The sequence below is a fragment of a genome, unplaced genomic scaffold (genome assembly GCF_019419815.1).
Source record: "Pyrus x bretschneideri cultivar Hongxiangsu unplaced genomic scaffold, Pyrus_bretschneideri_v1 Contig82, whole genome shotgun sequence".
NCBI classification, from domain to species: domain Eukaryota; kingdom Viridiplantae; phylum Streptophyta; class Magnoliopsida; order Rosales; family Rosaceae; genus Pyrus; species Pyrus x bretschneideri.
In genome coordinates this window covers 1299730-1443908 of record NW_025999823.1, presented here as the reverse complement: position 1 = coordinate 1443908, position 144179 = coordinate 1299730, and the positions used below count along the sequence as shown (strand labels likewise).

The window sequence follows — 144179 nt, the reverse complement described above, 5'->3', positions numbered from 1 at the left end:
GATGCTTATTTATAGGTGAAAAGGAGGGAATATGACAGCTAGGAACTTGGTGGAAATCTGGAATGGTGATGGGAGATGCATGTGGCTGATTTATGCATGTGATTAAAGGGTAATGACAGCTAGGTTATGATGATGAATGCATGTGGAAAGTTGGTTGAATGATTATGGGTGCATGTGGCTGATTTATATGAAGGGAATGCATGATTGTTTACATGTGAATTAAAGCTATATGTGGCTGCAATGATGAAATGGATGGGAGTGCATGTGCTTTGACAGCTAGGTTGAATAAATTAAAGGGAGTGCATGTGGCTTGGCTGGAATGATTGGAATGCAATCTGAAATGGGATGTGTTGGTGTGAATTTCTGGTACAAAGGGCCTCCTTTGGTCTTCAATTTCGTCCATCTACTTGACTTCAAGTATATGCAATCCATTTAACGCCCCAAACTATTCCAAAATGCACCATTTTGCATACTTTGCCCTTAGAACCTGAAAACACACAAAAGAAGCATAAAGGACTAAAATAACTAAAGAAACATAACATAAATGCACGAGAACAAGCCATTTAAGTCGCATGAATATGCTCCTATCAAATTCCCCTACACTTAGCTTTTGGTAGTCCTCGAGCAAAACAAAGCAAAAGAAACCAAAAACAAAACAAAACGAACAAAACACATAAAACACAACCTAAACCTTCCAACAACCGTCTTAGGGATTTCCAATGCACATGACGTGTTAAAAATCATCATTCTCACAGATTTTAGTCATCTTCACACTTAAGTACATTCTTAATCATAGTCACCACATACTATTTCACAATTAAGCATTTAAAACCATGTTTTGAATGTAGTAACATGCCTTAGAGAATTTGCTAAATTCCTTACAAGATATGCACTTGATTTTCACTCAGATTTTCTAACTACACACCCTAATCTAGTCATATGTGAGAAGATTAATGAAAACGAACACTCACATATATATATATATATATATCACAAAGAGAGCAATTTCCGGAGTTAATAAGCATGTTTAGATATGATCTCATGAATGGAATGCTACCACTTAGATGCGAGAACCAGTGACACCATATGCTCATACCAAGTTCAAACTCCACAAATTGAAACACATAACACTCAAGATTGAAGTCACGGGTTGTAATGGGGCTTGGGGCGTGTGGATAACAAAGGAGGGATATGGAAAACAAAGGTTCTTAAAGAAATAGTGAGCAAAGCACTTGAATCAACTTAGAATTCACTTTTGAATGAAAACTCAACTTTTGAACAAAAGGGAGAATTTAGACAATTTACGGCCAGAATTGGTGTTTTGGACCCTTTCTTCAATCACTCATTCTTTCATTTTTTTCAAGCTCTTTTTTCTTTCTTTCTTTCTTTTCTTTTTTTTTTTTCTTTTCTTTTGAATCTCAAAACATACATAAACACTTAAACATTCTCTCCCCCACACTCATTTTCTTGCATAATGTAACTCAAAAGGAATTCATTTAAGTCATGCTCATTATCTTTTTAAGACAAGGGTTGAAATGTCCTAATCTAGGCTAGGTGAGGAAAATGTGGGTTAACAAAGAATAAAGGCTAAACAAAGCTCAACGGGGGTAAAACTTACAACAAATACGAAATATGGGAAATGAGGCTATTTGGCTATGGTGGCAACTACACAACTTCATCTTGATATATGTTATGCAAATCAATAACATGCTTTGAATGAAATTGGCATGGGTTCTAGCATTTGGAACTATATGATGAAACGCCTTCTAAGTAGTAACCAAGCAAAGAATAATGAGATCATGCAACGACTTTAGAAAACAAGAAATCACAGATTATACTCTCCAAAGAACGTTATAGGCTCAAGTCTCTCAGGGTTGTAGCGTTTGTTTGAGTTCCTTCCTTTAAGCATGTTACATAACTAATTTTTTCTTTTATGATTGCATGTGAAGTCATACATTATAACCATAACCAAGCATATACCAAGAGTAAATCAAACTTTTCTCTATGTTTATAACTTTTTTTAACAGTCATGCAATTAAAAACCATATCCTTATCATTGTGTTGGAAGGTGACCTACGACACAAACACACAAAAATGACTCAAAACACTCTTTTTAGGCTTTTCAAAACATGTTTTCAAATTTTTATGTGATTTTCAGAGTTATCAAAACAAAACATACTAAAACACTCTAAAACAACTTAAAAATACCTTAAAACAGCAAGGAACAACATTTGAAGTTATGGGTGATAAAATCCCACGAATTTGCATCAAATATACTTAGTTACCCCCCCCCCCCCCCCCCCCACACTTAAATCACACATTGTCCTCAATGTTTTAAGCATAGATTTACATAAAACATAAGTAAAAACACAAACAGCATTTATACATACATAAACAAGGCAGAATGTAACTAACAAAGAGAAGAGTTTAGGGACGCAAATATGGAATTGGAGTGCTTTCTCGGTCTTCCTTTGTTGAATGCATGGGTTGATCTTGGTGATTCCACAGGCTTACTCTTGAACTGGGCTGGAGGATTCTTTTTGGTCTCCTCCACTCGTTGATTTTCCTTTGTGCTACTCTTGAACTGAGCAGCAGGATTCTTTTAGTCTCCCCCGAAGGTCTGAGCTTCCTCCTTTTATCTGTTTCTTTGTTCAATCTCTCCAATTCGTATTGAAGAGGGTTAGAGGATAGCTCAGCATATGCAGTTGTAGCTTGTCTCCACATGCTTCAATGTATCATTTTCACTTGCCTTACTTGCTCCCCTTTGCAGAAGTGGTCCCTTCTCTGGAAGTGTATCAACCGTTGAAGATGACTACTCGAGAGCAACGCTAGGTAAGCAATCAGGGAAGGGATTCCAGGCAGTTGGTTCCAGATCGGAAGACTGACTCCAAGTGCCGGCTGATTGCTTCTTTCACTTTGTCATGCGAGTAAGAACAAGGACAAAGAAAAGGACAGGGAAAGAGCATGATATGAGATACTTTTGCTTTTGACCTTGATGATATGAGATACCTGATGCGATAATTACTTGACACTCAAATTAAACCCTCGTTTGACAATTGTAGTAGAATGGATAAGTGAGGGATCGTTCTAGACCGGGGATTAGGAGGGCTTGCTAAAACCTTCTAAATTGACTTAAGAACGTAAAAACAATATAAAACACTAAACTAGACTCAAAGAATGCAAAACTAAAATTTAAAACATTAAGACAAACCAAAAGACTCAAAACTAATTTTGGACGAATTTAAGATTATGGCTTGATTCAAAATACTTTAAAACATAAACTAAACAGATTCTAAGCACTAAAGAACAAGAAAGTAAAAGGGGGGGGGGAAAAGTTTTGATTTGACGAAAATTGAAATAACAAAACAAAGTAACAAACTAAGCGGAATGTAAATATGAATTTGTGATGGAATGAATGGAATGAAGGCTAGCTAAGGGGTTCTTCTCCACACATGTTATACTTGCATACAAGATTGATTCTCAGTTGGTCTTTCGATAAATTATGAAACTCAACACTCCGGATTAATTAGGTCCGCTTAAATTAACCGTCAAATTTTCCTTAAGTTAATGAATTGGATGGGTTTGCGCAACGCAATTCACAACATTCTCCAAAAGTCCTTTACGTGAACAGCACAATAAAGATACAATCAAAGATCATTAAGTATTATGAAAACTATAAGTGTTGACGAGGCATTCGTTACTATGATGAGCATGAAACTCGTGCCAAGAATTCATTTAACGCGATTGTTTATAAGCAACCTCCACTACTTGTGAATATAAGTTCATAACGATTAGGTGAAAATCACTTATATTCTAGCGTCATATTTATGCATGAAAATTAAGCGCGCATTCTTAATAAACATTCATAAATAAGTTATCAATCAAACGGTTAAACAAATTGAATCCACAACTTATGAAATTCCAACGAAAGTTAATCAATTCATATTGCAAATATAAACATAGTTTCGAATCACCCCCTAGCTAAAGGGGGTTTAGTTCCTCATACCTTTGAAATCAAAGAAACACCTAAACATTCCAACAACTCAAAACTTGAATTGTATGAACGTTTAAGCACTCTTCTCTTCCATTCCTTATACGTACAAAACAAAGAGAATTAAAATGAAACTTTGAAATCAAAGAAACACCTAAACATTCCAACAACTCTGATGCGAGAATTACTTGACACTCAAATTAAACCCTCGTTTGACAATTGTAGTAGAATGGATAAGTGAGGGATCGTTCTAGACCGGGGATTAGGAGGGCTTGCTAAAACCTTCTAAATTGACTTAAAAACATAAAAACACAATATAAAACACTATTTAATGCTCGAAGAAAGCAAAACTAAAAATAAGAAAGATTAAGACTAAGACTTCAACGAAATAGGGGGGAATTGGATTTGGACGAATTTAAACTAAAACGTAAAAACAATATAAAACGTTAATCTAGACTCAAAGAATGTGGAACTAAACGTTAAAACACTAAGACAAACCAAAAGAATCAAAATGCTTTAAAAACACAAACTAAATTGATTTCTAACTATACTGCACATTAAAGCAAAAGGGGGATTGAGGTTTGATGAAAATTGAAATAACGAAACAAGAATGTAATTGATGAAATAAGATGATTGGTGAATTAGCTAGAGGTTCTTTCTCCACACATGATATTTATGCATATGAATCAATTTCCAGTTATTCCTTCATTGAATTATGAACGACAATGCCCCAAATTAACCGTGACATCACTAGTTAACCCTCAGATTTTCCTTATATTATTGGATTGGATGGCATCATTCGACAACCCAAAACATTCTCAAAAGTTCCCTACATGTCATCATAATAGAGATACAATCGAAGATCATTAAGAATAATGAAAACCATAAGCATTGACAAAGCATTTGCAACTATGACATCATGTTACTCATGCTAAGAATTAAACTTAACGCGATCGTGACAAGCGACCTTCACTACTTTCAAGTATAAGTTAGTAACGATTATGTGAAACCTTCTTAAACTTTAGCCACATACTTATGCATGCTAATTAAGTGTCGACCCTCAATCAACAAACACAAATAAGTTAATCATCAAATAGTTAAGCCAATTGCATTCACGAATCAAGAGTTCATAACCGGAATTTATCAATTCATATTACATAAATAATCATGGTATTGAAATCACCCCTAGCCAAAAAGGGTTTAGTTCCTCATAACTTTGAAATCAAAGAAACACCTAAACATTCCAACAACTCAAACGTGAATTGTATGAACGTTTAGGCACTCTTCTCTTCCATTCCTCATATTACAAAATAAAGAGAATTGAATTTAAACATTGAAATCAAAGAAACGCGTAAACATTCCAACAACTCAAACGTGAATTGTATGAACGTTTAGGCCCTCTTATCTTCCTCTTTATTGTGGCACAAGGACTAAGGGATGTTGTTGGTGTGTTGAATGGATTGGGGGATTATGGAAATGGAAGAAATGGAGGAGAAATGGAAGGGAATGGTGCAGAAAATGGAGAGACACTCACGGCTAGGGAGAAGATGGAAGTGTTTGTGGTGTGTTGTGTATGAAATGAGATGATTTTTGAATGAATGAATGCAAGGGTATTTATAGGAGGAGTGGAGATGTATATGGCTATTTGTTTAAGGTGTTTGTGGTTGCAATGATGAAGAATTGCATGTGGAAATAAAAGGGAAAATGTGGTGAAATGATGAAGTAGGAAGGTGGAAATGCATGTGAGATGTTGGAAAGGAAATGGGAATATGAGTAGGCCATGGCATGGGAGTTGTTTTGTTGGTGTAAATGTGCCATGGTTGCAATGATGAAGAATAAAGGGTGCATGTGGGGTGGAATTGAATGAATGCAAAGTGAATTAATAATGAAATGAGTTAAAGAGGGAGAATGTGGTGAAATGATGAAGTAGGAAGGTGGAAATGCATGTGACTTGTTTGTGGAATAAAGAATGAATGGTGGAATGATGAAGAGTTGCATAAAGAATGCATGTAGGGTTAGCTAGGTTGGCTTTGTTTGGGTGCATGTGTGTTAATGGTGGTTTTGCATGTGAATTGATGGATTGTTTTTGATGGAATGGATGGTTCTTTGCATGGCTTTTGAAGTGATTGTGGGCTTTGGAATTGGAAGGAAATGCATGGCCTTGGGGTTGGTTTAAGAGAGAATGGGCTAGGCCCTTTGTTTTATGTCCAAAATGAATACAAGGCCTTCAAATTCGTCCAACACTTTGGCTCCAATCATATGCTATCCATTCCAAGCCCAATTTTGCTCCAAAATGCTCCAAAATGCATCTTTTTGCTTCCTTAGCCATATGAACCTAAAAACACACGAAAATGGCTTAAACTACTAAAACAACTATGAATTAACAACATAGATGCACGAAAACAAGCTAAGTAAGTCGCCTAAATATGCTCCTATCAAACTCAAACTTGAATTGTATGAACGTTTAGGCACTCTTCTCTTCCTCGTTGTTGTAGCACAAGGTTTAAGGATAGGTTGGTTGGGGGGATAGAAGTGTGGAATGGAGTGGAAATGGAGAAGATGGAGAAAGGGAAGTGTTTGTGTATTACAATGGAAAATGAGATGATTTGGTGAATGGAATGAATGGGTATTTATAGGAAGAGAATGGGTGTTAATGGATGTTTGTTTAAGGTATTTGGTGGATGGGAAAAGGTGTGGATGGTGGGAATTATGGTGGATGGATGGTTTAGTGGATGTAATTTAGGGTTTATTTAGGTGAATGTGGATGCATGGTTTAGTGGATGTAAAGGATAATGGGATGGTGTGGAATTAAAAGCTAAAAAAAAATGGGATAATGGGCATTTAAGTGTGAATGGAATGGTGGGATGCACTAATGGAAATTATGGAATGGAATGGTGGGATGCACTAATGGAAATTATGGAATGGAATGGTGGGATGCACTAATTAGGAGGAAGAATTAGGGTGAAGGGCTTAATGCATGGATTTGGGCCAACTAGGGTGAAGGGCTTAATGCATGGATTTGGGCCAATTAGGGTGAAGGGCTTAATGCATGGATTTGCGCCTAAAATGCCCCCCCCTTGCATGGCAAGGGAAAGGACTTGGGCTAAAGCCCACGGCAATGGCTCTAAAATGGGCTAAGGTTAGGGTTTAGGTGCGGCATAGGCTTAGGGTCCACAAAGAGTTAGGGTTTAGGTCATCTAAAAGCCCAAAGCCAAGAATAGAAACTCACGACAATGGAAACCTCCAAGAATAGAAACTTCCAACTTTAGAAACTTTGGTTACCAATTCCGACTTCCTTGCTCTTCACTTTCATTTCTTCATTTCTTAAGCTCCTTTGACCTTCAACCTCGTTCATTCCTCATGCTCCATTTGCATACACCACATTCCAGCTCAGTTTTGCTCCAAAAGCTCCCAATTGCATCATTTCATGTAATATGTCCTTTAAACCTGAAAACACATGAAAGTAGCTTAAAAGACTACTTTAACGAATAAAACATAACAAAAATGCATAAGAACTAGCTAACTAAGGCGCATAAATATGCTCCTATCAAATTCCCCCACACTTAGCTTTTGCTAGTCCTCGAGCAAAACAAAACAACTAAATTAAACAAGACGAAACAAAACAAACAAAACATAACCTAAACCTTCCAACGTTTGCCTCAGGGATTTCCAATGAAACATGACATGTCAAAAATCATTACGCACATAACTTTTAGTCTTACTTCCCCTTAGGCACATACTTAATCATAGTCACCATTCACTAGTTCGCATTTAATCAATTAAAACATATTTTGAATGTAGTAACATGCCTTAGAGAATTCCCTCAATTCCTCACTAGTTATGCACTCAATTTTCACTCAGATTTTCTGACTACACACCCTACACTAGTTATATGTGAGAAGATTGATATACACATGAAAGACTAGTACTCACATACGTTATAACCGAGAAAGCAATTTCTAGAATAATTAAACGTGTTTGGATATGATCTCATGAATGGAATGCTACTACTTAGATGCGAGAACCAGTGACACCATATGCTCATACCAAATTCAAACTCCACAATTGAAATGCACAACACTCAAGATAGAAGTCGAAGGTTGTAACGGGGCTTGGGGAATTGGCTAACAAGGAAAGGTAGGGATAAACAAATGTTCTTTAAGCAATAGCAAGTAAAGCAATGAAATTAAGACCTAAAATTTCCTTAGAATCCAAAAATCAACTTTTAGACAAATAAGGGAAACACAAACAACTCTTAGGGCCTAATTCATTGTTTTGGGCCCTTACTTCAACAACTAATACTTTGGAACTCTTTTTCACTTCTTTTCAACTCTTTTTCATTTTTTCTTTTCTTTTCTTCTTTTTTTTTTTTTTTTTTTTTTTTTTTTTTTTTTTTTACTCGTGCCTATGGCACATAACTCACATCAATAATCCTTCCCCCACACTTATTTTCTGCACACATTAATCAAAGGGAATTCATTCATGCTTACTCTGCTTCGAGAACAAGGGTAAGGATGGTCCTAATCTAGGCTAGGTGAGGATAATGTGGGTTAACAAAGAACATGGGCTAACACGGCTCAACGGGGTTAAACTTAAACACAAAATGAGTGAAGGGCACATGGCTGTTTGGCTTTGATGGTGGTCACTACACAACTTCATCTTGAGTATGTGGTATGCAAATCAATGACATGCTTTGAATGAAATGGGCATGAGTTCTAGCATTTGGAACTAAGTGATGAAACGCCTTCTAAGTAGTAACCAAGCAAAGAATAATGAGATCATGCAACGACTTTAGAAAACAATGACGCACAGATTATTACTCTCCAAATAACGTTTAGGCTCAAGTCTCACAGGGATGTATCGTTTGTTTAAGTTCATTCCTTCAAGCATGTTACAAAAACTAATTTTTATCATTTGTGATTACATGTGAATTCGTAAACTATAACGACAACCAAGCATAAACCAAAGAGTATATCAAACGTCCTTCCATGTTTGTAACTTTCTTTAACCATCATGCAATTAAAAACCAAATCATCATCATTGCGTTGGAAGGTACCCTACGACACAAACACACAAACACACAAAAACAACTTTAAAACAACTCTTTTTGGGTTTTTTAAAACAATGTTTCAAATTTTTATGGGATTTTCGAATTTTTAACTCAAAACACACTAAAACAGTTTAAAAACATTTTAAAACAGCAAGGAACAACACTTGAAGTTATGGGTGATAAAATCCAACAAATTTGCATCAACATACTTAGTTACCCCCCCCCCCCCCCCCCCACAGTTAAATCAAACATTGTCCTCAATGTTTTAAGCTTAAAACACACCAAACAAAAGAAAACATATAAAACAACAACTAAACATACTAAACATGGCATAATGTATCTATCAAAGAGAAGAGTTTTAGAGATGCAAATCTGGTTATGGAGTGTAAATTTCATCTTCTCCTTGGTGATTGCAGTGAGGCTTCATCTTGAGTGATTCCACAGGCTTACTCTTGAAATGCGCTGCTCCCATCGTTGATTTTCCTTTGTGCTACTCTTGAACTGGGTAGCAGGCTTCCTTTGGTCTCCCCCGAAGGTCTGAGCTTCCTCCTCTTATCTGTTTCTTTGTTCAATTTCTCCAATTCGTATTGAAGAGGGTTAGAGGATAGCTTAGCAAAGCTAGGTAAGCAACCAGGGAATAGAGTCCAGATAGACTCCAAGTGCCGGCTGATTGCTTCTTTCACTTTGCCATGCAAGTAATATCAAGGACAAAGGAAAAGACAGGGAAAGAGCATGATATGAGATACCTTTGCTTTTGCCCTTGATGATATGAGATACCTTTGCTTTTGAAGAAGCGGTGAATGAATCAGCACATGTATTTATGGTGCTGTTTCCTCCTGGGTCATCTGTACTCCAGGCATCTGGTAACATCTTTGGGGAAGAAGAAAGAATGGAGTATTTCAAAAGGCTTTGCTGGGAGTGCGCCCTCAGAGGTGAGAAAGAGTTGGGCATTTTCTTCAGTTCTGTCTTGCCAAAAAAAATGAAGGCCGACATATATAGAGAATTTAATAGCAAGTGGTGGTACTGTTCTTTTACCGTTGTCGACAAATGTTTTGATCCCGCAAATCCGGCTTTTTGAAATAGTGACGACTCTTCGATCTTTGAATTTGCCTCTTCGATTTCTGAGCAGTCGGCCCTTCGATTTCTGAACGATGCCCTTCGCTTTCTGAATGACACGTAGTAGCGCGAATGCGGCTCTGTCTGAGATCTTTTGACAAGTGGCACGCGTTTTCTGCAAAGCCGGGAGCTTTCGGCTTTGTCTCCCACGTTTTTCGGCTAAAGTGTGCAGCTGATTTCTCGCCTTCCACGCGTCTTCTGAAAAGCTGGGATTGCGTCTGACGAGCTGGCGATCTTTACGCCAGAAATTCTGGTTTTGAAGAGTGGTGTCTCTTCATTCTGAATTGGTGAACGCCTCTCCTTTAATAGAGGTGATTGATCACCTCTAGCATGCACACTTGAAAATTGCCCAGAAATCGTCTCCGGCCCGTTGAGATTTCACTCCATCCAACCCTTCTCTTTTAACTTCGTGAACAATGGCTAGCTCATCCAACCCATCGAACCTTTGCTTAGATTTGAGTCTAAGCAGTGATCCGGTCGCGCCTCGTCAGGGTAAGGTATGGTGCCCGTCTTTCTTATCTTCCCATGGCCCTCTTACAGATGAGGACTCTGTGATGACGGATCCCACAACGGCTATGATAGTGGCTCGGAACCTCCTCACTCCCAAAGACAGTCAGCTGCTTTCAGGACGGTCCGATGAGTTGGCCATTCAAGAGTCCTTGGCTCTTAACGTTCAGTGCGCTGGCTCTGTGTCCAACATGGGCCAACGCCTTCTTGCTCACTCCCGTCAGGTTGAATCCTTGATGACGGAGGTGGAGAGTCTTAAGCAGGAGATCAAACAGCTTAAGTACGAGAACCGAAGTTTGCACGTGCTTGCCAACAATTATTCATCAGGCATGAAGAGGAAGCTTGATGAGCTTGATGACCATCAAAAGCTTGCGGCTTTCTTCCAGAGGCACCTCTTTCCTGGGTCATCCAGCGTTCCACCAAGGTTTGGGGCCTTGAATGATCTATCTTCGGTACCTCCCGCTCCGATGCCTTCCGCTCCGATGCCTCTTGCTCCGATACCTTCTGCTCCGATGCCTCTTGCTCCGATGCCTCTTGCTCCGAAAGTATTGCCATGTAGTGGGGCCTCACGTACACAACCCTTGTGAAGGCTCCATCTTTCTGCCATGTTTAGATACAATTGTAATTTCTCAAAAATAAATGAACAAGTTTTTTTTTTTTTTTTTTTTTAATTACAATCACTCGGAAATCAATGAACAAGGTTTATTCACTGTATTGGGTTGCCTCCCAAGTAGCGCTTTCTTTTACGTCTTGCAGCCGGACGAAACCTTCTTAAGCTCATTTAGGACTCACGACATGGAATTTATCTCTGAATGGGGGGTGATACTTGAGATGATCCGGTAATGGTTCAAATTCTAAAGTGGGTGCCTGGATCATTAACAACATATTAGTATAAAAGAAAATTGAAATTCGGGGAGGCGGCTTACCTGTGTGCTCCGACAAGAACTCAAGGATAAACACATCTTCTTTGAACGTTTCAGGGACTTTGCACTCGCCCAGATGTGGTGTGAGGATTGGTCCTTGTCCTGTGTCATAAAATTCAATTTCTTTGGGGTTGTTTGCCTCAAGTATATCCTCTTCTAGACATTCCCCAGTCACATCTTGCTCTTGATTCTTTGGAAATGATTCGAAGATGCCTTTCTCACCCTCTTCTTCCTTGGATTGCATGATCCTGCAAGGAATAGGGACATTCAGTGGAATGGGGTTAGAATTAATTAAATTTGGAACAACCTTACTTGAATTAGATGGCGTGAGAGCAATAGGTGCCTGCGGCAAAGGTTTTTCCACCCTTGCCATAGGTTGCGTGTGTTCCTCTTCCTCAAATTGCAACCTTTCATCTTCCTTGTAATTTGATTTAAGGTCCGTTCCAACCTCCATAGCATTTCCCAAAGTTATAGCATTATGGATTTCAAAATCTTCCTTCGAGTTTTCAATAGTTGAGTTGGAGAGTTCACTTTGCTCTTGAATTTGTTTCATGAACCCCATAATCTGCTCAATTTGCTCCTCCAATTTACCCAACTTCTTGTCTTGATTTTGTTCGTCCTTGTTTTGAGTTTGGACTTCATTGCTTTGGGCAGGTTGTGGTGGCCGCATAGGTGCTGTATAGAACTCCTCATATGGTTGCCAATATGCTTCTTGTTGAGCCTCCGTGGCTTGATTTTGCGACCCCTGCACCAAAGAATTTAATTCATTAAGAATTTGATTATAATCTATTGACGAACTTGAATTTAATTGAACATATTGCATATCAAGTTGTGGTGGCTGCATAGGTCTTGAATAGAACTCCTCATATGGCTGCCAATATGCTTCACGTTGAACTTGTTGAGCTTCCCACCACATAGAGTTTGAATGATCCCTCCAATCTCTTTGTGGACATTGATTGGCTTGAAATCCTTGCCTATATGAAGCACCAAATGTAGGGACACTCTGCATTGTGGTCCCTTCGGCATATGGCGACAATTGAGAAGTAAGATTTGCCAATTGAGCTTGAATGCTAGCAAAATCCATTTCTTACTTCTCTAGTACCTAACATCAAAGAAAGAGAACTAAATCAACTATCAAAAGTAGCAACAAACAAAGAAAACAACACTAAGTTAGAAAATAAAACGAAAACAACTAAACCAAAAAGAAAAGAACCAAGGGATTAGCAAAGTTGCTAATCCCCGGCAACGGCGCCAAAATTTGATGTGAGAATTACTTGACACTCAAATTAAACCCTCGTTTGACAATTGTAGTAGAATGGATAAGTGAGGGATCGTTCTAGACTGGGGATTAGGAGGGCTTGCTAAAACCTTCTAAATTGACTTAAGAACGTAAAAACAATATAAAACACTAAACTAGACTCAAAGAATGCAAAACTAAAATTTAAAAACATTAAGACAAACCAAAAGACTCAAAACTAATTTTGGACGAATTTAAGATTATGGCTTGATTCAAAATACTTTAAAACATAAACTAAACAGATTCTAAGCACTAAAGAACAAGAAAGTAAAAGGGGGGGGGGAAAAGTTTTGATTTGACGAAAATTGAAATAACAAAACAAAGTAACAAACTAAGCGGAATGTAAATATGAATTTGTGATGGAATGAATGGAATGAAGGCTAGCTAAGGGGTTCTTCTCCACACATGTTATACTTGCATACAAGATTGATTCTCAGTTGGTCTTTCGATAAATTATGAAACTCAACACTCCGGATTAATTAGGTCCGCTTAAATTAACCGTCAAGTTTTCCTTAAGTTAATGAATTGGATGGGTTTGCGCAACGCAATTCACAACATTCTCCAAAAGTCCTTTACGTGAACAGCACAATAAAGATACAATCAAAGATCATTAAGTATTATGAAAACTATAAGTGTTGACGAGGCATTCGTTACTATGATGAGCATGAAACTCGTGCCAAGAATTCATTTAACGCGATTGTTTATAAGCAACCTCCACTACTTGTGAATATAAGTTCATAACGATTAGGTGAAAATCACTTATATTCTAGCGTCATATTTATGCATGAAAATTAAGCACGCATTCTTAATAAACATTCATAAATAAGTTATCAATCAAACGGTTAAACAAATTGAATCCACAACTTATGAAATTCCAACGAAAGTTAATCAATTCATATTGCAAATATAAACATAGTTTCGAATCACCCCCTAGCTAAAGGGGGATTAGTTCCTCATACCTTTGAAATCAAAGAAACACCTAAAAATTCCAACAACTCAAAACTTGAATTGTATGAACGTTTAAGCACTCTTTTCTTCCATTTCTCATACGTACAAAACAAAGAGAATTAAAATGAAACTTTGAAATCAAAGAAACACCTAAACATTCCAACAACTCAAAACTTGAATTGTATGAACGTTTAGGCACTCTTCTCTTCCTCGTTGTTGTAGCACAAGGTTTAAGGATAGGTTGGTTGGGGGGATGGAAGTGTGGAATGGAGTGGAAATGGAGGAAATGGAGAAGGGGAAGTGTTTGTGTATTACAATGGAAAAATGAGATGATTTGGTGAATGGAATGAATGGGTATTTATAGGAAGAGAATGGGTGTTAATGGATGTTTGTTTAAGGTATTTGGTGGATGGGAAAAGGTGTGGATGATGGGAATTATGGTGGATGGATGGTTTAGTGGATGTAATTTAGGGTTTATTTAGGTGAATGTGGATGCATGGTTTAGTGGATGTAAAGGATAATGGGATGGTGTGGAATTAAAAGCTAAAAAAAATGGGATAATGAGCATTTAAGTGTGAATGGAATGGTGGGATGCACTAATGGAAATTATGGAATGGAATGGTGGGATGCACTAATTAGGAGGAAGAATTAGGGTGAAAGCTTAATGCATGGATTTGGGCCAATTAGGGTGAAGGGCTTAATGCATGGATTTGGGCCTATTAGGGTGAAGGGCTTAATGCATGGATTTGGGCCTAAAATGCCCCCCCTTGCATGGCAAGGGAAAGGACTTGGGCTAAAGCCCACGGCAATGGCTCTAAAATGGGCTAAGGTTAGGGTTTAGGTGCTCTAAAAGCCCAAAGCCAAGAATAGAAACTCACGACAATGGAAACCTCCAAGAATAGAAACTTCCAACTTTAGAAACTTTGGTTACCAATTCCGACTTCCTTGCTCTTCACTTTCATTTCTTCATTTCTTAAGCTCCTTTGACCTTCAACCTCGTTCATTCCTCGTGCTCCATTTGCATACACCACATTCCAGCTTAGTTTTGCTCCAAAAGCTCCCAATTGCATCATTTCATGTAATATGTCCTTTAAACCTGAAAACACATGAAAGTAGCTTAAAAGACTACTTTAACGAATAAAACATAACAAAAATGCATAAGAACTAGCTAACTAAGGCGCATAAATATGCTCCTATCAAATTCCCCCACACTTAGCTTTTGCTAGTCCTCGAGCAAAACAAACAAAAGAAAGAAAACAAAACGAAACAAACTAACCAAAACCAAAAACTAAACCTTCCAACGTTCGCCTCAGGGATTTCCAATGAAACATGACATGTCAAAAATCATTACTCACATAGCTTTTAGTCTTACTTCCCCTCAAGCACATACTTAATCATAGTCACCATTCACTAGTTCGCATTTAATCAATTAAAACACATTTTGCATGTAGTAACATGCCTTAAAGAATTCCCTCAATTCCTCACTAGTTATGCACTCAATTTTCATTCAGATTTTCTGACTACACACCCTATACTAGTTATATGTGAGAAGATTGATGTAAACATGAAAGACTAGTACTCACATAGGTTATAACAAAGAATGCACTTTCTGGAGTAATTAAACGTGTTTAGATATGATCTCATGAATGGAATGCTACTACTTAGATGCGAGAACCAGTGACACCATATGCTCATACCAAATTCAAACTCCACAATTGAAATGCACAACACTCAAGATAGAAGTAGAGGGTTGTAACGGGGCTTGGGGTGTTGGCTAACAAGGAAAGGTAGGGATAAACAAAAGTTCTTTCAGCAATAATAAGTAAAGTAATGAAATTAAGACCTAGAATTCCCTTAGAATGCAGAAATCAACTTTTAAATAATTAGGGGAGATTCAAACAATTCGTAGGGCCTAATTCATTGTTTTGGGCCCTTACTTCAACAAACAATACTTTGGAACTCTTTTTCAAATTTTTTTTTTTTCTTTTTCTAGCCGTGCCTATGGCACAAAAACTCACATAAATACTCTTTCCCCCACACTTATTTCCTGCAACACATTAATCAAAAGGAATTCATTGCTTACTATGCTTCAAGAACAAAGGTAAGGATGGTCCTAATCTAGGCTAGGTGAGGATAATGCGGGTTAACAAAGAATATGGGCTAACACGGCTCAATGGGGTTAAACTTAAACACAAAATGAGTGAAGGGCACATGGCTGTTTGGCTTTGATGGTAGTCACTACACAACTTCATCTTGAATATGTGGTATGCAAATCAATGACATGCTTTGAATGAAATGGGCATGAGTTCTAGCATTTGGAACTAAGTGATGAAACGCCTTCTAAGTAGTAACCAAACAAAGAATAATGAGATCATGCAACGACTTTAGAAAACAATGACGCACAGATTATTACTCTCCAAATAACTTTTAGGCTCAAGTCTCACAGGGATGTAGCGTTTGTTTGAGTTCCTTCCTTCAAGCATGTTACAAAAACTAATTTTTATTATTTGTGATTACATGTGAATTCGTAAACTATAACGACAACCAAGCATAAACCAAAGAGTATATCAAACGTCCATCCATGTTTGTAACTTTCTTTAACCATCATGCAATTAAAAACCAAATCCTCATCATTGTGTTGGAAGGTGACCTACGACACAAACACACAAAAACAACTCTTTTTGGGTTTTTCAAAACAATTTTTCAAATTTTTATGGTATTTTCGGATTTTTAAGTCAACACACACTAAAACAGTTTAAAAACATTTTAAAACAGCAAGGAACAACACTTGAAGTTATGGGTGATAAAATCCAACAATTTTGCATCAACATACTTAGTTACCCCCCCACACTTAAATCAAACATTGTCCTCAATGTTTTAAGCTTAAAACACACCAAACAAAAGAAAACATATAAAACAACAACTAAACATACTAAACATACTAAACATACTAAACATGGCAGAATGTATCTATCAAAGAGAAGAGTTTTAGAGATGCAAATCTGGTTGTTGAGTGTAAATTCCATCTTCTCCTTGGTGATTGCAGTGAGGCTTCATCTTGAGTGATTCCACAGGCTTACTCTTGAAATGCGCTGCTCCCATCGTTGATTTTCCTTTGTGCTACTCGTGAACTGGGTAGCAGGCTTCCTTTGGTCTCCCCCGAAGGTCTGAGCTTCCTCCTCTTATCTGTTTCTTTGTTCAATCTCTCCAATTCGTATTGAAGAGGGTTAGAGGATAGCTTAGCAAAGCTAGGTAAGCAACCAGGGAATAGAGTCCAGATAGACTCCAAGTGCCGGCTGATTGCTTCTTTCACTTTGCCATGCAAGTAATATCAAGGACAAAGGAAAAGACAGGGAAAAAGCATGATATGAGATACCTTTGCTTTTGCCCTTGATGATATGAGATACCTTTGCTTTTGAAGAAGCGGTGAATGAATCAGCACATGTATTTATGGTGCTGTTTCCTCCTGGGTCATCTGTACTCCAAGCATCTGGTAACATCTTTGGGGAAGAAGAAAGAATGGAGTATTTCGAAAGGCTTTGCTAGGAGTGCGCCTTCAGAGGTGAGAAAGAGTTGGGCATTTTCTTCAATTCTGTCTTGCCAAAAAAAATGAAGGTCGACATATATAGGGAATTCAATAGCAAGTGGTGATACTGTTCTTTTACCGTTGTCGACAAACATTTTGATCCCGCAAATCCAGCTTTTTGGAATAGTGACGACTCTTCGATCTTTGAAGACGCCTCTTCGATAAAGCTGCACGCGTTTTCTGAAAAGCAGATAAAGCGTCGCCGAACTTTTCGCTTGTCGCCTAAAGACGTGTAGTTGCGATGATGGCCTCCACGTGTTGAACGCGATTTCTGAAAAGCCGAGGCTTTTTGAATTTGTGGACGCGTTGCCTTGGCTTTTTATAGAGCTATCGATCACCGCCAACTTACACACTCTGAAGATTTTCCATTCTTGAAACTCGTCTCCGGCCCTTTTGAAAATCTACTCCGTCCACCCCTTTTCTTTTAACTTCGTGAACAATGGCTAGCTCATCCAACCCATCGAACCTTTGCTTAGATTTGAGTCTAAGCAGTGATCCGGTCGCGTCTCGTCAGGGTAAGGTATGGTGCCCGTCTTTCTTATCTTCCCATGGCCCTCTTACAGATGAGGACTCTGTGATGACGGATCCCACAACGGCTACGATAGTGGCTCGGAACCTCCTCACTCCCAAAGACAGTCAGCTGCTTTCAGGACGGTCCGATGAATTGGCCGTTCAAGAATCCCTGGCTCTGAGTGTTCAGTGCACTGGCTCTGTGTCCAACATGGGCCAACGCCTTCTTGCTCGCTCCCGACAGGTTGAATCCTTGATGGCGGAGGTGGAGAGTCTTAAGCAGGAGATCAAACAGCTTAAGTACGAGAACCGAAGTTTGCACGTGCTTGCCAACAATTATTCAACAGGCATGAAGAGGAAGCTTGATGAGCTTGATGACCGTCAACGGTTTGCAGCTTTCTTCCAGAGGCACCTCTTTCCTGGGTCATCCAGCGTTCCACCAAGGTTTGGGGCCTTCAATGATCTATCTTCGGTGCCTCCCGCTCTTATGCCTTCCGCTCCGATGCTTCCTGCTCCGATACCTCCTGTTCCGATGCCTCCTGTTCCGATGCCTCCTGCTCCGATGCCTCCTGCTCCGAGAGTGTTGTCACGTAGTGGGGCCTCACGTACACAACCTTTGTAAAGGCTCCATCTTTCTGCCATGTTTAGATACAATTGTAATTTATCGAAAAAAATCAATGAACAAGCAAAAGTTTTATTTACTGTATTGGGTTGCCTCCCAAGTAGCACTTTCTTTTACGTCTTGCAGCCGGACGAAGAACCCAATCACTCCAGGATATGTTCACGAATCGGATGAGAACTCCGAGTCATGAACTAGTACCTAAAACAAGAAACAAAACAAATTTAAGAATCTGGAAAAATAAAAACAAACGAAAATAAAACAATCCAAGGGATTAGCAAAGTTGCTAATCCCCGGCAACGGCGCCAAAATTTGATGCGAAAATTACTTGACACTCAAATTAAACCCTCTTTTTATCAATTGTAGTAAGTACGTAAGTAGGGATCGTTCTGGACCGGGGATTAGGAGGGATTGTTAATCTCTTGGAAATTGACTCAAAAACGTAAAAACAAGATAAAACACTAAACTAGACTCAAAGAATGCAAAACTAAAATTTAAAACATTAAAACAAACCAAAAGACTCAAAACTAATTTTGGACGAATTTAAGATTATGACTTGATTCAAAATACTTTAAAACATAAACTAAACAGATTCTAAGCACTAAAGAACAAGAAAGTAAAGGGGGGGGGGAAAAGTTTTGATTTGACAAAAATTGAAATAACAAAACAAGTTAATAAACTAAGCGGAATGTAAATATGAATTTGTGATGGAATGAATGGAATGAAGGCTAGCTAAGGGGTTCTTCTCCACACATGTTATACTTGCATACAAGATTGATTCTCAGTTGGTCTTTCGATAAATTATGAAACTCAACACTCCGGATTAATTAGGTCCGCTTAAATTAACCGTCAAGTTTTCCTTAAGTTAATGAATTGGATGGGTTTGCGCAACGCAATTCACAACATTCTCCAAAAGTCCTTTACGTGAACAGCACAATAAAGATACAATCAAAGATCATTAAGTATTATGAAAACTATAAGTGTTGACGAGGCATTCGTTACTATGATGAGCATGAAACTCGTGCCAAGAATTCATTTAACGCGATTGTTTATAAGCAACCTCCACTACTTGTGAATATAAGTTCATAACGATTAGGTGAAAATCACTTATATTCTAGCGTCATATTTATGCATGAAAATTAAGCGCGCATTCTTAATAAACATTCATAAATAAGTTATCAATCAAACGGTTAAACAAATTGAATCCACAACTTATGAAATTCCAACGAAAGTTAATCAATTCATATTGCAAATATAAACATAGTTTCGAATCACCCCCTAGCTAAAGGGGGATTAGTTCCTCATACCTTTGAAATCAAAGAAACACCTAAACATTCCAACAACTCAAAACTTGAATTGTATGAACGTTTAAGCACTCTTTTCTTCCATTTCTCATACGTACAAAACAAAGAGAATTAAAATGAAACTTTGAAATCAAAGAAACACCTAAACATTCCAACAACTCAAAACTTGAATTGTATGAACGTTTAGGCACTCTTCTCTTCCTCGTTGTTGTAGCACAAGGTTTAAGGATAGGTTGGTTGGGGGGATGGAAGTGTGGAATGGAGTGGAAATGGAGGAAATGGAGAAGGGGAAGTGTTTGTGTATTACAATGGAAAAATGAGATGATTTGGTGAATGGAATGAATGGGTATTTATAGGAAGAGAATGGGTGTTAATGGATGTTTGTTTAAGGTATTTGGTGGATGGGAAAAGGTGTGGATGATGGGAATTATGGTGGATGGATGGTTTAGTGGATGTAATTTAGGGTTTATTTAGGTGAATGTGGATGCATGGTTTAGTGGATGTAAAGGATAATGGGATGGTGTGGAATTAAAAGCTAAAAAAAATGGGATAATGGGCATTTAAGTGTGAATGGAATGGTGGGATGCACTAATGGAAATTATGGAACGGAATGGTGGGATGCACTAATGGAAATTATGGAATGGAATGGTGGGATGCACTAATTAGGAGGAAGAATTAGGGTGAAAGCTTAATGCATGGATTTGGGCCAATTAGGGTGAAGGGCTTAATGCATGGATTTGGGCCTATTAGGGTGAAGGGCTTAATGCATGGATTTGGGCCTAAAATGCCCCCCCTTGCATGGCAAGGGAAAGGACTTGGGCTAAAGCCCACGGCAATGGCTCTAAAATGGGCTAAGGTTAGGGTTTAGGTGCTCTAAAAGCCCAAAGCCAAGAATAGAAACTCACGACAATGGAAACCTCCAAGAATAGAAACTTCCAACTTTAGAAACTTTGGTTACCAATTCCGACTTCCTTGCTCTTCACTTTCATTTCTTCATTTCTTAAGCTCCTTTGACCTTCAACCTCGTTCATTCCTCGTGCTCCATTTGCATACACCACATTCCAGCTTAGTTTTGCCCCAAAAGCTCCCAATTGCATCATTTCATGTAATATGTCCTTTAAACCTGAAAACACATGAAAGTAGCTTAAAAGACTACTTTAACGAATAAAACATAACAAAAATGCATAAGAACTAGCTAACTAAGGCGCATAAATATGCTCCTATCAGAATGGTGGGATGCACTAATTAGGAGGAAGAATTAGGGTGAAGGGCTTAATGCATGGATTTGGGCCAATTAAGGTGAAGGGCTTAATGCATGGATTTGGGCCTAAAATGCCCCCCCCTTGCATGGCAAGGGAAAGGACTTGGGCTAAAGCCCACGGCAATGGCTCTAAAATGGGCTAAGGTTAGGGTTTAGGTGCGGCATAGGCTTAGGGTCCACAAAGAGTTAGGGTTTAGGTCATCTAAAAGCCCAAAGCCAAGAATAGAAACTCACGACAATGGAAACCTCCAAGAATAGAAACTTCCAACTTTAGAAACTTTGGTTACCAATTCCGACTTCCTTGCTCTTCACTTTCATTTCTTCATTTCTTAAGCTCCTTTGAACTTCAACCTCGTTCATTCCTCGTGCTCCATTTGCATACACCACATTCCAGCTCAGTTTTGCTCCAAAAGCTCCCAATTGTATCATTTCATGTAATATGTCCTTTAAACCTGAAAACACATGAAAGTAGCTTAAAAGACTACTTTAACGAATAAAACATAACAAAAATGCATAAGAACTAGCTAACTAAGGCGCATAAATATGCTCCTATCAATACCTTTGCTTTTGAAGAAGCGGCGAATGAATCAGCACATGCTTCCATCTACCGTTTCCTCCTGGGTCATCTATACTCCAGGCATCTGGTATCATCTTTGGGGAAGAAGAAAAAATTGAGTATTTCGAAAGGCTTTGCTAGGAGTGCGCCCTCAGAGGTGAGGAAGAGTTGGGCATTTTCTTCAGGTCTGCCTTGCCATAAAAGATGAAGGTCGACATATATAGGGATTTCCCAATAGCAAGTGTTGTTCTTTTACCCTTGTCGACAAACGTTTTGATCCCGCAAATCCGGCTTTTTGAAATAGTGACGACTCTTCGATCTTTGAATACGCCTATTTGCTTTCTGAACGATGCCTCTTCGATTTCTGAGCAGGCGCCCCTTCGATTTCTGAACGGCGCCCCTTCGCTTTCTACACGACACGTAGTAGTGCGGATGCGGCTCTTTTGACAAAGCTGCACGCGTTTTCTGAAAAGTAGAGAAAACGTCGCCGAACTTTGCAATAGGTGCCTGGGGCAAAGGTGTTTCCTCCCTTGCCGTGGCTTGGGTATGTTCCTATTCCTCAAATTGCAGTCCTTCATCCTCCTTTGGATTTGCCATGGTTGAAATAGGGAGTTTGCCTTGGTCTTGAAATTGTCCTATGAACTCCGCTATCTGCCCAATTTGCTTTTCCAAGTGGTCCAACCTTTTGTCTTGATTTTGCCTTGCTTTGTTTTGATCTTCTTGCCCCTGAGACAAATTGGTGAGTAACTTACTAACCGTATCATTATACAAAGACTCACTTGAATTTGTTTGGGTAGGTTGTGGTGGCTGCATAGGTGTTGTATAGAACTCCTCATATGGTTGCCAATATTCTCCTTGTTGAGCCTCCTCGAGTTGATTTTGTGAGCCCTGCACCAAACAAATTAATTCATTAAGCTTTTCATTATAATCTATTGACGAACTTGAGTTTTGTTGGGCATATTGAATATGAGGTGGCTGCCAATATCCTTCTTGTTGAACATTTTGAGGTTCCCACCACATAGAAGTTGAATGATCACTCCAATCCGAATTGTAAGTATTGGAAAACACGTTATTCCTTGATTGAAAATCGAATATATCAACGCTTTGCATTTGGGACCTTTCCATGAGCTGTGACAAAAGAGAAGCATTATCAAGTGCCATGTTGTGTTTCTCTAGTACTTGAAATCAACAAACAAAACACAAATCAAAAACTAAAACTAAAATACATAACAGAAACGAACAATCCAAGGGATTAGCAAATTTGCTAATCCCCGGCAACGGCGCCAAAATTTGATGCGAGAATTATACGCACACAAATTAAACCCTCTTTTTGTCAAATTGTAGTAAAGATGTAAGTAGGGATCGTTCTAGACCGGGGATTAGGAGGGATTGCTAAACACTTGGAAACTGACTTAAAAACTCAAAAACAAAGTTTAAAACACTAAACTCGACTCAAAGAATGCAAAACTAAACTTTAAAACACTAAAACAAACCAAAAGACTCAAAACAGCACCAAAACACTCAAAACTGCCTTAAAAACACTTTCTGGGCAGTTTTGAGCACTTTGAGTACTTTAGACGAATTTGGGTAACAAATTGAATCAAAACACTTTCTAACTAATTTGAACAATACAAAGACTCAAAGGACTCAAAACAAGTTCAAAAGACTCAAAACTGCCTAAAAACACTAACTAGGCAGTTTCTAACCTTAAACCCAAATTTGGACGAAATTAAGTTGTAACTGGACTCAAGACTCTTAAAAACACAAACTAAATTGATTTCTAACTAATTTGGACATTAAAGTAAGGGGGGATTGAGTTTTGGACGAAATTACACTAATTGCACAGATTCTAATTAAAAACATAATGTAAATATGAATGTGATGGATTTGAATGGATGGGATGACTAGCTAAGGGGTTCATCTCCACACATGTTACACTTGCATAATAAAAAGATTTCCAATTGCATTTCAATAAACCATGAATTCTCAACGCCCCGGGTTAATTAGGTCCGCTTAAATTAACCGTCAAGTTTTCCTTAAGTTAATGAATTGGATGATTGCATACGACAACCCAAAGCATTCCTCACAAGTTCCCTACATGAATTGCATAATAGAGATACAAGCAAGAATCATTAAGCAACATGAAAACTATAAGTGTTGACGAGGCATTCGTTACTATGATTGCATGAAACTTATGCCAAGAATATGTTTAACGCGATTGTTTATAAGCAACCTCCACTACTTGTGAATATAAGTTCATAACTATTACGTGAAACTCACTTATATTCTAGCGTCAAATTCATGCATGAAAATTAAGCGTGTACTCTCAATAAACATACATAAATAAGTTATCAATCAAACAGTTAAACAAATTGAATCCACAACTTATGAAACGCAATTAGAAGTAATCAAATCAAAATGCAAGCATAAACATATATTTCGAATCCCCCCCTAGCCAAGGGGGGGTTTAGTTCCTCATACGTACAAAACAAAGAGAATTGAAATTAAACATTGGAATCGAGGAAAAGAAACACCTAAACATTCCAACAACTCAAACTTGAATTGTATGAATGTTTAGGCACTCTTCTCCTCCTCTTCGTTGTAGCACAAGGTCTAATGATAGGTTTGGAGGGATGGGGAGTTATGGATGGTGTAGAATGATGTGTTTAGGATAGGGATGGATGTAGGGGACCTCAAAGCTTCTTTTTGGGCAGAAAATATGAAGAATGGTGAAGTATGGATGTGTTATAGAGAGGGGATGAATTTCTGGCGTGAATGGTGAATGAATTGTGTATGAATGGGAATGAATGAATTGTGGCTCCAATGGATGCTTATTTATAGGTGAAAAGGAGGGAATATGACAGCTAGGAACTTGGTGGAAATCTGGAATGGTGATGAGAGATGCATGTGGCTGATTTATGCATGTGATTAAAGGGTAATGACAGCTAGGTTATGATGATGAATGCATGTGGAAAGTTGGTTGAATGATTATGGGTGCATGTGGCTGATTTATATGAAGGGAATGCATGATTGTTTACATGTGAATTAAAGCTATATGTGGCTGCAATGATGAAATGGATGGGAGTGCATGTGCTTTGACAGCTAGGTTGAATAAATTAAAGGGAGTGCATGTGGCTTGGCTGGAATGATTGGAATGCAATCTGAAATGGGATGTGTTGGTGTGAATTTCTGGTACAAAGGGCCTCCTTTGGTCTTCAATTTCGTCCATCTACTTGGCTTCAAGTATATGCAATCCATTTAACGCCCCAAACTACTCCAAAATGCACCAAAATGCACCATTTTGCATACTTTGCCCTTAGAACCTGAAAACACACAAAAGAAGCATAAAGGACTAAAATAACTAAAGAAACATAACGTAAATGCACGAGAACAAGCCATTTAAGTCGCATGAATATACTCCTATCAATATACAACTAAATCAATCAAATGGACCAATAGTTGTAATAGGACCAAAATGTTTTAATTGGATTAATATGTATGTTTATATGTGATGAGACCTAAAACCCTCAACTAAAACCATTATTAAGTTGATAAGCGAGAGATGCTTTGAATATCTCTTCGTGGCCTTCCACCGTGGTGGGCTCCAATCGTTTGTGACTCATGCACCGGCTTCACCCTATAATGGGGAAGTACAAAGTATGTGCTTACATCCAGGAGGAGTCCATAAACATATGATGAAGTGAGTGTAGACAACGAGTATGACCAACATGATATAATTCTGAGGTTGTGCTTGAACCTCTACATAAACTAAGCAAGGTGGGAATAACTTAACTAAGTGAAATGGTGCAACATGATATAATTCTGAGGCATTCATTCTCTAGAGGCCAAACTAGATGGGTAATTACAAGAGTTGTAAATGACTAAAGTGTTATTCTCTCATCATTATTTTTGCTAACCAAAATGATATAATTCTGAGGTGGGCTTGGTAATGGTGAGTCTCCCATACCCTGCTAAGAGTTCAACAAAACTCTCGAATTCCAATGAGGGATATGGAATTTGCCAAAAATAGTGGGTGGTGCTATTTGATTTAAAGACCCGAATCAAATGGCTTAAAATTAATCAATTTATATTCATTATGTATTTGTTTACCAATATATTTGCAAACGCTATCCAAAACTTGACAAAGAAAAACCGAACGCTTTAATTTCCGGACTTAGTTCTACAATCCCATAGATTGTCTTTAATGGCTTGTAGATGTAACTAAGTAGTCTCATCCTCACAATCTTCCTATTGATAATGTATCATTGGAAGAATATGTTAGATAAATCTAACATGAGAAGGACAACACTTTTAATGTCATAATTCTTCAAATACAAATTGTTGTATGAAGAAATAAGAGTTGCTTTGAACAACCCTTAATCAACACAAACTTTAGTGCTTGTTTCTTTGTTACATAAACAAGGAACTTGAGAAGTAAGCACAAGGGCATGGACGCTTTATGTGCGATGATTCTTCACTTACAAATTGTCCCATAAATAATCCCATTTTTATAAATAAAAAAAAGAACTGGAGATCCCTTCCCTTACGGGCTTCCATAATATATATATATATATATATATAAAATATCTTTTGACATTATATATCAGAGGTTTGCAAATGCACGGCCGTGTTGGAAATGTGCCCTAAAACCAATCATATGATGATACTTTATGGACATTTCACATGTTAAACTAATCTAGTTTAATATTAAGGGCAAACATTATTGTTTGAGCCGTCTCATATAAATGTTATATGCTTAAACGATAAGTCCAAGGAATATGTGATTGGGAGAATGCGATCTAAAGAAGTTAGATTCATGAGACCATTCTTTCGTAGACACATCCTAAACGTTCCTGATCATAGGATTGCCAATTGGGCATTGACAGTCCGTTAAGATCAATACGTGCTATGTCTTCTCTCAGGGAGAGTGACTAGTCTCGAGTCATTGGTGTAAATGACACTAAGACAAGCATGTAGGTGCTCAATAGAGAATGAGTTCACTGAACACGATCAACGAGGAGTTCTCATATTCATGTCACATGAGAACTCATGGTTGGGATAATGCAAAGTACTCCTTTGACCTGAGGCATCACAGCTGTCTTGTGGTTAGGTACTTGATCTTTGATTATGTCAAAGTCACTCTAACAGGGTGTCCACGGCATCGTCGGGGTTAAGCCACTTAGCCATGGAGGCAAGTGAATACGCAACAAGGGATCTCTAACCTTCAAACTGTTTGAGGGAGAATACTCTATGATATGATTTAGAATCTCTGGCCAGAGTATGAATGAGATGTTGGAATGCGTGTAAACACGAAAAAATCCTAAAACAAGAGACAAGAATACGTGTACAAAATATATATTTGTATTAATGATTTTGGGGTTACAATCTCTTTGTAATTTGGTCCTCTGATTCTATCCTCGTAGAGCATAGGTTTTTGGATGAGTTGTTGATCCAAAGGGCCGTCGGGCTTGATCTAAGGATGAACAGTTGATGAATGGATCTTCAAGGGGCGTTAGGCTTAATCTTGAAGAATGGGTGTATGAGTTTGTTGAGGTTGTTGATCCAAAGGGCCGTTGGGGCTTGATCTTAGGATGAACGGATGATGAATGATGAACACTTTTCTCAAGGGCCGTCGGGGCTTGATCTTGAGTTGGTGGAAGTTCTTCAAGGGCCGTTGGGGCTTGATCTTGAAGGTTGATGGTTGTGCGGATTTCTTCAAGGGCCGTCGGGGCTTGATCTTGAAGAATGACTTAACGAAGAACGAAGAGAACTTTTTCGATCCTTCGGGATTTGCTTGAGAGCTTTAGAGTTTCAAAGCTTCAAGGCTTTGGTGTGATATCAATTTCCCTTCCTTTTCCCCCTCCAAAATGAATGCCTTGGCTTCCTATTTATAGAATTCCAAAACTTGATTTTTGGATTTAAATAATCAAATGAAATAAATCATTTCTGCCAGGTATTGACACGTGTCCTATTTGATGACTTTTCCAATTTATTTCAATTTTTCGTTGAGTCACACGCTACATGTAAAATTTATGTGATACGTGAGCGTTGAAATTTTAGTTATTGGTCAACATTCATTTCACCGAAATTTTGATGTCTACAAATGCCCCCACTTCAAGGCGCGTCGTAGACATGTGCTTGTCACGTGTAGAAGATGTGTTTTGAAGTCTCTTAATGTAGATGTCAACCCAAGGGCCGTCGAGGCTTGATCTTGAATTGGGCTGGAAATTTCTTCAAGGGCCATTGAGGCTTGATCTTGAGTTCTACTGGAAGATTTTCTGGTTTCCTCCAATCGTTGATTTTCACACAGGCTTAATCTTGAACTGGGCTGGAGGATTCTTTTGGTCTCCTCCGAAGGTCTGAACTTACTCCTTTTATCTGGAGTTGAATTTGATTCAAGGGTGGTGAACACTTGATTTTGAATCGGACTTGTGATTTTTTCAAGGGCCATCAATGCTTGATCTTGAACTGGGCTGGAGATTCTTTTGGTCTCCCCCTATCGTTGATTTTCCTTTGTGCTACTCTTGAATTGGGTAGCAGGATTCAGACACATGGCAGGCAAGCACGAGGTGGAAGTGATGACCTGTTTCTTTGTTCAATCTTTCCAATTCGTATTGAAGAGGGTAGATCGGAAGACTGACTCCAAGTGCCGGCTGATTGCTCTTTTCACTTTGCTATGTGAGTAAGAACAAGGAGAAAGGAAAGGACATGGAGAAAGCATGATATGAGATACCTTTGCTTTTGAAGAAGCAGCGAATGAATCAGCATATATATTTGTTGTGCTTGTCTCCACATGCTTTGATGTATCATTTTCACTTGCCTTACTTGCTCCCTTTGCAGAAGTGGTATTTCCTTATGCAGGTTTGGCATCTTCTCTTGTAGTATTTGTTCCTGATGCAGGAGTTGAATGCAAACCTTGCATTTGAATGGACCATCACTTCTTGGTGGCAGCACAAGTTTGAGTGGAGGTTCCGACATATTGCTTTCTCTGTCCTTGTCTTGGCAGCTAAGAACAAGGGCAAAGGAAAAGATAGGGGAAAAGCATGATATGAGATACCTTTGCTTTTGCCCTTGATGATATGAGATACTTTTGCCTTGGTGTCAATTGTTTGCAAGGGCATTCCCGAAAAGGAAGAAAACTGAGCATTTTGAGATGCTTTGCTGGGAGTGTACTCTCGGAGGTGAGGAAGAGTTGGGCAATTTTTTTTTTTTGTTTGCAGGTCGGCCTTGCCATAAAAGATGAAGGTCGACATATATAGGGATTTCCCAATAGCAAGTGGTGATACTGTTCTTTTACCCTTGTCGACAAACGTTTTGATCCCGCAAATCCGGCTTTTTGAAATAGTGACGACTCTTTGATCTTTGAATACGCCTCTTTGATTTCTAAATGACGCCTCTTCGATTTCTGACCGAGCGCCTCTTTTGACAAAGCTGCACGCGTTTTCTGAAAAGCAGAGAAAGCGTCGCCGAACTTTGCGCTTGTCGGCTAAAAATGTGTAGCTGCAATGATGACCTCCACGTGATCTTTTGACAAAGTGGCACCTGTGCTCTGAAAAGCCGAGAAAGCGTCGCCAACTTACGCTGGAAAATCCAGCTTTTGAGATTTGCAGAGCGATGTCTCTTCACTTTTGAATAAGCGGCTCTTCGATTTCTGAATCAACGCCTCTTTGATTTTTGAGCAAGCGCCTCTTCGATTTCTGAGCAAGCGCCTCTTCCTTTTTATAGAGGTATTGATCACCTCTAACATGCACACTTTGAAGGTTGCTCATTCCTGAAAATCATCTCCGGCCTTTTGAGTTTTAACTCCATCCACCCATCTCTTTTAACACCTTTGAAAAAATGGCTAACCCATCGAACCTTAGCTTAGAATTGAGTCTTAGCGGTGATACGGGCGCGCCGTGTCAAGGTAACGTATGGCGCCCTTCTTTCTTATCTTCTAACGGTCCTCTTACAGGTGAAGACTCAGTGATGCAGGATGCAACAACAGCTACAATAGTAGCTAGGGACCTCCTCACACCAAAAGATAGTAGGCTGCTTTCAGGACGGTCCGATTAGTTGGCCGTTCAAGAGTCCCTCGCTCTCAGTGTTCAGTGTGCGGGCTCTGTGTCCAACATGGGCCAACGCCTACTTGCTCGGTCCCGTCAGGTTGAATCATTGATGGCAGAGGTGGAAAATCTCAAGCAAGAGATCAAACAGCTTAAGCACGAGAATAGAAGTTTGCACGTGCTTGCAAATAATTATTCGACAGGCATGAAGAGGAAGCTTGATGAGATGCAAGAATCTTAAGGTCAAATTCAAAGTGACCATCAAAGGCTTGCGTCTTTCTTCCAGAGGCACCTTTTCCCTGCGTCATCTAGCGTTCCACCAAGTATTGGGGCCTCGAATGATCTATCTTCGGTGCCTCCTGCTCATGGAGTTTGGCCAAGTAGTGGGGCTTCACGTGAACAACCTTTGTGAAGGCTCCATCTTCCTCTTTCTTTGTTAGATACATTTTTTTTTTTTTTTTTGCACTTGTAATTGCTCTTGGTGCGCCTGGCACCGTGTGAGTTTCAAACTCTACAAAATTACAACTTGTATATAACAAATATGTCCACACATGAATGATGGCCTTCATTACTTTCTTTACTTTTAATTCCACAATCTTGTACACATACACACGCATATAGGCCACTGCATTTGCTCACTGCCTTGCATCTTCCAATTTGCTAATTTAAACAGTTGGCAGCTGGTGCTGTTTTTGAAAGATGCTTCCCAACATCATCATTGCTACTTTTTTTTTTTTTTTTTTTTTTTTATTCTTCTTTTGAAAGATGCTTCCCAGCATCATCATTGCTACTTTTTTTTTATTTTTTTATTTTATTATTCTTTTGAAAGATGCTTCCCTGCATCATCATTTGTTTTTCTTTATATGGCCATCTGCAAGGCTGAGTTCGTGGGTGAAAACCCAGGCCGAGTCCGAGAGAAGACGGAGGAGATCTTTGGGTGTGAGTTGACAAACTTTGATTTTGTCAATCACATTCAAAGGTAGCAGCAGAGGCAAGCAGACGGATGAGATATTTGGGTGTGAGTTGACAAACTTTGATTTTGTTGATCACATTCAAAGGCAGCAGCCATGGCGGAGGTGCAGAAGCAGGCAGAGCTTGAAGATGGAGCACAGCCGTGAGGAGGTCAATGATCGAAGGGAGAAGGCCGCGCTGCTCAACCTTAGAGAGAGACCAACTGCCCATACATGATGCGAGAATTATACGCACACAAATTAAACCCTCTTTTTGACAATTGTAGTATGAATGTAAGTAGAGATCGTTCTGGACCGGGGATTAGGAGGGATTGTTAATCTCTTGGAAAATGACTCAAAAACGTAAAAACAATATAAAACACTAAACTAGACTCAAAGAATGTGAAACTAAACGTTAAAACACTAAGACAAACCAAAAGACTCAAAATGCTATAAAAACACAAACTAAATTGATTTCTAACTATATTGAACATTAAAGCAAAAGGGGGATTGAGTTTTGGACGGAATTAAACTAAATGAACAAATTGCAATTAAAACATAATGTAAATATGAAATTGATGAAATGGAATGAATGGATGCTAGCCAAGGGGTTCATCTCCACACATGTTACACTTGCATAATAAAACGATTTCCAATTGCTTTTCAATAAACCATGAATTCTCAACGCCCCGGGTTAATTAGGTCCGCTTAAATTAACCGTCAAGTTTTCCTTAAGTTAATGAATTGGATGATTGCATACGACAATCCAAAGCATTCCTCACAAGTTCCCTACATGAATTGCATAATAGAGATACAAGCAAGAATCATTAAGCAATATGAAAACTATAAGTGTTGACGAGGCATTCGTTACTATGATTGCATGAAACTTATGCCAAGAATTTGTTTAACGCGATTGTTTATAAGCAACCTCCACTACTTGTGAATATAAGTTCATAACTATTCCGTGAAACTCACTTATATTCTAGCGTCAAATTCATGCATGAAAATTAAGCGTCGACTCTCAATAAACATACATAAATAGGTTATCAATCAAATAGTTAAACAAATTGAATTCACAACTTATGAAACGTAATTAGAAGTACTCAAATCATATTGCAAGCATAAACATATATTTCGAATCACCCCCTAGCTAAAGGGGGGGTTTAGTTCCTCATACGTACAAAACAAAAAGAATTGAAATTAAACATTGAAATCAAAGAAACGCCTAAACATTCCAACAACTCAAACTTGAATTGTATGAACGTTTAGGCCCTCTTATCTTCCTCTTCGTTATAGCATAAGGTCTAAGGATAGTTGGTTTGGGGGGATGGAAGTGTTGGGAAATTATGGAAACGGATGAGGAGTGGTGGAAATGGAAGATGGTTTTTGGATTCTAAGGGAGAGAAACTCACGGCTAGGGAAGTGTTTGTGGTGTGTTGTGTTGTGAATGAGATGAGATGCAAATGAATGAAGTGTGTGTGGTTTATATAGGGAGAGAATGGATGGGAGAGCATGTGAATGATAGCTAGGAGAATGATTAAAGGGGTGTGAATGGTTGGAAATGCATGTGGGTGAATTGGTGGTGCAATGATGAAAGAATAAGTGCATGTGTGTGTTTTGTGTTGGAATGAATGTGGATGCATGATGAAGAGTTAATAAATAATGCATGTAGGGTTAGGAAATAAAATCATAACTTAAAGGGGGGATGATTAAAGGGTGTGGCTAGGTTGGAAAGGTGTGGAAGATGGATGGAATTAGGGGGAATGCATGGCAATGATGGGGAGTTCTTTGGTGATGAATGCAATGATGAAGAGTGAATAAATAATGCATGTAGGGTTAGCTAGGTTGGCTTTGTTTGGGTGCATGTGAGTTAAAGAGGGAGAATGTGGTGAAATGATGAAGTAGGAAGGTGGAAATGCATGTGAATGCATGTGAGTGCATGTGTGTGTGAATGGGTGTTTCTTGATGGTTTTGGGGTTGTGATGCATGTGAATGCATGTGGCTAAGGCTTGTTGATTGGGCTAGAGGTTTTGCATGGCTCAAAGGATTGTTTGATTGGGCTAGGCCCTTTGTTTTATGTCCAAAGTGCATACAAGGCTTTCAAATTCGTCCAACACTTTGGCTCCAAAAATATGCTATCCATTCCAAGCCCAATTTTGCTCCAAAATGCTCCAAAATGCATCTTTTTGCTTCCTTAGCCATATGAACCTAAAAACACACGAAAATGGCTTAAACTACTAAAACAACTATGAATTAACAACATAGATGCACGAAAACAAGCTAAGTAAGTCGCCTAAATATGCTCCTATCAAATTCCCCCACACTTAGTTTTTGCTAGTCCTCGAGCAAAACAAAATAATAACAAACAAACAAAACGACACTAAACAAGTAAAACACAACCTAAACCTTCCAACAACCGTCTTAGGGATTTCCAATGCACATGACATGTTAAAAATCATCATTCCCACAGATTTTAGTCATCTTCACACTTAAGTACATTCTTAATCATAGTCACCACATACTATTTCACAATTAAGCATTTAAAACCATGTTTTGAATGTAGTAACATGCCTTAGAGAATTTGCTCAATTCCTTACAAGATATGCACTCGATTTTCACTCAGATTTTCTAACTACACACCCTAATCTCGTCATATGTGAGAAGATTGATGTAAACATGAAAACGAACACTCACATATATGTATCACAAAGAAAGCAATTTCTGGAGTTAATAAGCATGTTTAGATATGATCTCATGAATGGAATGCTACGACTTAGATGCGAGAACCAGTGACACCATATGCTCATACCAAGTTCAAACTCCACAAATTGAAACACATAACACTCAAGATTGAAGTCACGGGTTGTAATGGGGCTTGGGGCATGTGGATAACAAAGAAGGGATATGGGAAACAAAGGTTCTTAAAGAAATAGTGAGCAAAGCACTTGAATCAACTTAGAATTCACTTTTGAATTAAAACTCAACTTTTGAACAAAAAGGGAGAATTTAGACAATTTACGGCCAGAATTGGTGTTTTGGACCCTTTCTTCAATCACTCATTCTTTCATTTTTTTTTTTCAAGCTCTTTTTCTTTCTTTCTTTCTTTCTTTTCTTTTCTGTTTTTCTTTTCTTTTAAATCTCAAACATACTTAAGAACAAGCATTCATTCCCCCACACTCATTTTCTTGCATAATGTAACTCAAAAGGAATTCATTTAAGTCATGCTTACTATCTTTTAAGAACAAGGGTGTGGATTGTCCTAAACTAGGCTAGGTGAGGATAATGTGGGTTGACAAAGAATAAAGGCTAAACAAAGCTCAACGGGGGTAAAACTTACAACATATACGAAATATGGGAAGTGAGGTTATTTGGCTATGGTGGCAATTACACAACTTCATCTTGAATATGTTATGTAAATCAATAACATGCTTTGAATGAAATGGGCATGAGTTCTAGCATTTGGAACTATATGATGAAACGCCTTCTAAGTAGTAACCAAGCAAAGAATAATGAGATCATGCAACAACTTTAGAAAACAAGAAATCACAGATTATACTCTCCAAAGAACGTTATAGGCTCAAGTCTCTCAGGGTTGTAGCGTTTGTTTGAGTTCCTTCCTTCAAGCATGTTACATAACTAATTTTTTTCTTTTATGATTGCATGTGAAGTCATACATTATAACCATAACCAAGCATAAACCAAGAGTAAATCAAACTTTTCTCCATGTTTATAACTCTTTTCAACAGTCATGCAATTAGAAACCAAATCCTTATCATTGTGTTGGAAGGTGACCTACGACACAAAAACGACTCAAAACACTCTTTTTAGGCTTTTCAAAACATGTTTTTCAAATTTTTATGTGATTTTCGAATTTTTAAGTCAAAACACACTAAACACACTTAAAAACAGCAAGAAACAACATTTGAACTTATGGTGGATAAAACCCTACGAATTTGCATCAAAACACTTTAGTAACTCCCCCACACTTAAAACAAACATTGTCCTCAATGTTAAAAACCACACTAAACACAAACAAACATATAAACAGCAATTAAACATACTAAACATGGCAGAATGTATCTAACAAAGAGAAGAGTTTAGAGATGCAAATCTGGTTATGGAGTTTTCGTTCCATCTTCTCCTTGGTGATTGCAGTGAGGCTTGGATCTTTGTGATTCCACAGGCTTAATCTTGAACTGCGCTGCTCCCATCGTTGATTTTCCTTTGTGCTACTCTTGAACTGGGCAGCAGGCTTCCTTTGGTCTCCCCCGAAGGTCTGAGCTTCCTCCTCTTATCTGTTTCTTTGTTCAATCTCTCCAATTTGTATTGAAGAGGGTTAGAGGATAGCTCAGCAAAGCTAGGTAAGCAACCAGGGAATAGAGTCCAGATAGACTCCAAGTGCCGGCTGATTGCTTCTTTCACTTTGCCATGCAAGTAATATCAAGGACAAAGGAAAAGACAGGGAAAGAGCATGATATGAGATACCTTTGCTTTCGCCCTTGATGATATGAGATACCTTTGCTTTCGAAGAGGCAGCGAATGAATCCACATGTTTCGATCCACCGTTTCCTCTTCCTCATTCGTACTGCAGGCATTTGGTATCTTCTTTGGGGGATACATCCATGTTTGAAAGTGTGATCTCAAGAGAAGGAGAAATCTGAGCATGTTTGAGAGGGTTGGTTGCAGCTTACATTTTCGGCCGAAAAGGAAAATTATGCATTTGTGGGTGTATGCCTTGCCATGAAGGTTGATGTATATAGGAATTGTAATGGCAAATGGCAGTGCGGATGCGGCAATGTCCTCCACGCATCTTCTGAAAAGCTGGGAGCTTTTGACAAAGTGGAATGCGTCTTCTGAAAAGCCGGGAGCTTTTGACAAAGTTGCACTCGCTTTCTGGAAAGCCGGGAGCTTTCGGCTTTGTCACCCACGTTTGTCGGCTAAAGTGTGCAGCTGATTTCTCGCCTTCCACGCGTCTTCTGAAAAGCTGGGAGCTTTTGACAAATTTGCACACGCTTTCTGAAAAGCTTGGATTGCGTCTGAAGAGCTGGCGATCTTTACGCCAGAAAATCCGGTTTTTGAAGAGCGGTGTCTCTTCAATGCTGAATTGGTGATTGTGTCGCTTATCCTTTAATAGAGGTGATCGATCACCTCTATCTGCACACTTTGAAGACTTCCCAAAAATCATCTTCGGCCCGTCGAGATTTTCCTCCATCCAACCCTTCTCTTTTAACTTCGTGAACAATGGCTAGCTCATCCAACCCATCGAACCTTTGTTTAGATTTGAGTCTAAGCAGTGATTCGGTCGCGCCTCGTCAGGGTAAGGTATGGTGCCCGTCTTTCTTATCTTCCCATGGCCCTCTTACAAATGAGGACTCTGTGATGACGGATCCCACAACTGCTACAATAGTGGCTCGGAACCTCCTCACTCCCACAGACAGTCAGCTGCTTTCAGGACGGTCCGATGAGTTGGCCGTTCAAGAATCCCTGGCTCTGAGTGTTCAGTGCGCTGGCTCTGTGTCCAACATGGGCCAACGCCTTCTTGCTCACTCCCGTCAGGTTGAATCCTTGATGGCGGAGGTGGAGAGTCTTAAGCAGGAGATCAAACAGCTTAAGTACGAGAACCGAAGTTTGCACGTGCTTGCCAATAATTATTCGTCAGGCATGAAGAGGAAGCTTGATGAGCTTGATAAATAGGTTATCAATCAAATAGTTAAACAAATTGAATTCACAACTTATGAAACGTAATTAGAAGTACTCAAATCATATTGCAAGCATAAACATATATTTCGAATCACCCCCTAGCTAAAGGGGGGGTTTAGTTCCTCATACGTACAAAACAAAAAGAATTGAAATTAAACATTGAAATCAAAGAAACGCCTAAACATTCCAACAACTCAAACTTGAATTGTATGAACGTTTAGGCCCTCTTATCTTCCTCTTCGTTATAGCATAAGGTCTAAGGATAGTTGGTTTGGGGGGATGGAAGTGTTGGGAAATTATGGAAACGGATGAGGAGTGGTGGAAATGGAAGATGGTTTTTGGATTCTAAGGGAGAGAAACTCACGGCTAGGGAAGTGTTTGTGGTGTGTTGTGTTGTGAATGAGATGAGATGCAAATGAATGAAGTGTGTGTGGTTTATATAGGGAGAGAATGGATGGGAGAGCATGTGAATGATAGCTAGGAGAATGATTAAAGGGGTGTGAATGGTTGGAAATGCATGTGGGTGAATTGGTGGTGCAATGATGAAAGAATAAGTGCATGTGTGTGTTTTGTGTTGGAATGAATGTGGATGCATGATGAAGAGTTAATAAATAATGCATGTAGGGTTAGGAAATAAAATCATAACTTAAAGGGGGGATGATTAAAGGGTGTGGCTAGGTTGGAAAGGTGTGGAAGATGGATGGAATTAGGGGGAATGCATGGCAATGATGGGGAGTTCTTTGGTGATGAATGCAATGATGAAGAGTGAATAAATAATGCATGTAGGGTTAGCTAGGTTGGCTTTGTTTGGGTGCATGTGAGTTAAAGAGGGAGAATGTGGTGAAATGATGAAGTAGGAAGGTGGAAATGCATGTGAATGCATGTGAGTGCATGTGTGTGTGAATGGGTGTTTCTTGATGGTTTTGGGGTTGTGATGCATGTGAATGCATGTGGCTAAGGCTTGTTGATTGGGCTAGAGGTTTTGCATGGCTCAAAGGATTGTTTGATTGGGCTAGGCCCTTTGTTTTATGTCCAAAGTGCATACAAGGCTTTCAAATTCGTCCAACACTTTGGCTCCAAAAATATGCTATCCATTCCAAGCCCAATTTTGCTCCAAAATGCTCCAAAATGCATCTTTTTGCTTCCTTAGCCATATGAACCTAAAAACACACGAAAATGGCTTAAACTACTAAAACAACTATGAATTAACAACATAGATGCACGAAAACAAGCTAAGTAAGTCGCCTAAATATGCTCCTATCAATACAGCAGCATGAAGATCTTACTGGGTAGATGGGCAGAATGGAGATACGCTATAGCATTCGCAGTTTCAGAGGCGATGGTGAGCCTTATGGTCCACGGAAGTCCTTGGCCCCTCTCTCGTTGAAGATGTTCAGATAATGTTCCATTAGGCTTATATTCATAGACGAGGATCTGTTCACCTCCCTCTATGCAGCAACCTAGGAGGCGCATAAGATTCGGGTGGCTCACAGAGGAAAGGAGCTTGATCTCATTCATGACTTGATCAATGCCATTGGTGTCTCGACGGTTGATCTTCTTTATGGCAACCCACTCATCGTTGTGGAGTTTTCCTGCATAAACTGTACCAAAAGCCCCCGTTCCCAGCCTTTGTTTTTCAGCAAAGCAATTAATGGCTCTCTCTATTTCTTTATAAGGATATAATGGAACACTAGAGTTGCCTGCTGCTTTGCTTAGAAGGCGCCTTGCACTCATTTGGTTTCTCAAGCAAGTTGAACAATGTCGAACAAAGTAACAGATGAAAAATAGACCGGCCATTACGAAAACTCCAGCAATAACCCCTCCAATAAGAACACCAACTCTTGTTGTTCCCCCACCACAGCGACCAGACATATACTTTGAAGGATTGCACTTGGACACTCTCCGGCAGCCCGACCCGTGATTGAAGCCGTCGCCATCGAACCCATCGACGCATCTGCATCGGTACCCGCCCGACCCAAACGACATCGTATTGCTGTTATTGACATTCGTCTCCTTCTCCGGCTGCAAGGACGCCGTTCTCTGTCCTCGGCGAGGGGCCGATTCATCGGTTGGCAACTCGAGCAACGCCGACTCCACTCCCGGTAATGACAGAGTCAGCAGAGTCGACGGCTCGCACCACTCAGTCTGACTCGAAGGCGACTCCCGAGTTACGATAGCGGCGGTTCTTGCCACGAGCCGGAATACTTGAGAGGATGAGGTGGCGGGAACGTCAGACTCGCTGACGTCGGATCCGGACGGGCTCCCCGGACTGTAACAGAGACCAGAAAACGACACCGCCGCCGTCGTAGTTTTCTTCTCCGGACGAAATAAACCTTCGTCGATCGCCATGCCGTCTTCGTTCGGCTAGAGAGCCGAGAACTTCCGCTTCAACGTCGAGTTCCAATGGTTCTTGATCAGCGGCTTTAGCGGTTTCACCAGTGGATTCTCCTTCAGTTCCCAGAGCTGTGCTCTTAATGGATCCAACCTTGACATACTTGCTCATGAACTTGTATTCCCAATCCTGCAAGGCCTCGAGCTCGAATGGACCAAGACCCAAGATATCACCAGTCAGATCTTTGTCTTCAAAAGACATTTTAGCAAGACCCGAGATATCACCAGTCAGATCTTTGTATGCACTTAAAAACAAAACATTTACCCATGAAATTCAAAGCCTAGTAGATAGGTGAACCAAGACTCAACTCAAAACAAAGTGAGTTGAGAAATCAATACCTTTGTAGATTCCTCTTTGCATAAGCAAAGGCTAATCACCCAATGAGAGGGCCTTCATTCCTTGCATCTTAGATCCATGGATTTGGATGGATGAAAAGGTTTCCCCAAAGTTCCCAAAATTGAGAACCTCTAATTATTCATCACCAAGGCATAATGAAGAAGAAATGAGTGACCTTGGAGGAGTTTGATTGCTAGATGATCCCTCCAAGGTTGGCCGAAATTTTAGAGAGAAAGGAGAGCTTGTGTTCTCATCCTTTCCCCCAAAAATAACCCTTAATGAATTTTGGCTATTAAGTCATACTTATTCCTTAATTCATTTGAGTGGCAAACTTGTAAATAAGTCCAAAACCACTCCTTTGCTTCAATGGCCGGCTTAAGGGGATTTATTGGGCTATTTGGGCCTTTGTGAATCATTATTCATTAAGTTGTCATACAACTTAAGTCAATGGACTTGACGTTCGAAGATTGGGCCTTAAGGTCCAAAACTATCCCGAGGTCTTTTAACGAACTTATTCATTTGATTAATTAACATATTAATTAATCCTTGCCATTGGATAAATAATTAAACCATTTAATTATTCTTACTCATCTCTGTTGTTTCTTCAAACTCTACCTTACTCGGTGAACGATCCATTAGGTTCCTTTTAGCGAGGCAGTGGGCGATTAAAACTCTTTCTAATCGATTGTGAATTGAAACTTACTTTCAATTCTCCCGTTAGTGATAATACACTTTTAGGGCTTCCACAAACCATGGTTGACGCCTAGCAGCATGTCATGGTTACCCAAGCTAATCAGAAGAGGTGGAGAACCTATTCAGTTTTAGGATTACAAATGCAATACGGTCTTTCTCTAATACAATACTCTTGACCACATTGTTTGATTTGATAGTTTATTCATGTCTACTATCCAATGTGAGTCTTGTGCTTATATGATTACCTTGAATGTGATTTGGAACACATTCCTAAATCTCATTCATACTTTGGCCAAAGATTCTTAATCATATCATAGAGTATTCTGCCTCAAACAGTTTGAAGGTTAGAAATCCCTTGTTGCGCATTCACTTGCCTTCATGGCTAAGTGGCTTAACCCCAACGATGCCTTGGACACCCTCCTGATGGAGTGACTTTGACATAATCAAAGATTAAGGACCTAACCACAAGACAACTGTGATGCCTCAGGTCAAAAGACTAATTTGCATTATCCCAACCATGAGTTCTCATGTGACATGAATATAAGAACTCTTCATTGATCGTGTTCAGTGAACTCATTCTCTATTGAGCACCTACGTACTTGTCTTGATGTTATACACACCAATGATTCGAGACTAGTCACTCTCCCTGAGAGAAGACATAGCACGTACTGATCTTAACGGACTATCAATGCCTAATTGACAATCCTATGATCAGGAACGTTTAGGATGTGTCAACGAAAGAATGGTCTCATGAATCTAACTTCTTTATATCGCATTCTTCCAATCACATATTCCTTGGACTTATCGTTTAAGCATATAACATTTATATGAGACGGCTCAAACAATAATCTTTGCCCTTTACATTTAAACTACATTAGTTTGAAATGTCCGTAAAGTATCATCATATGATTGGTTTTAGGGCACATTTCCAACAATCTCCCACTTGCACTAGAGCCAATCAGCTTGTTCATCAGTGATGATACCTCTTCTGTAATTCATTTCATAAATGGCTGAGTAGTAGGCCTAGACAATGGATATCTATATGTTATCCATAGAAGCAACCTTAAGAATAACGACGTCACCATTATACATGATTCTCAATCATATGGTTCAGTCTCTCATTTGAGTTCGGACCTTGATGAGACCTTGATTCCCTGGCTTGAGCTATCGCCCCATTAGTGTCATACACTTTCTGGTTGGAACCGAATGGAAAGTTCATGAATGAACTTTCCCATCCAAACAACAATGTTGTAAGCTTCTATATGGCAATATATTTTGCATACATGATGGAACACATTAAAGTTATTTACTTTTAACGTTTCCACCCAAATATCTCTTTAGTCATAATAAAGAGATATCTTATTATCACTTCATTCATAATGAAGAGATATTCTATGATGGATTAGATTCATAATCTAATACATTTACGCTTCCATTACGTTACTGTAATTCTTCCTCATTCTTGAGGAATCCATCCTTAGTATTTCTTAAATACCTAAGGATTCACTTGACAGTTGCCATGGTTCTGATCCTGGGCTTGCACTGATATCATCTTGTACCGTTCTAGGTACAACTTATATCAATGTTTTCATACAATATGAAATACATAAATCACCTTTCTGCGTATGCACAAAGGATTCTATTTACGCATTATTTCTTTGGGAGTCAAAGGGTACATTCCCTTTGAGAAGAACAACTTCCTAGTCTCACTAGATTTGTCATTCTAATTGAAGTTTATCATCATATGAGAAACTTCCTAGCATCTCATTGTCTATTTTAGGGATTGATATAATCCAATTATATCTTGAAATCTATCATTATAGATTTCCATCCCATGTATATAGACTATGTCTCCCATATACATTCTATCATTATAGAATGTTTAAAGTCATAACTTTAACGATGAAGAATTCCTTTCATTTTCAAAATTAATATATATCATGTATATATATATTCAAATTTAGGAATATGATCAACTCCCAGTAATCTTTTGTAAACCTAGTAAACAAAAGATTCATTTACATCTTTATGAGAAATCAAACAATTGATCTTTTCTCATAAGACGCTTGTAGCTCCCACTAGCTTGCTAAGATCCATGATGGATGGATCTCTACAACTAACATGTCTTAGAAGTATATATCATATATATATGGGTAATTGATAATGTCCAACGAACTAAATCTTATTTATGTTCATTCTTCTCCTAATGGAGAAATTCATTATCTTACGATGCTACTTTCCTTGATACTTTTCAAGGAAATTAATCTAAAGTGTTACTTTTTCCTTGGATCAAATCTAAGGAGGTAAATACTTTAGACGTCTTACTCATCTACTTACATTTCTTGAATTCTTTGAAACCTTTTGCAAAGTATTCGGACTTGTGTTTATTCAAAATAAACTATAGTCCAACCGAGAGTGATCTTCGGTGAATGTCATACAACATGAGTAGTATTATGTTGTGGACAAGTGCCACTAACATCTAAGTGAATTAACCTCAACAACTTTGTGATTCTTTCTTCTTTCCAAAAGAATAAAGATTCGAACATTTCGCCTCTATACAATTTTAACAAGAAGGTATTGGATCCGGATCTAACGATCCAAAGCATCCATCTATGACCAACCTGTAACTTATGTTTTAGAGGTATCACAACTCAGTTGGGATTAGTCACTACCTTGCAACCTTTTGGGTTTTAAGCATCGTTATATTCTTAAACAGTTAACACTACCACATCATCTCTACTACAGAGACAATTAATTAGATTACCATAATCTAATCATTCATTAATAAAGAACAATGTTTTGTCAAACAAAACATTCATCCATCTCTACTATAGTGACGGATTTAAGTTCCTTAAAATTGGAATGTAAAGACAATCTTTAGTATTTTCCAATTTCTTTGGTAGTTCATATGAGGAAGTAAGTACAATCCGCTTTCGCAGAGATCTATATTTTATTCACTTTCCGAATGTGAAGTACTTTCTCTTCTCTCATTAATCTTCTACTTTTTATTGGCACACTTTTACAACAATTGTAGAACATAGTTGCTAATACAGAATCATGTATTCAAGTAGAAGAACCAACTGTTTTGAATTATTCAAGAACATTTTACAACACCTTCAAAAGGTGTGTTCTTGACACTTGCAAGACATTTCTTGCAAATACCCCTTCCAATGTCCATCCTTTCATAAAGAAAGTTTGTTCCCTTGGAGTTATTTTTGCTTTCTTCATTTGACTTCCCTTTTGACTACAATAGTCATGGTCCCTAAACTCCCACTATCTCTCTTGAAACTTATTTCGAATGTGTTTATACACATCAAACGATTTGGAGAGCGTGCGGTTTATTGTTCACTATATAGTTTACAATAAACTTAGTGAACCATTAGGATAGGGACACAAAGGTGAAGTCCTTGCCTAGTTTCCGTCTCGTTAAGTGGTTTAATCACTTCAACACTCAATGATTCAAAATCATCATAAGTCCATATAAATGGACTATTTTTGTCAACCAACCATTATGTTCTAAACATATAACAAACTTTCAAGAGTTGTTCAAGGCAACTCTCATTTCTTCATACAACAATTTGTAAGTGAAGAATCATGGCACATAAAGTGTCCATGCCCTTGTGCTTACTTCTCAAGTTCCTTGTTTATGTAACAAAGAAACAAGCACTAAAGTTTGTGTTGATTAAGGGTTGTTCAAAGCAACTCTTATTTCTTCATACAACAATTTGTATTTGAAGAATTATGACATTAAAAGTGTTGTCCTTCTCATGTTAGAGTTATCTAACATATTCTTCCAATGATACATTTATCCATAGGAAGATTGTGAGGATGAGACTACTTAGTTACATCTACAAGCCATTAAAGACAATCTATGGGATTGTAGAACTAAGTCCGGAAATTAAAGCATTCGGCTTTTCTTTGTCAAGTTTTGGATAGCGTTTGCAAATATATTGGTAAACAAATACATAACGAATATAAATTGATTGATTTTAAGCCATTTGATTCGGGTCTTTTAAATCAAATAGCACCACCCACTATTTTTGGCAAATTCCATATCCCTCATCGGAATTCGAGAATTTTGGAGGAAACTCTTAGTAGGGTATGGGATGCTCACTATTACCAAGCCCACCTCACGATGATACGATATCGGCTAGCATTAATAATAATGAGAGAGTACGCTTACTCATTTGCATCTCTTGCAAGTACCCATCTTATTTGGCCTCTAGAGAATGTTGCCTCACAATGATATGATATCGGCGCCATTGCACTTAGTTAAGTTATTCCCACCATGCTTAGTTCATGAAGGGGTTCAAGAATAGCCTCACAATGATATGATATTGGCCATCCTCGTTACCTACACTCACCTCATCATATGCGTATAGACTCCTCCTGAGTGTAAGCATGCACTTTGTACTCCCCCATGATAGGGTGAAGCCGGTGTACAAGTCACAAACGATTGGAGCCTACCACGGTGGAAGGCCACGAAGAGATATTCAAAGCATCTCTCGCTTATCAACTTAATATTGATTTGGTTGAGGGTTTTAGGTCTCATCACATATAAACATACATTTTAATCCAATTAAAACATTTTGGTCCTATTACAACTATTGGTCCATATGATTGATTTAGTAGTATATAATACTCCCACTATGCTTTTAAAACGGTTTTTAAAGCAAGACTATATGGTACTACTAACATAAGATTTGCATTCATTGATGGACTATATAGTTGCCTTAGGGCCTTAGGATGACTATGAACCTTTGATTCGATTCAACACGAGCCTAGTGTTGAATCTCGGTCTAGGGATGGTGATTGATTTTAGTTACGCGTTTAATCACATTAAGGCGTGTTGTCTTATTGGGCATTGGACCCAACTACTCCAATTTCATGCATATCGAATAAAACAAGAAAGGAGTACTTCAAAGTAAATAAGAGCTTATGCTCTTTTACAACAATTGATCAAATCAAATTACTTTAAAGTAAAGAAGAGCTTATGCTCTTTTACAACAATTGATCATATCAAATTACAACCAAAATTTAATCTACACTTTCCCATGGTTCAAACAAATTTGAAACGGCCTTTCACATAGCTCAATTATCGTAGGCTAAGATTCATAATCACCCTTTCTTTAATTAATTAACGCTTTAACTAATTAAACTTGAATGCAACATTTTCATTTGGTTTTTGTATCCATAGAATTGATTTAAATGGAGCTAAATGAAATGAAAATCCAATTCTCATTTAAAGAGACAAAACAATTTTGTTCTCTACCTAATTTGGGCCAAAATGCTATGACCTCAACTTGTTTGGGCCATAGTGCAATTAACCTCAACTTTTGGGCTATTTTGCAAAAAAAACTTAAACTTTTGGGGTCACTTTGTAAAAACACAAAAGTCCACTACTTCATGTAATTACAACTAGAACCCAAAAATTTCTACAAAAAATAAAACTTCATTAAAGGAGCAAAACAATTTGTCCTTTTAGTGATTTTGGACCTTTACGTAAAAACGTAAACTTTTGGGTCAAAATGCAAACACACAAAAGTATCAAAACTTTATATAATTGCATAAAAGCCCCACAAGGACCCTAATTGAGTAGGGTGGCCGGCCATTTGAAACAAAATGTATAAAAATTTCAAAGTTTTTGTAAGTGGGGTGTGTGTAATGGAATAAATCATTACACACCAACCCACTAAAATTTCTTTAATTTTTCAAAATAAATATCTAATATATTTAAACATAAGAAATATTTCAAAACAAAAACTTTATGAAATAAATAAAAACTTTGAATCAAAACACCAAACCTTTTGTTCTTGGCAAGAACATATCAAGAACAATGAAGAACATTCATGAAAACCCATAAGAGCTCCATGAACATTCTTCACCCAAAAACATACCAAAACTACTCAAACTTAAGGGAAATAACATACAACCATACTAGGGTACATAGGGGTTCCAAAAGTCACTTTAAAACATTTTTAACAAGTCAAACAAGAACCCAAAAATCCACCCTTTGGATTTGGCCGAATTTCCCCAAAAACATGGCACCAAATTTTAGCTCCAAAATTCATGCTCATATGAACTACATCTACAACATTTGAGATGGCAAATTTTCTAACAAAATTTACATTCAAAGATGCAAGAATAAAGCTTGTAACAATTACAACATTCAAATCACAAACTATGAACTACAAAACCCAAAAGGATTCACCAACTACTAGACTTAGGCTCTGATACCACTTGAAGGAAGATTTGTGAAAAACATGTTCATTTAAGCAACATCAATTGCATGCAATTAACAATTAAAGGCGGAATCATGCTTGTATGCACTTAAAAACAAAACATTTACCCATGAAATTCAAAGCCTAGTAGATAGGTGAACCAAGACTCAACTCAAAACAAAGTGAGTTGAGAAATCAATACCTTTGTAGATTCCTCTTTGCATAAGCAAAGGCTAATCACCCAAAGAGAGGGCCTTCATTCCTTGCATCTTAGATCCATGGATTTGGATGGATGAAAAGGTTTCTCCAAAGTTCCCAAAATTGAGAACCTCTAATTATTCATCACCAAGGCATAATGAAGAAGAAATGAGTGACCTTGGAGGAGTTTGATTGCTAGATGATCCCTCCAAGGTTGGCCGAAATTTTAGAGAGAAAGGAGAGCTTGTGTTCTCATCCTTTCCCCCAAAAATAACCCTTAATGAATTTTGGCTATTAAGTCATACTTATTCCTTAATTCATTTGAGTGGCAAACTTGTAAATAAGTCCAAAACCACTCCTTTGCTTCAATGGCCGGCCTAAGGGGATTTATTGGGCTATTTGGGCCTTTGTGAATCATTATTCATTAAGTTGTCATACAACTTAAGTCAATGGACTTGACGTTCGAAGCCCATTGGGCCTTAAGGTCCAAAACTATCCCGAGGTCTTTTAACGAACTTATTCGTTTGATTAATTAACATATTAATTAATCCTTGCCATTGGATAAATAATTAAACCATTTAATTATTCTTACTCATCTCTGTTATTTCTTCAAACTCTACCTTACTCGGTGAACGATCCATTAGGTTCCTTTTAGCGAGGCAGTGGGCGATTAAAACTCTTTCTAATCGATTGTGAATTGAAACTTACTTTCAATTCTCCCGTTAGTGATAATACACTTTTAGGGCTTCCACAAACCATGGTTGACGCCTAGCAGCATGTCATGGTTACCCAAGCTAATCAGAAGAGGTGGAGAACCTATTCAGTTTTAGGATTACAAATGCAATACGGTCTTTCTCTAATACAATACTCTTGACCACATTGTTTGGTTTGATAGTTTATTCATGTCTACTATCCAATGTGAGTCTTGTGCTTATATGATTACCTTGAATGTGATTTGGAACACATTCCTAAATCTCATTCATACTTTGGCCAAAGATTCTTAATCATATCATAGAGTATTCTGCCTCAAACAGTTTGAAGGTTAGAAATCCCTTGTTGCGTATTCACTTGCCTTCATGGCTAAGTGGCTTAACCCCAACGATGCCTTGGACACCCTCCTGATGGAGTGACTTTGACATAATCAAAGATTCAGGACCTAACCACAAGACAACTGTGATGCCTCAGGTCAAAAGACTAATTTGCATTATCCCAACCATGAGTTCTCATGTGACATGAATATGAGAACTCTTCGTTGATCGTGTTCAGTGAACTCATTCTCTATTGAGTGATGCGAGTTTTATACGCACACAAATTAAACCCTCTTTTTGTCAATTGTAGTGAAGTGTGTAAGTAGGGATCGTTCTGGACCGGGGATTAGGAGGGATTGTTAATCTCTTGGAAACTGACTCAAAAACGTAAAAATAAGTTTAAAACACTAAACTAGACTCAAAGAATGTAAAACTAAAACGTTAAAACACTAAGACAAACCAAAAGATTCAAAATGCTTTAAAAACACAAACTAAATTGATTTCTAACTAAATTGAACATTAAAGCAAAAGGGGGATTGAGGTTTGACGAAAATTGAAATAACGAAACAAGTTAATAAACTAACAGAATGTAAATATGGAATTGATGAAATGGAATGAATGGATGCTAGCCAAGGGGTTCATCTCCACACATGTTACGCTTGCATAATAAAAAGATTTCTAATTGCATTTCAATGAATTATGAATTCTCAACGCTCCGAGTTAATTAGGTCCGCTTAAATTAACCGTCAAGTTTTCCTTAAGTTAATGAATTGGATGATTGCATACGACAACCCAAAGCATTCCTCACAAGTTCCCTACATGAATTGCATAATAGAGATACAAGCAAGAATCATTAAGCAACATGAAAACTATAAGTGTTGACGAGGCATTCGTTACTATGATTGCATGAAACTTATGCCAAGAATTTGTTCAACGCGATTGTTTATAAGCAACCTCCACTACTTGTGAATATAAGTTCATAACGATTAGGTAAAATTCACTTATATTCTAGCGTCATATTCATGCATGAAAATTAAGCGCGCATTCTTAATAAACATTCATAAATAAGTTATCAATCAAACGGTTAAACAAATTGAATTCACAACTTATGAAACGTAATTAAAAGTACTCAAATCATATTGCAAGCATAAACATATATTTCGAATCACCCCCTAGCTAAGGGGGGTTTAGTTCCTCATACGTACAAAACAAAGAGAATTGAAATTAAACATTGAAATCAAAGAAACGCCTAAACATTCCAACAACTCAATCTTGAATTGTATGAACGTTTAGGCCCTCTTATCTTCCTCTTTATTGTAGCATAAGGTCTAGGGATAGTTGGTTGGGGGGATGGAAGTGTTGGGGAATTATGGAAATGGATGAGGATTGGTGGAAATGGAAGATGGTTTTTTGGATTCTAAGGGAGACTCACGGCTAAGGAAGGTGGATGTGTTTGTGGTGTTGTGTTGTGTTGTGAATGAGATGAGATGATTTGTGAATGAATGAATGCAAGGGTATTTATAGGAGGAGTGGAGATGTATATGGCTATTTGTTTAAGGTGTTTGTGGTTGCAATGATGAAGAATTGCATGTGGAAATAAAAGGGAAAATGTGGTGAAATGATGAAGTAGGAAGGTGGAAATGCATGTGAGATGTTGGAAAGGAAATGGGAATATGAGTAGGCCATAGCATGGGAGTTGTTTTGTTGGTGTAAATGTGCCATGGTTGCAATGATGAAGAATAAAGGGTGCATGTGGGGTGGAATTGAATGAATGCAAAGTGAATGAATAATGAAATGAGTTAAAGAGGGAGAATGTGGTGAAATGATGAAGTAGGAAGGTGGAAATGCATGTGACTTGTTTGTGGAATAAAGAATGAATGGTGGAATGATGAAGAGTTGCATAAAGAATACATGTAGGGTTAGCTAGGTTGGCTTTGTTTGGGTGCATGTGTGTTAATGGTGGTTTTGCATGTGAATTGATGGATTGTTTTTGATGGAATGGATGGTTCTTTGCATGGCTTTTGAAGTGATTGTGGGCTTTGGAATTGGAAGGAAATGCATGGCCTTGGGGTTGGTTTAAGAGAGAATGGGCTAGGCCCTTTGTTTTATGTCCAAAATGAATACAAGGCCTTCAAATTCGTCCAACACTTTGGCTCCAATCATATGCTATCCATTCCAAGCCCAATTTTGCTCCAAAATGCTCCAAAATGCATCTTTTTGCTTCCTTAGCCATATGAACCTAAAACCACACGAAAATGGCTTAAACTACTAAAACAACTATGAATTAACAACATAGATGCACGAAAACAAGCTAAGTAAGTCGCCTAAATATGCTCCTATCATTGAGCACCTACGTACTTGTCTTGATGTCATACACACCAATGACTCGAGACTAGTCACTCTCCCTGAGAGAAGACATAGCACGTACTGATCTTAACGGACTGTCAATGCCCAATTGACAATCCTATAATTAGGAACGTTTAGGATGTGTCAACGAAAGAATGGTCTCATGAATCTAACTTCTTTAGATCGCATTCTTCCAATCACATATTCCTTGGACTTATCGTTTAAGCATATAACATTTATATGAGACGGCTCAAACAATAATCTTTGCCCTTTACATTTAAACTACATTAGTTTGAAATGTCCGTAAAGTATCATCATATGATTGGTTTTAGGGCACATTTCCAACAGCGATTGCAACCTCATATAACATCTTTAAAACATTTCAATCTTATATATTCACTTACTATTTTATTTCAATGTCCTACATCTGTATCTGTTAACTTATCATTTAAGGAATGACGTGGTAAATATAGTAGTTATATTTTTGCTGACATGGTTACAAGGAAAAAGGCCAACCCGTAGAGAGGAAGATCTAGAGAGAGAAAGTAAAAAGATTGAGGCTCATAAATTTAAATTTAGATTTACAAGAAGTACTCCCAACAACCTCACTCTTCATCGCTGTTGACAATAACCTTAAAAATTCAACTTACTTTTTAGGTGATCCAAGTTCCTCTTATGACTATCATCTTGACTTGATTTCGGTCAACAATCCTCACCTCTTATTTCACATGTCGAGACATACGCACTAGCCTAAATATGGTGGGATTCCACTACACTTCAACATCGTCAAGATTTGTGACAAATATCACGTACCAAGGGACATACTCCTTAGTACACTTCCAGCCGAAGTCGATACGTATTCAAGTTTTGATGTGAAAATTAACTTGACACACAAATTAAACCCTATTTGTGACAATTGTAGTATATATGCAAGTAAGGATTGTTCTAGACCGGGGATTAACTGGGGATGCTAATCAACACAATTAAGACTCAAAAAGACTACACTAGACTCTATAGACTCAAAACTAACTTAAAACACTTAAAAACAGCAACAAACACTCAAAAAGACTCAATTTTAGACCTAACAAGTGATTTTGACGAAAATAGAACTTAACTTGACTCAAAAGACTAAAAGAAAACAGATTTTGACTCAAATAACAAGACTAAATGAAAGGTGATTGTTTTTTACGAATTTAAAACTTAAAACAGAACTTTGTATAAAACACTTTGTAAAAACGAATTTGGGTGAATTAAATGGGTGAAAGGCTAGTTAGAGGGTCCTTCTCCACACATGATATATGCATATAAACCAATTTTCAGTTATTATTCCTTTAGACTATGAATGACAACGCCCCAAGTTAGTTGCATCGCACAACTAACCATCAGATTTTCCTTATTCCATTGAATTGAATGAATACGCATTACAACCAAATTATCTTTCTCAAGTTCTTCATATGAAACGCATAATAAAGATACATATCAAAAGTCATTAAGTTTTATGAAAATCATAAGCATTGACAAGGCATTCATCACTATGAAACGCATGAGACTCATACCTAGGATTTAATTAACACGATTGTGACTCGCAACCTCCACTACTTGTGAATATAAGTGAATAACTATTACGTGAAACTCTCTTATACTCTAGCATCAAATTCATGCATGCAAATTAAGTGTCGACCCTTAACCAACTCACATAAATAAGTTTTAATAACTTAGATAAGCAAATCACATTCAAGGCTTAAGAAACAATAACTAGATTTAATCAATTCATATAAAACATATAATCATGGCTTCGAATTCACCTCTAACTAAAAAGAAATTAGTTCAACATGTTCATCATAATTGAAAACCAAATTAATATAAACATTGAACTAAAACTAAGGATAGAATACACCTAGAAACACTCCACACTCCAATGGCATGCACAACACTCCCTTGGATGGCAGATTGCACAAGTCTTCTTCTCCTTCCTTCCTTCCTTGCGGCACTAGGGTGATGTGGTGTGAATTATGGTGTTTGATGGCTGAATGTATGAATGAATGAATTAGTGAATGGATGAATGGAATGGTGCGGCAAACACTTGTATTTATAGGCTAGGTTTTGCACACTTTCTGAAGGAGAAGGATTGCACAATCCAATGGGAAAAGGGTTAAGGCTTGGCAGAAACCAAAAGGGAATGAGATAGGGGATACACGGCATAGACTTGGGGTTTCTAGAAGGATAGGTGTGGCACCTTTTTAGGAGGAAGAGAGGGCTTCTAGAAAGGATGTTTGAGATAGATTTCTGGATCTAAATGGACAAGGACTGACGGCATAGGTATAGAAGAGGGATTACAACTCCTAAACCTCCAAGGAATGGCCTATATGCAACACATAAAGGGATTAGGCTTCTAGAATATGAATTAGGTGTTTAAATGTATAACTAATCCCTTCTAAATATCTAAAATTAAGGCATAAACTGATTTGGATAAGATAAGATAGGATAATGCTAGATTTAGGAAAGGATACGGTTGGTTAGGATAGGATAAGATAAAGTTGGATAATGTTCCTTATTTCTTGCTCTTTCCTTATCTTCTTTGTATTTGAACTTCTTTCTCCAGATTTATGGCATTTCCTAGCCTCTCTTAACTTCAATTTCGTCCATCCACTTTGCTTCATAGTTAAGCTATCCAATCCATGCCCAAAACTGCTCCAAATGGCTCCAAAATGCACTTTCTTGCTCCTTTTTCCATTAGGACCTACAAACATACGACAATAGCTTAAAAGACTATAATAAATAGTAATTAACTAACTAAATGCAAGGAAACAACATAGCTAAGTAGCATAAATATGCTCCTATCAAGTTTTGACTTTCCTCCTGGGTCTAGAGTTTATCTCCAGACCATTTAGGAGTCATTTAGTTTCCTGCTCCACCTTATGATCCATCTCATCCTATTTTTCACAAACATTAATCCCATGCAGCTGAACCCGAACTCGTACTTGGTTATGTCGAACTTATCACAAACACTTATCCTATTCAACTGAACCCGAACTCGTACTCGTACTTGGGTTTGAAGTTAGGTGTGTCTTTAGGTTTTAGAGATTTTCTTTATCTCTTCAACTTAACCGCCATTAAAAATGAAACTAGTTCCTTGATGCGAGAATTATACGCGCACAAATTAAACCCTCTTTTTGACAATTGTAGTATAAGTATAAGTAGGGATCGTTCTGGACCGGGGATTAGGAGGGATTGTTAATCACTTGGATTTTTGACTCAAAAACGTAAAAACAATATAAAACACTAAACTAGACTCAAAATTCTTTAAAAACACAAACTAAATTGATTTCTAACTAATTTGACAATAAAGTAAAGGGGGGATTGTGTTTGGACGAGATTAAATTAAATGGACAAATTGTAATTAAAGGCAAAACGTAAATATGAATGAGATGAACATATGGATGATGGAATAGCCAAGGGGTTCATCTCCACACATGTTATACTTGCATACAAAATTGATTCTCAGTTGGTCTTTCGATAAATTATGAAACTCAACACTTCGGATTAATTAGGTCCGCTTAAATTAACCGTCAAGTTTTCCTTAAGTTAATGAATTGGATGGGTTTGCGCAACGCAATTCACAACACTCTCCAAAAGTCCTTTACGTGAACAGCACAATAAAGATACAATCAAAGATCATTAAGTATTATGAAAACTATAAGTGTTGACGGGGCATTCGTTACTATGATGAGCATGAAACTCGTGCCAAGAATTCATTTAACACGATTGTTTATAAGCAATCTCCACTACTTGTGAATATAAGTTCATAACGATTAGGTGAAAATTACTTATATTCTAGCGTCATATTTATGCATGAAAATTAAGCGCGCATTCTTAATAAACATTCATAAATAAGTTATCAATCAAACGGTTAAACAAATTGAATCCACAACTTATGAAATTCCAACGAAAGTTAATCAATTCATATTGCAAATATAAACATAGTTTCGAATCACCCCCTAGCTAAAGGGGGATTAGTTCCTCATACCTTTGAAATCAAAGAAACACCTAAACATTCCAACAACTCAAAACTTGAATTGTATGAACGTTTAAGCACTCTTCTCTTCCATTCCTTATACGTACAAAACAAAGAGAATTAAAATGAAACTTTGAAATCAAAGAAACACCTAAACATTCCAACAACTCAAACTTGAATTGTATGAACGTTTAGGCACTCTTCTCTTCCTCGTTGTTGTAGCACAAGGTTTAAGGATAGGTTGGTTGGGGGGATGGAAGTGTGGAATGGAGTGGAAATGGAGAAGATGGAGAAGGGGAAGTGTTTGTGTATTACAATGGAAAATGAGATGATTTGGTGAATGGAATGAATGGGTATTTATAGGAAGAGAATGGGTGTTAATGAATGTTTGTTTAAGGTATTTGGTGGATGGGAAAAGGTGTGGATGGTGGGAATTATGGTGGATGGATGGTTTAGTGGATGTAATTTAGGGTTTATTTAGGTGAATGTGGATGCATGATTTAGTGGATGTAAAGGATAATGGGATAGTGTGGAATTTAAAAGCTAAAAAAATGGGATAATGGGCATTTAAGTGTGAATGGAATGGTGGGATGCACTAATGGAAATTATGGAATGGAATGGTGGGATGCACTAATTAGGAGGAAGAATTAGGGTGAAGGGCTTAATGCATGGATTTGGGCCAATTAGGGTGAAGGGCTTAATGCATGGATTTGGGCCTAAAATGCCCCCTTTTGCATGGCAAGGGAAAGGACTTGGGCTAAAGCCCACGACAATGGCTCTAAAATGGGCTAAGGTTAGGGTTTAGGTCATCTAAAAGCCCAAAGCCAAGAATAGAAACTCACGACAATGGAAACCTCCAAGAATAGAAACTTCCAACTTTAGAAACTTTGGTTACCAATTCCGACTTCCTTGCTCTTCACTTTCATTTCTTCATTTCTTAAGCTCCTTTGACCTTCAACCTCGTTCATTCCTCGTGCTCCATTTGCATACACCACATTCCAGCTCAGTTTTGCTCCAAAAGCTCCCAATTGCATCATTTCATGTATTATGTCCTTTAAACCTGAAAACACATGAAAGTAGCTTAAAACACTACTTTAACGAATAAAACATAACAAAAATGCATAAGAACTAGCTAACTAAGGCGCATAAATATGCTCCTATCATTCCTTTAATTTTAAACCTACATACCACAAGAAATTCTTGTCTCAGGAGCCTACCAAAGCCTGAAAGAAACGCCCCATCTAATTTCAGGAAATTAGGCAGCTCTTTACTTGTCTCAACTATCTATCACTTCTGCTTTTGGTCCTAAACCTCGTATTTAAATATGCTTTCATTTTTAATCCTTTCGTAAATATGTAGACATAACTGATCATGAGCTTCTTTTGATTTATCGAAAACCCCAGAACCAATAATCCTAAGCGACCGAAAAGGTTGGATAAAGAGGTTAATGAAAATGAAGGTATAGAGCTTTAGAGAAATTGCTAATACTTTTACTCGGACCGCCTCACTATGTGACTCCATCATCCACCCTTGACACCCTACTTAAATCTCTCTTCACTCTTGATATTAAGAATTGATACACCTCAAACTCTTCATTCCTTATGACTGACTCCCGAACAGAATGCTCAGAAGAAGAAGACAAAGAGATAGAGCAAACGGAATGGACTTCGACTCAAATTATTTTCCCACTATGGCTTTGTCACCGTATAACCCGTCAATGTCTAACCTTGCTGCACTGCCAATATCTCGGCATGATTTACCGAATACCTTTGGTATGAGCTCTACGCCCATATAATAGCAGTCGACCACTCTCACCTTTGGCTCGACCAATGGCAGTCATTCCAGTAATTCCTCTAAAGCTTGGATACTCGAGTTCACGAAAAAGGACGGAAGTTTCGTCATCCATTGCAATGGTCAATAAGATAATACAAGCACTGTTGTGGCAAAGGGTTTGACTTATCCTAACGACGCTAGACATTTTGAGGCAATGCTTGACAACGATGTTAATTCATACGAATCTCATTATCTCCCAAACGTATTCTCCCACTCTCGACTTTTCTTACCATTCATGTAAACCTTAACCATGTTATTGTTTTTCAAATGGCTGCACTCCAAAAGAACAATGATTTATGTAAACCTTAACCTAGTGCAAAGCTAGCATCATCTAGAACAATGATTTATGGCTGATCCTGACTCGTATGATGGTTATATGGGGATTCATCCTAGTAAATATAAGTTGTAAGAGGGGATGGCAGTTTCAAAAAAACATCTAGGTGGCCGCCTAGGCGTTGGGCGTCCCCTCCCAGCTACGATTATTCCCTACTTGGAAGTTTAGTAAAAAAGGGCTAAGAGGGCTACGCAATTTAGGCAGCTTGAGCATTTAACTTTTTTTTTTTTCCTTCTAAAAATCAAAACACGAGTCATAGACTCTTATCTCACATCCCCATCTCACATTTTAAGAACAGAAATCGCACTTTGTTGGTCTTAAATCTCAATTGCTCGGGTCTCTATTGTCTTCTTGTTCGAAGCTCTTTGCATTAGGACGAACATGTGAAAAGCTGACAATTGGTAAACAAATCACTATGTTATATTGATGAGCTTTTTGGAGAACTCAAACTCTTTGTTGATGGCTGTGTTTGATTTTAAAAAATTGGTAAATAATTTGATGTTCTATAGCCTAGATTGATGGGTTCCGGTTATGAGCAATGGCGGTCGGGGAGGGGGCAATATAGAGGAAAGGTTAGTAAAAAATGAGTTGGGAAGGGTGAGAGAGTAAGGTGGTAGGCCATAATGTTTTATATATTATTATTTTGTTTTTAACAGATTTTTGAAAAATTCTTTATATTAATCAATTTGTCATTTTTTCTATAAAAACATCACAGAATCTTTTGGCTATTCATTATAATTTAAGCATTTTATTTTTCCAAACAAGGCCCAATCTTGTTTTGCAAGAAAACAAGGCCCAACAATAACATATAAGCCTAGAATGTGTTACAATGTTAATAAAAAGAGCCCTAAACCGCCTAGTCGGTTTATGCGCCCACCTAGGCACCTAGGCATTAAGCCTTAGCTCGTCGCCCAGCTAGCGCCTAGCCTTTTTTTAGAACTATGGGGGATAACTTTAACGACCAAAGGCCCTTTCATGACCTTGCTTCTTCCGATCCTATCCTAGGCAAGGGGCTTGTCATTAACAATAGGCTAAGTTTGGGCATTGGAGGCTTTCAGTCAGGTCCTCATTTTGGCACTTAATAACTGACATGGTCATTCAATTTCTTTCCCAAAGGCTAAAAACCCATGGGTGTTTGCACTTTTGTTGTGTTTGTACTAATGTTGATGGTACTTTTGTTCATTTATCTTTTGTTGTATTTTAGTGTAATTTTCACTTGCTGGTTAGACCTTTGCCCTTTCATTGCCCCAGGCCTTGACTTGAACTTCTCGCTGTTTCTTTCGATAATGGCTTTCAACTTCTAATAAATGAGAGCGATATCCTTTATCCTTAAATTTAATTTTTCAAATGAAGATTTAACTTATCCCAAAAAGATGCAAAGTAATCACCTATGGTTTTAAATTCTTCCCTTCAGTAACCTTGAGACGCTTATTTAAAAGAGATGCTGAAGGTAAGTAGGTAGTACCTGAGTCTCATAACTAACAAGCGAAGAGAGAAACTGCATTCCTAACTCTGTGCTGATGTTCCCAAAACAGCAAGCTCTCCTACATGTAGGGATTCTATGAGCTCCAAGAATGTCATCGAACTATGTTTCAGTTCTTCTTCTCATTCACCAGAAATGACTTCTCACTCTTTAGAAATCCGCAACACCTTTTGTGAATCCACATATTGATCTTAAACAAGGTCAAATGATGCAAATCAGGGTCTTGACTCTGTTGCTGATGGAAGACTTTCTTCGAGGAGGAGTTATGCAACTCGGGCTCCTAGACTTTATTGCCCCTTGTGATAGAAATAGCTACTCAGGAAGGGACTCTTTGTGCCCAAAAGCAAAAATGAGAGATGAAACAGATTCATCTAGCGTACCTACCCCTGGCCACCAGGGTTGTCCCGGGTGCTTTAACTACTCCATGTTATTGGATGAACGCAAGATTCTGAAGGGATACTTGCAGCACGCCAAACATCAAGTGGATCACCTCAGAAGGGAATTGATAGATGCCAATCCTATCGTGTCCGCTACTCACTCGGACAGCATACATCATGGTTTCAAACAGGGCATTCGCTATTTCGTTCTAAGGCCAAGGCAACCTTTTCTTCCATATATTAGCATGGCCTCCCCATCTCGTTAGATTAGATTTAATCTGATTGTAATAAGTTGCACTCCTAGGTCCAACCACTACTAAGATATCTAGTAGTGACGTTGCTTTGGTTTTCACGTTCTATAAGGATGACTAGACGACTAATAGGCTCATTGCTTCTTTCATTCTTGACTTCTATTGAGTTATGTATCAAACGTTTAAAGGTTCTTCTCTTATTAATCAAGGACGTTGACATATTCTTCTTCCCAGCTATATTGGGGAACATCCTTTATTAATAAGAGGAAAACCTCTAAATGTTTGATACGTAACGCAATAGAAGTCTAGAATGAAAGATGCATTGAGCCTACTAGTCGTCTAGCCATCCTAGTAGAACATGAAAACAAAAGTAACACCATTATCTAGTAATGGTTAGACCTAAGAGCCCAACTTATTACAAGCAAATTAATTTAACGGTATGCGGAGACCTGAGTAGCTCTTTCTCTCATGAGGGGTAATAAAGTCAAGAGCTTGGAGTTTCATAACTCCTCCTCGGAGAAACCCTTCCATCAATAATAGAGTTTGGAGCCCAATTTGCATCGCACGACCATGTTCGAGATGGATATGTGGATTCGCGAAAAATGTTGGGGACTTTAGAAAAGTACGAAGTCCTCTCCGGTGAACGAGAAGAAGAACTGGAACATAATTCAATGACATTCTTGGAGCTCTTAAAATCCCTTGTGTAGGAGAGCTTCCTTTGTTGGGAACATCAGTGATAGGAGCATATTTAGGCGACTTACTTAGCTTGTTTTCGTGCATCTATGTTGGTAATTCATAGTTATTTTAGTCCTTTATGCTTCTTTTGTGTGTTTTCAGGTTCTAAAGGCTTAGGGAGCAAGAAAGTGCATTTTGAGGCTATTTGGGGCACTTTTGGGCATGGATTAGATAGCTTAATCATGGAGCAAAGAGGATGGACGAAATTGAAGCCTTGTATGCTCTTTGGGGACATCAAACAAAGGGCCTAGCCCAATCAAACAAATCCTTTGAGCCATGGAAAACCTCTAGCCCAATCAAACATATTATGCCATGCAAACCAACCTATTTTAGGCCCACTCTATGTACTTAAACCCTAGCCCTTTAAACTAGTCCATTTATCACTTATCACTTCCATTCACTTATCACTCACCACATATCATTCATTTATCACTTATCAAACCTTTCACTTATCACTTATCATTTCCATTCACTTATCACTCACCACATATCATTCATTTATCACTTATCATACTCATAATCATCTACACATTTCAAACATATGCATTTCATCTCACATGCACACCCACCTCTTTCCAAACTAATTCACATGCATACCTATTCTTTAAATCAACACATGCATTCACACACATGCACATCATTCACTCACATTTCCACCATCCATTCTTTATTCCACAAACAAGTCACATGCATTTCCACCTTCCTACTTCATCATTTCACCACATTCTCCCTCTTTAACTCATTTCATTATTCATTCACTTTGCATTCATTCAATTCCACCCCACATGCACCCTTTATTCTTCATCATTGCAACCATGGCACATTTACACCAATAAAACAACTCCCATGCCATGGCCTACTCATATTCCCATTTCCTTTCCAACATCTCACATGCATTTCCACCTTCCTACTTCATCATTTCACCACATTTTCCCTTTTTTTTTCACATGCAATTCTTCATCATTGCAACCACAAACACCTTAAACAAATAGCCATATACATCTCCACTCCTCCTATAAATACCCTTGCATTCATTCATTCAAATATCATCTCATTCACAACACAACAACACACCACAAACACATTCCTTTCTCCCTTAGAATCCAAAAACCATCTTCCATTTCCACCAATCCTCATCCATTTCCATAATTCCCCAACACTTCCATCCCCCCAACCAACCTATCCTTTAACCTTGTGCTACAACAACGAGGAAGAGAAGAGTGCCTAAGCGTTCATACAATTCAAGTTTTGAGTTGTTGGAATGTTTAGGTGTTTCTTTGATTTCAAAGTTTCATTTTAATTCTCTTTGTTTTGTACGTATGAGAAATGGAAGAAAAGAGTGCTTAAACGTTCATACAATTCAAAGTTTTGAGTTGTTGGAATGTTTAGGTGTTTCTTTGATTTCAAAGTTATGAGGAACTAAACCCCCTTTAGCTAGGGGGTAATTCGAAACTATGTTTATGTTTGTAATATGATTTGATTACTTTTAATTACGTTTCATAAGTTGTGAATTCAATTTGTTTAACTGTTTGATTGATAACCAATTTATGTATGTTTATTAAGAATGAACGCTTAATTTTCATGCATGAATTTGACGCTAGAATATAAGTGAGTTTCACGTAATAGTTATGAACTTATATTCACAAGTAGTGGAGGTTGCTTATAAACAATCGTGTTAAACATATTCTTGGCATAAGTTTCATGCAATCATAGTAACGAATGCCTCGTCAACACTTATAGTTTTCATGATGCTTAATGATTCTTGCTTGTATCTCTATTATGCAATTCATGTAGGGAACTTGTGAGGAATGCTTTGGATTGTCGTATGCAATCATCCAATTCATTAACTTAAGGAAAACTTGACGGTTAATTTAAGCGGACCTAATTAACCCGGGGCGTTGAGAATTCATGGTTTATTGAAAAGCAATTAGACATCGTTTTGTATGCAAGTATAACATATGTGGAGATGAACCCCTTAGCTAGCTTCCCATCCATTCATTTCCGTCAAATCCATATTTACAATTTGTTTTGTTTCCAAGTTTCCATTTTTAGTTTAAAGTCGTCCAAATCCAATCCCCCTTTACTTTATTGTTCAATTTAGTTAGAAATCAATTTAGTTTGTGTTTTTAAAGCATTTTGAGTCTTTTGGTTTGTCTTAGTGTTTTAACGTTTAGTTTCACATTCTTTGAGTCTAGTTTAGTGTTTTATCTTGTTTTTACATTTTTGAAGTCAAATCCAAGTGGTTAACAATCCCTCCTAATCCCCGGTCCAGAACGATCCCTACTTACATCCATACTACAATTGTCAAAAAGAGGGTTTAATTTGTGCGCGTATAATTCTCGCATCAATCAGCATACAGCCCGAAATGGAGTTTCACTCTTTGTTTGTTAGCCATAAGACTCAGGATATCGCTCTCATTTACTCAAAGTTGAAAGCCATTATCGAAAGGTATGGAAAAAAGTTCAGGTTAAGGCATGGGGCAATGGAATGGCGAAGCCCTAACCCACGAGCGAGAATTACACTAAAATACAACAAAAAATAAATGAACAAAAAGTACAGAAAACATTAGTACAACGACTACAGAAGTGCAGACATCCATGGTTTTTAGCCCCTGGAAAAGGGATTGAATAACCACGTTAGCTATTGAGCGCCAAAATGAGGACCAAACTGAAAGCCTCTAAAGCCCGAAACCAAAATATGCCTAATATTAGTGGCAAACCCACTGCCTGAGAGAGGATCGGAAGAAGTAAGGTCATCAGAGGGCCTTCAGTCATTAGGGTCCATGCCCTCACACAACTTATATTCACCAGGCTAAATCCCTATATAGCTAGCATACGAATTAGGATCGGCCAAACTGGAAGCTATTTTCTTGTGTGTTTGTTTTTTGTGCTTCTTGCGCTCAGCAGTGCTCATGAGTTTGACTTGGTCTAATTCTCATTTCGCACAGTTCACTTCAGATGTCGCAACATCACGAGCTCTCTTAAAATTGGAGATCTTCTTCTCGTACCCGTCAAGTTTAACGCCTGTTGCTGACTAAAGCAAAGGGACTTTATCCTGGTAGCTAGTATATCTGATTTTTCCTTCTGGAGTGTAGGAATCTGTAAAACAACAATAGGGTTAAGGTTTACATGAATGGTAAGAAAAGTAGAGAGTGGGAGAATAACTTCAGGAGATAATGAGATTTGTACGAATGAACATTGTTATCAAGCATGACCTCAAAATTATCGAATGAGTCAAACCACTCACCATAATAGCAACAACGCTTGTATTGTCCCATAGACCGTCGCCAAAGGTGACGAAACATTCGCCTTTTTTCTTGAACTCAAGTATCCAAGCATGAGAGGAATTGTTGGACAACTGCCACTAATCGAGCCAAAGGTAAGAGGGGGCAACTGCCATTGCATGGGCACAGAACTATACCAAAGGTATTCGGCGAATCATGCCTAGATGTTTTAGGTTTATCCGCCGAAGGTCATTTTTTTTACCTGCCCATAAACATGGGCACTAGTAGACCAAAAAGAGGCGATGCAACAAGGCTAGACATTGGCAAGTCACAAGGCGGCGAAGCCATAGCGGGAGAATAATCCAAGTTAAAGTCCACTTTTGTTTGCTCTGTCTCGTTGTCTTCATCTCTTTCGTCTTCTTCTTCTTCTTAGTCTTCAGTTTGGGAGTCAATCCCAAGGAAGGAAGAGTATGAGGTGTATCAAACCTCAATATCAAAAACGAAGAGAGATTTAAGTACCGCATCAAGGGACAACGATTGTTTGACCAAAAACTACAGGAAGTAGATGATAGAGTCATGGAGCGAGGCAATCTGAATAAATGTGTCAGCAACTTCTCTCGACCTTCATTCCTTCCTCGTCACAAACCTCTTTAGCTAGCCTTAGTGGTCTCCCAGGATGATCTATCCTAAGGCATCTGATAAAGCTGCAAAAGAAGCTAATGATCAGTTATTTCTACATAGTTATGAAAGGATTAACAGCGAAAGAAGATTTATATACTAGGTTTGGGACCAAAAGTAGAAGTGATAGATAGTTGATACAACTCAGGAGTCGCTCAATTTCCTAAAACATAAAGGGGAGTTTCTTCCAGTCTCTGGCTCTCGTGGGTTCCAAAGACAAGAATTTCTTGCGGTATCTAGGTTTAAAATTAAAGAAACTAGTTTCTTTTTTAAAAGCGATCAAATTGAAGAGATAAAGAAAATCCATAAAACCTAGAGACGCACCTAGCTTCAAACCCAAGGCTAGGAAAAGTCGACATAGCCGAGTATGAGTTCAAATTTAGCTGCATAAGGTGAGTGTTTGTGAAAAATAGGATGAGATGTATCATTGGGTGGAGCGGGAAACGAATGGCTCCTAAGTGGTCCAGAGATAAAAATGTGGGGCCAAGAGGAATGTCGAAACCCGAATACATATCAGCTTCGGCAAGAATTGGACTAAGTAACATGTCATTCAGTACATGAAATTTATCACGATTCTTGACGACCTCAAAGTGCAGTGGAATCCAGCCATAATTAGGCTAGTGCATGTGGCTCGACATATGAAAAAAGGTGAGGTTTGCGACCGAATCAAGTTAAGGAAATTGGAAGAGGAACTTGGATCACCTAAAAAATAAGTAAAAGCTTGAAATAGTTGACAGTCCCACAAGAAGAAATTTGAAACAAAAAAAATTCCTATAAGCCAAGAGGTCACACCAGTGAAACAAGAAATGACAAGCTCGCTGAAGGATTAAGCGAAGGAAGTGATGAAGAAGTGTATGTAAACTGTGTAGAAAGGAGAGGTGTAATTTAAGAAGAGAAAGTTTATGCATAGGGAGGCAATAACAAAAGCATGTGAAGTTTGGGCTTTAGCATTCACCTCTATGCATGGATGGTGCTTCAATTGGGAGGACAAAGGCTATGGAAAACCTGATGGATGGGCATGTAAGAAGGTTCGTACCTACTAAGAGTCTAATTCAACTACATAAAAGATCATTTCCAACTACACACTTCTAGAATTCCACTATAAACAATGCAGTTCCAAATACATCTCACCACATGAGTGATGCACAAATGATGTCAGTTGCACAAATAATGTCATTTCCTTCTCATATGTATCATATTCTCAATGAATAGTTTTACAACAATAATTCCATAATTAATAACAAGTAAACATCCATGAGAAGCATTTATCCAATTAACAATCACATTAATCATCCAACAAGATCAATAATAATATCATTTCATGAAATTTTAATACAGCAAAATCCGCAAAAGTCTGCCAAATTTTCCCTATCTATATTCCAAAGCACTGCTCCAAATTATTCGCATAAGAATTGTGACATCCCAAATCGTCCAGGGGAGTGAACCTTATATGTATATTCCCATCCCTACCTAGCACGAGGCCTTTTGGGAGCTCACTGGCTTTGGGTTCCGTAGGAACTCCGAAGTTAAGCGAGAAAGGGGCTAGCGCACTCCCAGGATGGGCGACCCATCGGGAAGTTCTCGTGTGAGTTCCCAAAAACAAAACCGTGAGGGTGTGATTGAGGCCCAAAGCGGACAATATCGTGCTACGGTGGTGGAGCGGGCCCGGGAAGTGATCCGCCCCGCCCCGGGTCGGGGTGTGTCAGTTTGGTATCAGAGCCTAACCCTGGCCGAGGTGTGCCGACGAGGACGTTGGGCCCCTAAGGGGGGTGGATTGTGACATCCCACATCGTCCAGGGGAGTGACCCTTATATGTATATTCCCATCCCTACCTAGCACGAGGCCTTTTGGGAGCTCACTGCCTTCGGGTTCTGTAGGAACTCCGAAGTTAAGCGAGAAAGGGGCTAGCGCACTCCCAGGATGGGTGACCCATCGGGAGGTTCTCGTGTGAGTTGATAGGAGCATATTTAGGCGACTTACTTAGCTTGTTCTCGTACATTTACGTTATGTTTCTTTAGTTATTTTAGTTCTTTATGCTTCTTTTGTGTGTTTTCAGGATTATAAGACGTGTTTGACGAAAGGATGCATTGTGGAGTGTTTTGGGGCCTTTTTGGAGCACTATGGGGCTAAGGATGGATAGCTTATTCTTGGAGCCCAAGTGATGGATGAAATGGAAGGCCTTGTATGCACTTGAGGACACAAAACAATGGCCCTAACCCAATTACAATCACATTGCCATAGGCTTAACACAAACATCATTCCTTGCCATGCAAGGGGGAGCAATTTGGGTCCATTTCATGCACTTACACCCTAGCCCAATTACACACCATTGCAGCCAAATCCATTCTATGTCATGCACATTCACCACCAATCCAACCACATGCACTTATTCCTCCATCATTACACACCATTGCAGCCACATGCACAAAACACCATCCTTGCCGTCTAAACACATGCATTTCCCTTGCCATTTTGAGCCATCACACTTCATCATTGCAGCCACCATTCATCCTAGTTGTCAATCACATACTTTCCCATTGTATAATTCATCCACATGCATCTTTAACCAACAAACAAATCAGCCACAATGCACCAACACACCCCTTGCCGTGACCTTCCTAGCCATTTCCAGCTTTTCCCTTTACAATTCACATGCATTCCATACTTTTCTTAGCTGTTTTCCATCATTATTTCAGCCACCATTCACCCTTTATTTCACATGCATTCACACACACTTCATTTCCAAACAACAATCATTTCAAATGCCATGCATTCACATGCATTTACACCACCAAAAACCCCTTTGCCGTGGGCTCTCAAAGCCTTTCCAGTTTTCTCTTTTATTTTCCAGCTTTCATTCTTCATCATTACAAGCACATTCACATGCATTTCCCACCTAACATTTCCCCCTTTAATGCACATGAATGCACTTCATAAATCAGCCATATTCACACACCTTTTCTCCAACCATGCCGTGCAAATCACCACATATTTCCAGCTTTCCAAATCAGCCACCTTCACATGCATTCACTCATAATCATTCACTCACCTTGCAGCCACATTTCCACCCACCTCCTAGCTGTCATGTTCCCTCCACTCCTCCTATAAATACCCTTGCATTCATTCATTCATTCATTCCTCATTTTTCATACACAAACACACCACAAACACACCATTTCCCAAACCTTTGCCGTGCATATCCTTCCCTTTCTGTGCAGTTTTTCTCCTCCATTGCAGCCACTATCCAACCACTTCCCATCCCTCCAAAACACTTCATACCATCACACAACCTATCCTTAAACCTTGTGCTACAACAATGAGGAAGAGAAGAGTGCCTAAACGTTCATACAATTCAAGTAAGAGTTGTTGGAATGTTTAGGTGTTTCTTTGATTTCAAAGTTTCATTTTAATTCTCTTTGTTTTGTATGTATGGAAGAGAAGAGTGCTTAAACGTTCATACAATTCAAGTTTTGAGTTGTTGGAATGTTTAGGTGTTTCTTTGATTTCAAAGTTATGAGGAACTAAACCCCCTTTAGCTAGGGGGTGATTCGAAACTATGTTTATATTTGCAATGTGAATTGATTAACTTTCGTTGGAATTTCATAAGTTGTGGATTCAATTTGTTTAACCGTTTGATTGATAACTTATTTATGAATGTTTATTAAGAATGCGCGCTTAATTTTCATGCATAAATATGACGCTAGAATATAAGTGAATTTCACCTAATCGTTATGAACTTATATTCACAAGTAGTGGAGGTTGCTTATAAACAATCGCGTTAAATGAATTCTTGGCACAAGTTTCATGCTCATCATAGTAACGAATGCCTCGTCAACACTTATAGTTTTCATAATGCTTAATGATCTTTGATTGTATCTTTATTGTGCTGTTCACGTAAAGGACTTTTGGAGAATGTTTGTGAATTGCGTTGCGCAAACCCATCCAATTCATTAACTTAAGGAAAACTTAACGGTTAATTTAAGCGGACCTAATTAATCCGGAGTGTTGAGTTTCATAATTTATCGAAAGACCAACTGAGAATCAATCTTGTATGCAAGTATAACATGTGTGGAGAAGAACCCCTTAGCTAGCCTTCATTCCATTCATTCCATCACAATTTCATATTTACATTCCGCTTAGTTTATTAACTTGTTTTGTTATTTCAATTTTCGTCAAATCAAAACTTTTCCCCCCCCTTTACTTTCTTGTTCTTTAGTGCTTAGAATCTGTTTAGTTTATGTTTTAAAGTATTTTGAATCAAGCCATAATCTTAAATTCATCCAAAATTAGTTTTGAGTCTTTTGGTTTGTCTTAATGTTTTAAATTTTAGTTTTGCATTCTTTGAGTCTAGTTTAGTGTTTCATATTGTTTTTACGTTCTTAAGTCAATTTAGAAGGTTTTAGCAAGCCCTCCTAATCCCCGGTCTAGAATGATCCCTCACTTATACATTCTACTACAATTGTCAAACGAGGGTTTAATTTGAGTGTCAAGTAAATTTCGCATCAAATTTTGGCGCCGTTGCCGGGGATTAGCAACTTTGCTAGTCCCTTGTCTTTATTTTTATTTTTATTTTTATTTTTTTGTTTTTCGTGCATTCTTATTTCAGATTCTTAGTTTGTTTGTTTTCTTGTTTTTCCGGTACTGTGTATGACTCGTAGCTCTCCGCCTATTATAGAGAACATCTCCGACTTTGACGGTGATTTTGAACGCACTTTGAGGAGAATGAGGAGTCAACAAGAGCCACCACAACCTCCACCACAACCTGGGCTTGAAGAGGACGAAGTAGGTGTAGAAGAAAAGCCCACTGATCAAATTTTTGAAGAAGAACAAGCCATGGCAGCAGATAATAGAACCATCAAGGAGCTTTCGGCCTCGGGTTTGGATAATGCATTGCCTCTTTGTATCCAATACCCCACGGCTACAGAGGGTACGACTGAGGTGTTTGAACTCAAATCCAGTTTGTTACACCATATTCCGAAGTTCCATGGCTTGTCTATGGAAGACCCCAACAAACACTTGAAGGAGTTCGAGGTGGTTTGTTCGAGCATGACCCCTGTCACTGTGGATGGAAGTATATTGAAGATGAAGGCCTTTCCATTTTCACTTATGGACAAGGCCAAAGATTGGCTCTACGAACTAGCCCCAGGAACTGTGACTTCGTGGGAGAGTATGAAGCATGCTTTCTTGGAGAAATTCTTCCCTACTTCGAGAGTGATTCTCCTACGGAAGAAAATTAGTGGTATTCAACAGAATCATGGGGAGACATTCCCGGCTTATCATGAGCGCTTCAAGGGCCTTGTAGCTTTATGTCCTCAACATCAAATGAAGGAGGAACTTCTCCTTCAATATTTCTATGAGGGCCTCCTTCCTATCGAACGTCAAATGCTTGATGCCTCAGCGGGAGGAGCATTGGTGGACAAAACACCAAGGGATGCCAAGATTCTCATAGCCAACCGAGCGCTCAACGCTCAACAATATGAAGGAGTGGGCCAAAGGGAAGCCCCACGGCAACAAAGTGTAAATGAGGTGAGTGCTATTTCTGAAATTCAATCACAACTTGCTAATCTTACTTCTCTTGTTTCTCAGGTTGTGATTGGTCCAAAAGCACAAGAACACCAAGTTTGTGGCGTGTGCTCAATTCAAGGGCATCCATCCGACAAGTGCCCTCAACTAATCGAGAATGGTGGGTGGGAATCTGCCAATGCAATTGGTTTCCAAGGACAAAATCACAACAACCCATACTCGAACACTTACAATGCCGGATGGAGGGACCATCCAAACTTCAAATGGAGGGAGCCACAACAAACTGCCCAACAAGGAGGATTTAGGCCAAACCCCCCTGGTTTTTATTCCAAGCCGTATGCACCCCAACAATCCCAACAACCTTCGACATCATCTCATTCAGGTACGTCCTTGGAAAGTAATCAAGCTATGCAATTACTAACCTCTATTTCGCAGGGGTTGCAAAATCAAAACAACCGGATAGAAAATAACGAGAAGGAGATGATGGATATGAAGAAACAAATAGGGCAGATTTCTGAGTTCCTTGGACAGATTAGAGATAAAGGAAAACTTCCTAGCTCAACCACAGTCAATCCAAAGGGAGGATTCGAATCCGCCAAGGCCATCACCCTAAGGGGTGGAAAAGAAGTTGGGACCGAGCCAAACAATCCCAAATCTGCCCAGGAAGTAGATGAAGAGACGACACAACCTAAGGAAGTGTCTAGCTCACCCACGGAAAGAGTGAAAAACCCAATGCCGCAGGCCCCCAATCACCCTAACTCGGACAAATCAGGTAATTTAAGTTTAAATTCATGTACTTCACGTTCTAATCTGCCCAATGTACCTTTTCCTCGCAGGTTCATGCAAGAAAAAAAGGAAGAAAGCGAGAAGGACATTCTTGAAACGTTCCGGAAGGTGCAAGTGAACATACCACTTCTCGATGCAATCAAACAGGTTCCAAAGTATGCTAAATTCCTCAAGGACCTATGCAATACAAAGAGAAGAAGGGCAAACAAAGAGGTAGTGAAGGTAAGCGAGAATGTGTCCGCTGTTTTGCAACGTAAACTACCTACCAAGTGCAAAGACCCCGGTAGTTTCACGATTCCTTGTTTGATTGGACATAATCGTTTTGTACATGCCATGCTTGATTTAGGTGCATCCATAAATGTCATGCCTTATTCCATTTATGCATCAATGAACCTTGGTGAGTTAAAACATGATGGCGTTATAATTCAATTGGCCGATCGTTCTAACGCTTATCCCAAGGGAGTCCTTGAGGATGTTTTAGTGCAGGTCAATCACCTTATTTTTCCCGCAGATTTCTATGTTTTAGACATGTAGGATTCAAGCCATGCTCCATCATTGCCAATCTTGCTAGGCCGTCCCTTCATGAAAACAGCAAGAACAAAGATTGATGTGTATACGGGAACATTGACCATGGAGTTTGATGGGGACATTATTCATTTTAATCTTTCTGAAACCATTAAACATCCAATTGAGGACCATTCTTGTTTTGCTATTGATATTGTTGATTCTGTGGCACAGGTGCATTTGGATCAAATGAACGAAGATGCACTTGAGGTAGCCTTAGTCCACGGCATGCAATCTGACCATATTGCCGTGCCCCCTTGTGATGAAGTATTTGAAATGGTCGCTGCCCTCGAGTCATTGCCCTTCCACTCTGGTAAGTCTCCAATCTCACTTTTAGATTCGGTTTTGACTAACAAGTTACTTTCATCAACTGTGCAGCCACCTACACTTGAGTTAAAGCCATTACCTAGTCACTTGAAGTATGTGTTCTTAGGCCAAGATCAAATGCTACCCGTCATCATTTCAAACTTAATCACGGCTCAAGAAGAAGACAAGTTGATAAGGGTGTTAAAAGAGCACAAATCTGCCATTGGATGGACTTTGGCGGATATCAAAGGCATTAGTCCCACCACGTGCATGCATCGCATCCTTTTGGAGGAGGAAGCCAAGCCATCTCGTGAAGCTCAACGTCGCCTTAATCCACCTATGATGGAAGTAGTGAAAAAGGAGGTTATAAAATTACTTGATTGTGGTGTTATATATCCTATTTCTGATAGTCGTTGGGTGTCACTTGTGCAGGTTGTTCCAAAGAAGTCTGGCATCACAGTGGTGAAGAATGAAGAACAAGAGCTTGTCCCACTCGTGTTGTGACTGGTTGGCGTGTTTGCATTGATTACAGGAAGTTAAATGCCATGACAAGGAAGGATCACTTTCCATTACCATTCCTCGACCAAATGTTGGAAAGGTTAGCCGGTTATGAATTTTATTGCTTTCTTGATGGATATTCCGGATATAACCAGATTGTGATCGCTCCGGAGGACCAAGAGAAGACAACATTTACGTGCCCCTTTGGCACTTTTGCATATAGACGCATGCCATTTGGCTTGTGCAATGCCCCGGCGACGTTTCAACGATGCATGGTGAGTATATTCTCTGATTATGTGGAGAAGATTATTGAGATATTCATGGATGATTTTAGCGTGTTTGGCAATTCATTTGATCATTGCTTGAATAATCTGACTTTAATCTTGAAACGTTGTGTTGAAATGAATCTTATACTTAATTGGGAAAAATGCCACTTCATGGTTAAGCAAGGTATTGTTCTAGGCCATATCATTTCTGAAAAAGGCATTGAAGTAGATAAATCTAAGGTAGACCTTGTTCGCCACTTACCCTCTCCAACTTCGGTTAGAGAGGTTCGTTCGTTTCTTGGCCACGCAGGTTTTTATAGGCGTTTCATTAAGGATTTCTCCAAGATTGCACAGCCACTATGCCGGTTACTTCAAAAAGAGGTGGTTTTCGAGTTTGATGAAGCATGCTCCACGGCATTCAAGCACTTGAAGGAAGCTCTCTCTTCGGCTCCTATTATCACACCTCCAGATTGGAGCCTTCCATTCGAGTTAATGTGTGATGCGTCGGACTATGCCATTGGTGCTGTTTTGGGACAGCGAAAGAACAAGCAACCCCACGTTATCTATTATGCTTCTAGGACACTAAATGATGCTCAATTAAATTATTCAACCACTGAGAAAGAATTACTTGCTGTGGTTTTCGCATTAGATAAGTTCCGATCTTACTTACTTGGTACTAAAGTTGTTATTTTTACTGATCATGCAGCTCTCAAATATTTGCTCACGAAAAAGGAGGCCAAGCCTAGATTGATTCGATGGATGCTGCTTCTACAAGAGTTTGACATTGAGATTCGGGATAAGAAGGGCGTGGAGAATGTGGTGGCTGACCACCTAAGCCGAATGGTGCATGAGGAAGCAATGCCAATTTCTGAAACCTTTCCCGATGAAGAATTAATGTCTATCCAGGTAAGTGAGCCTTGGTACGCAGATTTGGTGAACTTTTTGGTGTCTAAACATACCCCTAGCACACTTAATAGGAATCAATGTGATAAGCTTAGAAAGGATGCTAGGTTTTATGTTTGGGATGACCCATACCTTTGGAAATTTTGTCCCGATCAGATTGTCCGACGTTGTGTGAATGAATCTGAGTTTCAATCTATTTTAACATTTTGTCATTCATATGCATGTGGGGGACAATTTGGCACCCAACGCACTGCCCTTAAAGTCTTAGAATGTGGGTTTTATTGGCCAACCATCTTTAGGGATGCTAGGACGTTTTGCCTTACATGTGATCGGTGTCAAAGAATGGGTAATATAAATGCTAAGGATCAAATGCCACAAACCCCTATACTTTCTGTTGAAATATTTGATGTGTGGGGCATTGATTTTATGGGTCCTTTTCCTTCATCACATGGTTTTCTCTATATCTTGTTGGCGGTGGATTATGTTTCCAAATGGGTGGAAGCAAAAGCCACCCGTACTAACGATTCCAAGGTAGTTGCAGATTTTGTGAAATCTAACATTTTTGCTAGGTTCGGAATGCCTCGAGTTCTTATAAGTGATGGAGGCTCACATTTCTGTAATCGTACAATTGAGGCCTTGCTCAAGAAGTACAACGTTACACATAGGGTGTCCACACCCTATCATCCTCAAACAAGCGGGCAAGCCGAGGTGTCGAATCGGGAGATAAAACAGATTCTTGAGAAGACAGTGGGTCCAACAAGAAAAGATTGGAGCTTAAAGCTAGAAGATGCATTGTGGGCTTATAGGACCGCCTACAAAACACCCATAGGAATGTCCCCCTTTCGGCTTGTTTATGGCAAGCCATGTCACTTACTGATAGGAGCATATTCATGCGACTTAATTAGCTAGTTCTTATGCATTTTTGTTATGTTTTATTCGTTAAAGTAGTCTTTTAAGCTACTTTCATGTGTTTTCAGGTTTAAAGGACATATTACATGAAATGATGCAATTGGGAGCTTTTGGAGCAAAACTGAGCTGGAATGTGGTGTATGCAAATGGAGCACGAGGAATGAACGAGGTTGAAGGTCAAAGGAGCTTAAGAAATGAAGAAATGAAAGTGAAGAGCAAGGAAGTCGGAATTGGTAACCAAAGTTTCTAAAGTTGGAAGTTTCTATTCTGGGAGGTTTCCATTGTCGTGAGTTTCTATTCTTGGCTTTGGGCTTTTAGATGACCTAAACCCTAACCTTAGCCCATTTTAGAGCCATTGTCGTGGGCTTTAGCCCAAGTCCTTTCCCTTGCCATGCAAGGGGGGGCATTTTAGGCCCAAATCCATGCATTAAGCCCTTCACCCTAATTGGCCCAAATCCATGCATTAAGCCCTTCACCCTAATTCTTCCTCCTAATTAGTGCATCCCACCATTCCATTCCATAATTTCCATTAGTGCATCCCACCATTCCATTCACACTTAAATGCCCATTATCCCATTTTTTTTAGCTTTTAATTCCACACCATCCCATTATCCTTTACATCCACTAAACCATGCATCCACATTCACCTAAATAAACCCTAAATTACATCCACTAAACCATCCATCCACCATAATTCCCACCATCCACACCTTTTCCCTTCCACCAAATACCTTAAACAAACATCCATTAACACCCATTCTCTTCCTATAAATACCCATTCATTCCATTCACCAAATCATCTCATTTTCCATTGTAATACACAAACACTTCCCCTTCTCCATCTTCTCCATTTCCACTCCATTCCACACTTCCATCCCCCCAACCAACCTATCCTTAAACCTTGTGCTACAATAACGAGGAAGAGAAGAGTGCCTAAACGTTCATACAATTCAAGTTTGAGTTGTTGGAATGTTTAGGTGTTTCTTTGATTTCAAAGTTTCATTTTAATTCTCTTTGTTTTGTACGTATAAAGAATGGAAGAGAAGAGTGCTTAAACGTTCATACAATTCAAGTTTTGAGTTGTTGGAATGTTTAGGTGTTTCTTTGATTTCAAAGTTATGAGGAACTAAACCCCCTTTAGCTAGGGGGTGATTCGAAACCATGATTATACTTGCAATATGAATTGATTACTTTTGGTTGGGATTTCATGAATGTTGGATTCAATTTGTTTAACCGTTTGATTGATAACTTATTTATGAATGTTTATTAAGAATGCGCGCTTAATATTCATGCATAAATCTGACGCTAGAATATAAGTGAATTTCACCTAATCGTTATGAACTTATATTCACAAGTAGTGGAGGTTGCTTATAAACAATCGCGTTAAATGAATTCTTGGCACGAGTATCATGCTTTTCATAGTTACAAATGCCTTGTCGATGCTTATAATTTCCAAAGAACGTAATGATTCTAACTTGTATCTTTATCATGCTGTTCATATAGAGAACTTGTTAGGAATAATTTGTTTGCGATGCATATTCATCCAATTCAATGATTCTAGGGAAATTTGAAGGTTAATTTAAGCGTACCTAATTAACTTGGAGTGTCGAGTTTCATAATTTATCGAAAGACCAACTGAGAATCAATTTTATATGCAAGTATAACATGTGTGGAGATGAACCCCTTGGCTATTCCATCATCCATATTTTCATCTCATTCATATTTACGTTTTGCCTTTAATTACAATTTGTCCATTTAATTTAATATCGTCCAAACACAATCCCCCCTTTACTTTATTGTCAAATTAGTTAGAAATCAATTTAGTTTGTGTTTTTATAGAATTTTGAGTCTTTTGGTTTGTCTTAATGATTTAACGTTTAGTTTCACATTTTTTGAGTCTAGTTTAGTGTTTTATATTGTTTTTACGTTTTTGAGTCAAAAATCCAAGTGATTAACAATCCCTCCTAATCCCCGGTTTAGAACGATCCCTACTTATACTTATACTACAATTGACAAAAAGAGGGTTTAATTTGTGTGCGTATAAATCTCGCATCAAATTTTGGCGCCGTTGCCGGGGATTAGCAACTTTGCTAATCCCTTGGTTCTTTTCTTTTTGGTTTAGTTGTTTTCGTTTTAGTTTCTAACTTAGTGTTGTTTTCTTTGTTTGTTGCTACTTTTGATAGTTGATTTAGTTCTCTTTCTTTGATGTTAGGTACTAGAGAAGTAAGAAATGGATTTTGCTAGCATTCAAGCTCAATTGGCAAATCTTACTTCTCAATTGTCGCCGTATGCCGAAGGGACCACAATGCAGAGTATCCCTACATTTGGTGCTTCATATAGGCAAGGATTTCAAGCCAATCAATGTCCACAAAGAGATTGGAGGGATCATTCAAACTCTATGTGGTGGGAAGCTCAACAAGTTCAACGTGAAGCATATTGGCAGCCATATGAGGAGTTCTATTCAAGACCTATGCAGCCACCACAACTTGATATGCAATATGTTCAATTAAATTCAAGTTCGACAATAGATTATAATCAAATTCTTAATGAATTAAATTCTTTGGTGCAGGGGTCACAAAATCAAGCCAAGGAGGCTCAACAAGAAGCATATTGGCAACCATATGAGGAGTTCTATACCACACCTATGCAGCCACCACAACCTCCCCCACAACAATTCCAATCAAGTTCAAGTATGTCCATGGATAATGATAAAAATTTTCAATTACTAACTTCTTTGACGCAGGACGAACAAAATCAAGACAAGAAGTTGGGTAAATTGGAGGAGCAAATTGGGCAGATTATGGAGTTCATGAAACAAATTCAAGAGGAAAGTGAACTCTCCAACTCAACTATTGAAAACTTGAAGGAAGATTTTGCAATCCATAATGCTATCACTTTGGGAAGTGCTATGGAGGTTGGAGCTGACCTAAAAATGTCCAAACATAGCCTAGAAGTGGATGAGGAGCTGCTAATTGAGGAGGAGGAAGAAGACATGCACACGGCAAGGGTAGAACAACCCTTGCCGCAGCCCCCTAAGCCCTCTAAACCACCCACCACAAGTAAGGACGTCCCAATTCCATGTTGTTCTGATGTTATTCCACCCAATGTCCCTTTTCCTATCAGGTTTTTGATTCCCAACCAAGAAGAGAGTAAAAAGGACATCGTGGAAGCCTTCCCAAAGGTGCAGAATGCTATTCCAATTCTTGGTGCAACACAACAAGTTTTAGATAGTGTTGAATTCTTCAAAGGACTTTGTACACCAAGAAGAATGATTCAAGAGAAGGTAGTGGCTGGAGAAGATGTAGAAGGCATCAAAGAGGACATATTTGAAACCACAAAACCCAAAGAAGTTGAATTTGATGACATTGGACAAGTCATAACCATCACATGCAATCTGGCCAAGTCCAATATCCCTGAAACTTTCAAAGGAGTGGTGTTTGTCATTGAGTTCTTGTCGGACAAAACAAGTAAGTTATCTTCTCCAAATTCCATTACATTTTATACTAACTGGCTGATTTTGATGAATCAGGCACCTACACTAGAATTTAAACCAATGCCGGTTCACTTCAAGTATCACCTTCCATTCAAGGATCAATTCCATGCTGTGGGACCTAGGGAAGTTTGAATGGAGGTTTCGTCCGGCTGGAAGACGTAAAAGAAAGCGCTACTTGGGAGGCAACCCAATACAGTGAATAAACCTTGTTCATTGATTTCCGAGTGATTGTAATTAAAAAAAAAAAAAAAAAAAAAAAGAAAGAAAAAAAAAAAAAACTTGTTCATTTATTTTTGAGAAATTACAATTGTATCTAAACATGGCAGAAAGATGGAGCCTTCACAAGGGTTGTGTACGTGAGGCCCCACTACATGGCAATACTCTCGGAGCAGGAGGTCTCGGAGCAGAAGGTATCGGAGCAAGAGGCATCGGAGCGGAAGGCATCGGAGCGGGAGGTACCAAAGATAGAACATTCAAGGCCTCAAACCTTGGTGGAACGCTGGATGACCCAGGAAAGAGGTGCCTCTGGAAGAAAGCCGCAAGCTTTTGACGGTCATCAAGCTCATCAAGCTTCCTCTTCATGCCTGACGAATAATTGTTGGCAAGCACGTGCAAACTTCGATTCTCGTACTTAAGCTGTTTGATCTCCTGCTTAAGACTCTCCACCTCCGCCATCAAGGATTCAACCTGACGGGAGCGAGCAAGAAGGCGTTGGCCCATGTTGGACACAGAGCCAGCGCACTGAACGCTAAGAGCCAAGGACTCTTGAACGGCCAACTCATCGGACCGTCCAGAAAGCAGCTGACTGTCTTTGGGAGTGAGAAGGTTCCGAGCCACTATCGTAGCCGTTGTGGGATCCGTCATCACAGAGTCCTCATCTGTAAGAGGGCCATGGGAAGATAAGAAAGACGGGCACCATACCTTACCCTGACGAGACGCGACCGGATCACTGCTTAGACTCAAATCTAAGCAAAGGTTCGATGGGTTGGATGAGCTAGCCATTGTTCACGAAGTTAAAAGAGAAGGGGTGGACGGAGTAGATTTTCAAACGGGCCGGAGACGAATTCTGGGCAATTTTCAAGTGTGCATGCTAGAAGGTGATCAATCGCCTCTATTAAAGGAGAGGCGTTCACCAATTCAGAATGAAGAGACACCACTCTTCTCGTCAGACGCAATCCCAGCTTTTCAGAAGACGCGTGGAAGGCGAGAAATCAGCTGCACACTTTAGCTGACAAATGTGGGAGACAAAGCCGAAAGTTCCCGGCTTTCCAGAAAGCGTGTGCATATTTGTCGAAAACTCCCGGCTTTGCAGAAAACGCGTGCCACTTGTCAAAAGATCTCAGACAGAGCCGCATCCGCGCTGCTACGTGTCGTTCAGAAAGCGAAGGGCATCGTTCAGAAATCGAAGGGGCGACTGCTCAGAAATCGAAGAGGCAAATTCAAAGATCGAAGAGTCGTCACTATTTCAAAAAGCCGGATTTGCGGGATCAAAACATTTGTCGACAACGGTAAAAGAACAGTACCACCACTTGCTATTGAATTCCCTATATATGTCGACCTTCATTTTTTTTGGCAAAGCAGAACTGAAAAAAAAAAAAAAAAAAGCCCAACTCTTTCTCACCTCTGAGGGTGTACTCCCAGCAAAGCCTTTCGAAATACTCCATTCTTTCTTCTTCCCCAAAGATGATACCAGATGCCTGGAGTACAGATGACCCAGGAGGAAACAGCACCACAAATACATGTGCTGATTCATTCACCGCTTCTTCAAAAGCAAAGGTATCTCATATCATCAAGGGCAAAAGCAAAGGTATCTCATATCATGCTCTTTCCCTGTCTTTTCCTTTGTCCTTGATATTACTTGCATGGCAAAGTGAAAGAAGCAATCAGCCGGCACTTGGAGTCTATCTGGATTCTATTCCCTGGTTGCTTACCTAGCTTTGCCGAGCTATCCTCTAACCCTCTTCAATACGAATTGGAGAGATTGAACAAAGAAACAGATAAAAGGAGGAAGCTCAGACCTTCGGGGGAGACCAAAGGAAGCCTGCTACCCAGTTCAAGAGTAGCACAAAGGAAAATCAACGATGGGAGTAGCGCAGTTCAAGAGTAAGCCAGTGGAATTATTCAAGATGAAGCCTCACTGCAATCACCAAGGAGAAGATGGAATTTACACTCCATAACCAGATTTGCATCTCTAAAACTCTTCTCTTTGATAGATACATTCTGCCATGTTTAGTATGTTTAGTTGTTGTTTTTATATGTTTTCTTTTGTTTGATGTGTTTTAAGCTTAAAACATTGAGGACAATGTTTGATTTAAGTGTGGGGGGGTAACTAAATATGTTGATGCAAATTTGTTGGATTTTATCACCCATAACTTCAAGTGTTGTTCCTTGCTGTTTTAAAATGTTTTTAAACTGTTTTAGTGTGTTTTGACTTAAAAATTCGAAAATCCCATAAAAATTTGAAAAATTGTTTTGAAAAACCCAAAAAGAGTTGTTTTTGTGTGTTTGTTTGTGTCGTAGGTCACCTTCCAACGCAATGATGAGGATTTGGTTTTTAATTGCATGATGGTTAAAGAAAGTTACAAACATGGTTGGACGTTTGATATACTCTTTGGTTTATGCTTGGTTGTAGTTATAGTTTACGAATTCACATGTAATCACAAAAGAAAAAATTAGTTTTTGTAACATGCTTGAAGGAAGGAACTTAAACAAACGCTACATCCCTATGAGACTTGAGCCTAAACGTTATTTGGAGAGTTATAATCTATGCATCATTGTTTTCTAAGTCGTTGTATGATCTCATTATTCATTGCTTGGTTACTACTTAGAAGGCGTTTCATCACTTAGTTCCAAATGCTAGAACTCATGCCCATTTCATTCAAAGCATGTCATTGATTTGCATACCACATATTCAAGATGAAGTTGTGTAGTGACCACCACCATAGCCAAATCGCCATATTTGCCTTTTCATTTGTTTTGTAGGATTTAACCTCGTTGAGCCTTGTGTAGCCTATGTTCTTTGTTAACCCACATTATCCTCACCTAGCCTAGATTAGGACCATCCTTACCCTTGTTCTTGAAGCATAGTAAGCAATGAATTCCTTTTGATTAATGTGTTGCAGAAAATAAGTGTGGGGGAAGGATTATGGATGTGAGTTTATGTGCCATAAGCATGGTTAAAAAAAAAAAAAAAAAAAAAAAAAGAAAAGAAAAAGAAGTGAAAAAGAGTTGAAAAGTATTGTTTGATGAAGCATGCTCCACGGCATTCAAGCACTTGAAGGAAGCTCTCTCTTCGGCTCCTATTATCACACCTCCAGATTGGAGCCTTCCATTCGAGTTAATGTGTGATGCGTCGGACTATGCCATTGGTGCTGTTTTGGGACAGCGAAAGAACAAGCAACCCCACGTTATCTATTATGCTTCTAGGACACTAAATGATGCTCAATTAAATTATTCAACCACTGAGAAAGAATTACTTGCTGTGGTTTTCGCATTAGATAAGTTCCGATCTTACTTACTTGGTACTAAAGTTGTTATTTTTACTGATCATGCAGCTCTCAAATATTTGCTCACGAAAAAGGAGGCCAAGCCTAGATTGATTCGATGGATGCTGCTTCTACAAGAGTTTGACATTGAGATTCGGGATAAGAAGGGCGTGGAGAATGTGGTGGCTGACCACCTAAGCCGAATGGTGCATGAGGAAGCAATGCCAATTTCTGAAACCTTTCCCGATGAAGAATTAATGTCTATCCAGGTAAGTGAGCCTTGGTACGCAGATTTGGTGAACTTTTTGGTGTCTAAACATACCCCTAGCACACTTAATAGGAATCAATGTGATAAGCTTAGAAAGGATGCTAGGTTTTATGTTTGGGATGACCCATACCTTTGGAAATTTTGTCCCGATCAGATTGTCCGACGTTGTGTGAATGAATCTGAGTTTCAATCTATTTTAACATTTTGTCATTCATATGCATGTGGGGGACATTTTGGCACCCAACGCACTGCCCTTAAAGTCTTAGAATGTGGGTTTTATTGGCCAACCATCTTTAGGGATGCTAGGACGTTTTGCCTTACATGTGATCGGTGTCAAAGAATGGGTAATATAAATGCTAAGGATCAAATGCCACAAACCCCTATACTTTCTGTTGAAATATTTGATGTGTGGGGCATTGATTTTATGGGTCCTTTTCCTTCATCACATGGTTTTCTCTATATCTTGTTGGCGGTGGATTATGTTTCCAAATGGGTGGAAGCAAAAGCCACCCGTACTAACGATTCCAAGGTAGTTGCAGATTTTGTGAAATCTAACATTTTTGCTAGGTTCGGAATGCCTCGAGTTCTTATAAGTGATGGAGGCTCACATTTCTGTAATCGTACAATTGAGGCCTTGCTCAAGAAGTACAACGTTACACATAGGGTGTCCACACCCTATCATCCTCAAACAAGCGGGCAAGCCGAGGTGTCGAATCGGGAGATAAAACAGATTCTTGAGAAGACAGTGGGTCCAACAAGAAAAGATTGGAGCTTAAAGCTAGAAGATGCATTGTGGGCTTATAGGACCGCCTACAAAACACCCATAGGAATGTCCCCCTTTCGGCTTGTTTATGGCAAGCCATGTCACTTACTGATAGGAGCATATTCATGCGACTTAATTAGCTAGTTCTTATGCATTTTTGTTATGTTTTATTCGTTAAAGTAGTCTTTTAAGCTACTTTCATGTGTTTTCAGGTTTAAAGGACATATTACATGAAATGATGCAATTGGGAGCTTTTGGAGCAAAACTGAGCTGGAATGTGGTGTATGCAAATGGAGCACGAGGAATGAACGAGGTTGAAGGTCAAAGGAGCTTAAGAAATGAAGAAATGAAAGTGAAGAGCAAGGAAGTCGGAATTGGTAACCAAAGTTTCTAAAGTTGGAAGTTTCTATTCTGGGAGGTTTCCATTGTCGTGAGTTTCTATTCTTGGCTTTGGGCTTTTAGATGACCTAAACCCTAACCTTAGCCCATTTTAGAGCCATTGTCGTGGGCTTTAGCCCAAGTCCTTTCCCTTGCCATGCAAGGGGGGGCATTTTAGGCCCAAATCCATGCATTAAGCCCTTCACCCTAATTGGCCCAAATCCATGCATTAAGCCCTTCACCCTAATTCTTCCTCCTAATTAGTGCATCCCACCATTCCATTCCATAATTTCCATTAGTGCATCCCACCATTCCATTCCATAATTTCCATTAGTGCATCCCACCATTCCATTCACACTTAAATGCCCATTATCCCATTTTTTTTAGCTTTTAATTCCACACCATCCCATTATCCTTTACATCCACTAAACCATGCATCCACATTCACCTAAATAAACCCTAAATTACATCCACTAAACCATCCATCCACCATAATTCCCACCATCCACACCTTTTCCCTTCCACCAAATACCTTAAACAAACATCCATTAACACCCATTCTCTTCCTATAAATACCCATTCATTCCATTCACCAAATCATCTCATTTTCCATTGTAATACACAAACACTTCCCCTTCTCCATCTTCTCCATTTCCACTCCATTCCACACTTCCATCCCCCCAACCAACCTATCCTTAAACCTTGTGCTACAATAACGAGGAAGAGAAGAGTGCCTAAACGTTCATACAATTCAAGTTTGAGTTGTTGGAATGTTTAGGTGTTTCTTTGATTTCAAAGTTTCATTTTAATTCTCTTTGTTTTGTACGTATAAGGAATGGAAGAGAAGAGTGCTTAAACGTTCATACAATTCAAGTTTTGAGTTGTTGGAATGTTTAGGTGTTTCTTTGATTTCAAAGTTATGAGGAACTAAACCCCCTTTAGCTAGGGGGTGATTCGAAACCATGATTATACTTGCAATATGAATTGATTACTTTTGGTTGGGATTTCATGAATGTTGGATTCAATTTGTTTAACCGTTTGATTGATAACTTATTTATGAATGTTTATTAAGAATGCGCGCTTAATATTCATGCATAAATCTGACGCTAGAATATAAGTGAATTTCACCTAATCGTTATGAACTTATATTCACAAGTAGTGGAGGTTGCTTATAAACAATCGCGTTAAATGAATTCTTGGCACGAGTATCATGCTTTTCATAGTTACAAATGCCTTGTCGATGCTTATAATTTCCAAAGAACGTAATGATTCTAACTTGTATCTTTATCATGCTGTTCATATAGAGAACTTGTTAGGAATAATTTGTTTGCGATGCATATTCATCCAATTCAATGATTCTAGGGAAATTTGAAGGTTAATTTAAGCGTACCTAATTAACTTGGAGTGTCGAGTTTCATAATTTATCGAAAGACCAACTGAGAATCAATTTTATATGCAAGTATAACATGTGTGGAGATGAACCCCTTGGCTATTCCATCATCCATATTTTCATCTCATTCATATTTACGTTTTGCCTTTAATTACAATTTGTCCATTTAATTTAATATCGTCCAAACACAATCCCCCCTTTACTTTATTGTCAAATTAGTTAGAAATCAATTTAGTTTGTGTTTTTATAGAATTTTGAGTCTTTTGGTTTGTCTTAATGATTTAACGTTTAGTTTCACATTTTTTGAGTCTAGTTTAGTGTTTTATATTGTTTTTACGTTTTTGAGTCAAAAATCCAAGTGATTAACAATCCCTCCTAATCCCCGGTTTAGAACGATCCCTACTTATACTTATACTACAATTGACAAAAAGAGGGTTTAATTTGTGTGCGTATAAATCTCGCATCACTTACCTGTGGAGTTGGAGCACAAGGCTCATTGGGCCGTGAGGAAGTTCAACATGGATGTGGATGCAGCGGGAATTCATCGTAAGCTTCAATTGAATGAACTTGAGGAGATACGGAATGAAGCTTATGAGAATGCTCGCCTTTACAAGGAAAAGACGAAGGCCTTTCATGATAAGATGATTCGCACCAAGTCCTTCTCTGTTGGACAGAAAGTGTTGTTGTTTAATTCTCGTCTTCGTCTATTTCCGGGTAAGTTACGTTCACGTTGGATTGGACCCTTTGTTATTACTAACGTTTTTCCTCATGGTGCAGTCCAAGTTCGTAGCTTCAAAACAGGTCAAGAGTTTAAGGTGAACGGGCATCGTTTGAAGGCCTATTATGAGAACTTTGTGGAGCACACAGTGGATGACACCCCCTTGGGTACCGTAGGCTCCAATTTGGAGTAAATGGATTCTTCGTCCGGCTGCAAGACGTAAAAGAAAGCGCTACTTGGGAGGCAACCCAATACAGTGAATAAAGCTTGTTTATTGATTTCCGAGTGATTAAAAAAAAAAAAAAAAAAAAAAAAAAAAAAAAAAACATGGCAGAAAGATGGAGTCTTCACAAAGGTTGTGTACTTGAGGGCCCCACTACGTGGCAACACTCTCGGAACAGGAGACATCGGAACAGGAGGTATCGGAGCAAGAGGCATCGGAGCGGAAGGCATCGGAGCGGGAGGCACCGAAGATAGATCATTCAAGGCCCCAAACCTTGGTGGAACGCTGGATGACCCAGGAAAGAGGTGCCTCTGGAAGAAAGCTGCAAACCGTTGACGGTCATCAAGCTCATCAAGCTTCCTCTTCATGCCTGACGAATAATTGTTGGCAAGCACGTGCAAACTTCGGTTCTCGTACTTAAGCTGTTTGATCTCCTGCTTAAGACTCTCCACCTCCGCCATCAAGGATTCAACCTGACGGGAGCGAGCAAGAAGGCGTTGGCCCATGTTGGACACAGAGCCAGCGCACTGAACGCTAAGAGCCAAGGACTCTTGAACGGCCAACTCATCGAACCGTCCAGAAAGCAGCTGACTGTCTTTGGGAGTGAGGAGGTTCCGAGCCACTATCGTAGCCGTTGTGGGATCCGTCATCACAGAGTCCTCATCTGTAAGAGGGCCATGGGAAGATAAGAAAGACGGGCACCATACCTTACCCTGACGAGACGCGACCGGATCACTGCTTAGACTCAAATCTAAGCAAAGGTTCGATGGGTTGGATGAGCTAGCCATTGTTCACGAAGTTAAAAGAGAAGGGGTGGACGGAGTAGATTTTCAAACAGGCCGGAGACGATTTCTGGGCAATTTTCAAGTGTGCATGCTAGAGGTGATCAATCACCTCTATTAAAGGAGAGGCGTTCACCAATTCAGAATGAAGAGACACCACTCTTCAAAACCGGAATTTCCGGCGTAAAGATCACCAGCTCGTCAGACGCAATCCCAGCTTTTCAGAAGACGCGTGGAAGGCAAGAAATCAGCTGCACACTTTAGCCGACAAATGTGGGAGACAAAGCCGAAAGCTCCCGGCTTTCCAGAAAGCGTGTGCATATTTGTCGAAAACTCCCGGCTTTGCAGAAAACGCGTGCCACTTGTAAAAAGATCTCAGACAGAGCCGCATCCGCGCTACTACGTGTCGTTCAGAAAGCGAAGGGCATCGTTCAGAAATCGAAGGGGCGACTGCTCAGAAATCGAAGAGGCAAACTCAAAGATCGAAGAGTCGTCACTATTTCAAAAAGCCGGATTTGCGGGATCAAAACGTTTGTCGACAACGGTAAAAGAACAGTACCACCACTTGCTATTGAATTCCCTATATATGTCGACCTTCATTTTTTGGCAAAGCAGAACTGAAGAAAATGCCCAACTCTTTCTCACCTCTGAGGGCGCACTCCCAGTAAAGCCTTTCGAAATACTCCATTCTTTCTTCTTCCCCAAAGATGATACCAGATGCCTGGAGTACAGATGACCCAGGAGGAAACAGCACCACAAATACATGTGCTGATTCATTCACCGCTTCTTCAAAAGCAAAGGTATCTCATATCATAAAGGGCAAAAGCAAAGGTATCTCATATCATGCTCTTTCCCTGTCTTTTCCTTTGTCCTTGATATTACTTGCATGGCAAAGTGAAAGAAGCAATCAGCCGGCACTTGGAGTCTATCTGGACTCTATTCCCTGGTTGCTTACCTAGCTTTGCTGAGCTATCCTCTAACCCTCTTCAATACGAATTGGAGAGATTGAACAAAGAAACAAATAAGAGGAGGAAGCTCAGACCTTCGGGGGAGACCAAAGGAAGCCTGCTGCCCAATTCAAGAGTAGCACAAAGGAAAATCAACGATGGGAGCAGCGCAGTTCAAGAGTAAGCCTGTGGAATCACAAAGATCCAAGCCTCACTACAATCACCAAGGAGAAGATGGAATGAAAACTCCATAACCAGATTTGCATCTCTAAACTCTTCTCTTTGTTAGATACATTCTGCCATGTTTAGTATGTTTAATTGTTGTTTATATGTTTACTTGTGTTTAGTGTGGTTTTTAACATTGAGGACAATGTTTGATTTAAGTGTGGGGGAGTTTCTAAAGTGTTTTGATGCAAATTCGTAGGGTTTTATCCACCATAACTTCAAATGTTGTTTCTTGCTGTTTTTAAGTGTGTTTAGTGTGTTTTGACTTAAAAATTCGAAAATCACATAAAAATTTGAAAAACATGTTTTGAAAAGCCTAAAAAGAGTGTTTTGAGTCATTTTTGTGTCATAGGTCACCTTCCAACACAATGATAAGGATTTGGTTTCTAATTGCATGACTGTTAAAAAGAGTTATAAACATAGAGAAAAGTTTGATTTACTCTTGGTATATGCTTGGTTATGGTTATAATGTATGACTTCACATGCAATCATAAAAGAAAAATTCGTTTTTGTAACATGCCTGAAGGAAGGAACTCAAACAAACGCTACAGCCCTGAAAGACTTGAGCCTATAACGTTCTTTAGAGAGTTAAAATATGTGCATTATTGTTTTCCAAAGTCGTTGCATGATCTCATTATTCTTTGCTTGGTTACTACTTAGAAAGCGTTTCATCATATAGTTCCAAATGCTAGAACTCATGCCCATTTCATTCAAAGCATGTTATTGATTTGCATAACACATATTCAAGAAGAAGTTGTGTAGTGACCACCACCAAAGCCAAATTGCCATATTTCCCAATTTTATTTGTTTTGTAGGATTTAACCCCGTTGAGCATTGTGTAGCCTATTTTCTTTGTTAACCCGCAATTATCCTCACCTAGCCTAGAATATGACCATCCTTACCCTTGTTCTTGAAGCATAAGAAGCAATGATTTCCTTTTGATTAAGGTATTGCAGAAAATAAGTGTGGGGGAAAGAGTGTTTATGTGAGTTGATGTGCCATAGGCACGGCCAAAAAGAAAAAAAAGAAAAAAAGAAAAAAAAAAAAAAAAAAAAAAGTTGAAAAGTATTGTTTGTTGAAGTAAGGGCCCAAAACAATAAATTAGGCCCTAAGAGTTGTTGAATCTCCCCCTTATGTCTAAAAGTTGATTTCTGCATACCAAGTGAATTCTAAGCCTTAATTTCATTACTTTGCTTGCTATTGTTTAAAGAACTTTTGTTTATCCCTACCTTTCCTTTTGAGCCAATACCCCAAACCCCGTTACAACCCTTGACTTCTATCTTGAGTGTTGTGCATTTCAATTGTGGAGTTTGAATCTGGTATGAGCATATGGTGTCACTGGTTCTCGCGTCTAAGTAGTAGCATTCCATTCATGAGATCATATCTAAACATGCTTATTAACTCCAGAAATTGTGTTCTTTGTGATACATATATGTGAGTGTTCGTTTTCATGTTTACATCAATCTTCTCACATATAACTAGATTAGGGTATGTTGTTAGAAATTCTGAGTGAAAATCGAGTGCATATCTTGTAAGGAATTGAGCAAATTCTCTAAGGCATGTTACTACATTCAAAACATGGTTTTAAATGCTTAATTGTGAACTAGTATATGGTGACTATGATTAAGAATGTACTTAAGTGTGAAGATGACTAAAATCTGTGAGAATGATGATTTTTAACATGTCATGTGCATTGGAAATCCCTAAGACGGTTGTTGGAAGGTTTAGGTTGTGTTTTACGTGTTTAGTGTCGTTTTGTTTATTTGTTTTTATTCTGTTTTGCTCGAGGACTAGCAAAAGTTAAGTGTGGGGGAGTTTGATAGGAGCATATTTAGGCGACTTACTTAGCTTGTTCTCGTACATTTACGTTATGTTTCTTTAGTTATTTTAGTTCTTTATGCTTCTTTTGTGTGTTTTCAGGATTATAAGACGTGTTTGACGAAAGGATGCATTGTGGAGTGTTTTGGGGCCTTTTTGGAGCACTATGGGGCTAAGGATGGATAGCTTATTCTTGGAGCCCAAGTGATGGATGAAATGGAAGGCCTTGTATGCACTTGAGGACACAAAACAATGGCCCTAACCCAATTACAATCACATTGCTATGGGCTTAACACAAACACCATTCCTTGCCATGCAAGGGGGAGCAATTTGGATCCATTTCATGCACTTAAACCCTAGCCCAATTACACACCATTGCAGCCAAATCCATTCTATGTCATGCACATTCACCACCAATCCAACCACATGCACTTATTCCTCCATCATTACACACCATTGCAGCCACATGCACAAAACACCATCCTTGCCGTCCAAACACATGCATTTCCCTTGCCATTTTGAGCCATCACACTTCATCATTGCAGCCACCATTCATCCTAGTTGTCAATCACATACTTTCCCATTGTATAATTCATCCACATGCATCTTTAACCAACAAACAAATTAGCCACAATGCACCAACACACCCCTTGCCGTGACCTTCCTAGCCATTTCCAGCTTTTCCCTTTACAATTCACATGCATTCCATACTTTTCTTAGCTGTTTTCCATCATTATTTCAGCCACCATTCACCCTTTATTTCACATGCATTCACACACACTTCATTTCCAAACAACAATCATTTCAAATGCCATGCATTCACATGCATTTACACCACCAAAAACCCCTTTGCCGTGGGCTCTCAAAGCCTTTCCAGTTTTCCCTTTTATTTTCCAGCTTTCATTCTTCATCATTACAAGCACATTCACATGCATTTCCCACCTAACATTTCCCCCTTTAATGCACATGAATGCACTTCATAAATCAGCCATATTCACACACCTTTTCTCCAACCATGCTGTGCAAATCACCACATATTTCCAGCTTTCCAAATCAGCCACCTTCACATGCATTCACTCATAATCATTCACTCACCTTGCAGCCACATTTCCACCCACCTCCTAGCTGTCATGTTCCCTCCACTCCTCCTATAAATACCCTTGCATTCATTCATTCATTCATTCCTCATTTTTCATACACAAACACACCACAAACACACCATTTCCCAAACCTTTGCCGTGCATATCCTTCCCTTTCTGTGCAGTTTTTCTCCTCCATTGCAGCCACTATCCAACCACTTCCCATCCCTCCAAAACACTTCATACCATCACACAACCTATCCTTAAACCTTGTGCTACAACAACGAGGAAGAGAAGAGTGCCTAAACGTTCATACAATTCAAGTAAGAGTTGTTGGCATGTTTAGGTGTTTCTTTGATTTCAAAGTTTCATTTTAATTCTCTTTGTTTTGTATGTATGGAAGAGAAGAGTGCTTAAACGTTCATACAATTCAAGTTTTGAGTTGTTGGAATGTTTAGGTGTTTCTTTGATTTCAAAGTTATGAGGAACTAAACCCCCTTTAGCTAGGGTGTGATTCGAAACTATGTTTATATTTGCAATGTGAATTGATTAACTTTCGTTGGAATTTCATAAGTTGTGGATTCAATTTGTTTAACCGTTTGATTGATAACTTATTTATGAATGTTTATTAAGAATGCGCGCTTAATTTTCATGCATAAATATGACGCTAGAATATAAGTGAATTTCACCTAATCGTTATGAACTTATATTCACAAGTAGTGGAGGTTGCTTATAAACAATCGCGTTAAATGAATTCTTGGCACAAGTTTCATGCTCATCATAGTAACGAATGCCTCGTCAACACTTATAGTTTTCATAATGCTTAATGATCTTTGATTGTATCTTTATTGTGCTGTTCACGTAAAGGACTTTTGGAGAATGTTTGTGAATTGCGTTGCGCAAACCCATCCAATTCATTAACTTAAGGAAAACTTAACGGTTAATTTAAGCGGACCTAATTAATCCGGAGTGTTGAGTTTCATAATTTATCGAAAGACCAACTGAGAATCAATCTTGTATGCAAGTATAACATGTGTGGAGAAGAACCCCTTAGCTAGCCTTCATTCCATTCATTCCATCACAATTTCATATTTACATTCCGCTTAGTTTATTAACTTGTTTTGTTATTTCAATTTTCGTCAAATCAAAACTTTTCCCCCCCCTTTACTTTCTTGTTCTTTAGTGCTTAGAATCTGTTTAGTTTATGTTTTAAAGTATTTTGAATCAAGCCATAATCTTAAATTCGTCCAAAATTAGTTTTGAGTCTTTTGGTTTGTCTTAATGTTTTAAATTTTAGTTTTGCATTCTTTGAGTCTAGTTTAGTGTTTCATATTGTTTTTACGTTCTTAAGTCAATTTAGAAGGTTTTAGCAAGCCCTCCTAATCCCCGGTCTAGAACGATCCCTCACTTATACATTCTACTACAATTGTCAAACGAGGGTTTAATTTGAGTGTCAAGTAAATTTCGCATCATGAGTTCCCAAAAACAAAACCGTGAGGGCGTGGTTGGGGCCCAAGGCAGACAATATCGTGCTACGATGGTGAAGCGGGCCCGGGAAGTGATCCGCCCTGCCCCGGGTCGGGGTGTGTCAAGAATCCACAACCGTGGTCAATTCCTATTTCCCAAGTATAAAAAATCCAAATGCATATCCCAATCCTCGTAAAATAACTTGGGACTACTCAATCCACACTACTCAAAAGTCATTTGGTTGATTTATAACAACATGGTCATAATAAAGAAACATTGAAATAGAAATAGATTTGGAAAATAGTAAAGGTGCCATGCAATAAAATCTAAAGTCATACATGTAATCGGGGTAACATTATGAATTCTAGACATAAGTCCTCTCTAGTTCATATTTTGTCGAAAGATGGCCTTCCTTGCCCTCCTTAATTAGCCGTGGTTGGGATAGGTGAGATTAGCAAATTGCATTTGGAAAAAAAGATAATATTTAACGTTTGTAGGACAAAAAAAAATTTATTTTGATCAAAAAAATATAATTGAAAAAAAGAGATAATAGAGTTCATAACTAATATATCTTTAAATAAGGGAAAAAAAAAACCATCAAACAACTCAGATGAAAAATTTAGAAATTAATAATTAACATTTTATTTTCGAGAAACACAAAATAACATGTAATTTAAATTAATAGAAAATGCTGAAGTGTCTATCAGTCAAAGCACTTTAATCAAATCTTGAAAAGACATAAATGTTGAGTCTAAAAGATATATAAAAAAAATTGCAGGGGATTCTAATTTTGGGTTAATTTAATGAATAGGTTGGGTTTGTGGGGACGGGAAGGAGGGAGAGAGGCATGAGGTGTGACACACCCCGATCGAGATCAGGGCATGTTGGCCGTCACATGGAAGTGACGTAGCTATGTGCACAGTGTGGGAGCTAATAAAATAATAATAAAAGTAGTATGAATAAATAAAATCCAACTTAACACAAGGTAATAACATACATGTGCAAGCGTAAGTGTGAAAACAAAGTTCAGAGCATGAAGACCTAATGTAGTCCGGGAGAAATGACACAACAAAAGCACACCCGAAGGTGGTCCTACACTGGTGATAGTCTGTCAGATATGCCGGGGAAATCCTCGGGGAAGCCACCAAACTGCTAGCCAACTAAAACCTGGAGGGGCGCAAAACAGAAAGTGTGAGTGGGCAAAAACAAAGCTTTTCAAAAACCATTTCATAAACAAGTTCTAACCCCTCGCTGTAAAACCTGTATACTTCCCAGAAAATATAATATACATATATATATATATATATATAAGTCATGCTCAGAAATATGCCATGCCAAACCTCGAAGTAAAAATGCAAGTGCTCAGGTAATAACACATCAATGCCATACAATCTGTCAGCCGGAGCCACCTAATGTGACATGTACGGCTGTTTTTAGAGCTCAAATCTCCATCTCACTAACTATACCTGCACACAAGTCGGAACCACCTAAAGTGGTATGTACGACAAGCCTGGGTGTAATATAAGTACGCTCAAGTGCTACGATCACGTAAAGGCTGGCGCGAATAATTGCGGATCACCTACGAGTCGGAACCACCTAAAGTGGTCTATACGACAGGACTGTGCACCTAACTTGGATCCAAGATGAGCGTGTGGTGCGGGAGGTAAACATCACGTGAAGGATTGTGCCCAACTCTGGGCGGGAGCACTAACACTGGGGATGCAAGTTATGAGCTCTCTATGTATCTCAAATCGCTATTGAACGTAAATATAAATCATACTCACCTGGCACTTACCTGTGCGTCCACAGCACCAACATATATATATATATATATATTTGCAACTAATAATGCGTAAATGATGGAAAATAATAAACATGGCATATAAACGAATAAACGTTTCAAAACAATTTCTGGAAAACATAAGTATATAGGTATATATGGAAAACCAAAAGCCCACTCATTGGTATGTGGAAGGGTCGTAACCCCCTTGCCTCGAGTGACCACACTCGTCCTGGGGATAGGTATCACCTGTTGGAAATGTGCCCTAAAACCAATCATATGATGATACTTTACGGACATTTCAAACTAATGTAGTTCATTTCAAACTAATGTAGTTTAAATGTAAAGGGCAAAGATTATTGTTTGAGCCGTCTAATATAAATGTTATATGCTTAAACGATAAGTCCAAGGAATATGTGATTGGAAGAATGCGATCTAAAGAAGTTAGATTCATGAGACCATTCTTTCGTTGACACATCCTAAACGTTCCTGATCATAGGATTGTCAATTGGGCATTGACAGTCCGTTAAGATCAGTACGTGCTATGTCTTCTCTCAGGGAGAGTGACTAGTCTCGAGTCATTGGTGTGTGTGACATCAAGACAAGTACATAGGTGCTCAATAGAGAATGAGTTCACTGAACACGATCAACGAAGAGTTCTCATATTCATGTCACATGAGAACTCATGGTTGGGATAATGCAAATTAGTCTTTTGACCTGAGGCATCACAGTTGTCTTGTGGTTAGGTCCTTAATCTTTGATTATGTCAACGTCACTCTATCAGGGTGTCCACGGCATCGTTGGGGTTAAGCCACTTAGCCATGGAGGCAAGTGAATGCGCAACAAGGGATCTCTAACCTTCAAACTGTTTGAGGGAGAATACTCTATGATATGATTTAGAATCTCTGGCCAGAGTATGAATGAGATGTTGGAATGCGTTCCAGATCACATTCAAGGTAATCATATAAGTACAAGATTCACATTGGATAGTAGACATGAATAAACTATCAAACCAAGCAATGTGGTCAAGAGTATTGTATTAGAGAAAGACCGTATTGCATTTGTAATCCTAAACTGAATAGGTTCTCCACCTCTTCTGATTAGCTTGGGTAACCATGATATGCTGCTAGGTGTCACTCATGGTTTGTGGAAGCCCTAAAAGTGTATTATCACTAACGGGAGAATTGAAAGTAAGTTTCAATTCACAATCGATTTGAAAGAGTTTGAATCGCCCACTGCCTCGCTAAAAGGAACCTAATGGATCGTACACCGTGTAAGGTAGAGATTGAAGATTCAACGGAGATGAGTAAGAATAATTAAATGGTTTAATTATTTATCTAAGGCTAGGATTAATTAATATGTTAATTAATCAAACGAATAAGTTCGTTAAAGACCTCGGGTTAGTTTTGGGCCGTAAGGCCCAATGAGATTTGAATGTCAAGCCCATTAACTCAAGTTGTATGACAACTTGAATAAAACAAAGGGCTTGAAAGCCCAATAAACCTATAGGCTAGCCATGTGTAAAAGAATAGGGCTTTTGGTCCATTAGGTCACTTATTTGAAGGGACTATATAAAGGACTTTATAGCCTAAAATTTACTAAGGGTTATTTTTGGGGAAAGGATGAGAACACAAGCTCTCCTTTCTCTCAAAAATTTTGGCCAATCTTGAGGGGAATAGCTAGCAATCTTACTTCCTCTAGGTCACTCATTTCTTCTACAATATACCTTGGTGTGGAGACTTAGAGGTTCTCAATTTTGGGAACTTGGAGAAACCTTTTCATCCATCCAAATCCATGGATCCAAGATGCAAGGAATGAAGGCCCTCTCTTTGGGTGATTAGCCTTTGCTTATGCAAAGAGGAATCTACAAAGGTATTGATTTCTCAACTCACTTTGTTTTGAGTTGAGTCTTGGTTCACCTATCTACTAGGCTTTGAATTTCATGGGTAAATGTTTTGTTTTAAGTGCATACAAGCATGATTCCGCCTTTAATTGTTAATTGCATGCTATTGATGTTGCTTAAATGAACATGTTTTTCACAAATTTTCCTTCAATTGGTATCAAGAGCCTAAGTCTAGTAGTTGGTGAATCCTTTTGGGTTTTGTAGTTCATAGTTTGTGATTTGAATGTTGTAATTGTTACAAGCTTTATTCTTGCTTCTTTGAATGTAAATTTTGTTAGAAAATTTGCCATCTCAAATGTTGTAGATGTAGTTCATATGAGCATGAATTTTGGAGCTAAAATTTGGTGCCATGTTTTTTGGGGAAATTCGGCCAAATCCAAAGGGTGGAATTTTGGGTTCTTGTTTGACTTGTTAAAATTGTTTTAAAGTGACTTTTGGAACCCCTATGTACCCTAGTATGGTTGTATGTTATTTCCCTTAAGTTTGAGTGGTTTTGGGATGTTTTTGGGTGAAGAATGTTCATGGAGCTCTTATGGGTTTTCATGAATGTTCTTCATTGTTCTTGATATGTTCTTGCCAAGAACAAAAGGTTTGGTGTTTTGATTCAAAGTTTTGATTTATTTCATAAAAGTTTTGTTTTGAAATATTTCTTATGTTTAAATATATTAGATATTTATTTTGAAAAATTAAAGAAATTATAGTGGGTTTGGTGTGTAATGATTTATTCCATTACATACACCCCACTTACAAAACTTTGAAATTTTTTTTTTATAAACTTTGCTTCAATGGCCGGCCACCCTAATCAATTAGGGTCCTTGTGGGGCTTTCATGCAATTATATAAAGTTTTGATACTTTTGTGTATTTGCATTTTGACTCAAAAGTTTACGTTTTTACGTAAAGGTCCAAAATCACTAAAAGGACAAATTGTTTTGCTCCTTTAATGAAGTTTTATTTTTTTGTGGAAATTATGGGTTCTAGTTGTAATTACATGAAGTAGTGGACTTTTGTGTTTTTACAAAGTGACCCCAAAAGTTTAAGTTTTTGCAAAATAGCCCAAAAGTTGAGGTTAATTGCACTATGGCCCAAACAAGTTAAGGTCATAGCATTTTGGCCCAAATTAGGTAGAGAACAAAATTGTTTTGTTTCTTTAAATGAGAATTGGATTTTCATTTCATTTAGCTCCATTTAAATCAATTCTATGGATACAAAAACCAAATGAAAATGTTGCATTCAAGTTTAATTAGTTAAAGCGTTAATTAATTAAAGAAAGGGTGATTATGAACCTTAGCCTACGATAATTGAGCTATGTGAAAGGCCGTTTCAAATTTGTTTGAACCATGGGAATGTGTAGATTAAATTTTGGTTGTAATTTGATATGATCAATTGTTGTAAAAGAGCGTAAGCTCTTCTTTACTTTAAAGTAATTTGATTTGATCAATTGTTGTAAAAGAGCATAAGCTCTTATTTACTTTGAAGTACTCCTTTCTTGTTTTATTCGATATGCATGAAATTGGAGTAGTTGGGTCCAACGCCCAATAAGACAACACGCCTTAATGTGATTAAACGCGTAACTAAAATCAATCACCATCCCTAGACCGAGATTCAACACTAGGCTCGTGTTGAATCGAATCAAAGGTTCATAGTCATCCTAAGGCCCTAAGGCAACTATATAGTCCATCAATGAATGCAAACCTCATGTTAGTAGTATCATATACTCTTGCTTTAAAAACCGTTTTAAAAGCTTAGTGGGAGTATTATATACAACTAAATCAATCAAATGGACCAATAGTTGTAATAGGACCAAAATGTTTTAATTGGATTAAAATGTATGTTTATATGTGATGAGACCTAAAACCCTCAACAAATCAATATTAAGTTGATAAGCGAGAGATGCTTTGAATATCTCTTCGTGGCCTTCCACCGTGGTAGGCTCCAATCGTTTGTGACTTGTACACCGGCTTCACCCTATCATGGGGGAGTACAAAGTGCATGCTTACACTCAGGAGGAGTCTATACACATATGATGAGGTGAGTGTAGGCAACGAGGATAGCCAACATCGTATCATCGTGAGGTTATTCTTGAACCCCTACATGAACTAAGCATGGTGGGAATAACTTAACTAAGTGCAATAATGCCAACATCGTATCATCGTGAGGCAACATTCTCTAGAGGCCAAACAAGATGGGTAATTACAAACGTTGTAAATGAGTAAACCGTTATTCTCTCATCATTATTTTTGCTAACCAACATCGTATCATCGTGAGGTGGGCTTGGTAATGGTGAGCCTCCCATACCCTACTAAGAGTTTCCTCCAAAACTCTCGAATTCCGACGAGGGATATGGAATTTGCCAAAAATAGTGGGTGGTGCTAATTGATTTAAAGACCTGGATCAAATAGCTTAAAATCAATCAATTTATATTCGTTATGTATTTGTTTACCAATATATTTGCAAACGCTATCCAAAACTTGACAAAGTAAAACCGAACGCTTTAGTTTCCGAACTTGGTACCACAATCCCATAGATTGTCTTGAATGGATTGTAAAAGTACCTAAGTAGTCTCATCCTCACAATCTTCCTATGGATAATGTATCAATAGAAGAACATGTTAGATAAGTCTACCATGAAGAGGACAATGCAAACTCTAGTGCTTGTCTCTTTATTACACGAACAAGGAACTTGAGAAGTAAGCACAAGGGCATGGACACTTTATGTGCCATGATTCTTCACTTACAAATTGTTGTATGAAGAAATGAGAGTTGCCTTGAACAACTCTTGAAAGTTTGTTATTATGTTTAGAACATAATGGTTGGTTGACAAAAATAGTCCATTTATATGGACTTATGATGATTTTGAATCATTGAGTGTTGAAGTGTTAAACCACTTAACGAGACGGAAACTAGGCAAGGACTTCACCTTTGTGTCCCTATCCTAATGGTTCACTAAGTTTATTGTAAACTATATAGTGAACAATAACCGCACGCTCTCCAAATCGTTTGATGTGTATAACACATTTGAAATGATTTTCAAGAGAGATAGTGGGAGTTTAGGGACCATGACTATTGTAGTCAAAAGGGAAGTCAAATGAAGAAAGCAAAATAACTCCAAGGGAACAAACTTTCTTTATGAAAGGATGGACATTGGAAGGGGTATTTGCAAGAAATGTCTTGCAAGTGTCAAGAACACACCTTTCGAAGGTGTTGAAAATGTTCTTGAAAAGTTCACAACAGTTGATTCTTCTACTTGAATGCATGATTCTGTATTAGTAACTATGTTTTACAATTGATGTAAAAGTGTGCTAATAAGAAGTAGAAGATTAATGAGAGAAGAGAAAGTACTTCACATTCCAAACGTGAATCGAATATAGATCTCTGCGAAAGCGGATTGTACTTACTTCCTCATATGAACTACCAAAGAAATTGGAAAATACTAAAGATTGTCTTTACATTCCAATTTTAAGGAACTTAAATCCGTCACTATAGTAGAGATGGATAAATGTTTTGTTTGACAAAAACATTGTTCTTTATTAATCAATAATTAGATTATTGTAATTTAATTGGTTGTCTCTATAGTAGAGATGATGTGGTAGTTTAACTGTTTAGAATACGATGATGCTTAAAACCCAAAAGGTTGCAGGGTAGTGACTAATCCCAACTGAGTTGTGATACCTCTAAAACATAAGTTACGAGTTGGTCATAGATGAATGCTTTGGATCGTTAGATCCGGATCCAATACCTTCTTGTTAAAATTGTATAGAGGCGAAATGTTCGAATCTTTATTCTTTTGGAAAGAAGAAAGAATCACAAAGTTGTTGAGGTTAATTCACTTAGATGTTAGTGGCACTTGTCCACAACATAATACTACTCATGTTGTATGACATTCACCGAAGATCACTCTCGGTTGGACTATAGTTTATTTTGAATAAACACAAGTCCGAATACTTTGCAAAAGGTTTCAAAGAATTCAAGAAATGTAAGTAGATGAGTAAGACGTCTAAAGTATTTACCTCCTTAGATTTGATCCAAGGAAAAAGTAACACTTTAGATTAATTTCCTTGAAAAATATCAAGGAAAGTAGCATCGTAAGATAATGAATTTCTCCATTAGGAGAAGAATGAACATAAATAAGATTTAGTTCGTTGGACATTATCAATTACCCATATATATATGATATATACTTCTAAGACATGTTAATTGTAAGAAGATCCATCCATCATGGATCTTAGCAAGCTAGTGGGAGCTATAAGTGTCTTATGAGAAAAGATCAATTGTTTGATTTCTCATAAAGATGTAAATGAATCTTTTGTTTACTAGGTTTACAAAAGATTAGTGGGAGTTGATCATATTCCTAAATTTGAATATATATATACATGATATATATTAATTTTGAAAATGAAAGGAATTCTTCATCGTTAAAGTTATGACTTTAAACATTCTATAATGATAGAATCTATATGGGAGACATAGTCTATATACATGGGATGGAAATCTATAATGATAGATTTCAAGATATAATTGGATTATATCAATCCCTAAAATAGACAAGAGATGCTAGGAAGTTTCTCATATGATGATAAACTTCAATTAGAATGACAATTCTAGTGAGACTAGGAAGTTGTTCTTCTCAAAGGGAATGTACCCTTTGACTCCCAAAGAAATAATGCGTAAATAGAATCCTTTATGCATACGCAGAAAGGTGATTTATGTATTTCATATTGTATGAAAACATTGATATAAGCCGTACCTAGAACGGTACAAGATGATATCAGTGCAAGCCCAGGATCAGAACCATGGCAACTGTCAAGTGAATCCTTAGGTATTTAAGAAATACTAAGGATGGATTCCTCAAGAATGAGGAAGAATTAGAGTAACGTAATGGAAGCGTAAATGTATTAGATTATGAATCTAATCCATCATAGAATATCTCTTCATTATGAATGAAGTGATAAAGAGATATCTCTTTATTATGACTAAAGATATATTTGGGTGGAAACGTTAAAAGTAAATGACTTTAATGTGTTCCATCATGTATGCAAAATATATTGCCATATAGAAGCTTACAACATTGTTGTTTGGATGGGAAAGTTCATTCATGAACTCTTCATTCGGCTCCAACCAGAAAGTGTATGACACTAATGGGGCGATAGCTCAAGCCAGGGAATCAAGGTCTCATCAAGGTCCGAACTCAAATGAGAGACTGAACCACATGATTGAGAATCATGTATAATGGTGACGTCGTTATTCTCAAGGTTGCTTCTATGGATAACATATAGATATCCATTGTTTAGGCCTACTACTCAGCCATTTATGAAATGAATTACAGAAGAGGTATCATCAATGATGACTAAGCTGATTGGCTCTAGTGCAAGTGGGAGATTGTTGGAAATGTGCCCTAAAACCAATCATATGATGATACTTTACGGACATTTCAAACTAATGTAGTTCATTTCAAACTAATGTAGTTTAAATGTAAAGGGCAAAGATTATTGTTTGAGCCGTCTAATATAAATGTTATATGCTTAAACGATAAGTCCAAGGAATATGTGATTGGAAGAATGCGATCTAAAGAAGTTAGATTCATGAGACCATTCTTTCGTTGACACATCCTAAACGTTCCTGATCATAGGATTGTCAATTGGGCATTGACAGTCCGTTAAGATCAGTACGTGCTATGTCTTCTCTCAGGGAGAGTGACTAGTCTCGAGTCATTGGTGTGTGTGACATCAAGACAAGTACGTAGGTGCTCAATAGAGAATGAGTTCACTGAACACGATCAACGAAGAGTTCTCATATTCATGTCACATGAGAACTCATGGTTGGGATAATGCAAATTAGTCTTTTGACCTGAGGCATCACAGTTGTCTTGTGGTTAGGTCCTTAATCTTTGATTATGTCAACGTCACTCTATCAGGGTGTCCACGGCATCGTTGGGGTTAAGCCACTTAGCCATGGAGGCAAGTGAATGCGCAACAAGGGATCTCTAACCTTCAAACTGTTTGAGGGAGAATACTCTATGATATGATTTAGAATCTCTGGCCAGAGTATGAATGAGATGTTGGAATGCGTTCCAGATCACATTCAAGGTAATCATATAAGTACAAGATTCACATTGGATAGTAGACATGAATAAACTATCAAACCAAGCAATGTGGTCAAGAGTATTGTATTAGAGAAAGACCGTATTGCATTTGTAATCCTAAACTGAATAGGTTCTCCACCTCTTCTGATTAGCTTGGGTAACCATGATATGCTGCTAGGTGTCACTCATGGTTTGTGGAAGCCCTAAAAGTGTATTATCACTAACGGGAGAATTGAAAGTAAGTTTCAATTCACAATCGATTTGAAAGAGTTTGAATCGCCCACTGCCTCGCTAAAAGGAACCTAATGGATCGTACACCGTGTAAGGTAGAGATTGAAGATTCAACGGAGATGAGTAAGAATAATTAAATGGTTTAATTATTTATCTAAGGCTAGGATTAATTAATATGTTAATTAATCAAACGAATAAGTTCGTTAAAGACCTCGGGTTAGTTTTGGGCCGTAAGGCCCAATGAGATTTGAATGTCAAGCCCATTAACTCAAGTTGTATGACAACTTGAATAAAACAAAGGGCTTGAAAGCCCAATAAACCTATAGGCTAGCCATGTGTAAAAGAATAGGGCTTTTGGTCCATTAGGTCACTTATTTGAAGGGACTATATAAAGGACTTTATAGCCTAAATTTACTAAGGGTTATTTTTGGGGAAAGGATGAGAACACAAGCTCTCCTTTCTCTCAAAAATTTTGGCCAATCTAGAGGGGAATAGCTAGCAATCTTACTTCCTCTAGGTCACTCATTTCTTCTACAATATACCTTGGTGTGGAGACTTAGAGGTTCTCAATTTTGGGAACTTGGAGAAACCTTTTCATCCATCCAAATCCATGGATCCAAGATGCAAGGAATGAAGGCCCTCTCTTTGGGTGATTAGCCTTTGCTTATGCAAAGAGGAATCTACAAAGGTATTGATTTCTCAACTCACTTTGTTTTGAGTTGAGTCTTGGTTCACCTATCTACTAGGCTTTGAATTTCATGGGTAAATGTTTTGTTTTAAGTGCATACAAGCATGATTCCGCCTTTAATTGTTAATTGCATGCTATTGATGTTGCTTAAATGAACATGTTTTTCACAAATTTTCCTTCATCACCTATATGCGAAACAACTATAAAAACGTTAATTTTAAAGCACATAACCAACCTTATGAAATAACTTCTCATACAATGCCCAAATGGGGTGTATGAATACACCAACGTGATCTACTCAACCTCAGGAACAACCCCATATTTTTAGAAAAAAATTTCACCATCGCACACGCCCCCACACGCCAGCCAAGGCACGGCCACACGCAGGCACGTGCCTGGCACACTGATGGCGTCAGTTAACGCCGTCAGGAATATTCCGTTAACTTTAATGGTTTCCGTTAACGCCATTAGAATATTCCGTCCAAACTGATGGAATATTCCGTTGTCTTCTCCAGTGAGGCTCCGGCGCCGGAAAATTGGGAAAACTTCAAATCGTAATATCTTCTTCGTTTTTCAACCAAATTTCACAAAATTGGTACCAAATTGAAGCTTACAACGAGACGAATAAGTTCATACCACTTTCAAGTGCTAAAATTCACGAAATCTCACCGGGAAAACACCATGAACTTCGGCCAACCTCGAAACTCGCGATCCCGACGTCCAAAACCTTCAAACAAACCGCCCCGAGCCTCCTAAGGACCTCACCAAGCTTTCTACAAGCTTGAAATTCCCAAAAACATAAGAATTTACGTATGCATGAACAGTGACAAAAATCGGGTATCCTGAGTTCGACGTAAAAATAAAGGTATCCTTACCTGAAATGGGTATGGTTGAACTTCTACGAACCTCACGAGCATGGATATGTACTTTGTTTCTTTGATCTATGAAGATTTGGGTGGTTTCTAGGTATGTCCGTACAAATGGAGGGGAAAATGGGAGAGAAAGGGCTCGGGACAGGGGATGCAGGGTAGGGAATGGTGAGGGTGTGTGTGTGTGGAAATGTGTGTGGTCCACCACTAGCCACACCAAACTCAAAACAACCACACAACGTAAAAATCACACTAGGGGCAAAATCGTCCTTTCACACGTACGTTTTAAAAATTTTCGGAACGAGCTGTCACAGGTGAGTTTGAGATAATAAATCTTTTGTTTTACTTTTCTGTTTTAGTTTATTTAGTAATTTGTTTTTTTTTTAAGTTTTAGATTAAACTTAATAAAGATAATGTTATATTAATTGTGGGTAATGGTTAGGATATTTTATTCTGGACTCGTAATTGAGTTTTTCTTTACCCTATTATTCATCTTATCCCGGACAATAATCATGATCGTATTAATTGGAATCTAAGGGAAAGTGAGTTTATATATAATCACTGCTGGGATAGGGCCAAGCTTAACCAAATTGTGAGTTATGAGATTGTTAAGAAGATTTGTAATATTGTTCTTCCTCAGGAGGAGTCGAAGGATAGACTTGTGTGGGGTTTCTCAAACTTTGGGTATTTTACAATTAAATCTGCTATTTGGATACAAACAGATGATCAACAGCCTGATACTAGACGAGATCTTAATAAGAGAATGTGGAAGTTAAATATTCCACCAAAGGTGAAAATGTTTGCTTGGATGTTCATTCACGAGAGACTCCTAACGAAAGGGCGCTTAAGTAAGTTTATTAAGGATATATATAAAGGTTGTATTCTTTGTAATAATGGGGAGGAGTCTCAGTCTCATATTTTCTTTGAGTGCAACTATGCTAAGTTAGTATGGAGTTTATGCAATGTAAGTCTGCCTACTAACACTAATAACGGGTTTAATGACGTTATAGATTGGATGAAAACTTTGTGTCATGTTGATAAAGATGATTTACGTGATCTTAGTAAAGTTCTTTTTATTTTTTATTTTTTGTTTTTTTATACTGGCAAATTTGGAATGACAAAAATAATAAACATTTTACGGATATTAATCCCTCACATGTGAGATCTATGGCGACTGCCACTTCCTTAGTGAACTCCTACTTTCAAGCGAATGCTAAATTGCATAGCAAAAATATTAGTGACAATTCAATAAATATTAAATGCCACCCTCCGGATCACAATTTCGTTAAATTAAACTTTGATGGGTCGGTCTGTCAGCAAAAGGCAGCAGCAGGATTTGTTGTGAGAAATGATATGGGGCAGATTTTGGGTGCAGGCTCCTTCAACATGGACGGGCTTTGAAGGAAGGTTTGGCTTTTGCGACTAGAAAGGGTTTCCATAATGTGCAGGTGGAAGGGGACTCTAAATTGGCGATTCATGCAGTCCTCGGTCATTGGGATGTTCCATGGAACCTTCTTACAGTGGTCAAAGAAATCAGAGAACTAGCCAAGAAGTTCTTTGTTATCAAGTGGAACCATATTTTTAGGGAAGTAAATTTTGTAGCGGATGCTTTTGCCATGAATGGGTCACGTATTCTGTCGAATCATATTTGGGAATATGTAACTCCCCAATTTACTTCTTCTGCCTTAAACTTTGATTGTATCGATACTGGCATTTGACTTTGGTGCCATTAGACTTTGTTGCCATTGGACTCTGCTGAGTGACACTCCACCAGAACTTGTCATGTGTTGAACCAAATTAATTAACATTTTGGCCAAATTGGATCAATGGTACCTATGGTGATAGGGTATTTGGATGATAGACCATGTGGTTAAAAAATTAGGATTTAAACTCTTGTGGTGGAGATTATTAGCAAATTCAACCCAAAATGGAGATTTTTGTTAAATCTCAATTAAATGTAGGGATAAAAATATCAAACCACACTTTTCTTTCTGTTAGCCTCCTTCTCTCTTCTCTCTTTGTAATTGTACCTCTTCAGCTCTCTCTCTCTCTCCAAGCTTTCAAACAAAACAAGTACGGAGTTAGACTCACTTTAATGATTATCATATGATAAGGGTGTCAAACTAAACATAGTAAATACCACAAATATATGTATATGAAAATATTTGAGAATTTCTTATATATTCATTAATCTCCAAAGTGGAGTATATATAGGATTTATAATTGGTATTATATATTCACTTCGTCAATGTCGGACAACAGATTACTATTTACACTTTAACTAATATACAACTAGCAACACTCCCCCTCAAGTTGGAGCAAAGATGTCACGCATGCCTAACTTGTCAAGCGAGTTGGAAAACACACTATTAGACACAACCTTAGTAAGTACATCAACGAGTTGATCTTCAGATCCCATAAACAGAAACATAAGAATTCCAACATCCAATTTTTCCTTGATGAAATGTCGATCAATCTCCACATGTTTTGTTCGATCATGTTGCACTAGATTACGAGCAATCTCAATAGCAGCCTTGTTATCACAATGGAGTTTCATAGCACCCTTAGGTTTAAATCCAAGATCTTTCAACAATTTTTTCAACCACAACAACTCACATACATGATAGGAGCATATTTAGGCGACTTACTTAGCTTGTTTTCGTGCATCTATGTTGTTAATTCATAGTTATTTTAGTCCTTTATGCTTCTTTTGTGTGTTTTCAGGTTCTAAGGGCAAAGTATGCAAAAGGATGCCTTTTGGAGCCTTTTGGAGCCTTTTGGAGCAAATTAGAGATTGGAATGGATTGCATATGCTTAAAGCCAAGTAGATGGACGAAATTGAAGACCAAACCATTCACTTATCACTTATCAAACCATTCACTTATCACTTATCATAACCATTCACTTATCACTTATCATAACCACAACCATACCTTCCCCCTTTAATCCACATGCACCCCCATCCATTTCATCATTGCAACCATTGCACATTTACACCAACAAACATCTCTTTGCTGTGCCTTTCCCTTAGCCTAGTTGTTTTATGCCATTTTCAGATTTCCATCATTCACACACACATGCACTCACATGCATTCACATGCATTTCAAGCACCAAACATTCTTCTTTGCCGTGCCTTTCCCTTAGATTTTCAGCACTTCACTTCATCATTGCACATTCAATCATTCACTCCACACCTTGTGCCGTGTATCCCCTTCCACTTTCCAGCTTCCCACTCCTTCAATTCAGCCACCATTCATTCTTTATTCCACATACACTCATCATCACACACCCTAGCTATCATTCACATGCATTCACATGCATCACAACCCCAAAACCATCAAGAAAACACCCTTGTCGTGGCCTTCACTCACAGTTCCAGCTTTCCACCTTGCATTTCCAGATTATTCCTTCATCATTGCACCACAAATCGGCCACACATTCACCCACATGCACCCTTTAATCATTCAACCATAAAGCCACATGCAATCTCATTCATCCACCCCACATTGCTGTGCACTTCACATTGAAATTCCAGCATCTTCACATGCAATTCCAGCTTTCAAATGCATTTCCAGCACATCATTTGCTTTACATCTCCACAAACACATGCATTTACAACACCAAAAATCCCCTTTGTCGTGGCTTTGACTCCCATTTCCAGCTTTGCTTCATCATTATTCCCCCTACATTCCACATAACCCACATGCAACTCTTCATCATTGCAATACAAATCAGCCAAACACATGCATTCACAAGCCCTTGCCGTGTACCCCTTATACATTTCACCTAACACACATGCATTTCCAACCTAGCACACCCCTTTAATCATTCTCCTAGCTATCATTCACATGCATTGCAGCCACATTCTCACCCATTCTCTCCCTATATAAACCACACACACTTCATTCATTTGCATCATTCATTCACTCCCCATTCAATTCACATTCCATTCACAACATACCACAACACCATCTTCACATCCTAAAATTCCCAACCTTTGGCCGTGAGTTTCCCTTCCAATTTCACCACACCATCCTTCCATTTCTTGCATCTTCTCTTCCATTTCCATCACTTCCCATCCCTCTAAAATACTATCCAACAATCAACATATCCTTAGACCTTGTGCCACAACGAAGAGAAGGAGAAGAGTGCCTAAACGTTCATACAATTCAAGTTTGAGTTGTTGGAATTTTTAGGTGTTGCTTTTCCTCGATTGCAATGTTTAATTTCAATTCTCTTTGTCTTGTACGTATGAGGAACTAAACCCCCCTTAGCTAGGGGGTGATTTGAAATATATGTTTATGCTTGCAATATGATTTGATTACTTCTAATTGCGTTTCATAAGTTGTGATTTCAATTTGTTTAACTATTTGATTGATAACCTATTTATGTATGTTTATTGAGAGTTCACGCTTAATTTTCATGCATGAATATGACGCTAGAATATAAGTGAGTTTCACGTAATAGTTATGAACTTATATTCACAAGTAGTGGAGGTTGCTTATAAACAATCGCGTTAAACAAATTCTTGGCATAAGTTTCATGCAATCATAGTAACGAATGTCTCGTCAACACTTATAGTTTTCATGATGCTTAATGATTCTTGCTTGTATCTCTATTATGCAATTCATGTAAGGAACTTGTGAGGAATGCTTTGGGTTGTCGTATGCAATCATCCAATTCATTAACTTAAGGAAAACTTGACGGTTAATTTAAGCGGACCTAATTAACCCGGGGTGTTGAGAATTCATGGTTTATTGAAAAGCAATTAGATTCGTTTTATATGCAAGTGTAACATGTGTGGAGATGAACCCCTTAGCTAGCTTCTCATCCATTCATTTCCATCAAATTCGTACTTACAATTTGTTTTCTTTACAATCTATCCATTTTAGTTTAAATTCGTCCAAAACTCAATCCCCCCCCCATCCTTTGTTTAGTCTTAGTCTTAATCTATCTTATTTTGAGTTTTGCATTCTTTGAGTCTAGTATAGTGTTTTAAACTTGTTTTTACGTTTTTGAAGTCAAATCCAAGTGATTAACAATCCCTCCTAATCCCCGGTCCAGAACGATCCCTACTTACGTACTTACTACAATTGACAAAAAGAGGGTTTAATTTGTGTGCGTATAATTCCCGCATCAAATTTTGGCGCCGTTGCCGGGGATTAGCAACTTTGCTAATCTCTTGGATTGTTTTATTTTCGTTTCTGTGTATATATTTTTAGTTTTATTCTGTTGATTTTAGAAGCAAGACATGGCACTTGATAGTGCTTCTCTTTTGTCACAGCTTATGGAAGAGTACCAAACGCAAAGAGTTGGTACATTTGATCATAATCAATCAAGGAACGACGTGTTTTCCAATACTTACAATTCGGATTGGAGTGATCATTCAAACTCTATGTGGTGGGAACCTCAACATATTCAACAAGAAGGATATTGGCAGCCTTATGAGGAGTTCTATTCAACGTCTATGCATCCACCACAACCTCATATTCAATATGCCCAACCAAACTCAAGTTCGTCAATAGATTATAATCAAAAGCTTAATGAATTACTTTGTTTGGTGCAGGGCTCACAAAACCAAGTCGAGGAGGCTCAACAAGGAGAATATTGGCAACCATATGAGGAGTTCTATACAGCACCTATGCAGCCACCACAACCTGCCCAAAGCAATGTAAGTAATTCAAGTGATAATTTCAATTACTTACTACTTTGACGCAGGAAGTCCAAACTCAAAGCAAGGATGAACAAAATCAAGACAAGAAGTTGGGTAAATTGGAGGAGCAAATTGAGCAGATTATGGGGTTCATGAAACAAATTCAAGAGCAAAGTGAACTCTCCAATTCAACTATTGAAAACTCGAAGGAAGATTTTGAAATCCATAATGCTATCACTTTGGGAAATGCTATGGAGGTTGGAACGGACCCTAAATCAAATTACAAGGAAGATGAAAGGTTGCAATTTGAGGAAGAGGAACACACGCAACCTATGGCAAGGGTGGAAACACCTTTGCCGCAGGCACCTATTGCTCCAACGCCATCCAATTCAGGTAAGGTTGTTCCAAAGTTAATTATTTCTAACCCCGTTCCACTGAATATCCCTATTCCTTGCAGGATCATGCAATCCAAGGAAGAAGAGGGTGAGAAAGGCATCTTCGAATCCTTTCCAAAGAATCAAGAGCAAGATGTGACAGGAGAATATCAAGAATTCGTCAAAGAAGACATATTTGAAACCACAAAACCCAAAGAAGTTGAATTTGATGACATTGGACAAGTCATAACCATCACATGCAATTTGGCCAAGTCCAATATCCCTGAAACTTTCAAGGGAGTGGTGTTTGTCATTGAGTTCTTATCGGAGCACACAGATAAGCCGCCTCCCCGAATTTCAATTTTGTTTTATACTGATATGTTGTTAATGATCTAGGCACCCACTCTAGAATTTAAACCATTACCAGATCATCTCAAGTATCACCCCCCATTCAAAGATAAATTCCATGTCGTGGGTTCCAATTGAGCCTAAGAAGGCTTCGTCCGGCTGCAAGACGTAAAAGAAAGCGCTACTTGGGAGGCAGCCCAATACAGTGAATAAAACAAAGCTTGTTCATTGATTTTTCGAGAAATTACAATTGTATCTAAACATGGCAGAAAGATGGAGCCTTCACAAGGGTTGTGTACGTGAGGCCCCACTACGTGGCAACACTCTAGGAGCGGGAGGCATCGGAGCGAGAGGCATAGGAGTGGGAGGCACCGAAGATAGATCATTCAAAGCCCCAATCCTTGGTGGAATGCTGGATGACCCAGGAAAAAGGTGCCTCTTGAAAAAAGCCGCAAGCCTTTGACGGTCATCAAGCTCATCAAGCTTCCTCTTCATGCCTGTCGAATAATTGTTGGCAAGCACGTGCAAACTTCGGTTCTCGTACTTAAGCTGTTTGATCTCCTGCTTAAGACTCTCCACCTCCGCCATCAAGGATTCAACCTGACGGGAGCGAGCAAGAAGGCGTTGGCCCATGTTGGACACAGAGCCAGCGCACTGAACACTGAGAGCCAGGGACTCTTGAACGGCCAACTCATCAGACCGTCCTGAAAGCAGCTGACTATCTTTGGGAGTAAGGAGGTTCCGAGCTACTATCGTAGCCGTTTGTGCATCCGTCATCACAGAGTCCTCACCTGTAAGAGGGCCATGAGAAGATAAGAAAGACGGGCACCATACCTTATCCTGACGCGGCGCAACCGGATCACTGCTTAGACTCAAATCTAAGCAAATGTTCGATGGGTTAGATGAGCTAGCCATTTTTCAAGAAGTTATAAGAAAAGGGTTGGATGGAGTAAAATCTCGACGGGCCGGAGACGATTTCTGGGCAATTTTCAGAGTGTGCATGATAGAGGTGATCGATCACCTCTATTAAAGGAGAGGCGACACAATCACCAATTCAGAATTGAAGAGACACCGCTCTTCAAAGCCGGATTTTCGGGCGTAAAGATCGCCAGCTCTTCAGACGCAATCCCGGCTTTTCAGAAAGCATGTGCCACTTTGTCAAAAGCTCCCGGCTTTTCAGAAGACGCGTGGAAGGCAAGAAATCAGCTGCACACTTTTGCTGACAAGCGTGGGAGACAAAGCCGAAAGCTCCCGGCTTTTCAGAAAGCGAGTACAACTTTGTCGAAAGCTCCCGGCTTTTCAGAAAACGCGTGCCATTTTGTCAAAAGCTCTATGACAAAGCTGAAGATGCGTGGAGGACATTGCCGCATTCGCACTGCCATTTGCCATTACAATTCCTATATACATCAACATTCATAGCAAGGCATGCACCCACAAACGCATAACTTTCCTTCTCGGCCGAAAATGTAAGCTGCAACCAACCCTCTCAAACATGCTCAGTTTTCTCCTTCTCTTGAGAACACATTTTCAACCATGGATGTATCCCCCAAAGAAGATACCAAATGCCTGCAGTACAGATGAGGCAAGAGGAAACGGTGGATCGAAGCATGTGGAGACAAGCACAACAAATATATGTGCTGATTCATTCGCTGCCTCTTCGAAAGCAAAGGTATCTCATATCATCAAGGGCGAAAGCAAAGGTATCTCATATCATGCTCTTTCCCTCTCTTTTCCTTTGTCTTTGATATTACTTGCATGGCAAAGTGAAAGAAGCAATCAGCCGGTACTTGGAGTCTACCTGGACTCTATTCCCTGGTTGTTTACCTAGCGTTGCTCTCGAGTAGTCATCTTCAACAGTTGATACACTTCCAGAGAAGGGACCACTTCTGCAAAGGGGAGCAAGTAAGGCAAAGGAAAATGATACATTGAAGCATGAGGAGACAAGCATATGTTGAGCTATCCTCTAACCCTCTTCAATACGAATTGGAGAGATTGAGCAAAGAAACAGATAAAAGGAGTAAGCTCAGACCTTCGGGGGAGACCAAAAGAATCCTGCTGCCCAGTTCAAGAGTAGCACAAAGGAAAATCAACGATTGGAGGAAACCAAAAGAATCTCCAGCTCAGTTCAAGAGTAGCCTGTGGAAAAAACTCAAGATGAAGCCTCACTGCAATCACCAAGGAGAAGATGGAATTTACACTGCATAACCAGATTTGCATCCCTAAACTCTTCTCTTTGTTAGATACATTCTGCCATGTTTAGTATGTTTAGTTGCTGTTTATGTGTTTACTTTTGTTTGGTGTGTTTTAAGCTTAAAACATTGAGGACAATGTTTGATTTAAGTGTGGGGGGGTAACTAAAGTGTTTTGATACAAATTCGTTGGATTTTATCACCCATAACTTCAAGTATTGTTCCTTGCTGTTTTAAAATGTTTTTAAACTAATTTGGAATTTTTTTTTTATGTTTTGTTTTGATAACTCCGAAAATCACATAAAATTTTGAAAAAATTGTTTTGAAAAGCCTAAAAAGAGTGTTTTGAGTCGTTTTTGTGTCGTAGGTACCTTCCAACACTTGCCTAAGGATTTGGTTTGTAAGTGCATGACTGTTAAAAAGAGTTATAAACATAGAGAAAAGTTTGATTTACTCTTGGTATATGCTTGGTTATGGTTATAATGTATGACTTCACATGCAATCATAAAAGAAAAATTTGTTTTTGTAACATGCTTGAAGGTAGGAACTCAAACAAACGCTACAACCCTGAGAGACTTGAGCCTATAACGTTCTTTGGAGAGTATAATCTGTGATTTCTTGTTTTCTAAAGTCGTTGCATGATCTCATTATTCTTTGCTTGGTTACTACTTAGAAGGCGTTCCATCATATAGTTCCAAATGCTAGAACTCATACCCATTTTATTGATGCGAGAATTATACGCGCACAAATTAAACCCTCTTTTTGACAATTGTAGTATGGATGTAAGTAGGGATCGTTCTGGACCGGGGATTAGGAGGGATTGCTAAAACCTTGGAAACTGACTCAAAAACGTAAAAACAAGATAAAACACTAAACTAGACTCAAAGAATGTGAAACTAAACGTTAAAACATTAAAAGACTCAAAACTAATTTTTGGATGAATTTAAGAGTATGGCTTGATTCAAAATACCTTAAACATAAACTAAACAGATTCTAAGCACTAAAGAACAAGAAAGTAAAAAGGGGGGGGGGAAAAGTTTTGATTTGACGAAAATTGAAATAACAAAACAAGTTAATAAACTGAGCGGAATGTAAATATGAAATTGTGATGGAATGAATGGAATGAAGGCTAGCTAAGGGGTTCTTCTCCACATATGTTATACTTGCATACAAGATTGATTCTCAGTTGGTCTTTCGATAAATTATGAAACTCAACACTCCGGATTAACTAGGTCCGCTTAAATTAACCGTCAAGTTTTCCTTAAGTTAATGAATTGGATGGTTTTGCGCAACGCAATTCACAACATTCTCCAAAAGTCCTTTACGTGAACAGCACAATAAAGATACAATCAAAGATCATTAAGCATTATGAAAACTATAAGTGTTGACGAGGCATTCGTTACTATGATGAGCATGAAACTCGTGCCAAGAATATGTTTAACACGATTGTTTATAAGCAACCTCCACTACTTGTGAATATAAGTTCATAACGATTAGGTGAAATTCACTTATATTCTAGCGTCATATTTATGCATGAAAATTAAGCGCGCATTCTTAATAAACATTCATAAATAAGCTATCAATTAAACGGTTAAACAAATTGAATCCACAACTTATGAAATTCCAACGAAAGTTAATCAATTCATATTGCAAATATAAACATAGTTTCGAATCACCCCCTACCTAAAGGGGGTTTAGTTCCTCATAACTTTGAAATCAAAGAAACACCTAAACATTCCAACAACTCAAAGCTTGAATTGTATGAACGTTTAAGCACTCTTCTCTTCCATACATACAAAACAAAAAGAATTAAAATGAAACTTTGAAATCAAAGAAACACCTAAACATTCCAACAACTCAAACTTGAATTGTATGAACGTTTAAGCACTCTTCTCTTCCTCGTCGTAGCACAAGGTTTAAGGATAGGTTGTGTGATGGTATGAAGTGTTTTGGAGGGATGGGAAGTGGTTGGATAGTGGCTACAATGGAGGAGAAAAACTGCACAGAAAATGGGATGATATGCACGGCAAGGGGCTTGGGAAATGGTGTGTTTGTGTATGAAAAATGAGGAATGGATTGAAAGATGAGAATGCAAGGGCTTTTATAGGAGAATGAAGGTGTGAATGGCTGTTTGTTTAAGCATGCAAGTGGCTAATTAATGATGAACAAACAGCTAAGAAAGCATATGCAAGCTGGAATTGCACAAGGGAGCCAAAGGGAACCCACGGCATGGACAGTTTTGGTGCATGTGTTGGCTGATTTGTATGATGGTTAAAGCTTGTGAAAGCATGTGCAATGTATGGTGGATGAATGATTAAATGGACATGTGGGGTGTATATGTTGCTGAAATGATGAAGTATGAGTGGTGAAAATGCAAGGGAAAACTGGAAAGTTGAAGGGATGCACGGCATGGACAGTTTTGGTGCATGTGTTGGCTGATTTGTATGATTGTTTTGTGGTGAATTGGAATGCAAATTGAATGAATAATGAAATGGGAAAGCATGTGGATTAGGTGGAATGTAAGGGGAATAATGATGGAGAAAAACTTAAACTGCAAAGGAATGTTGGAAAGGCATGTGCAATTGCATGTGTGTGTGTTGGAAATGGGATGATAGCCACGGCACTTGGAGTGTTTGTTTGATGATGATGCATGTGATGGGTGGAAACAAAGGGGGAAACATGGCACAAGGGTGCTTGAGTGAATGATTGAATGTGCATGTGGAATAAAAGAATGAGTGGTGGTGTAATGATGAAGTGAATGCATGTGGAAATTGCAATTAGGAAAGCTGAAATTGTGATGGAGAGTGCACGGTTTTGGTGTGGAGAAAAGTGTGAATGTGCATGTGGCTTTGTGGTTGAATGATTAAAGGGTGCATGTGGGTGATTGTTGTTGTGATAAGTGATAAGTGATAGGTGTATGGTTATGATAAGGAGATGAATGAATGATATGTTAAGTGATAAATGAATGATATGTTAAGTGATAAATGAATGATATGTTAAGTGATAATTGAATGATATGTGGTGAGTGATAAGTAAATGGTAGTGATAAGTGAATGGTTTGATAAGTGAGTGGTATGATAAGTGAATGATATGATAAGTGAATGAGTGTATGGTTAGGAAACAAGGCCCTTCCTTGCATGGCAAGGAAGGGAAACACCAAGGGACACACGGCAAGGGTAACAATGTTGGAAGGGAAATTGTTTTGTGACCTAGAATAAGTAGGATTCCTTGATATTGTTCAAACAAAAGGTCTTTAGGTCTTCAATTTCGTCCATTCCTTTTGCTCCGAGCATATGCTATCCATTCCAAGCCCAATTTTGCTCCAAAATGCTCCAAAATGCATCTTTTTGCTTCCTTAGCCATATGAACCTAAAAACACACGAAAATGGCTTAAACTACTAAAACAAATATGAATTAACAACATAGATGCACGAAAACAAGCTAAGTAAGTCGCCTAAATATGCTCCTATCATTTATTCAAAGCATGTTATTGATTTGCATAACATATATCAAGATGAAGTTGTGTAGTTGCCACCATAGCCAAATAGCCTCACTTCCCATATTTCGTATATGTTGTAAGTTTTAACCCCGTTGAGCCTTGTTTAGCCTTTATTCTTTGTTTACCCACATTTTCCTCACCTAGCCTAGTTTAGGACAATTCCAACCCTTGTTCTTAAAAGATAGTGAGCATGACTTAATTGAATTCCTTTTGAGTTACATTATGAAAGAAAATAAGTGTGGGGGAGAGAATGTTTAAGTGTTTAGGTATGTTTTGAGATTCAAAAGAAAAGAAAAAAAAAAAGAAAAGAAAGAAAGAAAGAAAAAAGAGCTTGAAAAAAATGAAAGAATGAGTGATTGAAGAAAGGGTCCAAAACACCAATTCTGGCCGTAAATTGTCTAAATTCTCCCTTTTTGTTCAAAAGTTGAGTTTTCATTCAAAAGTGAATTCTAAGTTGATTCAAGCACTTTGCTCACTATTTCTTTAAGAACCTTTGTTTTCCATATCCCTTCTTTGTTATCCACACACCCCAAACCCCATGACAACCCGTGACTTCAATCTTGAGTGTTATGTGTTTCAATTTGTGGAGTTTGAACTTGGTATGAGCATATGGTGTCACTGGTTCTCGCGTCTAAGTAGTAGCATTCCATTCATGAGATCATATCTAAACATGCTTATTAACTCCAGAAATTGCGTTCTTTGTGATACATATATGTGAGTGTTCGGTTTCATGTTTACATCAATCTTCTCACATATACTTAGTGTAGGGTGTGTAGTCAGAAAATCTGAGTAAAAAATTGAGTGCATATCTTGTGAGGAATTGAGCAAATTCTCTAAGGCATGTTACTACATTCAAAACATGGTTTTAAATGCTTAATTGTGAAATAGTATGTGGTGACTATGATTAAGAATGTACTTAAGTGTGAAGATGACTAAAATCTGTGAGAATGATGATTTTTAACATGTCATGTGCATTGGAAATCCCTAAGACGGTTGTTGGAAGGTTTAGGTTGTGTTTTACGTGTTTAGTGTCGTTTTGTTTATTTGTTTTTATTCTATTTTGCTCGAGGACTAGCAAAAGCTAAGTGTGGGGGAGTTTGATAGGAGCATATTTAGGCGACTTATTTAGCTTGTTTTCGTGCATCTATGTTGTTAATTCATAGTTATTTTAGTCCTTTATGCTTCTTTTGTGTGTTTTCAGGTTCTAAGGGCAAAGTATGCAAAAGGATGCCTTTTGGAGCCTTTTGGAGCAAATTAGAGATTGGAATGGATTGCATATGCTTAAAGCCAAGTTGATGGACGAAATTGAAGACCAAACCATTCACTTATCACTTATCAAACCATTCACTTATCACTTATCATAACCATTCACTTATCACTTCCATTCACTTATCACTTATCATAACCACAACCATACCTTCCCCCTTTAATCCACATGCACCCCCATCCATTTCATCATTGCAACCATTGCACATTTACACCAACAAACATCTATTTGCCGTGCCTTTCCCTTAGCCTAGTTGTTTTATGCCATTTTCAGATTTCCACCATTCACACACACATGCACTCACATGCATTCACATGCATTTCAAGCACCAAACATTCTTCTTTGCCATGCCTTTCCCTTAGATTTTCAGCACTTCACTTCATCATTGCACATTCAATCATTCACTCCACACCTTGTGTCGTGTATCCCCTTCCACTTTCCAGCTTCCCACTCCTTCAATTCAGCCACTATTCATTCTTTATTCCACATACACTCATCATCACACACCCTAGCTATCATTCACATGCATTCACATGCATCACAACCCCAAAACCATCAAGAAAACACCCTTGCCGTGGCCTTCACTCACAGTTCCAGCTTTCCACCTTGCATTTCCAGATTATTCCTTCATCATTGCACCACAAATCGGCCACACATTCACCCACATGCACCTTTTAATCATTCAACCATAAGGCCACATGCAATCTCATTCATCCACTGCACATTGCCGTGCACTTCACATTGAAATTCCAGCATCTTCACATGCAATTCCAGCTTTCAAATGCATTTCCAGCACATCATTTGCTTTACATCTCCACAAACACATGCATTTACACCACCAAAAATCCCCTTTGCCGTGGCTTTGACTCCCATTTCCAGCTTTGCTTCATCATTATTCCCCCTACATTCCACCTAACCCACATGCAACTCTTCATCATTGCAATACAAATCAGCCAAACACATGCATTCACAAGCCCTTGCCGTGTACCCCTTATACATTTCACCTAACACACATGCATTTCCAACCTAGCACACCCCTTTAATCATTCTCCTAGCTATCATTCACATGCATTGCAGCCACATTCTCACCCATTCTCTCCTTATATAAACCACACACACTTCATTCTTTTGCATCATTCATTCACTCCCCATTCAATTCACATTCCATTCACAACATACCACAACACCATCTTCACATCCTGAAATTCCCAACCTTTGGCCGTGAGTTTCCCTTCCAATTCCACCACACCATCCTTCCATTTCTTGCATCTTCTCTTCCATTTCCATCACTTCCCATCCCTCTAAAACACTATCCAACAATCAACATATCCTTAGACCTTGTGCCACAACGAAGAGGAGGAGAAGAGTGCCTAAACGTTCATACAATTCAAGTTTGAGTTGTTGGAATTTTTAGGTGTTGCTTTTCCTCGATTGCAATGTTTAATTTCAATTCTCTTTATCTTGTACGTATGAGGAACTAAACCCCCCTTAGCTAGGGGGTGATTCGAAATATATGTTTATGCTTGCAATATGATTTGATTACTTCTAATTGCGTTTCATAAGTTGTGATTTCAATTTGTTTAACTATTTGATTGATAACCTATTTATGTATGTTTATTGAGAGTTCACGCTTAATTTTCATGCATGAATATGACGCTAGAATATAAGTGAGTTTCACGTAATAGTTATGAACTTATATTCACAAGTAGTGGAGGTTGCTTATAAACAATCGCGTTAAACAAATTCTTGGCATAAGTTTCATGCAATCATAGTAACGAATGCCTCGTCAACACTTATAGTTTTCATGATGCTTAATGATTCTTGCTTGTATCTCTATTATGCAATTTGATGCGAGAATTACTTGACACTCAAATTAAACCCTCTTTTTGTCAATTGTAGTATAAGTATAAGTAGGGATCGTTCTGGACCGGGGATTAGGAGGGATTGTTAACCACTTGGATTTTTGACTTAAAAACGTAAAAACAATATAAAACACTAAACTAAATTGATTTCTAACTAATTTGACAATAAAGTAAAGGGGGGATTGTGTTTGGACAATATTAAATTAAATGGAAAAATTGTAATTAAAGGCAAAACGTAAATATGAATGAGATGAAAATATGGATGATGGAATAGCCAAGGGGTTCATCTCCACACATGTTATACTTGCATACAAAATTGATTCTTAGTTGGTCTTTCGAATAAATTATGGAACTCGACACTCCAAGTTAATTAGGTCCGCTTAAATTAACCTTCAAATTTCCCTAGAATCATTGAATTGGATGAATATGCATCGCAAACAAATTATTCCTAACAAGTTCTCTATATGAACAGCATGATAAAGATACAAGTTAGAATCATTACGTTCTTTGGAAATTATAAGCATCGACAAGGCATTTGTAACTATGAAAAGCATGATACTCGTGCCAAGAATTCATTTAACGCGATTGTTTATAAGCAACCTCCACTACTTGTGAATATAAGTTCATAACGATTAGGTGAAATTCACTTATATTCTAGCGTCATATTTATGCATGAAAATTAAGCGCGCATTCTTAATAAACATTCATAAATAAGTTATCAATCAAACGGTTAAACAAATTGAATCCAACATTCATGAAATCCCAACCAAAAGTAATCAATTCATATTGCAAGTATAACCATGGTTTCGAATCACCCCCTAGCTAACTAGGGGGATTTAGCCTCTCATGTTCGCAACAAGAAAATTACAAATGAATTTAAACATAAAGCACAAAGGATTGATTACACCTAGAACGCCCAACGAATCCACGTGAATTGGTGCGCGTCGAAGCTCCTCTTTCCTCTTCTCCTTCTGCGACAGTGAGGTTAAATGGTGATTTTGGTTGATTTTCTGGTTTGGGAATGGGTTTTTGGGAGGATTGGTGTTGTAGGAAGGTATGTAAGGTGATGTGTGGTGTGGAATGGAAGAAAAAAATATGGAATGGCTGCGGCAATGGGATGGAATGTGAGAATGTGGAAGTGTGGTGTTGGATTGTAATTATGGGATATGGATAATCGGATTATGGAGTTAGTAATGGGAAGTCTGGTGGTGAGTAAAAAAAATTGGAATAAATAAGAAATGGGGGGGACCTCGGCTTAATGGGATATAGTGGATGTAAAATTAGGTTAGAAAAATGGCATGGTGGCTTAATAAAGAAAATTGCATGAATGAATTGGTGGGATTGATGCACGGATTGAAATGGATTATTGTTTAAGGGATGGTGGAAGGGGAAAAAGTAATGCACGGGTTTTGGGGATTATGAATGGGATAATGGGAAGTTAGTGCTTGGTTTTGGGTGGAATGGTGGGATATGGTGGCTTACTAATTTATGAATGAAAGATGGTAATGGCATGGAATTAGGGTTAGTGGAATGAATCATGAATAATGAATGGGAAAATGGGATATGGTAGCTTAATGGGAATGCACGGATTGGTTTTTGAATGGAATGTGGAAGTAAAAATGGAATGGGAAGCTACGGATGATGGGGAATGGTTGATTAGTGTTATGGAATTAGAATAATGGATATGGATGCACGGCAATCTTCCAGATTATGGGATAATTATGGAGTTATATGGGAAGTGACAGTTTGAATGGTGGGTGAAGATTGCACTAATGGGTTAGTGGAATGGTAATATATGGATAATGGGAAATTAGTGGACTAGTGCGGATGGTGGAATGATTATGGCAATGCACGGTTTTGAATTGGATAATGGGAATGGACAATTAAACATGGGAAGTGGATGGCTTAATGTGGATGGTGGATGGTGTAATGGATGATGCGGATGGTGGGAGATAATGGCAGATTATTTTAGGGTTATGTGGATGGTGAATGGGATGAATAATGGGATGGTTAAGTGGGAATTATGGTTGTGGCTACGGATGATAGGGAGAAAAGGGGAGTGCGGCTTAAGGCCAAGACAAATGGGATAATGGGTTGAATAATTTATGAATGGGAGATGGTAATGGAGGCTACGGATCAAAGAAAAATGGAAGATAGTTGAATAATAGGTGCGGCTAGGAAGTAAAAATGTGTAGGGTTTCAGAAAACTAACCCTAGCTTATTTAAAAATAAATCAAAGGCTTACGAAAATAGGAAATTAAAATATAAATATAAAGGTGCGGCTAGGAAGGGAAATAGGGCTAGGCAAAGGGTTACAAAGTGGTGATAGGAGCATATTTAGGCGACTTACTTAGCTTGTTTTCGTGCATCTATGTTGTTAATTCATAGTTGTTTTAGTAGTTTAAGCCATTTTCGTGTGTTTTTAGGTTCATATGGCTAAGGAAGCAAAAAGATGCATTTTGGAGCATTTTGGAGCAAAATTGGGCTTGGAATGGATAGCATATGATTGGAGCCAAAGTGTTGGACGAATTTGAAGGCCTTGTATTCATTTTGGACATAAAACAAAGGGCCTAGCCCATTCTCTCTTAAACCAACCCCAAGGCCATGCATTTCCTTCCAATTCCAAAGCCCACAATCACTTCAAAAGCCATGCAAAGAACCATCCATTCCATCAAAAACAATCCATCAATTCACATGCAAAACCACCATTAACACACATGCACCCAAACAAAGCCAACCTAGCTAACCCTACATGCATTCTTTATGCAACTCTTCATCATTCCACCATTCATTCTTTATTCCACAAACAAGTCACATGCATTTCCACCTTCCTACTTCATCATTTCACCACATTCTCCCTCTTTAACTCATTTCATTATTCATTCACTTTGCATTCATTCAATTCCACCCCACATGCACCCTTTATTCTTCATCATTGCAACCATGGCACATTTACACCAACAAAACAACTCCCATGCCATGGCCTACTCATATTCCCATTTCCTTTCCAACATCTCACATGCATTTCCACCTTCCCACTTCATCATTTCACCACATTCTCCCTCTTTAACTCACATGCATTCATTATTCATTCACTTTGCATTCCCTTTGCAATTACACCCCACATGTCCATTTAATCATTCAACCACATTCCCATTAACCACAAAACAAATCAAACAACACTACCCATGATTCCATCCATCTTCCACACCTTTCCAACCTAGCCACACCCTTTAATCATCCCCCCTTTAATTTATGATTTTATTTCCTAACCCTACATGCATTATTTATTCACTCTTCATCATAACAACCACATTCACTCTTAAACAATCATCCACATATTCTCCCATTCCCCCTATAAAATCCCATGCATTCATACACAAAGGGACATCTCATCTCATTTCACAACACAACACCCCTCAAACACTTCCATTTCTTCCCTTCCCTTTCTCCTCCATTTCTTCCATTTCCATAATCCCCCAATCCATTCAACACACCAACAACATCCCTTAGTCCTTGTGCTACAACGAAGAGGAAGAGAAGAGGGCCTAAACGTTCATACAATTCACGTTTGAGTTGTTGGAATGTTTACGCGTTTCTTTGATTTCAATGTTTAAATTCAATTCTCTTTGTTTTGTAATATGAGAAGAGGAAGAGAAGAGTGCCTAAACGTTCATACAATTCAAGTTTGAGTTGTTGGAATGTTTAGGTGTTTCTTTGATTTCAAAGTTATGAGGAACTAAACCCTTTTTGGCTAGGGGTGATTTCAATACCATGATTATTTATGTAATATGAATTGATGAATTCCGGTTATGAACTCTTGATTCGTGAATGCAATTGGCTTAACTATTTGATGATTAACTTATTTGTGTTTGTTGATTGAGGGTCGACACTTAATTAGCATGCATGAATATGTGGCTAAAGTTTAAGAAGGTTTCACATAATCGTTACTAACTTATACTTGAAAGTAGTGAAGGTCGCTTGTCACGATCGCGTTAAGTTTAATTCTTAGCATGAGTAACATGATGTCATAGTTGCAAGTGCTTTGTCAATGCTTATGGTTTTCATTATTCTTAATGATCTTCGATTGTATCTCTATTATGATGACATGTAGGGAACTTTTGAGAATGTTTTGGGTTGTCGAATGATGCCATCCAATCCAATAATATAAGGAAAATCTGAGGGTTAACTAGTGATGTCACGGTTAATTTGGGGTATTGTCGTTCATAATTCAATGAAGGAATAACTGGAAATTGATTCATATGCATAAATATCATGTGTGGAGAAAGAACCTCTAGCTAATTCACCAACCATCTTATTTCATCAATTACATTCTGTCTAGTTATTAACTTGTTTCGTTATTTCAATTTTCATCAAACCTCAATCCCCCTTTTGCTTTAATGTTCAATATAGTTAGAAATCAATTTAGTTTGTGTTTTTAAAGCATTTTGATTCTTTTGGTTTGTCTTAGTGTTTTAACGTTTAGTTTCACATTCTTTGAGTCTAGTTTAACGTTTTATATTGTTTTTACGTTTTAGTTTTAATTCGTCCAAATCCAATTCCCCCCTATTTCGTTGAAGTCTTAGTCTTAATCTTTCTTATTTTTAGTTTTGCTTTCTTCGAGCATTAAATAGTGTTTTATATTGTGTTCTTATGTTTTTAAGTCAATTTAGAAGGTTTTAGCAAGCCCTCCTAATCCCCGGTCTAGAACGATCCCTCACTTATCCATTCTACTACAATTGTCAAACGAGGGTTTAATTTGAGTGTCAAGTAATTTTCGCATCAAATTTTGGCGCCGTTGCCGGGGATTAGCAACTTTGCTAATCCCTTATCTTTATTTTTATTTTTTTGTTTTTTTTTGTTTTTCGTGCATTCTTATTTCAGATTCTTAGTTTGTTTGTTTTCTTGTTTTTCAGGTACTGTGTATGACTCGAAGCTCTCGGCCTATTATAGAGAACATCTCCAACTTTGACGGTGATTTTGAACGCACTTTGAGGAGAACGAGGAGTCAACAAGAGCCACCACAACCTCCACCACAACCTGGGCTTGAAGAAGACGAAGAAGGTGTAGAAGAAAAGCCCACGGATCAGATTTTTGAAGAAGAACAAGCCATGGCAGCAGATAATAGAACCATCAAGGAGCTTTCGGCCTCGGGTTTGGATAATGCATTGCCTCTTTGTATCCAATACCCCACGGCTGCAGAGGGGAAGACTGAGGTGTTTGAACTCAAATCCAGTTTGTTACACCATATTCCGAAGTTCCATGGCTTGTCTATGGAAGACCCCAACAAACACTTGAAGGAGTTCGAGGTGGTTTGTTTGAGCATGACCCCCGTCACTGTGGATGGGAGTATAATGATGATGAAGGCCTTTCCATTTTCACTTATGGACAAGGCCAAAGATTGGCTCTACGAACTAGCCCCAGGAACTGTGACTTCGTGGGAGAGTATGAAGCGTGCTTTCTTGGAAAAATTCTTCCCTACTTCGAGAGTGATTCTCCTACGGAAGAAAATTAGTGGTATTCAACAGAATCATGGTGAGACATTCCCGGCTTATTATGAGCGCTTCAAGGGCCTTGTAGCTTCATGTCCTCAACATCAAATGAAGGAGGAACTTCTCCTTCAATATTTCTATGAGGGCCTCCTTCCTATCGAACGTCAAATGCTTGATGCATCAGCGGGAGGAGCATTGGTGGACAAAACACCAAGGGATGCCAAGATGCTCATAGCCAACCGAGCGCTCAACGCTCAACAATATGAAGGAGTGGGCCAAAGGGAAGCCCCACGGCAACAAAGTGTAAATGAGGTGAGTGCTATTTCTGAAATTCAATCACAACTTGCTAATCTTACTTCTCTTGTTTCTCAGGTTGTGATTGGTCCAAAAGCACAAGAACACCAAGTTTGTGGCGTGTGCTCAATTCAAGGGCATCCATCCGACAAATGCCCTCAACTAATCGAGAATGGTGGGTGGGAATCTGCCAATGCAATTGGTTTCCAAGGACAAAATCAAAACAACCCATACTCGAACACTTACAATGCCGGATGGAGGGACCATCCAAACTTCAAATGGAGGGAACCACAACAAGCTGCCCAACAAGGAGGATTTAGGCCAAACCCCCCTGGTTTTTATTCCAAGCCGTATGCACCCCAACAATCCCAACAACCTTCGGCATCATCTCATTCAGGTACGTCTTTAGAAAGTAATCAAGCTATGCAATTACTAACCTCTATTTCGCAGGGGTTGCAAAATCAAAACAACCGGATAGAAAATAACGAGAAGGAGATGATGGATATGAAGAAACAAATAGGGCAGATTTCTGAGTTCCTTGGACAGATTAGAGAGCAAGGAAAGCTTCCTAGCTCAACCACAGTCAATCCAAAGGGAGGATTCGAATCCGCCAAGGCCATCACCCTAAGGGATGGAAAAGAAGTTGGGACCGAGCCAAACAATCCCAAATCTGCCCAGAAAGTAGATGAAGAGACGACACAACCTGAGGAAGTGTCTAGCTCACCCACAGAAAGAGTGAAAAACCCAATGTCGCAGGCCCCCAATCACCCTAACTCGGCCAAATCAGGTAATTTAAAATCAAATTCATGTACTTCACATCCTAATCTTCCCAATGTACCTTTTCCTCGCAGGTTCATGCAAGAAAAAAAGGAAGAAAGCGAGAAGGACATTCTTGAAACGTTCCGGAAGGTGCAAGTGAACATACCTCTTCTCGATGCAATCAAACAGGTTCCAAAGTATGCTAAATTCCTCAAGGACCTATGCAATACAAGGAGAAGAAGGGCAAACAAAGAGGTAGTGAAGGTAAGCGAGAATGTGTCCGCTGTTTTGCAACGTAAACTGCCTACCAAGTGCAAAGACCCCGGTAGTTTCACGATTCCTTGTGTGATTGGACATAATCGTTTTGAACATGCCATGCTTGATTTAGGTGCATCCATAAATGTCATGCCTTATTCTATTTACGCATCTATGAATTTGGGTGAATTAAAACAAGATGGTGTAATTATACAACTGGCCGATCGTTCTAACGCGTATCCAAAAGGAGTTTTGGAAGATGTGCTTGTGCAGGTGAACCATTTAATTTTTCCGGCTGATTTCTACGTCCTAGACATGGAGGATTCAGCCCATTCTACATCTTTGCCGATTCTCCTTGGTAGGCCATTCATGAAGACGGCCCGAACGAAGATTGATGTATACAAAGGCACCTTGACAATGGAATTCGATGGGGAAGTGATTGATTTTAATATTTCTGAAACTATGAGATATCCCGTTGATGACCATTCTTGTTTTTCCATTGATGTTATCGATTCTTTGGCACAGGTATACCTTGAAGAATTGAACGAGGACGCCCTGGAAACAACCATCACTAAGGCCTTAGAGTGCAAAAATGAAGGATTTGGGCCAATGCAAGGCCACGGCAAGGAGGAGGAATTCTTTGCCATGGGTTCTAGTGAAGAAATAATTGAGGTTGTGGCAGCCCTTGAGTCATTGCCACAACAATATGGTAAGGTTCCACTCTCACTTTCAAATTCAGTTTCCACTAAGATGCTACCCTCTGTTGTTCAGGCACCATCGCTTGAACTTAAGCCGTTGCCGGACCATTTGAAGTATGTGTTTTTGGGAGAAGGTGAAACATTGCCCGTCATCATTTCATCAAGTCTCACGGCAATGGATGAGGAGAAGCTTGTGAGGGTGCTGCGAGAACACAAAACGGCCATAGGGTGGACTTTGGCCGACATTAAAGGAATAAGCCCTACCACATGCATGCACCGTATACTTCTTGAGGAGGGGACTAAGCCATCCCGAGAGGCTCAACGCCGTCTCAACCCTCCGATGATGGAAGTGGTGAAGAAGGAAATAATCAAGCTTTTGGATTGCGGAGTGATCTACCCTATCTCCGATAGCCGTTGGGTCTCTCCAGTTCAAGTCGTTCCCAAGAAGTCCGGAGTAACTGTTATCAAGAATGATGAGAATGAGCTCGTGCCTACACGCATTCAGACTGGATGGCGAGTATGTATCGATTACCGGAAGTTAAATGCCATGACTAGGAAAGATCACTTTCCTTTGCCATTCATCGACCAGATGCTCGAAAGGTTAGCCGGTCATGCCTTTTACTGTTTTCTTGATGGATACTCTGGATATAACCAAATTGTGATAGCCCCGGATGATCAAGAGAAGACCACATTCACATGTCCCTTTGGAACATTTGCTTATCGTCGCATGCCATTTGGCTTATGCAACGCACCGGCCACTTTCCAAAGTTGTATGGTAAGTATATTTTCCGATTTTGTTGAAAAGATCATTGAGGTTTTCATGGATGATTTCAGTGTATTTGGGAGTTCATTTGATAATTGCTTGGATAATCTGACCTTAATTTTGAAACGATGTGTTGAAACTAACCTTGTCTTGAATTGGGAAAAATGTCACTTTATGGTGAAACAAGGTATAGTTTTAGGACATATTGTTTCAGAAAAAGGAATTGAAGTAGATAAATCGAAAATAGACCTTGTACGTCATTTACCCTCTCCTACTTCGGTTAGAGAGATACGTTCGTTTCTTGGCCATGCAGGGTTCTATAGGCGTTTTATCAAGGACTTCTCCAAGATGTCTAACCCTCTTTGCCGATTGCTTCAAAAAGATGTGCCATTCAAGTTTGATGAAGAGTGTAATTCGGCATTTAACCAACTCAAGGAGAAGCTAGTCTCGGCCCCCATTATTGTACCTCCAGATTGGAGCCTTCCGTTCGAGCTCATGTGCGATGCATCCGACTATGCATTAGGAGCTGTTCTAGGACAAAGAAGAGACAAGCGGCCGCATGTCATATACTATGCCTCTCGGACTCTCAATGATGCCCAATTGAACTACTCCACGACGGAAAAAGAACTTCTAGCTGTGGTTTTTGCTTTAGATAAATTCCGTTCATATTTAATTGGTACTAAAGTAATCGTTTATTCTGATCATGCAGCTTTGAGGTACTTGCTCACGAAAAAGGAAGCAAAGCCGAGGCTTATCCGTTGGATTCTTCTTCTTCAAGAATTTGATATTGAAATCCGGGATAAGAAAGGGAGCGAGAATGTAGTGGCTGACCATCTAAGCCGAATGATCCACGAGGAGCATGAACATGCCGTACCTATCCCTGAAACTTTTCCCGATGAGCAGCTGCTATCCATTGAGGTAAGTGAACCATGGTATGCAGATTTAGTGAATTACTTGGTGGCTAAAAAATTTCCAAATGAACTAAACAAGCACCAACGTGATAAGCTTAAAATGATGCACGTTTCTATGTTTGGGATGACCCTTATTTGTGGAAGTATTGCTCAGATCAAATTGTACGTAGATGTGTGCATGATTCTGAATTTCACTCAATTCTAAGCTTTTGTCACACATATGCATGTGGTGGTCATTTTGGCACACAACGCACTGCCCTCAAGGTTCTAGAGTGTGGTTTTTATTGGCCGACTATATTTAGGGATGCTAGAACCTTTTGTATGTCTTGTGATCGTTGCCAACGAATGGGTAACATAGGTACCAAGGACCAAATGCCGCAAACCCCTGTCTTTAATGTTGAAATTTTTGATGTTTGGGGCATTGATTTCATGGGCCCTTTCCCTCCATCTTATGGTTTCACTTATATCTTGCTAGCCGTTGATTATGTTTCTAAATGGGTGGAAGCAAAAGCCACCCGTACTAACGATTCTAAGGTGGTTGCAGATTTCGTGAAAACTAACATTTTTGCTAGGTTTGGAATGCCGAGAGTAATCATAAGTGATGGAGGGTCTCACTTTTGCAATCGGACCATTGAGGCGTTGCTAAGAAAGTACCATGTCAACCATAAGGTCTCCACACCTTACCATCCTCAAACAAATGGCCAAGCCGAGGTGTCTAACCGAGAAATCAAACAAATTTTGGAGCAGACCGTTGGACCAACAAGGAGGGATTGGAGCTTACGTTTAGATGATGCACTGTGGGCATATCGTACGGCGTACAAAACACCCATTGGGATGTCACCTTTTCGGCTCATCTATGGTAAGCCATGTCATTTGCCCGTAGAGTTAGAGCACAAGGCACATTGGGCCGTGAAGACTTTCAACATGGACATAGATGCAGCGGGAGTTCATAGGAAGCTCCAATTGAATGAACTTGAAGAGATTCGGAATGAAGCCTATGAGAATGCCCGGATGTACAAAGCCAAGACCAAAGCATTCCATGATAAAATGATTCGAACCAAGACCTTCACAGTTGGGCAGAAAGTGTTGCTTTTCAACTCTCGCCTACGTTTGTTTCCTGGTAAGTTGCGTTCTAAATGGATTGGCCCATTTGTTGTTACTAACGTTTTACCTTATGGTACAGTCCACATAAAAAGCTTAAGGAATGGCGTAGAATTCAAGGTGAACGGGCATCGGTTGAAGCCATATTACGAGCATGGTGTGGGGCAAGTGGTGGAAGACATTCCTTTCCATTCCGTGGGCTCAAATGAAGATTGAAGAGGGTACTCGTCCGGCTGAAAGACGTAAAAGAAAGCGCTTCGTGGGAGGCAACCCATGCATCCGAATAGAGAAGAACTTGGAAACCCCTTTAAGAGACTTATTTTTATTCCTTTCCTTTTCTTTACTGCCTTTACTTTGCTTTCCTTATCGTATTTGTTTATTTGCTTGCTCTGTTGTGACTTTCTGCTTAAAACATTGAGGACAATGTTTGATTTAAGTGTGGGGGGGTAAACAATTTGTTTTTGCATGAATTTCGTGGGATTTATTCACCTATCACTTAGAATGTTGTTTCTTGTTGTTTTAAGCGTTTTTAAAGTGTTTTAGTGTGTTTTATAGTGTCTTGGCATAAAACTCCGAAAATTTGATAAAAATTTGAAAAAATTCTTTTGAAAAACCCAAAAAGATGTGTTTTTAGAGTCATTTGAGTCATTTTGGTGTTTGTTTATGTCTTAGCGCTACTTGGGAGGCAACCCAATACAGTGAATAAAACAAAGCTTTTTCATTAATTTTCGAGAAATTACAAATGTATCTAACAAATGGAGCTTCACAAAGGTTGTTTTTGTTTTTGTTTGCGTGAAGACCCACCACGAGTCAAAACTCTAGAAGTGGAAGGCATCGGAGCGGAAGGCATCGGAGCAGGAGGCATCGGAGCGGAAGGCATCGGAGCAGGAGGCATCGGAGCAAGAGGCATAGGAGCGATAGGCGTAGGATATAGAGCATTCCAGGCCCCAATACTTGGCGGAACGCTGGATGACCCAGGAAAAAGGTGCCCCTGGAAGAAAGACGCAAGCCGTTGACGGTCACTTTGCATCTGACCTTGAGATTCTTGCATCTCATCAAGCTTCCTCTTCATGCCTGACGAATAGTTATTTGCAAGCACATGCAAAGTTCTATTCTCGTACTTAAGTTGTTTGATCTCTTGTTTCAGGTTCTCCACCTCCGCCATCAAAGATTCAACCTGACGGGAGCGAGCAAGGAGGCGTTGGCCCATGTTTGACACAGAACCAGCGCACTGAACGCTGAGAGCCAGGGACTCTTGAACGGCCAACTCATCGGACCGTCCTGAAAGCAGCTGACTATCTCTGGGAGTGAGGAGGTTCCGAGCTACTATCGCAGCTGTTGTGGCGTCCTGCATCACAGAGTCTTCACCTGTAAGAGGACCGTTAGAAGAAAAGAAAGAAGGGCGCCATACGTTACCTTGACGCGGCACGCCCGTATCACTGCGGAGACTCAATTCTAAGCTAAGGTTCGATGGGTTTGCCATTTTTCAAAAGTGTTCAAAGAGAAGGGGTGGACGGAGTAAATTTTCAAAGGGCCGGAGACGATTTTTCAGAATGGGAAATCTTCAGAGTGTGTAAATTGGCGGTGATCGATAGCTCTATAAAAAGCCAAGGCAACGCGTCCACCAATTCAAAAAGCCGGAATTTGAGGCGTAAAGTTCGGCGACGCTCCCTCGGCTTTTTCAGAAAACGCGTTCAACACGTGGAGGCCATCATCGCAGCTACACGTTTTTAGCCGACAAGCATAAAGTTCGGCGACGCTTTCTCTGCTTTTCAGAAAGCGCCTGCTCAGAAATCGAAGAGGCGTCTTCAAAGATCGAAGAGTCGTCACTATTTCAAAAAGCCGGATTTGCGGGATCAAAACGTTTGTCGACAAGGGTAAAAGAACAGTACCATCACTTGCTATTGGGAAATCCCTATATTTGTCGACTTTCATCTTTTATGGCAAGGCAAACCTGAAGAAAATGACCAACTCTTCCTCACCTCTGAGGGCGCACTCCCAGCAAAGCCTTTTGAAATACTCAATTTTTTCTTCTTCCCCAAAGATGATACCAGATGCCTGGAGTACAGATGACCCAGGAGGAAGCAGCACAACAAATACATGTGCTGATTCATTCACCGCTTCTTCAAAAGCAAAGGTATCTCATATCATCAAGGTCAAAAGCAAAGGTATCTCATATCATGCTTCAATATATCATTTTCCTTTGCCTTACATTGAAGCATGAGGAGACAAGCATATGCTGAGCTATCCTCTAACCCTCTTCAATACGAATTGGAGAGATTGAACAAATAAAAGGAGTAAGCTCAGACCTTCGGGGGAGACCAAAAGAATCCTGCTACCTAGTTCAAGAGTAGCACAAAGGAAAATCAACGATCGGAGGAAACCAAAAGAAACCTCAGCCCAGTTCAAGAGTAAGCCTGTGGAATCACCAAGATCATGCCCATGCATTCAACAACGGAAGGCCGAGAAAGCACTCCAATTCCAGATTTGCATCTCTAAACTCTTTTCTTTGTTAGATACATTCTGCCATGTTAGGTTGTTTAGTTGTTGTTTTGTTTGTTTGTTTGTTAATTTTGTGAGTCTATGCTTGAAACATTGAGGACAATGTTTGAATTAAGTGTGGGGGGGTAACTAAAGTGTTTTGATGCAAATTCGTAGGGTTTTATCCACCATAACTTCAAATATTGTTTTCTTGTTGTTTTTAAGTGTGTTTAAACTGTTTTAGTGTGTTTTGACTTAAAAATTCGAAAATCCCATAAAAATTTGAAAAATTGTTTTGAAAAACCCAAAAAGAATTGTTTTAAAGTTGTTTTTGTGTGAGTGTTTGTGTCGTAGGTACCTTCCAACACTTGCCTCAGGATTTGGTTTGTAATTGCATGACTGTTAAAAAGAGTTATAAACATGGAGAAAAGTTTGATTTACTCTTGGTATATGCTTGGTTATGGTTATAATGTATGACTTCACATGCAATCATAAAAGAAAGATTAGTTTTTGTAACATGCCTGAAGGAAGGAACTCAAACAAACGCTACAACCCTGAGAGACTTGAGCCTATAACGTTCTTTGGAGAGTATAATCTGTGATTTCTTGTTTTCTAAAGTCGTTGCATGATCTCATTATTCTTTGCTTGGTTGCTACTTAGAAGGCGTTTCATCATATAGTTCCAAATGCTAGAACTCATGCCCATTTCATTCAAAGCATGTTATTGATTTGCATAACACATATTCAAGATGAAGTTGTGTAGTGACCACCACCATAGCCAAATAGCCTCACTTCCCATATTTCGTATATGTTGTAAGTTTTACCCCCGTTGAGCTTGTTTAGCCCATGTTCTTTGTTAACCCTTATCATCCTCACCTAGCCTAGATTAGGACGATTTGTACCCTTGTTCTTGAAGTATAGTGAGCATGACTTAAATGAATTCCTTTTGAGTTACATTATGCAAGAAAATGAGAGGGGGGGAGTAAAAATTTTTTTTTAAATTAATATGTACGTTTGGAGATTCAAAAGAAAAAGAAAAAAAGAAAAAAAGAAAAAAAGAAAAAAAGAAAAAAAGAAAAAAAAAAAAAAAAAAGTTGAAAAATATTGTTGGTTGAAGTAAGGGCCCAAAACAATAAATTAGGCCCTAAGAGTTGATTGAATCTCCCCCTTATGTCTAAAAGTTTATTTCTGCATGCCAAGTGAATTCTAAGCCTTAATTTCATTACCTTGCTTGCTATTGTTTAAAGAACTTTTGTTTATCCTTACCTTTCCTTGTGAGCCAATATCCCAAGCCCTATTACAACCCGTGACTTCAATCTTGAGTGTTATGTGTTTCAATTTGTGGAGTTTGAACTTGGTATGAGCATATGGTGTCACTGGTTCTCGCGTCTAAGTAGTAGCATTCCATTCATGAGATCATATCTAAACATGCTTATTAACTCCAGAAATTGCGTTCTTTGTGATACATATATGTGAGTGTTCGTTTTCATGTTTACATCAATCTTCTCACATATGACTAGATTAGGGTGTGTAGTTAGAAAATCTGAGTGAAAATCGAGTGCATATCTTGTAAGGAATTGAGCAAATTCTCTAAAGGCATGTTACTACATTCAAAACATGGTTTTAAATGCTTAATTGTGAACTAGTATGTGGTGACTATGATTAAGAATGTACTTAAGTGTGAAGATGACTAAAATCTGTGGGAATGGTGATTTTTAACATGTCATGTGCATTGAAAATCCCTAAGACGGTTGTTGGAAGGTGTAGGTTGTGTTTTACGTGTTTAAGTGTCGTTTTGTTTATTTGTTTTTATTCTGTTTTGCTCGAGGACTAGCAAAAGATAAGTGTGGGGGAGTTTGATAGGAGCATATTTAGGCGACTTACTTAGCTTGTTTTCGTGCATCTATGTTGTTAATTCATAGTTGTTTTAGTAGTTTAAGCCATTTTCGTGTGTTTTTAGGTTCATATGGCTAAGGAAGCAAAAAGATGCATTTTGGAGCATTTTGGAGCAAAATTGGGCTTGGAATGGATAGCATATGATTGGAGCCAAAGTGTTGGACGAATTTGAAGGCCTTGTATTCATTTTGGACATAAAACAAAGGGCCTAGCCCATTCTCTCTTAAACCAACCCCAAGGCCATGCATTTCCTTCCAATTCCAAAGCCCACAATCACTTCAAAAGCCATGCAAAGAACCATCCATTCCATCAAAAACAATCCATCAATTCACATGCAAAACCACCATTAACACACATGCACCCAAACAAAGCCAACCTAGCTAACCCTACATGCATTCTTTATGCAACTCTTCATCATTCCACCATTCATTCTTTATTCCACAAACAAGTCACATGCATTTCCACCTTCCTACTTCATCATTTCACCACATTCTCCCTCTTTAACTCATTTCATTATTCATTCACTTTGCATTCATTCAATTCCACCCCACATGCACCCTTTATTCTTCATCATTGCAACCATGGCACATTTACACCAACAAAACAACTCCCATGCCATGGCCTACTCATATTCCCATTTCCTTTCCAACATCTCACATGCATTTCCACCTTCCCACTTCATCATTTCACCACATTCTCCCTCTTTAACTCACATGCATTCATTATTCATTCACTTTGCATTCCCTTTGCAATTACACCCCACATGTCCATTTAATCATTCAACCACATTCCCATTAACCACAAAACAAATCAAACAACACTACCCATGATTCCATCCATCTTCCACACCTTTCCAACCTAGCCACACCCTTTAATCATCCCCCCTTTAATTTATGATTTTATTTCCTAACCCTACATGCATTATTTATTCACTCTTCATCATAACAACCACATTCACTCTTAAACAATCATCCACATATTCTCCCATTCCCCCTATAAAATCCCATGCATTCATACACAAAGGGACATCTCATCTCATTTCACAACACAACACCCCTCAAACACTTCCATTTCTTCCCTTCCCTTTCTCCTCCATTTCTTCCATTTCCATAATCCCCCAATCCATTCAACACACCAACAACATCCCTTAGTCCTTGTGCTACAACGAAGAGGAAGAGAAGAGGGCCTAAACGTTCATACAATTCACGTTTGAGTTGTTGGAATGTTTACGCGTTTCTTTGATTTCAATGTTTAAATTCAATTCTCTTTGTTTTGTAATATGAGAAGAGGAAGAGAAGAGTGCCTAAACGTTCATACAATTCAAGTTTGAGTTGTTGGAATGTTTAGGTGTTTCTTTGATTTCAAAGTTATGAGGAACTAAACCCTTTTTGGCTAGGGGTGATTTCAATACCATGATTATTTATGTAATATGAATTGATGAATTCCGGTTATGAACTCTTGATTCGTGAATGCAATTGGCTTAACTATTTGATGATTAACTTATTTGTGTTTGTTGATTGAGGGTCGACACTTAATTAGCATGCATGAATATGTGGCTAAAGTTTAAGAAGGTTTCACATAATCGTTACTAACTTATACTTGAAAGTAGTGAAGGTCGCTTGTCACGATCGCGTTAAGTTTAATTCTTAGCATGAGTAACATGATGTCATAGTTGCAAGTGCTTTGTCAATGCTTATGGTTTTCATTATTCTTAATGATCTTCGATTGTATCTCTATTATGATGACATGTAGGGAACTTTTGAGAATGTTTTGGGTTGTCGAATGATGCCATCCAATCCAATAATATAAGGAAAATCTGAGGGTTAACTAGTGATGTCACGGTTAATTTGGGGTATTGTCGTTCATAATTCAATGAAGGAATAACTGGAAATTGATTCATATGCATAAATATCATGTGTGGAGAAAGAACCTCTAGCTAATTCACCAACCATCTTATTTCATCAATTACATTCTGTCTAGTTATTAACTTGTTTCGTTATTTCAATTTTCATCAAACCTCAATCCCCCTTTTGCTTTAATGTTCAATATAGTTAGAAATCAATTTAGTTTGTGTTTTTAAAGCATTTTGATTCTTTTGGTTTGTCTTAGTGTTTTAACGTTTAGTTTCACATTCTTTGAGTCTAGTTTAACGTTTTATATTGTTTTTACGTTTTAGTTTTAATTCGTCCAAATCCAATTCCCCCCTATTTCGTTGAAGTCTTAGTCTTAATCTTTCTTATTTTTAGTTTTGCTTTCTTCGAGCATTAAATAGTGTTTTATATTGTGTTCTTATGTTTTTAAGTCAATTTAGAAGGTTTTAGCAAGCCCTCCTAATCCCCGGTCTAGAACGATCCCTCACTTATCCATTCTACTACAATTGTCAAACGAGGGTTTAATTTGAGTGTCAAGTAATTTTCGCATCAAGTGGCTAGAAAATATGGACGTTTAAGATTAGGATAGGTTACCAAAACGGGAAACTTAGGGTCAACTTTCCTAAAATAGGAAACCTTGTTTGAGTAGGATTCCTCGTTTTGGTAGGAATTCATCGTTGGCGTAGGAATTCGTCGTTTCTTCACGTCTTCAACTCATTCATTCCTCTTTCGCTCCAAAAGGCTCCAATTTGCATCTTCTTGCACACTTTGGCCTTTTAATCTGAAAATACACAAAAGTGGCCTTAAACACTAAAATAGATAAGTAAACACAACATAAATGCACGAGAACAAGCTAATTAAGTCGCATGAATATGCTCCTATCAAATTCCCCCACACTTAACTTTTGCTAGTCCTCGAGCAAAACAAAACAACTACAGTAAACAAAACGCAACAAAACATACAAAACAACCTAAACCTTCCAATGTTTGCCTCAGGGATTTCTAATGAAACATGACACGTCAAAGATCATTACTCACATAGCTTTTAGTCCTACTTCCCCTTAAGCACATACTTAATCATAGTCACCATTCACTAGTTCGCATTTAATCAATTAAAACATATTTTGAATGTAGTAACATGCCTTAGAGAATTCCCTCAATTCCTTACAAGATATACACTCTATTTTCACTCAGATTTTCTAACTCCACACCCTAAACTAGTCATATGTGAGAAGATTGATGTAGATATGAAAACGAATGCTCACATATATGTTTCACAACGAATGCAATTTCTAGAGTTAAGAAGCATGTTTAGATATGATCTCATGAATAGAATGCTACTACTTAGATGCGAGAACCAGTGACACCATATGCTCATACCAAATTCAAACTCCACAATTGAAATGCACAACACTCAAGATAGAAGTCAAGGGTTGTAACAGGGCTTGGGGTATTGGCTAACAACGAAAGGTAGGGATAAACAAAAGTTCTTTAAGCAATAGCAAGCAAAGTATTGAAATTAAGTCCTAGAATTCCCTTAGAATGCAGAAATCAATTTTTAGACAAATGGGGAAGATTCAAACAACTCTTAGGGCCTAATTCAATGTTTTGGGCCCTTACTTCAACAACCAATACTTTAGAACTCTTTTTCACTTTTTTTCAACTCTTTTTCATTTTTTTTTTAACCGTGCCTATGGCACAAAAACTCACATAAATACTCTTTCCCCCACACTTATTTCCTGCAACACATTAATCAAAAGGAATTCATTGCTTACTATGCTTCAAGAACAAGGGTAAGGATGGTCCTAATCTAGGCTAGGTGAGGATAATGTGGGTTAACAAAGAAAGTAGGTTACACAAGGCTCAAAGGGGGTTAAACTTAAACACAAAATGAGTGAAGGGTGCACGGCTATTTGGCTTTTGTGGTGGTCACTACACAACTTTATCTTGAAAATGTGTTATGCAAATCAATGACATGCTTTGAATGAAATGGGCATGAGTTCTAGCATTTGGAACTAAGTGATGAAACGCCTTCTAAGTAGTAACATAGCAAAGAATAATGAGATCATGCAACGACTTTAGAAAACAATGACGCACAGATTATTACTCTCCAAATAACGTCTAGGCTCAAGTCTCACAGGGATGTATCGTTTGTTTAAGTTCCTTCCTTCAAGCATGTTACAAAAACTAATTTTTATCATTTGTGATTACATGTGAATTCGTAAACTATAACGACAACCAAGCATAAACCAAAGAGTATATCAAACGTCCATCCATGTTTGTAACTTTCTTTAACCGTCATGCAATTAAAAACCAAATCCTCATCATTGTGTTGGAAGGTAACCTACGACACAAACACACAAAAACAACTCTTTTTGGGTTTTTCAAAACAATTTTTCAAATTTTTATGGGATTTTCGAATTTTTAAGTCAAAACACATTAAAACAGTTTAAAACCATTTTAAAACAGCAAAGAACAACATTTGAAGTTATGGGTGATAAAATCCAACAAATTTGCATCAACATACTTAGTTACCCCCCCACACTTAAATCAAACATTGTCCTCAATGTTTTAAGCTTAAAACACACCAAACAAAAGAAAACATATAAAACAACAACTAAACATACTAAACATGGCAGAATGTATCTAACAAAGAGAAGAGTTTTAGAGATGCAAATCTGGTTATGGAGTGTAAATTCCATCTTCTCCTTGGTGATTGCAGTGAGGCTTCATCTTGAGTGATTCCACAGGCTTACTCTTGAAATGCGCTGCTCCCATTGTTGATTTTCCTTTGTGCTACTCTTGAACTGGGTAGCAGGCTTCCTTTGGTCTCCCCCGAAGGTCTGAGCTTCCTCCTTTTATCTGTTTCTTTGTTCAATCTCTCCAATTCGTATTGAAGAGGGTTAGAGGATAGCTCAGCAAAGCTAGGTAAGCAACCAGGGAATAGAGTCCAGATAGACTCCAAGTGCCGGTTGATTGCTTCTTTCACTTTGCCATGCAAGTAATATCAAGGACAAAGGAAAAGACAGGGAAAGAGCATGATATGATATACCTTTGCTTTTGCCCTTGATGATATGAGATACCTTTGCTTTTGAAGAAGCGGTGAATGAATCAGCACATGTATTTGTGGTGCTGTTTCCTCCTGGGTCATCTGTACTCCAGGCATCTGGTATCATCTTTGGGGAAGAAGAAAGAATAGAGTATTTTGAAAGGCTTTGCTGGGAGTGCACCCGCAGAGGTGAGAAAGAGTTGGGCATTTTCTTCAGTTCTGTTTTGCCAAAAAATGAAGGTCGACATATATAGGGAATTCAATAGCAAGTGGTGGTACTGTTCTTTTACCGTTGTCGACAAACGTTTTGATCCCGCAAATCCGGCTTTTTGAAATAGTGACGACTCTTCGATCTTTGAATTTGCCTCTTCGATTTCTGAGCAGTCGCCCCTTCGATTTCTGAACGATGCCCTTCGCTTTCTGAACGACACGTAGCAGCGCGGATGTGGCTCTGTCTGAGATCTTTTGACAAGTGGCACGCGTTTTCTGCAAAGCCGGGAGTTTTCGACAAATATGCACACGCTTTCTGGAAAGCCGGGAGCTTTCGGCTTTGTCTCCCACATTTGTCAGCTAAAGTGTGCAGCTGATTTCTCGCCTTCCACGCGTCTTCTGAAAAGCTGGGATTGCGTCTGACGAGAAGAGTGGTGTCTCTTCATTCTGAATTGGTGAACGCCTCTCCTTTAATAGAGGTGATTGATCACCTTCTAGCATGCACACTTGAAAATTGCCCAGAAATCGTCTCCGGCCCGTTTGAAAATCTACTCCGTCCACCCCTTCTCTTTTAACTTTGTGAACAATGGCTAGCTCATCCAACCCATCGAACCTTTGCTTAGATTTGAGTCTAAGCAGTGATCCGGTCGCGTCTCGTCAGGGTAAGGTATGGTGCCCGTCTTTCTTATCTTCCCATGGCCCTCTTACAGATGAGGACTCTGTGATGACGGATCCCACAACGGCTACGATAGTGGCTCGGACCCTCCTCACTCCCAAAGACAGTCAGCTGCTTTCAGGACGGTCCGATGAGTTGGCCGTTCAAGAGTCCTTGGCTCTTAGCGTTCAGTGCGCTGGCTCTGTGTCCAACATGGGCCAACGCCTTCTTGCTCGCTCCCGACAGGTTGAATCCTTGATGGCGGAGGTGGAGAGTCTTAAGCAGGAGATCAAACAGCTTAAGTACGAGAACCGAAGTTTGCACGTGCTTGCCAACAATTATTCGACAGGCATGAAGATGAAGCTTGATGAGCTTGATGACCGTCAAAAGCTTGCGGCTTTCTTCCAGAGGCACCTCCTTCCTGGGTCATCCAGCGTTCCACCAAGGTTTGAGGCCTTGAATGATCTATCTTTGGTACCTCCCGCTCCTATGCCTTCCGCTCCGATGCCTCTTGCTCCAATGCCTTCTGCTCCGAGACCTCCTCTTCCGATGCCTCCTGCTCCGAGAGTGTTGCCACGTAGTGGGTCCTCACGTACACAACCTTTGTAAAGGCTCCATCTTTCTGCCATGTTTTTTTTTTTTTTTTTTTTTTTTCATCACTCGGAAATCAATAAACAAGCTTTATTCACTGTATTGGGTTGCCTCCCAAGTAGCGCTTTCTTTTACGTCTTGCAGCCGGACGAAGAACCCAATCACTCCAGGATATGTTCACGAATCGGATGAGAACTCCGAGTCATGAACTAGTACCTAAAATAAGAAACAAAACAACTTTAAGAATCTGGAAAAATAAAAACAAACGAAAATAAAACAATCCAAGGGATTAGCAAAGTTGCTAATCCCCGGCAACGGCGCCAAAATTTGATACGAGAATTACTTGACACTCAAATTAAACCCTCTTTTTGTCAATTGTAGTATAAGTATAAGTAGGGATCGTTCTGGACCGGGGATTAGGAGGGATTGTTAACCACTTGGATTTTTGACTTAAAAACGTAAAAACAATATAAAACACTAAACTAAATTGATTTCTAACTAATTTGACAATAAAGTAAAGGGGGGATTGTGTTTGGACAATATTAAATTAAATGGAAAAATTGTAATTAAAGGCAAAACGTAAATATGAATGAGATGAAAATATGGATGATGGAATAGCCAAGGGGTTCATCTCCACACATGTTATACTTGCATACAAAATTGATTCTTAGTTGGTCTTTCGAATAAATTATGGAACTCGACACTCCAAGTTAATTAGGTCCGCTTAAATTAACCTTCAAATTTCCCTAGAATCATTGAATTGGATGAATATGCATCGCAAACAAATTATTCCTAACAAGTTCTCTATATGAACAGCATGATAAAGATACAAGTTAGAATCATTACGTTCTTTGGAAATTATAAGCATCGACAAGGCATTTGTAACTATGAAAAGCATGATACTCGTGCCAAGAATTCATTTAACGCGATTGTTTATAAGCAACCTCCACTACTTGTGAATATAAGTTCATAACGATTAGGTGAAATTCACTTATATTCTAGCGTCATATTTATGCATGAAAATTAAGCGCGCATTCTTAATAAACATTCATAAATAAGTTATCAATCAAACGGTTAAACAAATTGAATCCAACATTCATGAAATCCCAACCAAAAGTAATCAATTCATATTGCAAGTATAACCATGGTTTCGAATCACCCCCTAGCTAACTAGGGGGATTTAGCCTCTCATGTTCGCAACAAGAAAATTACAAATGAATTTAAACATAAAGCACAAAGGATTGATTACACCTAGAACGCCCAACGAATCCACGTGAATTGGTGCGCGTCGAAGCTCCTCTTTCCTCTTCTCCTTCTGCGACAGTGAGGTTAAATGGTGATTTTGGTTGATTTTCTGGTTTGGGAATGGGTTTTTGGGAGGATTGGTGTTGTAGGAAGGTATGTAAGGTGATGTGTGGTGTGGAATGGAAGAAAAAAATATGGAATGGCTGCGGCAATGGGATGGAATGTGAGAATGTGGAAGTGTGGTGTTGGATTGTAATTATGGGATATGGATAATCGGATTATGGAGTTAGTAATGGGAAGTCTGGTGGTGAGTAAAAAAAATTGGAATAAATAAGAAATGGGGGGGACCTCGGCTTAATGGGATATAGTGGATGTAAAATTAGGTTAGAAAAATGGCATGGTGGCTTAATAAAGAAAATTGCATGAATGAATTGGTGGGATTGATGCACGGATTGAAATGGATTATTGTTTAAGGGATGGTGGAAGGGGAAAAAGTAATGCACGGGTTTTGGGGATTATGAATGGGATAATGGGAAGTTAGTGCTTGGTTTTGGGTGGAATGGTGGGATATGGTGGCTTAATAATTTATGAATGAAAGATGGTAATGGCATGGAATTAGGGTTAGTGGAATGAATCATGAATAATGAATGGGAAAATGGGATATGGTAGCTTAATGGGAATGCACGGATTGGTTTTTGAATGGAATGTGGAAGTAAAAATGGAATGGGAAGCTACGGATGATGGGGAATGGTTGATTAGTGTTATGGAATTAGAATAATGGATATGGATGCACGGCAATCTTCCAGATTATGGGATAATTATGGAGTTATATGGGAAGTGACAGTTTGAATGGTGGGTGAAGATTGCACTAATGGGTTAGTGGAATGGTAATATATGGATAATGGGAAATTAGTGGACTAGTGCGGATGGTGGAATGATTATGGCAATGCACGGTTTTGAATTGGATAATGGGAATGGACAATTAAACATGGGAAGTGGATGGCTTAATGTGGATGGTGGATGGTGTAATGGATGACGCGGATGGTGGGAGATAATGGCAGATTATTTTAGGGTTATGTGGATGGTGAATGGGATGAATAATGGGATGGTTAAGTGGGAATTATGGTTGTGGCTACGGATGATAGGGAGAAAAGGGGAGTGCGGCTTAAGGCCAAGACAAATGGGATAATGGGTTGAATAATTTATGAATGGGAGATGGTAATGGAGGCTACGGATCAAAGAAAAATGGAAGATAGTTGAATAATAGGTGCGGCTAGGAAGTAAAAATGTGTAGGGTTTCAGAAAACTAACCCTAGCTTATTTAAAAATAAATCAAAGGCTTACGAAAATAGGAAATTAAAATATAAATATAAAGGTGCGGCTAGGAAGGGAAATAGGGCTAGGCAAAGGGTTACAAAGTGGCTAGAAAATATGGACGTTTAAGATTAGGATAGGTTACCAAAACGGGAAACTTAGGGTCAACTTTCCTAAAATAGGAAACCTTGTTTGAGTAGGATTCCTCGTTTTGGTAGGAATTCATCGTTGGCGTAGGAATTCGTCGTTTCTTCACGTCTTCAACTCATTCATTCCTCTTTCGCTCCAAAAGGCTCCAATTTGCATCTTCTTGCACACTTTGGCCTTTTAATCTGAAAATACACAAAAGTGGCCTTAAACACTAAAATAGATAAGTAAACACAACATAAATGCACGAGAACAAGCTAATTAAGTCGCATGAATATGCTCCTATCACAATTCATGTAGGGAACTTGTGAGGAATGCTTTGGGTTGTCGTATGCAATCATCCAATTCATTAACTTAAGGAAAACTTGACGGTTAATTTAAGCGGACCTAATTAACCCGGGGTGTTGAGAATTCATGGTTTATTGAAAAGCAATTAGATTCGTTTTATATGCAAGTGTAACATGTGTGGAGATGAACCCCTTAGCTAGCTTCTCATCCATTCATTTCCGTCAAATTCGTACTTACAATTTGTTTTCTTTACAATCTATCCATTTTAGTTTAAATTCGTCCAAAACTCAATCCCCCCCCCCCCATCCTTTGTTTATTCTTAGTCTTAATCTATCTTATTTTGAGTTTTGCATTCTTTGAGTCTAGTATAGTGTTTTAAACTTGTTTTTACGTTTTTTAAGTCAAATCCAAGTGATTAACAATCCCTCCTAATCCCCGGTCCAGAACGATCCCTACTTACGTACTTACTACAATTGACAAAAAGAGGGTTTAATTTGTGTGCGTATAATTCCCACATCAATACACTATGAGACATACCACAAAACTCAACTTCAGCACTTGACCCACCACTTTTTGTTTCTTGCTTCTCTAAGTAACTAGATTACCACCCATAAATGTAAAGTATCTAGATGTAGATCGACGATCAATGATAGAACCTGCCCAATCTGCATCTGTTACCTTTCAACAATCAAATTACCAATCTTGGAGAAAACCAGGCCTCTGCCAAGAGCCATCTTCAAGTACCTCATACGAATTACTGCATCCATATGAGCTTCACTAGGTGAGTGCATAAAGTAACTTACCACACTAACTGCATAAGCAATGTCAGGGCAAGTGTGAGACAAATAAATTAATCTTCCCACAAGCCTCTGATACCATTCCTTATGAGTAGGAATTTGATCTGAAAATAAGCCAAGATGGTGATTCTGATTGATCAGAGTATCAATAGGTTTGCAATCTAACATATCTGTTTCAACAAACAAATCAAGAACATACTACTGTTGACACAGAAAAATACCATACTTGGATCGTGCAACCTCGATTCCAAGAAAATACTTTAATTCACCCAATTCTTTCATCTCAAATTTAGTAGCTAGGTACTTTTGAAGGTGTTGTATCTCCTTTTGATCATTACCAGTCACTATCATGTCATCAACATACATAATCAATGCAGTTAGCTTATCATTTTGTCACTTTAGAAACTAAGTATGATCTGAATGACTCTGGACATACCCAAACTTCTTCATTGAACTTGTAAGCCTCCCAAACCACGCTTTAGGAGATTGTTTCAAACCATACAAAGCCTTTTGTAACCTGAATACAACACCTTTTCTAGGAGATGTTCAGATACCAGGTGGGAGATCTATATAAACCTTCTCCTTGAAATCACCATAAGAGATTTAAAAGCCAATTAAGCATTCAGGCAAAAGCCAGGAATGTACCAAAATTTCTAATTAAGTATTCAAACGAAGAATTTCAGACTTCAAGCATTATAATTTAACTCTAACAAAGCAATAACATAAGAGATTTAAAAGCCAATTAAGCAAAAGCTTACCTGCAAATCCAATGAATTAAAAAATTTACACTTATCAGCAAGCCAAATTAGACCAATGTGGGAGAGTCATTGGAGTACCAAATTAAGCTCAACCTTTCGAGCTTGGAGAATCTACGGTCGATAGCACTCATAGCGACATTCGATAAGATGTTCAAATCAAGCACGTCGTTGTCAAAGCCATTGGCAGAATGCAGCCTTATCGACGAAATGTTAAGGCCCTCGAAGGCGAGCTAGCATTTGCAGAAGAGGGAGCAGGCGTTGTGGCCGTGCTTGGAGTCGAGCCTTAGGAAGTCTTGAATATCAGCTTGTCTAACAGAAAGAAAGAGTTTGGTTGGACATTTTTATCCTTACATTTAATTGAGATTTAACATAATTCTCTTTTTTGGCTTAATTTTGCTAATAATCTTCACCACAAGGGTTTAAATCTTAATTTTCTGACCTCAAGGGCAATCTTCAAAACATATTATCATCACAGTGACCGTTAATCCAATTTGGCCTAACATTTTCTTTATTGAGTTTTTCTTAAAACTTCAAAAATAATAAATTACTATGACAGCCCGTTCCAAAATATTTACCGTTAGCACGAGAATGACATTTTTGCCCTTGCTCGTTAATGGTTGCGTGTGCGTAAATGGGCTACGTTTGGGTTGGCTTTTGGGATTATTTTAAACCTACACACACACATCCACACATGCACACGTTCACCCTTCTTCTTTCTTTTCTGGTTCTGTCTCTCTCCTTCTCGACATTTCTTCCATTTTCACCATTTATACGGACAACTTCATGCCTCACAATTTATACGGACACTCATACCCTTGGTTTGGCTTGGAACCCTCAAAAACCCGTAGAATATGTGGACTCCGTTGATGGTAGTGTTCATTTAGTCGTGATCGTAGAGGTTTTATTGAGTTTTGAGATCACAGGGAGTCTTAAAACTTTCTAACGAAGCTCGGAGAACAAGTTTGAAGGATTTTGGACGTCATGATAGCAATTTCTATGGTTGGCCGGATTTTGTGAGATTTCTTCGACGAGTTTCTGGCATTTTTGGTGCTTCAAAGTGATATAAACTTCTTCCCCTTGTCCTAAGCTTCATTTTGACATAAATTTTGTGAAGTTTTATTGAGAATTGAGTGAGAAAATTGAGTTTAAAGTTTTTCTAGAATCCAGCAACGCAGTGGCGACCAGCGACGGATTCTGGCAACCTAAGGTAGGAGACGACGGAATATTCCGTCAAAGTTGACGGAATATTCCTAACAGAGATTAACGGTGTCAGGTTAAAGTTAACGGAATCTTTTGGTAAATTGACGGAATATTCCCTAACAGCGTTAGGGATTTCGTCCGTGCGCCAGGCACGTGCATGCGCGTGGAAGGAGCATGTGGTCGTGCCTTGGCTGGCGCGTGGGGGCACGTGAGGCTTCAGAAATTTTTTCTAAAAATATGGGGGTGTTTGTGGGATTGAGTAAATTCAAACACCTTAATTGGTATATTCAAACACCTTAATTGAGCAATGTATGAGAAGTTATTACCTAAGGTTGGTTATGTGCATTAAATTGATGGTTTTATAGTTGTTTCACATATAGGTGAGGACTATCCAGAGGACGAACGCAGCCACGTGAGGCTCGGGGCTTACGACCCTTCTACGTATCAGTGAGTGGGCTTTTGTTTTCAGTATATATATATATATATAAATATATATATATATATATTATGATTGGTATCTTTCCAGAAATTACGTTTTAATGATTTTATAATTGATAGGAGCATATTTAGGCGACTTACTTAGCTTGTTCTCGTACATTTACGTTATGTTTCTTTAGTTATTTTAGTTCTTTATGCTTCTTTTGTGTGTTTTCAGGATTATAAGACGTGTTTGACGAAAGGATGCATTGTGGAGTGTTTTGGGGCCTTTTTGGAGCACTATTGGGCTAAGGATGGATAGCTTATTCTTGGAGCCCAAGTGTTAGATGAAATTGAAGGCCTTGTATGCACTTGAGGACACAAAACAATGGCCCTAACCCAATTACAATCACATTGCCATGGGCTTAACACAAACACCATTCCTTGCCATGCAAGGGGGAGCAATTTGGGTCCATTTCGTGCACTTAAACCCTAGCCCAATTACACACCATTGCAGCCAAATCCATTCTTTGTCATGCACATTCACCACCAATTCAACCGCATGCACTTATTCCTCCATCATTACACACCATTGCAGCCACATGCACAAAACACCATCCTTGCCGTCCAAACACATGCATCTCCCTTGCCATTTTCAACCATCACACTTCATCATTGCAGCCACCATCCATCCTAGTTGTCAATCACATACTTTCCCATTATATAATTCATCCACATGCATCTTTAACCAACAAACAAATCAGCCACAATGCACCAAAACATCCCATGCCGTGACTTCCTAGCCATTTCCAGCTTTTCCCTTTACAATTCACATGCATTCCATACTTTTCCTAGCTGTTTTCCATCATTATTTCAGCCACCATTCACCCTTTATTTCACATACACTTCACACAAACAACATTCACATGCATTCACATGCATTTCCAAC

The 144179-nt window shown here is 38.7% G+C and overlaps 1 protein-coding gene across 1 annotated transcript; it reads right to left on the bottom strand.

Annotated features, from left to right (window-relative positions):
• Positions 1-38552: 38552 nt before the first annotated feature.
• Positions 38553-140825, bottom strand: LOC125473317. Its single transcript, XM_048575969.1, has 3 exons — positions 140737-140825; positions 140596-140654; positions 38553-38988 (listed from the first exon to the last, which is right to left on the bottom strand). The coding sequence occupies exons 1-3, from the start codon at positions 140823-140825 to the stop codon at positions 38594-38596; spliced, it is 543 nt and encodes a 180-aa protein (XP_048431926.1). The 3' UTR covers positions 38553-38593.
• Positions 140826-144179: the final 3354 nt, after the last annotated feature.

Coding starts and splice junctions, on each gene's coding strand:
- LOC125473317 (XM_048575969.1), bottom strand. CDS start 140,825: ATGGATGCAGTAATTCGTATGAGGTACTTGAAGATGGCTCTTGGCAGA. Junction 140,655..140,736: donor GGTAATTTGATTGTTGAAAG/GTAACAGATGCA, acceptor GTGGTAATCTAG/TTACTTAGAGAAGCAAGAAA. Junction 38,989..140,595: donor TGCTGAAGTTGAGTTTTGTG/GTATGTCTCATA, acceptor GTGCATACAAAG/ATCTGACTGGTGATATCTCG.